The 144,179-nt window shown below is 39.7% G+C and overlaps 1 protein-coding gene across 4 annotated transcripts; it reads right to left on the bottom strand.

The window, feature by feature from the left end:
• Positions 1-40,527: 40,527 nt before the first annotated feature.
• On the bottom strand, positions 40,528-122,779 carry CHRM2 (cholinergic receptor muscarinic 2). 4 transcript variants are annotated; one of them, XM_039708259.1, is made up of 2 exons: positions 122,614-122,779; positions 40,528-42,388 (listed from the first exon to the last, which is right to left on the bottom strand). In XM_039708259.1, exon 2 carries the CDS (start codon positions 42,347-42,349, stop codon positions 40,952-40,954), a length of 1,398 nt encoding a protein of 465 aa, XP_039564193.1. In that variant the 5' UTR covers positions 42,350-42,388; positions 122,614-122,779; the 3' UTR covers positions 40,528-40,951. The 4 variants fall into 4 exon arrangements, with proteins under 4 accessions (XP_039564193.1, XP_039564194.1, XP_039564196.1 ...); XM_039708260.1 differs by lacking the exon at positions 122,614-122,779 and adding an exon at positions 55,198-55,281; XM_039708262.1 differs by lacking the exon at positions 122,614-122,779 and adding an exon at positions 47,621-47,636.
• Between the last annotated feature and the right edge of the window lie 21,400 nt (positions 122,780-144,179).

Raw genomic sequence — 144,179 nt, 5'->3', positions numbered from 1 at the left:
CTGAATTTGAGTGTAATGAATAATCTAAGTGACTGAAGAATAGTCTTCACTGTAGCTGAGAAGGGTACAAAGCCATTTTATGTATATGCCTAATGATCCATAAAAAAAATTGTTCCAAATTGCTGGACTTGTTATAGGTGAGGCTTTAACTGATAGTGATCCAAATCTGATCTCATTATCTAAGAGCTGTGTAAGAGTAGCCTTTCTGGGCAATGGCAGAGCTCAGAGGGTTTGATTCATTAATGCCCTTAGCTTTTGTTCACTGATGCCTTTATGGACATCTTGTTGACTTACTAGGCTGTCCTGGCACCTGTATGAATAAGCCTAAGTATTTGTAAGGTTTCTTTGGTCTCAGTGAGTTACAGAGTTGTCTTTGTTGCCCTTTGCAACTGCCCTGGATGGAGCCTGACTTCAGAGAAGCAAGCTCCAAGGATGTAATTACATCCTTCAGGTGTGTGGACACACAAGAGCTGTTTCCCAGAGCACAATACCTGAAGACAGTGTGTTGAAAAGCTGGTTTTCTCAGAAAAAGTAAGGTTTTCTCTGAGTACTGGAAGAATCTTTTGTACTGGCAAAGTTTTCACTTCCAACTGTGTGAGAAACTCATGGATCTAGGCAAAACAGCAAAACATCTGAGTTTTTACCCTTGCACTGTGTTCTTCGGACTTAGTCCAGATTCTTCAAGATCTCTATAATTCGTCTTACACATCTTCTATACAGCCCATTTTTCTCCTCCCCGAGTATTGCCCTGTATATAAAACTAAATTCCTTGTCAGCTGAAACAGATAAATTGATTTCTGTGAGATTTTGTTCAGATACCACTGATCTTTTTAAAGAGGCATCTGAAAGGCTTCTTACCTTTTGAATCCCAAAGTATATTCCTACATAATTTTTCAGGGGTCTAAGCATCCTTGCCATTATCTCCTGAACTTTTCATCACCTTTCTCTCTTGGTGTGACAGTGACATTCTGGTATTTGCATTGCTTAGTCAAAAGTTGTGCTCAGAGAGTACATGAAAAAGCCAGCAGACTCACAATGAGAAAGCACAGAGGAAGCACCAGGTACAATTCAGCCTTTTCCCTGGTCCTAAGCTGTATCTGCCCATTGAAGAACACTCTGTTACATCTCCAGTTTAAAGAAGCTTTCAGTATTACACTCATTTCATCAAAGCAATAGTGATTTGCTGTAGCTGATGGCCTAGTTATGTTCAGATTTTTAGAAATAGCCCAGCAGACAAGTGCAATGAATGTAAAGGATTATCAAATAAGCCCTATTTTTGGTTTATTCTATTACATATCTCACTGGTGTCAGAAATGCTTGTGTGGCTATCTTTGAGGGAATAATTCTTCCATTTCAATTTTGGTTTCTTCATTCTACCTCCTGGATTATTATTTTTTTTCCCCATAAAATCACCTTGCAGCAGAAGACCATAGCCTCTTGGGTGAAACACTCAATGGGCAGAAACTGCAATCTGGCCATTTTCAAGGGGGGATCAAATTACACAGTTTGCTGTATAAAGCACAAACAAATTTTGATCTGGTTAGCGCTTATCTATTTTTGCAAGTACATCACTTTGGAAAGAGACTTGCTCAGCTAATCTATGGCTGTCATGGAAATGTAATTTTTCCTTCCTCTGAACCAATCCTGGGCACCTGGCAAGCTTGCTTGTGCACCCATGCATTCAAGTCTAGCAGTTTCTATGGAAACCCATCAAACTGTCGCACCAATTTTCTAACATGCTGCCACTTCACAAACACAGGACAAGTTGTTTTGCACAAAATTCCTCTATAATGCAGTTCTGTTTTCTCTCCAGAGACAATTCAGCAAGACTAAATGTTTATACATTTAGATGGCAAAAATTGCTTCTTATTGCAGGTAAAACAGCTCACCTATGTGAGAATGTTTCAGAATGTTTTCAGAAACTCACTAAAATACATTTTAGGCTATGGAACACTCCATCTTTAGGTGAGAAAAATGAAAACTTTCTTTTAAAAAGTATATTTCTTCTTTGATTTCATTAATACACCACTTATGTCTCTGGGTCTCTTCTGGGAAGATATTCGAATTCCTAACTCAACACAGCTGCTTCTTTTGTGAGACTGCCATGCTGATTTCAAGTTAGTTTGATGAAGTTGTTAAAGGAGTTTAAGAACATGAACTCTTTGGCAACAGGAGAGGGGAGTCAGAGTTCCATGAGGTCTTGTTCACTCTATGACTTAAGGCCCATCTAGTGGCTAAAAAAATCCATGGCTTTTTGGTTATGAATAATTCAACAAACAAGTTTTCGGAAGAGCTTCAGTATCTCAGAGATACAGACTTGTCTGGTACTCTCTCATCTCTTTCCAAACATGCAGGTTTCAGATATGGTCCAACACATATATTTCTCCTAGGTTTTCTGTTTGAGTAAAACTCATGGCATGCAACTCAACATCTATTTATTATTCAGCTGGTAGAAAGTAAATAAATATCCTGACATAACCATTTTTTGATTCGCGCACTGCTCATTTTAAAGAAATGATTCCTGAATCTTAGAAGCTACCAGCTCCTATGAGGATTATGTTCTGAGAATTTTTTAAATATCAAGCCTTTTTCTGCATTTTTTTATTCCCTATGCAGTACTGTTCCATTAACATTAGCAGTTGACCTTCATCTAAACCGGATAATCATCAAACATGATGATTTCATGGTTCCTCATTGTGGAACAGCAAAAAGTAGTTAATGGTACGTGTGAGATGAAACTCAAAGAGGAAGTTCAAAATGAGGACAATTAGTTGGCAGGAGCCATAGAATTAATGCCCATCAAAATTTTCAAGAATGCTTTATCCACTGAATTTTTATAATAGAGATCAGATTAAGTTGGTAGCTGAAGGGGCATAAACTGTATAAATGCCTATTTATCAAGAAACATCTTTCAGCTGAGGAAACAGAATAGTGGATACCATAAAAGATTGAATACACTTAATACTGGCTTGCTTAATGGAAAACTTTGCCTACGCTATTAGCTTTAATTTAATGCTAATTTGCCCATTTAATAACAATTGATATTAAACAGTTTCCTATTTAATGTTAATTGAAAATCACTGGTCTCCTGTTCCAGACAATATTTAATGTCACTTATTTCCACTAGTGACAAAAAATGCATTTTTATTGTGGTCTAAAAACTTTGCAGGAAATAAAAAGTATAGAAGAAGCATAGATCAATCAGTATAACTATACACTTTAATTTAATTCTACTATTATTTTAAAAACGACCATCAAAGCCCTAGAAACATAATTAAATGCCACAAACCACAAAGGATACACTGAGATGAGACTACAGTGGCTGCAAACTGAGTCATATTGTGCTTGCTTATTTTACTTTTTTCCCTCATTTTTCTTTCTAGTTGAGCATGGGCATAAAATGGTTGTGGTAAGGAAAGGGATTCTGGTTTGGCTGACACCTTTCCCAGATTAAATCATATACTCATCTTCTGACTTTCCAGGGCAGGTGCCAGTGGCCTGCCAACAAAAACTGGTGGAATAATGCCTCAATTTACATTCACTGTTTTGCTAGCTCTATGAATATACACTGAAAAGATGGATTATGGATTCTGGACTGTCTGTGAACTCTAAAAAGATTCTCAGCACTGTACAGCCTCTCCCTATGGGTATCTATGAGCTTTCTTTTAGGTACAGAATGTAACTATTTTTGGAAATTATATTCTATTTCTACTGCAGGTGTGCTTCTATCACATGGACCACATGTGTAGTAGACTGTTTATAAAATATCTGTGTCACTTCCCTCATGCATGTACATGCCCAAAGTAAACAGGGTATGTAACACCTGAGGGTGGGATCAAAAGCTGAAATATTTTCACATGCTATATATGGTAAGTACATTTGCATCATTATTTATAAGTGGTCTGTCAGTCTAGCTGTCTAATCTGCTACTGATGTCAGGGTCTTTGTACCTACCTCAGTCTTGATGTATTTCTTTGCTATCATTTTGTTTCCCAGGATTTGACTAATTTGACACAAGTTTTCACAGCTTTGTTTTCTGTGCATTATCTTACTGGTTTATTTCAAAAAGTACAATGAGTCAATTATACTATTGCCTGTTTCCTACATGCTGGGAAAAAGCTCTAATTGCTTTCTGTCAGTTGACCCAGGCATGGCTAGTTCCTAAGTAATTTCTCTTCTCCAGAATAATCTCCCACTGAGAATACTCCCCCCTTATTGTAAAAATATGTATTTTGGAGGGTTATAATTAATATCAGTGACGTTATTAATCTCCACAGCATTTTCTAACCTTTCAAACAAAAAAAAAAAAAGAAAGAAAAAGGATAAAAACCATCATAATTTATAAAGTTAAGGAATTAAATTATGTCCCACTCCTTCCCTGAGGGAAAATAGGTTTCCTGCACAATTCTCAATTCTTTCCACAATGAATAGAGCCTGTAACAGTTTTTTAAAAGCAAAGCTTATTGTAGAGAAGTAGGAGGCACTACAGATGGCATTACTTTCCTGTGTGCCCCATTGCTCTTCCACATGGAAAGTGAAGAATGAAGTCAGGGGAATGCTAATGGTAATAGGTCCATTTTGGAGAGGACCTGGCATGTCTGTTGTGAGCACCACTGACAGATCACCCTCTTTTCTGATTCTGATTTGTGCTGACATACAAACATCCCTTTATCTGAATCACTGTGAGGCATTGAACACACCGAGCTATTGGTCTCCCACTGCTTGCATTGATAATTCATCTTCTGCAGTAAAATTTGACAAGCATAAAATTTTGAAAAGGTCAAGTTTGGGGTCTCCTGAGGTTATTTTTGACCTTAGTTTTGACAGCAAATGAAGAAAATCAGTAGCTGTGTGCATTTTGCATGTCCATTAAGCAAGTGAGGCCTGGCAAGTTGCTGTTATTAATAGGATTAGTGATAGCCACCTTTCCATAGCTAATGGAAGCCAGAGTTGACATTAGAGTCTGGCAAGTACAGAAGGGCTGGCATCACTGCAGGGACAACATAAATGCACACAGCAATTGATTGTGGACAAACAGGGGCTTTCCAAAGTGGAAGTCCTACTGCTTTGAAACCATGAGTCCATATCCTGGTAGGGTCTTTGATCTCTGAGGGATCAGCATTTCAGAAGGAGGCACTAAGGCTTTAATGACGTTTGTTGTATGTTCTTCTTCATGGTGACCTGAAATGTCTCAACTGCTGGTCTGACAACTGTGGTGTCTTATCCAGCTGGAACAGGAAAGTAATCCCCACTTCAAATATGACTTTGCAGGGTCAGATTGGAAGGTTTAAGGAACTGTCCCATACCAACCTTTGCCATCTCCAAAGGCAACAGTAGGGAAACAAATACTCCTCCAGGGAGTATATCTGTGGGCTTACTCATTTGTACCAGCAATAAATTACGGCTGTGGTGCTCCCACTAACACTAACAGTAACAGATGTGGACTAAGAGGAGCCAGCCTCAGTGATGAAGTTACTTGTTCAATAAATATGTAAGAATCCATTTTCCATGTGCATCAGAAGAAGAAAGTCCAGTTAAGGTGGACTTTCTTAGTTGACTTAGGTTGGACTTAGTTGAAACTTAGGTAAAATGTAAGAACTCTGTGCTAGGGAATGATCATGTCTGGGAGACGAACCCCTCCTAAATTAAATTTATAGATGTGAATCCTCTTTGTCAGTTTTACCTTGTTGATGTTAGCCTTTACAAGGATAGTTACAGAAAGAAAAGGAGGAATTAACGTAGCAGGAATACTGTGACCTTGGTATTAATGAGGGAGCCCTTCTTCTGAGGGCAAGAGGAAAGTTCAACAGAGAATTTATGAAATGCTTTTTGACAATTTAGAAGCACTAATATAGGGTTTGGCCAAATCAATATAGATAATATTTATTCATGCAACTGTACAGATTTTTAGTAGTGGCTTGATTTGCTTTCATAACTTTTTTGGTTTTACTAAATCTCACCTTCAGGGAATAGAGGAGAGTTTGCTTTAAGATCATTCCTCTCTTTCAGGTTTTAATTTGGTCTATTTAGAAAGGAAGATAAATCCTTTGCAATGAAAAAGAGAATTATATAAGAAAAGAGGACTGGATCAAGAACTTGTACAGGCCCACAGGCTGGTCCACTTGGTTTTTTTGGCAGTCAGAGACCTTCTAGCCACATTCCCTTGCTGTCAGCAGTTTTACCTGTCAGTCAGCAGTTCTGGTTCCTCCTGTCTGCTCCAGCACAGCACTCCCAGGACAGGGAAATACCACATCTGCCTCTTGGCACAGGCTCTTCAGCCCAGTTTTGTGATGTCTAGCTAGTAGCAATGCATTTACATGCTGTTGCACTAGTAGCAAAAAGTAATGAGGAAAGACAAGAAACTTCATCCAGAGAGAACTGATTTAACTTCCAAAGAAAAAAAAAATTGGTGTTTGTTTGAAAAAAGTAATCTCAAGTCAATTCAGAAAGTGTTGGAATTGCAGGCAATATGGTGCTGTTTTGTTCCCTACTCAATTTCTGTTTTAGCTGTGCAGTGTGTCAGTTTATTTTTTATTTATAATTATTTTATAAACTCACAGCCAGCTGAGCTAAATGAGTTCATCCTTAGAAAAAGGCTATCATTTATTATGAATTGTGCCTCAGGCGTTTGTGGCTTTCAGTACCTTGTGGCCCACAGAGCAAAATGATAAACCCTCATAGTGTTACCTTCAAAGTCATGTCCTGGTCTACACTACCATAAAATCCTCCAGACAATCAATACCAAATGTGGCTATGGGAGGGAAGGAGGGAAGGAGGGAAGGAGGGAAGGAAGGAAGGAAGGAAGGAAGGAAGGAAGGAAGGAAGGAAGGAAGGAAGGAAGGAAGGAAGGAAGGAAGGAACTTTCATAGCAGCAAGAGATATGATGAAAAGTACTCATTTAGAGAAGAAAAATAGAAAAGAAATCAATAAAAAACAGTGTTACGAGATGAAATAAAACTTGACTCTTGAATTCTGCTGTGACTATTTTATCTTTGGAGGACTTCTTTCTCTGAGGGTGATCTTCTGGTGATATTTACCTGTGCAAGGAGTTTGACCTAAGGACTATGGGAGTTTTTAAGAGGATGGTTCAGAAAACAAGGCATGATTTGAGCAGTGCTGGGTTTCAGGACAGATAGCATCTTGAGATGTTAATTAAGTCAACTTCCAATATTTCCACTGGAAATATTGTGAAGAATATATAGTATTTTCTATTAGAATCATGCCTTGAATGTGATCCTTGGTGAATCCTTCTAGTGTACAAGTTTTGGACTTAACTGGGGCTGGTTTTAGTCACCTGTAGCCACCACTCTTCCATTTGCTGACATTTTCACTCAGTTTACATGACAGTGGGTAAATAAATCTGTGAGATTTCTGTCTGACTTGTGAGCATGTGGATGTGCACTATGCCATGAAGAGCTAAGGAAATTATGTCAGTGATGTTAAAATGTTGTAAGTACATGGTGTAGCATTGTAGCTCTGAGGGTTTAAAGCAATACAGCATCTGCTGGATGATTTCATTGTCACTAACAACTGTCAGTGACAGTGGAAGGTGGCAGAGAAAAACCATCAGTCTGATTTACACTGAATTGTTCTTGCAAATGTTCCTATCTAAAAGGTTTCCAAACAATTATTAGTTCTTTGCATTAGGGGTAGCAATATTTTCTCTTCTGTGAAGCAGAACACAGTGACTGCATCTTGTCTGCATCCCTTGCTCTGAGAAAGACAAAGTTTTAGAGAAGCCTCAGTTGTCATTTTGCTTAAATGAATTGAATTGCTCTGGATCCTACACGGCATTTGCCTCCTGGGCTCCCCAGGCAAAAATCTCAACACTCAGTTTCTTGTGAGCTGGAGACACTTTCTCACAAGATCCTTTGCTGAACCAAAGCTCAGCAACCAGCAATTAGTTTTCTTGTATGTTTGTAATAATGTGTTCCAACCCTTGGGTTGGAATCACTTTCATTGGTCAATTTTTTAATGTTAGAAGGCATTGGGAGAGGTAAGCCTGTTTAGTGTAATTTTTTTGCAAAAGCTATTTAGTGTTGCCACAGAGGAGCTATATTTTATTTAAAATTTTTGTAAAACCTTCATTTTTCACATTTTTTAATGTGCCAAAACTTTCCTTTAAAGGGGCTTTGAAAGGCAAACATTAAACTAGAAGAAAAATAACTTGCAATGGAAAAAATGTGAGATTTTTTTCCCATAGTATGGAAAGTAAAACATGACAAAAACCTGGCTTTTAAAAAATCTGAAATAGATAAGTGCATGCAGTAGTTCTTGACTGCCATTTTTCAGTCTACAAAATTACTGATATTGACTGCATTTAGTATATTTGTACAGAGTATGTGGCATAAGATACACACTATATTTATGAAAAGGATGGGTAGGACTGCTCCTGTGCTGTTTCATTGACTTATCATATACATAAGGAGCCCACAAATGTGTGTCTGTGCCAGACAGCAGGATCAAGGGCCACACTAGAAATTGAAATCTTAGCTCTTTTTTAATCATAAGTCATAAACCAATTTATTTCACACTAATCTTATAGATATTTACAATTAAATTGAATCTTGCCTGAATCTTCTCTGAAGCCATCTCTTCCTTTGCATCCGAGCTTCTAGTGAAGAAAAATTACACTGAGCTTGTGTCATCCTTAGCAAGATGTTATCTTGACATCAAATGCAGGGGCAAACAAGGGGAGGTGCCTTATTGCAAGAAGAGGAAGAAGTAGATTTTACTACTGTCTGGTGAGGTAAAATATTCCAATATCTCCAGGTTCCTTCAGGGGAGTGCTAGCAAGCATACTTATCTTTTTCTCAATTCTAAGTGGTGAAAAGACTGAAGGAAAAGCAAAACTATTTTAGGCCTCTATAATATGCTTCAAACACAGTGAAGGTCAGACAGATCTGCCAGTTTGAGAGTTGTATTATTGAATACTGAAAACTCCAAAATAATTAATAAAAAGTATTCTAGGAAAGCAATATGTTCTGTCCTGCAAAAAGAATATTTGATTTTTTTCTGAACTTGAAGCCATATATTAACCTGAACATTTCAAATGGTATTCCTGAAAGAGAATTCCTAAAATGTGAAGCATATTTTAAACAATGAATTAATTTCTACTGAATTGTGATGCATCTTCAATCTTGAAAAATGTGGCATTAAAAATTATTATTCTTCCACAGAGAACATGCTTGTCCAGAAAGAGATAATTCAGTCCTCATAATTAAGTGATCTGTGTTGTGCTTTTGGCCAGACTAGACTGTCATAGTGGCACACTGGGATTATTTATGGATGTATCTGTGAGGAAATGCTCACAGAGGAATCTGCCACTCATTTTTGTTGAAGAATTTTTATTGATGCCTGGGGTTTATTTTAACTTTTTTTTTTTCTTAGTGTGCCCCAAAACCGAATTCTAATTACCAACCTATGGGGGAAAATCTTAGAAAAGTCTGTCTTAATTTCCTCATGCAGATGTTTAGATGCAAGCTAGGGGGGTGGATAAGAGAGGTGGAAAGCCGAGGGAAGGGCTCTCCCAGTCTGTTAGGTGTGACATTGTGTCATCAGTGCCTCACGATGCTCACAGCGCTGGAAGCCTTGGCAGCTCTGTCTGGCAGTCACAGCCACAAACAGCAGCACACATGTCTTGTTTAAATAAGGATGAGAGGATGTTTTTGCTGCTGTTTCAGCTTTGGGTAAGTGTTTGTTTCTCTGTTCTCTGGATAAAGCAGCTATTGAAGGAAGTGAGAGAGAGGCTGCAAGCAGAACAAGGACTAGGAAAGGAACTGCAGTGTTTAGCAGCTTCAAATTCTGTTCCTGACACCAGCAACAAAATTGAAATAGTGCAAAATCCTTAGTGTTGGTCCTGCTCTCTCATGTGCTATGCTTTGAGGACAAGGGGCATTATCCAGCTTTTCTCTGTTTTTTGAGCAAAGAGGCACAAAGCCCTTTTCTTAGAAACAGTCCAAGTTGGAGGACTCCCACAAGGATCATTGAGTCCTGCTCTTGGCTCTGCACTGGGCAACCCCAACTCCACACCTTTGCTGATTTATAAATGTTTATGTAGACTTCAGAGAAGTTTCTGGCTTTTAGGTTACTGCAAAGTGTACCCAGGATGGTCTAAAATTTTGCTTTTCATATAGGAGATGAAATAGATCCATACAATTCCTTTGTTTTTTCCTATACCTCAGATTTTGCCTGGGCAAAACTCTTGAATGCTTGTAGTATTTTTGTTTGAGAAACGCTTGCAGTGAAGGCATAACTTCTTTGTTAATGGTGATTTATAGTCTTTTACTACCAGAGCAATTAAACTGTTGCTGTTTAAGGTGAATATATATGGCAGGAATGTATTTGTGCATATTCAGCAAGAGCTTGAGGATGAACCCAATAGAAAAATAAATAATGGCAGTGTTCTGAAATCTCAAGGTGAGAAATGCTATGACTAAACTGATGGTTTAGTGCTGGTTTATATAATATCTCCTTTAGTGGAAAAAAAAGACATATTCATATTACATTATTTTTGCCTCCCCAGATGGCCTTTCTCAGAGAAATGGAAAATTTTCTTTTTAAATAAATGATTTCAGGATTTCTGTTTTGTTTGTTTTTCAAATTTTCAATGTTGTGGATAAAAGCAAAATTCATGGTCAGTGTTTCCATCTTTGAAGTGCTGCATGGATAAATTGGTGGCTACACATAAACATACATTTTTTTTCTCACTCACCTACAACTCTTTCTCCCCCCAAAGAGGTGAATAATTTGAATTAACAAGAAATTCCAAATAATATTTTTAAGAGTCTGCTGAACAAATATCTGTTTCAATTATTTGAGCTAGACTTTAACTAAGAGACTGAAGAAATAAAACAAGAAACTGTGAGAGGAAAAACTAGCTATCCCTCATCTGTATCAGTCTATCTTTTATTACAACTCTTCTAATTTGAATTAATCTCTGCAGTGACTTCAAATTTCTGATTTCATAAATTCTCTTGATTAGTCTTGGCACAATTACTGTACTCCCTGATTGTGATCTCTTACAAGGTGTCAGGGCATGTCATTATACTGAGAGTGCACGACAGAGTTAGAGGGAGGTGTCACAACATTCTAAATGCTGTCTGTCCCTCTGTCCTTGGAAATCCACTCCTGAAACAGTTACATTGGTGAGGAAAGGCTGTAACAGGTCAAAGATGCTTCTGAAACATCATCCTTGTTGTACCCTGGAGTGGTACCCACTGATCCTTAGATTCTGCATTGAGAAAAAAATTTGTATCAATTGATGAGGAATTGACTTAATTCCTGAAGGTGAAGATGGATTTCAGCCACACTGTATGTTTTTTACCTGATAATATTTAAATAATTCCACCTTGTTATTTCCTGTATATCTCAGGGAAGTTGATGTCCTCTGCAGCTCAAGTGCAAGGCAAGAATGAATACAGTTAATTTGTCAAAGTGTCACTGACTTATTTTATAATAACCTGTATAGTAGCCACAAGTTTCAGATTTATTTCTCTGGTGTGACAGTGCAAGCAGTTTTATTGCAGATAAATTGACACTGGAAACAATCTCTGCCTTTTCCTTGCAGCATTCCTGTGGGCAGCAACCACAACAGGGACATGGGAATCTTTGAAGGAAAATTTTAGTGCACAATAAATAAACATTCATAAATTATCAGATGCCACAGGACAACTTGCTGGAAATGCAAGCCACAAAAAGAGACCCACACTCAAACCCAGGGATCAGCCTGTGTCCACATATAGGCAGACATACACAATATATAGGCACACATACACAAGCTCCCACACTATGTAAGAGCAAGCAAAGGTTTTCCTGTTTCACGGTGACCATAAATGTATAAAATCTTATTACTTACTCACCTTCAGAATTTAATATCCACACAGGGAGGAGCAATTAGGCAAGTGCTAGACTTTATCATGTCAGTGTTGTTAGGGGAAACTTGTTAACATTTAGAGAGGATTTGAAGGGGGTTTTAGCATTGTATGGATTTAGCAATATCCTAAGGAGAGAGGGAAAGTAAGGAAGAGCTTAGGGAGCGCTTTCCCAGTAGGCTCCTGTAATTTATGATCTCCAGGAATATAGAAGAATGGTGTGAATGAGCTGGGACATGTCAATGTCTTTCATTTCCCCCGTGGCATGTGCCATCCCCAAGACATGTGTACCTGTAATTATCTCACTTGCTTTAGCACCAGGGCTGTTTATCAGGAAAGATGTGTTTCCCATTCTTCCTGCATTTAGTGGAAATAAGATACTCCTACTGGCTTTGTGACATTTAGCACACTCAATTTAAAAGAGATGTTTTATTTTCTTTTCAAGTGCCGTCTCTGTTAGCTTCATACTTTTGAGACTATCCACAGAGTAACAGCATGATGATTGTTTTCTAAAATCCTCTTGAAGTTTCATTAGATTTTGTTGGATCTTGTAATAAGCTAGGAGAAGTCTTTGGGACCCATGAGTATAAGTACATTTATTTTGCTAAACTTTATTTTCCTTTCCTCTGTTGCCTAGGGCTAATATTTGTTTTGTGTGACACTTTGTAAATGTATTAAAAGACTGTGGACACACATAGAGGGAGGTGACTGCATTTAATCAATGACTGCATGCAAAGAACAGTATTTGACTTCTCCCTCATATCACCAGTAAAGGAAAAAAGAAAGCTAGGAAAGAAGGTGGTGGTGGTTTCAATCTTTCTAATTAAAACCTGGAAAGGAATTATTGCCTCCATCAGCCTCAATGTTGACACAGTAGATGGGCTGTAGATAAGCAGCCCAGTCGAGCCCTTCTGTCAGTCTCTGTCTTGTATTGGGGCAGAAAATGGACAGGTCTGAGATGGAGGAATTGTGCAGGGCAGCCTGAGCAGCTCACACCTAGGTGGTGTTTGGCTTCAAGAAGCCATCTTCTCATAGTGCTTTCCTATGACATGCCTGTGTTTCTAATGGAAAATAGCTCAAGATTATAATCTCAATTTATCAGTTTCCCTCTCACAGGTGTGGAGAGAAATTGCAAGGCGAGGAACTATGCCTGGGATCCACAACATAAGATTAAACCATTTAATCAAGTTTGTATGCCGCTGCATTCCATTTCAGCTAGTAACTTGAAAAAATACAGAAAAAAAATTTATTTACAGTAGCTTTTACATTGCTGTTGGGTTTGTGATCCAAACAGAGCTGAGAATGTAGGGACAGGATCAAAGACCTTTTCTGCTTCTCACACTGCCTGTCACTGAGGAGGTAAAAGAAGGTGGGAAGGATCACAGTGGGGACAGCTGACCATGGGAGAATATTCCATGTCATATGATGTTGTGTTCAGAAATTAAAGCTGGGGGAAGAAATGAGGATGGAGTATTCAGGGTGATGGTGTTATCTTCCCTAACTGCTTAGGTGTGAAGGAGCCCTGCTTTCCTGGCCATGGCTAAACACCTGCCTGCAGATGGGAAGTTGTGGATGAAGTCCTTAATGTGCTTTGCTTAGGTGTGCAACTTTTGCTTTACCAAGTGAACTGTCTTTATCTCAATCAACAAGGTTTCTCATTTTTACTCCTCAAATTTTCCCCCTATCCCACTTGCAGTGTGAGGCAGCAGCTGTGTGGATCTGAGCTCTCCACAAGGGTTAGCAGGCAGGAGTCCTTTGTGTTGTGTGGCCAGTGTAGGGCATGACCCACAGTCCATGTACCCCTGCCAGTAAAATGTGTCTTTTTGGACTTAGTATTTCTGTCTTGAAGCAGAATTTGTTTACAGCAGTTCACAAAGGACACAAAAAGTCCCTTTTAATATGTGGCAGTAATTACATCTACCTAAGGTGCTTGTTCAGTCCAAAACAGAGGTAAGCAACGCCTGTTTTTCCAGGGTATGAGTCCTTGTTCAGTGTGCTGGAGGAAACTGAAAGTTGAAGCATTCTCTGCCCTTACACTGAATTAACTGGGGGTCTCAGCCACAACAATGTAAATGCATCTACCTTGGTGATTCTCTGTCAGTTCATTAATTGATAAAGAGCTGACTTCTTACCCAAAACCGAGCCTCTAAAGTTTTCATGAGTGCTTAATGGAGGGGACCAAAGAAAAGCCAGCCAAGGCCCGTGGGCTATTTGGAATTTGAATATTACTAATTTTTCATTCACAATTGAATTCATGCAATGCGCTCTGCATGAAGAGAAAATCACATGCTGTCCCCAAAATAGTTTTTATATGACTTGGGGGCAGACGGTTTTCTTCTTTGATTATGTAAACTTAGGACAAAGCCCTAAGGGATCCTAGAGGGGACATGGCTTGGATACTTTGTGCTAACTAAGCCAAGTGTGCTAAGATATGCCAAGTGAAATGGCATAGCTACTGATTAGAAGCGTTCACTAAGTTAGCAAGTTGTTTTAAAAAGTTTGTGCTATTTCTGTCTGTGTTTTTCTTTTACTTAAAAATTCAAAGCCTCACTATAGCAGAATACAGAGCATTATTTTAATGATTTGTAAATACATAGGAATAAATGTTATTTGAGATATATCTTCCAGAAGAGAGTAATTTTTGTTTATGTGTTGTTTTTTTTTTCTTGCAGGATACTGAAGGTTTGGCAAGATGGCACATCAGACTGAGCAGACTTCTGGTCAAAGAGAATGTGTTCATTAGTAAAGCCATCAATCAATAAATACTAAACCTTTTGGTAGGTTCTTCCAAAGTGTAAGACCTTCTAAAGGACAGTGTAAGAAATAATATGTGGAAATCATTATGGATGGAAGATAAAAATGGTGATAGTAATTTTGCATAAATGGGAAACAATAGTGGCCACTTATGATGGAATAATTTATTATATTTGGAAGTTACATAACTGGGACACTTTATGGACACTGGTCAGAAGAGTTTAGTCTGTTCAAAAAGCAGCTGATCAAAATTATATAAATTGCCTCAATTAAGATAAAAGAGTACTCTGATATTTTGCCACCTTAAATAAGATATTTATTGATATAAGTTTATGCAAATAATAAAAATAAAAGAAAGACCACCATGGAGAAAATGCTGTCTTTCTATTAACCCCATGCTCATTCAGCAGAGGAATAGATTGTCATCTTTTAGTGACTTAAAAATACCTCAGTGACTCTAGCTCAAGAATTTAAGTTGCTTGGGTAATGTTTCTGCCCTAGTAAATGAAATTCTTTAGAAAGACTCTTTACATTTACATTGTATAATCTTTCATATCACATGCACTTTTCAGTGTAATTGTTGGCTGGAAACCCTTTATATCTCTGTGAGACAGGATATGTATGAGGTACTGTTTACTTATTTAGTCATTGCATTGCAGTTTCAAACAAAAATTCTTTTTATCTCTTACAGTTGCTTGGGGTGGGTTACTTGAACTCTCTTGGTTCTCAGCTAATGTCAACATGTGGGAGAAACAGACCTGTCTGGTTCATGTTCTTTTTTGCTCAAAAGTTAATTGCTGCGTGTGCAAGGAATGTGCAGCGCTGCCAAATGGATAACCCTGTGGAGACTGACATTATAGCTTGCTGTGGGGTGCTTGTGCCTGGGATGAAGCAAATTCCAGAGCAGCAGGGACCTGAACATCTTTGAGCACAATCTGTCTGATTTTACCGAGTATCTCACAGAGTTCTGGCCTTTAATCCAGTGCAGAATGAAAACAAGGTATTTTCTAAAAATGGAATTCCTGTTTGATATTAATCTAGTCCCACATATTCCACTGATCAGGAGGGCATTGCTGGAGGAAATTAACTACCTCAAGGCTGGATTCCACCCCCTCCTTAGCTCAGTCTGCCCAATAATTTATGAGTGCTTAGAAAAAGCAGTCAGGAATTACTTTAAATGGAGGGAGACCTGCACTTGTATTCCTACTTAAAATTCACCACATTTCTCCCTAAGCCATCACCTGTTTTCTGTGAAAGCCTGGAACAAGCTGTCTGAAGTAAACAGGGGTTCATTGGTTCAGCTCAGCTGGAGTGCTGCTCTCCACAGACACCACAACCACTGCAAACTGCTGAGCCTTTGTGGCATTTTCTGAGTCCCTGACAAAGGCATGGAAAGGAAGGAATCTTCCTCCATGTTCTTAGAAGGCTAATTTATTATTTTATGATCTATATTATATTATAAAATGTTATACTAAAGAACACAGAAAGGATACAGACAGAAAGCTTGAAAGATACTGCTGAAAACTTGTGACTCCTCCAGAGTCCAGCACAGCTTGGCCTTTGATTGGCCAATAAGTAAAAACAATTCACATGAAGCCACCTGTTGGATAAACAATCTCCAAACCACATACCAAAGCAGCAAAACACAGGAGAAGCAAATGAGATAATATTCTTTTCCTTTTTCTCTGAGGCTTCTCAGCTTCCCAGGAGAGAAATCCTGGCAAAGGGATTTTTTTCCAGAAAATATGAAGTGACAAGCCAGTAGCTGCATGTGAGTGTTTCCACTGCTCTGTTGCCACCTTACCTTTCACAACATTGCCAGTATTTTACCCACCTCTTGTATTCAGCCTGACTCATACACTGTTCATTTTCTGCAGCATTGTCAATACCAGTTTTGGGAGTTGTTTGTAAAGGAATCCAAAAGGAGTACCTCAGTAAAAAAAGGGAATAAAGAATCTCATTTTACATTTTTATCTGTTTTAGGAGATTTCTGCAGCATTGTCAATACCAGTTTTGGGAGTTGTTTGTAAAGGAGTCCAAAAGGAGTACCTCAGTAAAAAAAAGGGAATAAAGAATATAATTTTACATTTTTATCTGTTTTAGGAGCTGAAAATTGAGGAAAAAAGGGGATGTTAGACTTGAGTTTAACACACTTTGCTTTTTCCAAGAATAGTCTTGATGCTAGCCTTTGAAGATTTACTTCCTTTGGGGATTGTCTCTTCCCACTTTCTCAGGAGCCTGGATCAGAGCTGTTTGCCCTTGAAGGCTGCTTCTGGTTAAGAGGAGTTTTCCTCCCACGCTCTCCATAACTGCTCCTGCTGAGGATGAGTGAATTAAAAAACCAAAAGCACTGTGAATGTCAGAAATTTTATTTTCCTTGTGATACTTTAATGAGGTTACAGTTTATGGTAATCAAGAAATTCCCCACTCTGTGAAAGAGAAGGCGTTTATGCTAATCCTCTGTGGTGCTGATTGTTTTGCACAAATGATGTTGTGCCTGTGTAGCAGCAGCCTCAGCCTGTGGCCTCTCGCTGCTGGGCCTGGGGGTACAGGGCTGGGGTTGTGCAAGGGGTGAGAGAGAGTCACCCCTGTTTGGTACAAGCTTTCTAGGTGCCTGTTACAGGCACTTTATCAATGTTCCTTCCTTTGACCACCACCTCTATGTCCTCTTTGCATGTGCAGTGGGTTGTGAGACCAAGAACATGTCACCACCTTTAAAAGAAACAATTCTATTTAATGAAAATCTTCCTGTTGAAATATATTTTTATGGGTATATTAGCCCTCTCCCTTAAATATTGCTTTCATAAAAGCTACCTGTTTTCCCTGAGAATTTTATTTGCATGTATTAAGAAACTTGTAAAACCAAGAGATAGAGCTTTCACTACAGTTAAAGGGTAAGAGTGTTGAGAAGACTGAATAGAAATATTTTAATTGTGGTTTAAATTTTTAATTGTGATTTTTAAAAAAAAATCCCAAATAATCCCACTTAAAAAAAAAAAATCCCACATCCCACTTTAAAATTTGATCTCTAAAACTAGCCAGGAACATACTTAAGTGAAAAGTGTAACAGTTTAACCAGTAGAGAGTGGGATAGCCTGGATTAACCTGTAATCACAACCCTTGTGTATATTGAAAACACTCTCTTGTTTGCTCACAGTATGTTTTTCCATGCAGGGATAAGCCCTGCTCCTTCTGGCTGGGCTCTCTTGGACCTGAAATTCTATTAGCTTAGGGGAGATGAACAAAAGGCAGAGGAGAAAACACAGCTTGTTACTAGCTGGCAACAATGAACTTTGGAGAAGGCTGCATTTCCAATAAGGAATTTTTGGTGTCTATAAGCAAAAAAACCCAACCCAGCACTGAAAGTTATTGTCTTCTGAAATGGAGGGATAATTCAGGAGCCAGCAGCAAAGTAAATGGTTCAGGGATTGCTGTCTTGAGGGATGGAGTTTGTTTCTTGGGGAAAAAATGTGGTGTGAATAAGCCTCCTGTGCATTCAGAGATAAATAGGAAAAAGAGACACTGATGAGAGTCCTTCAAGCTGACAAATTACAAGTGTTCTACTGTATTACAGAATATCCTGTATTGAAAGGGACTCACAAGGTTCACCAAGCCCAGCTCTGCAGGAAATGGCCCACCCAGGGATCAATCCCACAACCTTGGTGTTGTTAGCACCATGCTCTGACAAAATGAACCAGTGGGTTTCCATACTGAAAAGAGAAACTCCAGAGACTTGCATGCACAAGGTGTAATCCTACAAGACCACTTGTGCACATCCTTGAAAAGCTGCACTGTATAGAGAGGAAATTGTGACTAGAATTTAATGAAGTACCTGCCAAACAGAAAAAATTCCTTTGTACACCTCATGTTACCTGGGGTAGAGTCACTTCACTGCCCCCTAACATTTTTCTGGAAAGTTGCTCTATGTTAGAAGGCTGGAACAAGTACTGAAATAAACAGCACAAGTTGGATAGTCATGAAAAAATCCACACCAAACTTTAAATGCTAATCTGTGCTTGAGACAAATAAGAACCTGGCTCTCATGTGATTTGGGGCATGCAACAGCTGAAAAATGCCTTTACCTAAAAGAATTGTTCAGGACTTAGTGTGTTATGTGTCTATAGGCACACATTCTTTCTCTGTCCCTCTTTCTCTTTGCCTAAGGCACAGTAATTATATCTGTATTTTGAGAAAACATAGGCAGACCCTCCCTTCAGACATAAAAAAATCTCCTGTCTGGACTGCTTTTTGTTTCTTGTCACAGAGAGAGGGAGAAGGCTGTGATTGCTTCCAAAATTGCCTGCCTGTGTGAGGAACTGAAGCAGAAGGAGGAATGAGTGGTGTTAGTGCCAAGTTTCAGAGCAAAAGAGGACTTTAGAAGATGTGGGATGCTCCACATTTCTCAGAGGCCTGGTTTTCCTCAGTGGAGAAGATAGGTGCTAGGTGATTAAGAACTAGAAATCTTCATGGCAATTTTTGGAGTTGCCTTTCGATATGCAAGTCAGGGCAAATCTCCCTGGGTCTCCCTGGGTTTCCTGTTGGCATGTTCTTTGTCCTGATGCCTTTCTCTTGCACAGTTCCCTCAGCCACAGCAGCTGTGGAAAGCTTTTCTCCAGCTGGAAGGATGAGGTGTGGGAACTTTCCAAAGCTGCAGATTGGTGATGGCACAGGGGGCTCAGACGAACATTTTTTTAAATACAGCTAAATGCAAGGTTGTTCATCTAGGAATGAAAATTTTTGGCCTTACTTATATAAGATAAAGGCTGTGTTTAGAAATCACGATTGAGGTAAAGGGCTGAAGGATAAGGGTGAATAATCTTTGCAACATGACCTCCAAGGATGGTGTATTAGCAAGACAAGAGCCTGAACAGTCCTTGATTGTGTAAATAAAGATCAACTACAAGCAGAGCCACTGTTACCACCACATGTACCAAGACTGTACACAGCTTTTATAAGTAAACCAGATCTGAAAAGCAGGAATTGTGTTTTTCAGGGTGTTTCAAGTCACAGTCATTGTTTTTAGCCCTGCAAACCAAAGTTGTCCGATATTTGTTGTGCAAAAGCTAAAGAACTCAAAGGCATTCAAAGCAGTCTGTGTTAAGTAGTGGTTTCACTCCCCTGGGACATCATGGACTTAAATTCAGTGGCTGAATTGAGTGTCCCAAACTCCAGAGGTGCCTTGGAGCCTGGGTACACCTTGGCACCTGGTGTATATACATAAGATATATGTATACATAATACACTCGGTGCATCTGGGTCTCCATGATGGTCCCCAGCCACAGCCACCTCTTTTCCCAGCCATGGCAGAGGTCTCATCCTGTGGGAGTGCTGCAGCAGAGCCTGGACATGTGTGTCTCCTTGGACAGTCCCTCAGGAAACCCAAGATGATGGTCTTCCCACCTGCCCATGGGTCAAGGTTTGAGGGTGTCTGCTTTGCTGGATTTGGATCAGAAATTTGAGCCCAAGACTTTCATGCCGGGAACAGTGCCAGGAGAGCTCTTGTGCAATGCACAATGAACTGCAATGCTCTCAGTTTGGGTCCACTGAGCTTCAGTGAGTTACAAAAAGTGCAATAACTCCAACTGGAGACAATCAGTGTAGAGCACTGCTGGTATTAGGTCAATCCCTTGGATTACCAGAATTAAAGGTTTTAGATCCCTGCTTTGAACTTGCATGACTTGTACACACATCAGCCACGTTCCTAGAAAATTCTTGCATTGTTGGTCTAATTCTGAAGCAGTTTGGCAATCTCCTGTAAATTCTGTGTTTCCATGGAAAGCTTTGTTTTACATTGAGAAAGGTGTTTAAAAGAAAACAGTGTTCCCAGTCAGCTCTGTTTCATTTTTTTTAAAGCATATTGACAAACTGAAAAGTCTAGAAAAGAGCTACAAGGAATACTGGAGTCCTGGAAAATCTTTTTTAGTGTAAAATGTCTTTTTCATTTATCTTTAAAGGTAAATGGTGCCTGTTCACTGTAGATAAGTGCCTATGAGAGGAGCAGATTTACTAGGAGACAACATTTTAACCTTCTGAAAGTATAAAAATCTGCAAATGGTTCTCATGGCTGGGAGCTGAAACTACTCAAATTCCAAACAGAAATCAATGGCAAATGTTTAAGCTAAGAATATTCAATCACTGAAGCATCTTTAAGAAAAATTGATTGTACCTGCCAGAAAACCTGTCACTGAACCAGGATTATTTTTAAAATGTCTCAAAATTCAGCAGAAAGTTTTTTTATAAAATCAGTTTTTATTCCAGTGGAATTTCTGAACTTGCAGTAGGAATCTCTGGACAGTAACTCATGGTATCTCTTCTGCAGAAGGTCAAAGTATATGACTATTGAAGTTAAGGTTTTGTAATTATTTTCTGCCTCATAAATTAATCTAAAATTAATGTAATAATAAACACTAGGTCAAACAAAGTGTTTTCTCACTAGATTCTGTTAAAATCTACTTAAATGAAACAAGGCTTGTTTTTCTATTCCTTTCCTTAATTTTTCCACTTATTAAACTATAATGTAAGTAATTTTCAAAGATATTACTTTCTTTTTTAAATTTCCTTAAAATATTTCAATTATTCATTTACACTTTTGACTTTCTTTTTTCCCCCACATATAATTTTTCAGAAAAATTTGACAAATAGTTCTGCTTGACTCAGATATGGGATATTTTATTTATCCCACCACTAAAAGAATCTATGCCTTATCATCTGAGCTCAAATGTTTGTTAGGTATTTGAGAAAAGAATCTGAACTCACACTCTGGTACATTTCCCCACACTGAAGGGCATGCAAGCCCTGGGTTGACATGTCCCTTTTTTTCCCTTGAGGATTTGTTGAGTAATAGTCTTAATTACAGAGAGATGACAGAAAAAAAATTTGTAGATTCTTGTTTATATGAATGTTCAGTAGTTATGATTAATAAAGAGTAGCAAATTGCCATGATAAAGGCAGATAAGTAGCTAATGAAGGCTAATTAGAATCAGACCACCTCATTGCTAAATAGGGTTATAGTTGGCTAAAAGAGAACACAGATGCTGAATTTCACCAATAATAGTGATAATTTCAGCACAGGAAATAGATTATCCTGCCCAGTTTAATTCTTTTCCTAGTGAGAATTTTATAATTTTATTTTAAGAGACAGCTCCCTGTACTCATGAATGTTTCCACAGAGATGAAAGGCAAAGCTTACGAGAAGATTTTAACCATAAATATTTGATGATTTGCTTTCAAAATATTTTTTTCTTTGTTTCCTACTAAGCATGCCATAGATGAGGAAGGCTCCCAGGGATATGTAGAAGTTGTGCACCTAAAAACACAGAGATAGCATTCTGGAGTGGCATTCCTTGTGCTTTCTTACTGTATGGTGAATCCAACACACTGTTAAAAATGCAGTTCCTTGGACACTCCTTCATTTGGTGTAAAATGAGAAGCTTGCAAATAGATTAAGTTTCAAAGAAGGTTCAGTATGTGCTTTTGATTGTCTGAGTGTCTGTCTGAATCACTTTATTTCTACAAGAAATAGTGACATCTAAAAAACATCACAACTGGATGACTGCAGTAATCACCTCATCTTATTACTTTCAAAAATTTGCATGTTGAGACTTCAGAAAAGAAAAAGAGTTCAGAATCCACCTTCATTTTTGTTGGCATTTCATTACAGATAGTCCTAAAAATGAACAGAGTTCCAATAACCCCCGAAGCTTAGTTTCAAGGAAGATTCCTGCCTACAAGGAAATGAGCTCATGTTCAAATGCAGCCTCTTGCACAGTGAGAGCATCACCACTGGGATCTCCAGGATTTCAGAAGCCTGTGGCCCTGAGCACAAGGCAAAAGTCTTTCCTGAAGGTGAAAGCTCAGAGGTAGAAGGAGCGCAAGAGAAAGGGCAGGACTGGGGATGGTTAGGTGTGATTAAGAGCTCAATTTTTATTCAAGAAATACTGCTGAGTGATGAAACCTGAGCTTCGAGGCCTATTTCTGAGTAATCCTGATTAGTCTACATTGTGTTGGTGGTCAGCTGTTGGATCAGGTTACAGAACTGATCAGGTTATATGAGTCCTGGTTTCAGCCAGGACAGAGTTCATCTCCTTACAGTGATTCTGAATTACAATGGTGCTGATAACACACTGATGTTTTGGGGTTTTTGCTAAGTCATGTTTATCCTAAATCAAGGACTTTTTTTTTCCTTGTCTCATGCTCTGCCCATGAGGAGCTGCACAAGAGAAACTGGGAGAGAGCACAGCTGGGACAGGTGACCCAAGTGACCAGAGGGGTATTCCACACCACAGAATGTCATGCTCAGTGTATAAACTGGGGGAGTTACCCAGAAGGGTGACTGACCTGGGCTGGGGAAGGAGGGCAACACAGCTTGTGAGTGGCTTGGAAAACAAGCCCTGTGAGGAACGACTGAGGGAGCCGGGGATGTTTAGTCTGGAGAAGAGGAGACTCAGAAGTGACCTTATCACTCTACAATTTCATGAAAGGAGGTTTTTCCTAGATTGCAAGGCAATGTATATTCTATTTGCCATCTGTTAGAGGTGTGGCAGTTATCTTCTGTTAATTGGGAAGTTTTCCTTATCTGTTCCATAAACCAATCTTCCCTCCAGGAAGATATCTTCTGTTAATGGGCCACTGAATGTCACCGCATGACTGATAAAATTACATCATTCCATTGTGAGATGCTCCTCCCAGAGGGAGGAGCCAAGCATTTCTAACTGGATATAATCTGATATTTTGGGGCACTGAAGAAGCTTCTCCACTGGATTTCCCAGAGGAACAGCTGCCACTTCCACTGGGTTTTCAGAGGAAGACTACACCCTTTCTACAGGATCATTGCTCCAACAGAACCACACCTGACACTGAAGGAGGACTGCAGCCACAATTCCAATTGGACTGCTACCAGCATCCTGATCAACAGGGTGTCAGGTTGTATTCTGACTCTGTCAGTCTTGTTTATTTTTTAAAATTTTCTTCCCTAATAAAGAACTGTTACTCCTGCTTCCATATTTTTGCCTGAGAGCCCCTTAATTTCAGATTTATAGCAATTGGGAGGGAGGGGGTTTAGATTTTCCATTTCAAGGGAGGCTCCTGCCTTCCTTAGCAGACATCTGTCTTTCCAAACTGAGACAAGGTTGTAGTCAGGTGGGGTTGGTCTCTTTCTCCAGGCAGCAACTGACAGAACCAGAGGACACAGTCTTGAGGTGCGTCAAGGGAAATACAGGTTGGCTATTAGGAGAATTTTTTTTACAGAAAGAGCGATAAAGTTCTGAAATGGCCTGTCCGGGGAGGTGGTGGAGTCACCACCCCTGGATGTGTTTAAAAAAAGACTGGATGTGGCACTCGGTGCCATGGTTTAGTTGAGGTGTTGGGGCATGTGTTGGACTCAATGATATTGAAGGTCTCTTCCAACCTGGTCATTCTGTGAATTCTGTCATCTTGCATCAGTCAGCAAGTGGAGATCTACTGCACTGAGCAGTTCCAGAGCTGGAGAGAATAAACCAGTTTGGGTACTGTTTTGAAGAGCCTGGAGCATTGGACAAGTGGCAGAGCATCGTGGGTGACAGCCTGGGGTCCCTGCTGGAAGAGCTGCCTGTGAAGCTCCTTCATGGGAATGATTTATCACTGCAGTGCAACCTCTGATTAATCAGCAGGCAACCATCATCTTCAGCAAATGCATTTGTGAAGATGAATGTGCCATGGTGGATACTCTGCCTTTTCCAACACTGAAGTAAAGGGCAATTTTCTTTTCTTGCCTATTGCTGTAATTATTCTGTTGTGTTTGTATTACCCCCAATATATGTCATGAATAGGAATGGACCTTATAGGATGTCTCCAGCTGCAGAGCTCCCAAACATCCATGCACTTCATGATCAAACTCAGTCACATAAGGAGCTGGGGACTCCTGCCAGATCTTTAGGTACACTTCCCTTTAGAGACAGGGCACTGAAAATCTCCCTTTGTAAGGAGCTGGGTGTCTAGGAGAGGAAGACCTGAGAGCTGCTTGCTGCGAAGGAGCTGTTTTTTTGGTTAACTGGAGGCAGTGAGGGATAAAAGAGGGCTTGAGAAGACTGAACACTTTCCTCTAGTTTATATTTCTAGGTACAATATTTTCCCAGCTTGCTGCCAGTTTCTTAGGCTTGAAGCAATACTTTAGTGGCCCAGGAATGCTTGTCTACCACTAGAAAGTCTTGGTTCATATCTCTGTCTGTCATGTCCAAGAAGGCTGAAATATCCATTTCCATTTAAATCCATAAGAGCAACCGATTCAGCTATTTTTTTAATGTTCAACAGATTGGCTACCTTTCAGTTTAGAGCACTGGGGAAAAAAAAAGGGGGGGGGGAGGAAGTCAGTGCTCATAGTTGTCCCTGGCAATATCTGAGGCCCTCACAGGCATCTTCTCCCACAGCTGAGTGTCCTAACAGTGGGTACCCAGCAGGTAACGAGTCATTCTTTGTTCCACACTTGTATTTCTTAAAAAGTAAGAAAGGTTCAGCCAGGAGATATGAGGAGACATTGCTGACAGCCCCTGCTGACTGCAGGACTGGGAAAAGAACTTGGAAAAGAGTGAAAACTCATGGATAAAAGCAAATAAATAATTGAAGCGAAGCAAAATATGACACAAATAATACCAATTATAAAAATGCTAATAATTGTAATGAAAAGGAGGGAGAGTGAACTAAAACCCAAGAAAGGCAGAATTCAAGTGATCATCACCTGATGCCTGGCCTGTCCCTGGGCAGTGATGGTCACCCCTGGCCAGTTTCTCCCTAGTTTATATATTGAGCATGATGTTTTTTGCTATGGAACATCCCTTTGGTTATTTTGGATCAGCTCTCCTGGATATGCTCCCCTCCAGCTTTTGTGCACCTGCTTTCTGAAAAGTCCTTGAGTTTGGGTAAACACTACTTAGCAACAACTTAAACATCAGTGTGTTAACAACCTTTGTCTCATACTAAATCCAAAACACAGCACTGCAACAGAGAGAAGAATATTAACTTTGTCCTGGTTGAAACCAGGATGGACAGGCAGAACAATATTTGTTTGTGAGTTTTTAAATCCCAGCAGACCTTGTGGATGAACAGAGACACTCCATGGTCATCACTCTGCAGGCAGAGACAGCTCTAGCAATGCAGCTGAAAGGTTTTAGGCACTGGGGATGTTTTACCAGTTCCCTACTTATTCCTCTACCTCTGCTCCTGTCACTGCACAGGGAGTCTTGCAAACTCAGAGTCCTCGCTCAGCTACCATGTAAGTTGTTCTTAGCTCATTTAAGTGTTTTTCTCTGACATTTTGTATGGCTGTTTCTGTGTCCTTAGGGCTAAGGGCTTGGGAATGTGTGGAATGTTTTGTTGTCTTCCTGTGTTATAACTTTTGCTGAAACTTTTGGACTATTTGTTTCTTATGTCAGAAGAGTGGGCACAAGGGAAATGAGACCTGTTAGGCATTGCTGACTTCTGCTGAAGATGTAGCTTACTGTGTCTCCTTGCTGTGGTCTAGTGACCTGAAGTCAATCACCTTCCTCTTCTGCTTTGCTCACTACAATCTCAGTATGAGGGACGTCATAAAGCCAGGATGGAAGTTGCTTTACACTACAGAACATAGCTAAAACTATGAAAATAAAGACTTGTATATTATTAGGAAAAACAACCAGGAAAAGAAGCCTTGTCTTGTTTTCTTTTCTGAACATAAATGTTATATCAAACTCTATTTTTTTTTTTTTTGGCACTGGTCTTAAAATCAGGTTTATTTGCATTGTGTTTGCTACAACTGCCTTTTTCACATATACCAACAGCAAGCTGTTAAAGCAAGCAGTGAAAATGGGATAGCTCACTCAAGTTTCCTCATATTTACCTTGGAAAGCACCCAATATTTTTGGGCTTTCTGACCAGCAAACAGGATTTACCCCTGGGAGCAAAGACACAGATAATTTTTTCTGTGCTTTGTTCTTCATGCTCCTTTCAAGCTGTTCCAATTTCCTCTCTTATTCCCGAGGTCCACAGAGCAGCCAATCCAGGTAGCTGAGCACAGAGGGGCCTGGGAAGTTGAGGGCTCTGTGCAGAAGCCACTCTGCAGTGCCCACGAGGGGCCCCAACCCCCTGATTAACACACAGATGCTGATCTGACACCTAATGGCTTTGTGTGGGAGTTCTCAGTGAAACATCCTGAGTGTAATAACTTCTGCAATTGATGGCACCTCTTGAAACCCTTCTGGTTATTTAATTGATTGCAGGCTGGTGCTAAGAAAAATGCAGCTTGTGGGTGCTTGAGCTGTTTATTAGCCATTAATAACCACGTGGGTGGACAGCTGCATTGTGCTGATCAATGCACAGAGCTCTGCTTCTGAGACAGGGGTACAGAGAATTTGGCACTCAGGCTGTGCAGGCAAGAAGAATTCCCTTCTTGCCTACAAAGGTTTTTCTTGCCCTTGCTCAGCTGGCCTAAACTCTTACAAGAGTTGATAACTCCCAGGTGTTTGGAGAGACATGTTTGTGCCAGGCATGAAAGACAGGCTGTGTGCTGATGCTGCACCACCTCCTCCCAGCTGAGGAACTGAACAGGACAGCAAAAGCTCCCACCCAGACTTTTAAAAAAGTACTGCTTTTCAGTGTTTTTCTGAGGTTTAAAATAACAGATTTTTTCTTTTGCTCTGCTCAAACCACACTCACTGCACAATTACGTTGAATACAAATTTTAAATATGGAGAAATGTATTTGTACTGGGGAGACAGTAGTTCTTTATACTTCAGCTTCTGTGCCTGATTTTGGGATATCTAGTATGTCAACATCCTGGCCTTCAGGTTTTTCAGTTGTACATCTGTGTATATGCTCATGTGGCAGACACACAAATAGTAAGGACATTGAAATAGTTTTCCAGCTCATGGAAAACTAGGAAATTATTATTTTGTTTGTTTAAGCTTGGAAGAAAATCTTGTTTCTAGACCTTTCCATGAAATGATAAATCCTGAAAACGGCTTTCAGTATTTTATGTTGCCTGATTTTGGGATATCTAGTATGTCAACATCCTGGCCTTCAGGTTTTTCAGTTGTACATCTGTGTATATGCTCATGTGGCAGACACACAAATAGTAAGGACATTGAAATAGTTTTCCAACTCATGGAAAACTAGGAAATTATTGTTTGTTTAAACTTGGAACAAAAGCTTGTTTCTAGACCATTCCATGAAATGATAAATCCTGAAAACGGATTTCAATATTTTATGCTATACAGTGCATGAATTTAATGAATTTCATCATTTGTTGCAGCATCATTTAGAAATGCATATAATAATCATGCAAAACCGTGACATACTCAAAGAATAAATGATGGAATTGTACTAAATGAAATTTTAATTTTGCTGAATTTTTCATTTCTAGTTTTGAAGTGCTTTTCTGATGCTTATGTCACTACCTGTATAATACTACACCCCTCCCTCCCCTTGCCACTTTCACTCTAGAATAATTTACTGACAAATTTATAGGTGAGATGTATTCACAAATGGTCACTGGGCTTGTATTTGCTCTGAGCTGAAGATTAATTTTGAATTTATTTTCAAATAAGCTACTGGCCTGATGGAAACCAGCAGAAATTAAAGATAAAACTCATAATGCTCCTTCCCTAAATTCAACATTTCATCTAGGTTCTTCCTTTAAGTGCTTTGCTTTGGGGCAGCAGTACCCACCACCACCAACATATTTTTTTATCAACAGGTTGGGATTGCTTCTAGCTGTGGAGAAACTGGTGGTTTCAAGGCACTGACCTAGAGATGAGGGGTATTTTATCTCATTAGAAGGTAATCAGCACTGTCTGGACCCCTGAGGAATTACTGTTTCATTATTGGGTCCATAACCTAATAGAAAGAAAGCCCCTTGGAGGAGGTTTCCTGGAACAATAGGTAAAAGGCAATACAGCAGGAGATAGGGTTGCAACGGAAATTACTTTAAACCAGAAAATAAAAACCAGAGTCTCAAGGCTTCTCCTGACGAGTTAACAGCCAAGGGTGTATTTTTTTATTCAGTATTTATTGCTTATCCATCACAGTCACAGCCTGTGTCCAGCATAACAGGAAAAGCAGCGACTTGTGAGAAATTGAATCCAAATGAGTTATTTTATTTTTCCCTTCTATACAAAATGCAAACTTAGAGAGGGAGGAGTGGATGGAAATGGAAAAAGTGCATGCAAACTACTGCCTGTCCCTTCCTTGCCCTTTGGGTGATTGTCACACTGGGCCTTTGCAATCAGGTTCTCAGTTCCCTTTGTAAGGCTCCTCTCATTCCAGGTTAGTATTCATGTGGGGTGATGTTATTGTGAAGTGGCTTTCCTGGCACCTTCAGTGGGGTGCATGCTAATAGGGAGTGATGGAGAGGAGAAAACGTGATGAGGATGTCAGATCCTGTTAACAGAGCAGTCCTGCTCTGCCCTTTCCAGCTCCACTGCACCAGGCTGGAGTTCTCTGCCTTGTTGCTTTGTTCTCTTCTCATGAAGTGCCTTTGAGAGGGATGAGAGGGGCAGGTCCACGCCAGCCACAACCACTGCACCCAGGGTAAGGAAAGAAGGCTGTTCTCCTATGCCCTCAGGAAACTTAGCTGAAAGGTGGCTCTACTGTGTTCAAGGACATGCAAAACTGGACATAACAGTTGCTGCTGTAAGGACCAAATGCTCTCCCAGAACAAAAGACACTCCTGAATACAGAGCAAAGGCAAAACCAATCAGCTTTATTTTCTCCCCATATAGTTTGCACCTTTGCATAATGGATTTCTCTTCTTTCCTCCCCTGTCTCATTTTTTTCTCAGCATAACACCAATTATTATAATTTTTCTTACAGCTGCATCTACAAAACCTATGAAACCCTGGGGCTGCGCACATGTGGACTGAGAAGCATCTCATCTGACTGTAGCTGTTCAAAAGAGCTGAGCCTGTCACCCTGGCTCTCCCCATCATCGGTATAGGCTGAAAAAACTGTATCCAAAGAAGCCTTTAACCCATTTAAATAAGATTCCTTAAATAAGGGAAAATTATGTTTCTACAATGCCCCTAGGAGGGTGTCCTACTTTTGGCAGATGAAGCGTGACATGCCTCGTCTTCATTTCTTGCTGTGGCTTCACAGTTCTTTGCAAACACCATTGCCTTTCACCTTTCAGCCCTTTCCACTCTGAACTGTGTCTGCTGAGGGATTAACACATATTTTAGCTTGTGTCTTTTAGAGTATGTATTCCTCTTTGCAGTGTCCCAGGCATTAGAGGAGCACCTCTACAAGTGTTCATAAATGCATAATCATGCTGATTGTATGCTCTGGATTAGGACCCAAGAATGCCCAGAACAAAAATCGTGGTCATTCCTGTTCTCTGTGGAATGCTATGGAAACCTGCGTATGCTTGTTCTGGCCTTGTTCATGTCTCTGTTTGGCCACTGCTCAAGGCTGTGCATAAGCAGTAAAACTTATCCCTTATTTTCCCTAGAGTGTTTCAAAACCAGGAATTCCTTTGAAATCACAGAATCACAGAATAATCTGAGTTGGAAGGGACCCTCAAGGATCATTGGGTCCAACTCCTGACTTTGCACTGCCCATCCCTAGAGTCACAAGATGTGCCCAAGTGTATTGTTCAAATGCTTCTTGAACCCTGTGAGGCTGGTGCTGTGACCATTGCCCTGGGGAGCCTGTTCCAGTGCCCAATCACACTCTGGATGAAGAATATTTTCTTGATAGCCAACCCAAACCTCCTCTGACACAACTTCAGGCCATTCTCTCAGGTCTTGTCACTGCTCACCACAGAGCAGAGATCAGTGTCTCCCCTCCTCCTACCCTTATGAGGAAGTTGTAACAGTGAGGTCTCCCCTCAGTCTCCTCTTACTTTACCCACCCCACCGCTGCCCCAACTTGAAAAAACCCGAATTAACAAATCTGCATTTTATAGCAGAAAAAAAGTTTCACTAGAAAGTTCCCAACCAACTCCATTATATTGTGGTTGTCTAGTTTATGTCTTCTCAGGATGAACAGAAGACTTCAACCCTCCCTTTTATAAAATTATGCTGACTTTTTTCCATACAAGGAAATTACATTCTCTGTAATGGAAAATATACCAATTAAAACACTTGGAAACTTTGGGTTTATTTCTTTTTCATTTTAGAAAGACAGCATAGCAAAATCTGGGATTTGATGTCCATATTTGATATGCCTTGTTTATATTTTCTGTGGAACATCCTGAACACCCACTATTTTAATAACTAAGCCTGTATACACTGAATTCTGCTCTCATCCTTATCTCTTGGCTACTGGCAGGAATGCTGAAGCCTAACCCTCCTGTTGAAAGGTATGCAACATTGGCAGAAGCTTAGCTCTTACCCAAAATGACAGCCCAAGAGTACCTTAATTTGTCCCAAAGAGTGGAACTTTTACAGAGTTCTTGCTCCTCTGGGCTCCTGGCACTACTTAGTCTTCCCATCTGTAATGGGAGCTAAGGTAGATCTGTGCTGGAGAGATTTAACTGCTTTGACCTTGTTGCCTGTTCTTTCATTAGGTTGCATTTTAGTAGGATGAATTTTGCAAAACCACAGATCCATTGTGTCTATAGTTCCAGAAAATGATTTGGTGCAGCTGCCATTGGCAATGCTCCTGTGCCATATGGATTTAATAACCTCTGCTCAGCCCCGTTTATAAGTGTTTTTCAACTGCAGACAAAATGATAGTAGTGATTGTGGGGGGAGTCAGGGAAAACCTTTGGTTCCTAAACTAAATGAATTAACTCCAGAGTTTTTTGAGGTATTCCTTCTTATCTCTTTCCATCTTACATTGCTTTGATTTCATAGTGATTTATTTAGCATCTTTAGCAAGGTGTTAATGAGAGACAGAAACCTGGAGAGGAAGATGAGACTTGTCAGAGACAGGTGAGGAAGAAAGGGAGAGGGAGGAAGGACCAAAATAAGGAAGGAGAGGGTGGCAAGACAGAACAGAGTGAGAGCAGAAGGAAAGGGGTATTTTTGTCTCCCAAATTCTTGGATATCATTCATCCTGATTTTATTATTTTCCCTCTTTCTGTGTGTTGGCAGAAGTGAAGTTGGCAACTCCATGGGGAAGAAGGTGTCAATGTCCTGGTGCTGCCAAGTAGGTTCCCACATCTAGATGGTGCATGCAATGCTTGACAAAAGGCCAGAAACAGTGTTAATGGATTTACTAAATAGCAGCATTTCTCTGTATTGATTTTCTTAGGGTGCTCCCAGAACTCAGGGTGAAGTAGGTAGCTACACTTTACCTAATTTTTTTTTTCTGCTAATAAATGACCTCAAAGAGAAGCACTTATCAAAGAGACTTCTGGTCTGGTGGCCATTGTCTCAAAATGTCTCTCCAGAGGGGAGATGATATACATTATTAATATTACATTAACTGCAAATATTACTGGCTGTACTTGAAGATTGGGGTGGTAATTTTTATTGCATTAAGCATGATTCTACTCTTTTAAAGAAAAAGGTAACTTTGCTCACAGCTTGGTGGTGAAACTGTGAGTCTGAGTGAATGTCTCAGGTAGGTAATCTGGCATATCCACATATCTTTTATACTGTGTACAATCAGCACTGGCAAAAAAGTTTTCAAAATATGTGTGGGAAGGCAAACAGAAGTTTAGCATCAGTACTCTGAATTTACAGGTAGCCTTAGCTATGTGTTTCTGCAATGTGGATGTTAAATACATGTATAAATAAGAAATGTGCATGCTGAATATAGTTGTGCCTTGGGAAAACAAGTTTCAGGTACCTGCTTGTGTCTCTGTTGTGATTCTTACAAATGTCTTTTGACCATCAGTATCTACCCCTTAAAATTTTCCCACCTTGTAGCCTATCAGTAGAGTCCCTGCTCTGCAGGGTGCAAAGGGGCTTCCATACAGGACAAGTACAAGCAAATAAATATGTTATAACACATCAGTTTATCTGATTTCTCTGAGACAAAGACAGGTGAAAAACTGTCTTTTCTCATTTTCATTGTGGAAAGGTGCAGGTGAAGAGGGATGGGTGAAATGGCTGAAGATGAGCTTGGGCTGAAGAAACAGTAGAGAAAATGACAGAGGCAGAAAGTCTTTGGCAGAGAGGTTGAGACAGGTTTAAAGTCTTGTAAAGCTCGAAACAGGGAAGAAGCTCAAATTTTAGAAAGGAAAAATTAGGAAAAGGAAGCCAACATAGGCCACCTTATTAAAACGTCTTTTTTGGAGCAGCTGGATAAAAGTATCCTGAGCCAAACAGAGCTGATGCACCATGCCCAAGAGATCCCCCCTTCAATCACTTGTCAAACTGATAGGCTGACTGCTCCAAAAGCCAGATTTACCTGGGCAGCCATGGTCCCCAGTCACCAGCACTGGATCCCTTTGCTGCTTCTGAGCCCTGTCTGCTTCTGAAGTAGGGGTGAAACTGTGTCCTGGAACCCTGAGAAGCTGAATATGCACCTTATTTCTTTATCTCTACTCCTGGATGCTTTCTGAGCATGCCATGCAGACAGGTTTGCATTTATAAGGCAAAGGGAGCTCAACAAGCATTTGGTTGTTAGTGATGCCATCTCCCCTCAAAGTTAAAATTTTATTTTGCTTGAATATAACAGGACAGCTACAAAAGAATCTTACCTATTCCCTTTCAATACTTGGATGACACAAATACCTGGAGGAATGTTTTATTGGAGGCCCTTGTCAGAATGCTCAAGGGACATTGTGGTTAAAGGTGACATTTTCTGAAGGAGGAACAAAGATGTGAACAAAACAAGAAAAGGTGAAGTTGTACTTGAAACCCCTCTTGAACTTCACATTTTCCAAGGAAGTCAGGGAAAATAAGCTTAGAAATTTTTTTCCTGGTTACTACAGACATTTTCAGCCTGTGGCTACTGTAGGAAAACCATTTTTCTCCATCTATCACCATTACATTTCACAGAGTAGTTCAGTCAGTAGAAAGATTAAATAGAGATACGGCATGCAAACACATTTTTACTATTATAATTCTCTGTTTAATGCAATGTTTTAACTAGGAATACAACTCAGCAGAAGTACATACATATATATTGCATGTAATTTTAGTTGTTTCTTCAGAATGTTTCAAAACCTCATAATCTTATTCCTTCATGGCTTGTTTTGATGAAATACCTTCTTTCTTCATCTTGTGTAACAAATGCTGCTGAAAAACACAGACATTTTTCCTCCAAATAGAACACAACATAACATCCAAATTCCCAGTTAATATACCTTTATCAAACTTTGCTTCCACTGTATGAATGTTGTGTATAATATATGTATATCTATACAGCATATATAAATATATATCTGTAATGTATATATAATCAAGTAGGTCAGCTTTACACAGCTAACCATAAACTTGTGCTTATCTTATTTATATGCGATCAAATGTACGGCATCAAGAATTTGACCAGTCCCCTACTTGTAAGATTCTCAGTTCCTGGTTTTACCACATGATTTTGGAGATCACATACATGTAATGCATTCCTTCTTTCTTGCAGTAGTATTTTCTTTTGAAGAAAAGAATGCAGGTTTTTTAAATATATATATATATATAAATGAATAACAAGTTTTTCATATTGTTAAATTAAAAAATATCTCAAGAAGAGATGAGGTTCTTCCTCATACATAGAGCTCAAAGCATAATTTGACATTCATTGTAGATATATTTACATTATAAGCTTATCTGGATTGTATTACACATAATGTATTTTTTACACAGTCAAAATATGGTGTTGGTCATGTTAAAACACACTATCTAAAGGTATTTACAAATTTCTAGTCTCTAACTTACCAACCAACTCAGCTAAGTGGCACCAGAAATAAGGGGTAGGAGAGAAGGATGTCTGTTGATTGGCAGTCATGGCACTCATACGAGTGTTTTTATTACTTTTACTGCCACTACTGCCAGGATGTGCTTCAGGGAAGGGCTTTCTTTGGAGTAGAGGTGGAGAGACAGAGTCTCCAGAGGGGGCAGGGATCCCTACCTCTTCCCTGAAGCCTACATGAGCTGGGGGAAGCAGAAAAGCAATCCAACTGTGACTTGCTTGTCCCTTTGCCAGTAAGAACACATCAACCTTGTCCCCCTGTGCTTTCTACAGTGCTGTCAGGTGAGTCAGTCCAGATAGTAAACACTCAGTGTTTAATATCTTAAATTCTTAAATAAATTCTTCCTTCCGAGGGCACACTGCCTCATGTACCACACAGAGCTGCTTCTGCCAGACTCAGAGCACTTTGGGACATCTCAGAAAATGGTTTCTATGTGCTTCTTGGCAAGTATGATCCAGAAAAAAAAAATGAAAAGAAAAAGAAAACAAAAAGAAAAAAAGAAAAGAGAAGAAACTCACAGTGGAAAGACCAAAAAGAGTAGTTACTGAATGCCACTCTTCAGGTAATGCAGAACTTTGGAAGGCCAAAGGACACAGGAATTTATTTTCTTTTATTTGGTTATTACTGGAATGAAATATGTTTAACAAATCTACCCAGTACTCTGAAATATGAGGCCTGGGAGGACTGATATGCTCATGTAACCCACTAGCTCCACAGTGTAGCAAAAGAGGCCATTGCAAAAGGAGGGAAGTAAAAATATAGGAGAAATAATTACATTGGTCGTGGTAGATGTTCAACTCAGCCTTGCTGTAATTACATTCTTAGGTTTGGGCTCTCAGTGAATGCTCTGCCAGTAAGCTCATGAGTGAAAGGGGATTCAAGGGAAGGCAGGGCTGCCTTTCTGCTGCACAGAGCAGAAAATTAATCCGTGCATGTGGCAGCATGATATCCCACTACCAGCACATTCACTCTTTGACATTATCCACTGTTGTGCCTAACACAGAGATAACACAACTGGGGAACAAAAGAACTGATTTTGCTTTGTTTCATTGGAGGGTTTGTTTTACTTCCAATTTAAAGCCCATGCAGAAAGGATTTATGGAACTTGCCTCTCCACACAGTAGCTTGGGCTTCAGTGGAGGAGGATGTTGCATGCTAGGGAAGGCAGTTTTTGGGTGGGGTCAAGGAGGTTAAATACCAGCATTCACAGCACCTGAAAGGCAAGTGAAACTACAAGCCTGTAGCTGTAACACAGGGGACATTTGCTAAAGTAAGGAGGAAAGCTTTTTGGTAAAACTGTGGCAAAAGAGGAAAAATAGGCTGAGAAGAGAGGCCACAGAAAATTAAAGACCATCTCTGATGGTCCTTCAAGGCAAGGTTCTCTACAAACATAAAAAAAGAAAGATTTCTTAAAAGTCTAGAGCATTTTGTAACATACCAGAACTGAAAAAGCAATATTGTATAGAAATCATACCCTTGTAAGTGTCTGTAGTGAAAGAAAAGCTAACTTCTTTTAAGCCTCTCAATTTTTACCGCTTGCGCTGTTGTCATCTGGGACTATCAAACTCCAAATTAACTATCAGCAAACACCCCCCTGTGCACAGGGCCAGAGTTTGTTTCCCTGTCCTTTTTTATGTAAAATTTTAAATTCTCGTCCCTAGAAACTCCACAATTTGTCAAAAAATAAAAATTTTTTTTGAAAGTATTTTAAGGGGAGAGAGCCATCAGCATGGCTCTACTCCACTCCTGCCCCAAGTTGCATTCATGCCAAGTTTCCAGCAAGCTGGTTGTCAGGATGCTTTGCCTATTCAGTCCTGCTAGGCCACTGCCATGATTAATTTTGGGGCACAGAAGTGGCAAGGAGAGGTACTGTCAGCAGAAGTGAAAAACTCAAAGTGTGCTACCCCAGCACCACAGGAGAAACTGGGAGCTGTGTCCTGAGGCAACACTCACTCATCCATGGGAATGTCCCACTCATAGGAATAAAGAACAGAGCTCAAAATCAGTCAAAACTGGGGAAGGGGACAGTGAGTTTGCTAGCAAGTCCCATAGACAGATGGACACATTCAAATGCATAAGGAGATAAAATTAAAAAAAAGTCTCTGCCCTCCTGCTCCTATCCCTGGATCAGAGGCCAGGAGCTGCTGGGCCACTTCAAGAGTTTCTTCAGTGGTGTGTGGGCTGTTTTCACCACAGCCACACTTTTTGAAGGCACCTCTTCTTGTCAATATGTTTTTCTCCACCAGAAGAATAGAGGGCTGATAGATTTGTGCTGATAGCACTTGCTTTTGTCCCCTTCATGCTTTGCCAAGCAACTGATCTCTGGGGTCCACTTGAACACTCCCATCCCTGTGAGCTTTTGTACAGCAAAAAAAAAGAAAAACAACAAAACCATGAAAGAAAGCAAGAAAAAGCAATCTGACCGATATAGTTGTGTTTGTTGTCTTTGGACTGCCTTTCATCAGGCGACATTCAAATACTCCTTCCAATAGATCCTATGATTCCTAATAAATCAAATGGACATATCAAACAGAAAGAAGGCTGTCAACTTTTTCTTAGATTTTGTTCTCACTGGAAAACAAATTTTAAACATTGCTTCAGCTTCCTTGCTTTCTTTCTTCCTTCCTTCTTTTTTTCCTTTTCCTTCTTTTTCTTTTTCTTTTTCTTTTTCTTTTTCTTTTTCTTTTTCTTTTTCTTTTTCTTTTTCTTTTTCTTTTTCTTTTTCTTTTTCTTTTTCTTTCTTTTTCTTTTTCTTCCTTCCGTTCCTTATTTCTTCATTTCTCTTTAGAGACATCTTTAATATTCAGAAAGCTTGCCCACTGGATTGATGCATCTCCAAGTTGCTGTTCTCTTCCTGGAGCATGAAGGTAGGGCTGTCCCATGACAACACAAATCACTCCCCATGGGCTGCCTCTTTCTGGAAATAAGGAAAGAGGAAGAAAAGGGGGGGGCAAGAATTTCTAGCTGCAATTTTTTGTCGTCAGTTATAGTTTTTGGGATGTTTTTTCTTCTTCTTTTTCTTCTCATGAGTCACCTGCACAATGTGCTGGATTTCTATGTGAAACAGAAGTGGCCAGCACAGCACATGGTGTGGACGTGCCGCTGGGATCCTCTGGCCAAGCTCAAGGTGAAGATGAGGCAGCTCCAGCAGCAGGGCCACCTGGGGCCTTGGGGACCACAGGGTGCAGGTGACAGCCAGGGAAGCGAAGTTACCCAGGGAGAGCTGCTCTTCAAGACTGATATCTAGATCCTGCAGATCTATCACTCAGGAGGGAAGTGAAACCTGGTGAGCATGGTTTGGGACACAAAGGAAAGACATGAAAGCTCAAAGGATTTTCAAGAAGAAATTATTTTGGTTCTGGACCATTAGCATATTTTTGTCTTACTGAGACACAACCACCTGAAGACCCAAGAGTTTCCCAATATCTGAGGGCACGTTCTGCCTCTTCTCTGCCTTCAGGAGGGGCGAGACAGTGCAGTAAGTGTTGGCTCTGCACCTCCCAGCAGCTGGCAATGCACACTAGGCAGACAAGGTTCCATGCAGTATCTTGAATATTAGCTGGTTATTTTTCATGTATATAAACCATGTAGGGTTGTGTGTTTGCATGCCTGTGGATCCTTACATAGGTGCACTATGTCATCTATTTTTACACTGTTTAATTGTCTGCAAATGTAAATGTACCATAAACTGTTACAGGGTGGAAAAGAGGATTGTGTGGTCTGCAAGCCTTTTAAATATACTATAACACAAATCAAAACATCTTCTGAGATCAAAAGTGAGGGTGGTGCTAGGGAAAAGTGCTGGAAAACTTCAAAATTATTGTTTTTCCTTTGCTTGTATTTTTTCATGAGTGCTGGCCCCAAAATACTTTTCTTCCTGTGGTATTTTGAGTGTCATCATATCCCATGATGGAGGAGTATAATTGCAATCTATCTGTTGCACTTCTTAACCTCTAGGAGTGTCCTTATCTTTTAGATTAATTCATTATGAACAAGTGATAGCTTCAAATGTGAGAATAAGGGATTTGCATACCTGCCAGAAAACCCGAGTTAAAGGATGAAGTATGGCTATTCAAACCATTATTTCCCAATTTGAGTACCTGTACTATTGATACCCACAGCAGTTGCTGAAAGAAAGAAGCAGATGCGTTTCTTTTATGAAACTTTTCTAAAGAAGTCAAATTTAGAAATTGAACATATTTGATTTTATTTTATCTTGGGATTTTATCTGGATTTTTCTAACAGTGTAAGAGAATGAAAAACCTGGGAATGTGTAAGTCCTTCCTTTGACCTGTCAAGATAAATAGTGAATGAAGTTTTAAAAGGCAAGCAGTGCTTATTTTGGCAAGCTTTGTCATTTAGTTATTCTTCCTTACAAGCAGGAAGATGAAAACTTTGATAGTAGATTTGACTCAAGGCAAGTGAGAGTTGCAAAATTAGATCCTTCGCTGTATAGAGACAGTTATATTAGGATGAAATCACTAGGGGTATAAATTCAATGACTTCATATTAAGACATGTTAATCCGGAATTTAACATGGCCTTAATTTACTGCAGTTTAATCCTCCTCGTTTTCACTTTCTGCTGGGAATTTGTACTGCAAAACATGAAAATTGTCATGATACCAGAGTCCTTTGACACTGTGTTCCATTAAGCTTGTCAAATGTAAAACTTAATTCTGCAAGATTAATTTCTTTGTAATCTCAGAGGCTGCTATTTTGAGGTGTGTTTTGGAATACTCTGAAGTTGTAACATGAAATAACTGAATTAATTGCTGTCCTGTTGGGTGGGTGGCTTTCAGTCCAGAAAAGAGATCCTCAGGACACTGTCTATGCTTTTTTTGGGTAAGAAAATATATAAATGTACCTTTGTTAGGGCCTGGAAGTTAGAGGTAAAAAACTTCCTGAGAAGGAGGTAAATAAAATATGCACAGACAATCTCTGTTTTCAGTAATCTACACCCTCTGACCTGTCCACAAAATGTTTAGTTTTGCTACAGTAAATATCAAATACTGGAATACTAAATTCTTTGTCGGGCAGAAATGATCTAAATTTCACCTAGTGTAAAATAGCAAAAAATATTTGAACTTAACCCTTGCCAGACTCCCATCAAGATTATTTTCATATCTATTTTTCTATAACCACAGTTTTCCTGTCTGCATTTTTATTAGTGTTCCCCCCTCACTTACAGTCAAAATATGGCTCTCAGGTAATACAAGGCAATGTAACCAATATATTTTCCAGAAAGCAAACATCTTGTGCAGGATTCACCCAGAAAGGACCCCAGTTTCACACTAAGGGATTAGCAAAGCTTGATCCAGGTGGGTATGTCAGTCTGTCTTATTCTTTACCTCAATAAATTAAACACAGAATTATCTTTTGACAGGTCAAGAGCACGGCCATCTAATATTAACTATTCATTCTGTGAAGCCTCAACGTGCCTCTTCATCTGCACATCCAACTTTAAATGGATGTAGCTTTTCATTTTTCTAGTAATAACTTTGTTTCTATTCTTCAGCTGAGTCCCTTTGTTTGGCCACCATGGTGGCTGACTGGATGAGACCTTTAAATTTACAGCTTCTTTTGATGTTCAGTCTTGCCCTGGACAAGTAAGGTAGAGAAAGGAAGAAAAGGCTGATGAAGGTAAAAGACAAATCCACAGGTTGATGTTATGTGACGAATAAAGTGAACAAAATAGTCTCAAAAACTTTGGTTTACATGGGTGCTGAAGAAGCCTTGGTACGTAGCAATCTGGATGAGACCATGTCTTTTCACTTTGATCTTGACATGATGAAGTAGTCACAGAACAAAATCCCCTGGGATGGGGCAAGCAGCAGACTTGGAACAATATACAATGATTACACATTGTGCATAAGAACACTTTCAGAACTGATGTGGTGTTGGAAATGGTGTGTCATAAACAACATAAAAAACTTTCATCACGATTTACCTAACATTAAGCTTCTTATATGACAGTGGCAAAACAGCTTTAGACAACTTTGAGCTTTAGAAAATTTCTGCCATGATTGATTTGGATTATGCAATGATCTTCTAAACTCCTATGCCTCTTCCACACAGTTATTATTAAAATTTGGGGGTTTTTTGTTTTTTTTTTTTTTTTTTACCTGGATGAAGACATAATAAACACACACAGGAGAAAAAAAACCAACAAGAAAAAGAGAATGAAAGAACAAGTATTTTACACAGAATGACCCAAAAATCATAGACTTTAAAGCCCTTCTGCCGAATACTCTCAGAAAGTAAGGAACTGTGCCTCCAGTCCACATACTTGAATAATTTCTCAAACATCCCCATGTCCTAAGGATTTATTTTCATTTATTAAAAAAAACTGTTTTAAAGTGTAGTTCTCAGGGGTACAGCTGATGTCCCTTATCAGTATTTCCACTAACATCCTGGATTGCACATTCCATAGAAGACCATAAAGTGCTGTAGCATCAAGGGTTTTTTTAAATTTAATTTGGAACTTCTCCACCCTTTCCATAATTATTTTCATTATTATTTTTACCTTGTAGCTCCTATATTCTTGTACTGACACATAAGAAGGTCCTTAAAGGTCTTCTTGAAGGTGGCATTGCAGAGTGCGTAGCAGGCGGGGTTGACGGTGCTGTTGATGTAACAGAGCCAGTAACCAAGGGTCCATACGGTGCCAGGGATGCAGGATGTGCAGAAGCTGTTGATGAGCACCATCACATTGTATGGGGTCCAGGTGATGATGAAGGCCAGGAGGATGGCCAAAATCGTCCTTGTCACCTTTTTCTCTCTAGAAGGGGGTGGTTTCTTTTTGGCTGGCTGCTTTGTCATCTTGACGATTTTCCGGGCTACGCTGTTCTGCTTCTCCTCCCCGTTCGTGCCTACGATCTCCACGGTAGTGTTGGTAGGGGCACAGCAGTCCCCCTTTTGGGACTTGGTGACTATCCTGATGCATGTCAGCTTGGAGTTCTCTGCTTTGACATGGTCTTGTGAGGCAGAAGCCGGTCTGGCATCTTTGGTAGTTTCATCCTCTTTCAAGTTGGAAGCGACCACACTGATGGAGGTGGAGTCGTTGGAGCTCTCCTTCTCGCCTTGAACACAGTTATTGGTCACAGTCTCTTCGCTGGTTTTTCCGTTCTGAATTTTGCTGTGCTCCAACCCATCCCCGCTGGTTGGGATGTTGTTATTGTTTGGTTTTACTATTTTACCTTGGACAAGGCTGGGGGAAACTGTTTCTTGGTTTTGGGCAGCTTCCTTTTTTCCTTTCTTTATCCGACTCTTACTGGCTCGAGAGATTTGCCAGTAAAGGACAGTCATGATGATGACAGGCAAATAGAACGCTGCAATGGCAGTGCCAAAAGTGACAGCAGGGTTGGAGAAAAACTGGATGTAGCAGTCCCCATCTGGGACAGTCCTTCCTCCCACAATGAATTGCCAGAAGAGAATTGCAGGGGCCCACAGGATGAAGGACAGCACCCAGGCAGCTGCGATCATCATGCCAGCCATCTTCGTGGTCCGCTTCACGGGATACGTCAGGGGCTTGGTGACACAAAAGTACCTGTCAAAGCTGATAATGAGCAGGTTCATTACAGAGGCATTGCTGACCACATAGTCAAGAGCCAGCCAGAGGTCACACACCACGGGCCCCAAGGGCCAGTAGCCTATCACAGTGTAGAGGGTGTACAGGTTCATGGAAAAGATGCCGATGATCAAGTCAGCGCAGGCCAGGCTGAACAGGAAATAATTGTTGACAGTCTGGAGGTGCCTGTTGACTTTGATTGACACCATGACCAGGATGTTCCCGATTATGGTGACTAGGCTGAGTGATCCTGCCACCAGGACAATGAACACCACTTCGACGGTTTTATAGGGGCTCTCCAAGGCCATCACATTTTCAGAGGAAGAGTTTATGTACGTTGAGTTATTCATTTTGGTTTTGATAACAAGATACCCAGTTACAGCTTAAGCCTGCAGAGGAAAGAAAACAGATACCATGAGGAAATTAGTCCCTTTGCCTTTAAGGAATGGATCGCAAAAAAAAAAACCTACTTGGCAAAAGTTTAAAGCTAGATGTATTCAGGAAAAACCAGTCAGCTTTGGCTAAAGGAAACACCTTACAGTGTACAGTTTAGGAATAACAACAATAGGCTAGCTAGCTCTAAATATGTGAGAAAGACACACATTTGGATGGAAAACTACATTTTTAAGTTCTCAGATGCATTTTCTCTTTGCTATTTTTTAAAACTAATATCGACTTGAATATTTTGGAACTGAACCTGCATATTATTTTCTTTCTTGCTAACAAAATAGTTCACTTTATTAATTTCAAACCCTAATCAAAAAAAAAAAGTCTAGACTGGAGGGTGTAACATTCTTATAACCCAAAGTGAAGCTGTGATCTACTGAAAGACAGATCATGAGAAGGAGATCTCTGGTTCTGTCTTTCTTTCATTCTCCACTTGGGCATGCTTCTGTGAGGTTTATGGAATGGGTTTTTATCATATCCCCCCCCCAGTTTTCTTACCCTGCAGTTCCTTTTTTAGGCAACACATACAAAGATTCTGGCACTTCATCAAGCTAATTAGTCTGTCAATAAACAAAAGAGGGTAGGTTTTGAAGTTAACAGAGTTTGTAAACTCACCTCTGTTGAATATTTGCCTATCTAGTTAGGTCCAAACAGATTTTATTTCTATTTTTTTCAATTTCAGTAAGGTTAAAGTTACTATTTACTTACTTTTGAGTTTTGTACCTAGATAAGGCATTGTTGTTTGTTTGGGGTTTTTTTAAACATGGTATTATCTTTTGATGCTTGCTTGATTGCACTTTTCCCATTATTTTTCAAATCATAACATTTTTAATCTGCATTACATAAAGCTAAAACAAAAGGTCTGAAATAGATATCAGGGTAATGCTAAATAAAGAAACAGATAAAAAACAGTTCTGTTTACACATAGCAATTATTTTTGTGCCCGTTATACCCTACTGGCAGTGTTCAATAAATTGTAATTAAATTGCTAGTGATACACATTTAATAGAAGAGTAAAAAAACAGTGCCTGCTTTTGCCTTCAGGATATATTCTATCCTTTTGTGCATCCCCTGGAAGTCAATAGAATGCACTAGAATTGTACAGCATCTGAGTGCTCATTATTTATGAGCAGTGCTCAAGGGATTATTGAAGCATGAAGGCCAGATGTGACAGGGAAGTTAGAGTTTTTTTCTAATTGCAATATTCTGCTGTTTTTACCCCCACACATAAGGCATCACTTCTTTAAGAAGGAGTCTCAGAACATGGTGGTGCAATCAAAGGAAGACAAAAAAAATTATCTATGTATGTCTCCTCTATACACCAGGGATTAGAAAATTCTCCTCTGGCCCCTCTGACTAACCTGCTGATGCACAGACATATGCAGTCCACGTCACTTCAAAAGAACAATGCATTTTTACTGTCATTTCAGAACTGTGCTTTTTTTTTCCCCTTTTTTTTTTTCCAGATGCAAAGGAAAGATGATGCAAAATGTCAGCACAGTGGCAAAACCCTTCTGAACTCTTGGAAAAATAAGCAAGCCTGTCTCTGTGGAAAAGTCAAAATGCTAAACCAGAGTAAAAGGTTTTTTGTCTGAAGAAACTTTGTAATCTTGAAATTTATATTTATAGAAATACAACTGGCAGAGGGTGGGGCTCATGCATTTGCCTTTGCTGTCAAAAACAGCTAATTTTTTTTTTCCATTTCTGTGTTGAAGTGAATACATGAATAAATAGAGGAACATAAGGTTGAACAGACATTCATTTCTTGCTATCTATTTACAGGTACAACACTAAAATCCTTGAGATCAGGCTCAAGATAACAAAATGAGGAAGAGGAATGCTTCAGTTAAGTGTGTGCTTTGTGCAGTAGGAAAAGGCTGAGGGCAGAATTTCTACTCTGTGCAAAAACATTGATGGGACACCTTTAATATATAGGACTGTCATTTCAGCAATTCCAAGTCTACTTTTCTCCCAAAGCTTCACAGCTGAGCAGCTGGTTATCCAGTTAGATGTGTAAGACATCAATTTTTTGGACAAGCTAAGAATTTATTCCAAGCAGAATTGTTTTTGAACATTCTTAACAGAATGCATTTTTAATGAAGAGGCAAAATCATGCATAGAGATGTATTGATTAAAAAAAAAATCAGCTGAATAAGGTTCGTGATCTAGTGCTCTGCAGCTACCTCTGGTGACAGAAAGTGAGTGGGGGAGCAAAATGGAAATGAGTGAGAGTGGATTAGAGACAAAAAAAATTATGCTTTGTTTTAAGGAAACAAGTGTTTCTCTACAACGTATTTCTGAAAGACTTTGCAGAAGTTCTGTTTTCATTCCACTGAAGAACAAAATTAATTTTAAAAACTTGAAATTTATAAAACCGAATTACCATTTCCCAGCTGACTTTATGAGTCTTTTCAGGTGGAAGAAATTCAGGTGAATTTTTTACCCACTTTCACTGTAAATATTGGCATTTCAGTAACAATTCCCCTGATTTTATGGGGATCTATGGGATGCTAATCTTCGTTGCTAGGAATAAAATTTCATTGTGTTAATATGAATGGAGGCAAAGCAAAGGAGTCTCTTTCCCTCTTTTTGCACAAAACTTTCCAGCCCTTAAGAAGGCTGGTAGCTCTGGGCTGCAAATTGCAAGGGCAGTTACAGCTTTCTGAGGTACAGGGAAACATCTGCTCTCTTCCAGCCCTTAAGAAGGCTGGTAGCTCTGGGCTGCAAATTACAAGGGTAGTTACAGTTTCTGAGGTACAGGGAAACATCTGCTGTCGCCAGCTCCAGTAAAAGCTTCCCTTTGCCTGCATCAGTGTGATGGTAAAGTGAAGCATATTGTGCTGTGTGTGTTGATGAGAGGCTGTAGGGCTGGAGAGACAAATCTGATTTCACTGACATACATGGTCACTGCTCAGAGTACTGGAATTACCCACGCAGAGGCAGGGGTGTGCATGCTTCCTAACCCAAGAGCCCCTGCAATCCTCTGGGCTCCTTCCTGTTGGCTCCAGCAGGGCTGGCATCAGGTGCACAGAGAGGGTTCTGTTTCTCATCGTGGCTGCTTGCTGCAGGACTGCCTGAGCACTACTTCTGTTTTTGTCTTGCCACAGAGTCCATCTCTCCTGCTGCTGAGGCAGTTGTTATGGGAGCAGATGTTATTCATCAGGCAGACCTACGGGGCAGAGGCATTTTAAGGTAATATGACCTCCTGTGTGAGAAATACCAGATCTTATTCTTGAACAAACAGAGCTCTCCTCTGCAAGCCCATGGGTGTTTGTGTGAGTTGCACAATATGGCACTGACTCCCATGGGCGACCATAATTTATCCTTCTATACTAAGTGCATTCTTGCTAAACAGAGAATACCCAGAAAAGGCAAGGAATGTCTCTTGTGACCTTAAAAGCAACCAGGATAATTTTCTGAAATATATTTCAAAATATATATGACTTTTTGGAGTGGAAACACCATAATCACTGCAGAGAAAATGTCCAAAGCCAAGAAATCCACATATAAAATAATTCATTGTTTGATATTTGAGATGTACTTGGGAAACATTCCCAGTGCAGTAGTTCCTCCCTCTAAAGAACTCACAGTACTGAAAATCATTCCCTTCTATTGACTGGGCAACAGTTTAGGGCAGAGCTGGGGCATACTTAAGAATTGCATCCTGCTGAGATGTGCTTTTCACTTACTCTGACAGGAGCACATCCATTTGGTTCAGGCAAATTTTGTAGCAAACATTGTAATTTTAAATTTAAAATATATCTCCAACATCTGCCACAAAACAGACTACAGAAATGTGTGGTATATTGAAAAAAATGGCTGATACATCACGCCTGTCAGAGTTTGTTAGACCAACTCTTCTTCTGTATTGTGCATATTGACAAGTTAAATTTAATGGATTTAAATTTAAAAGATTTAATGTCTTCTTTGAATTCTCTGAAACCATATAAAGGTCAAGACATGAAAGAGACAACAAATAATCAGCACCTGAAAGTTATATTTGTGATTTAAATAGGATTACCCAAGAATGTATGTGCATTGCCATTCTGAGGGCACATCTAAGCATCTAAGTCTCAAGCAGAAGGAAATATACTTTATCTTCCTTTTTTTTATCTAGTTCCTCTTTAGCCCAAACTCATGTAAAATATATTTGATGTTTGCTTTAGTAATAATGGATTTTTTTTTCCTGAAATGATTTTTATCCTGAGCTGAATTGATTTTGATTCTAAATTTCTTTCTGGCACCATTTTAAACTCACAGTGTGAAAACAAAAAGAGAGAAACAAATTCCCTTAATCTGTGATAAATATCCTAGGTCTGTTAGCCAGAATTAATTGCAGACTCTAAGACAGAATATATATATAATCTGGACTTTTGGTAAAAATGCATTTCAGAAAGTACCCAAACACCTGAAGACTAAAATCTTCTCCACATGTATTATCTTCAGCAATCCTTTTGAAACTAGAAACATCTTTGCTAAGTGTTACTGTCTTGGTGTGGTCTGTTACTTTTTTTCATTTCCATTACCTTTTGTTTATTTCAATTAACATATGTCCTACAAAAAATATTGTGTGGGCCTGCTTGGATCTACTTTTGCCCATCGAATTCTGAAGGATACCTAACGGCAAAATTAAAAATTTCTGCACAGATCTTGAAACAACAAGTAGATCAGAGTCAGAAAATATGAAAAAAGGCAAACCAATAGTGTGCCACAAGCAACAATTGAAACAAGGCAAAAATGAAATTATTTCCCCAAAAGCAGCAGGGGACTGTATATGAGTAGGTGTCAATGCTGGCACCAAAACTGCTGCCTCAGGGCACGTTAGGGTCTGAGGATTTGTAAAGCTGTTCACTACAATTTGCACACTGCTGCTCTTGCAGCCCAAAACTGTATAGAAGGGAATATAGAAAAACTATGTAGAAGTAAATATAGTGTCATGAGCTCAACTTTTTGATATTAAATATGACACAAGTAGAAGTGTAGACAGCATAGGAAAAAAACCCCAAAAACAAATAAACAATGATCTCTCTAGTTTCAGGAAATAAATAAAAATTAAAAAGGCAGTTTTTCCCCAAAGATATAATAACAAAGTATTTCTAATATATTGGTACTTTTATTACTATTACTACTGTTATGATAGTTACCCATTGGAACTAAGGCACATTAAATATTACCTTTCTATCATTATAGGTTTGGCTGCAGATATGTTTTTTTCAGGACCTGTAAAATCAAGAGAGAATTTTCATTCTGTCTTTGGGCTGATACCATTACAAGCTAAACTTTGTATCCTGCTGCACTGGCCATACCTGAAAAAATATGCTTAATACACATGGCTTAATCTAATTGGTTTTGATCCACAAAAAGGGATTTTTACCTCCTGGACTAGAGAAGATACTTTCTCTAATAATAATGTGATAATGTGAGTACATGCCTCCTTATTCTTGCTAGCATTATAATAAAAAACCTTGGTCCAAAGCTAGTGACAAAATAACCAATTCTCTTCGTGAAGTTATGGAAGGTTTTCCTCTCTGTTCTTGTGAAACCCTGAGATTTATCCACATGATAAAAGTGACTGAGTACAAAGGTTCGTGTCATTCCTTCCCACCTGCAACTGCAATCCTGTGCACCTCAGCTGGTTAGAGATGCTTACACAGTAGGGGGAGTTTTCAGAGTGGCAATTGTAAAGGAGAAGGTTTCAGAATTACATTTCAGGCAAAGTAGATAGTTAGGGATGCTCTTGCTCTTGAAAGCTAGAAGAGAAGAGCATTTTTTTACGTTTTGTTATGTTTTTGGGGTTTTTTTCAGGTAAGTTGTGAAATATGTCTAATTGCTAAGATCAAAATAAATTTATAATCCAGAAATCAGAGAAAAAACCAAAAAATTATTCTTTGCAGTATGAAAGGCAAAACGGAAGCAACCCACAGCTTTCTCCAGAGGACTGAGTTAAATGGATAGGATCTCCATCTAGAGGCACAGATAAGCAGCTGCCACATAAAACAGTCATTTCTGTAGTAGAATGGTTTTAAAAATATTTCTAAAACATTTTAAACTCTCAGGAAGAGGAGAGCCACATTTTATTGCAATTTAAATTTTATTACAATTAATGAGCAGAGATATAATTTGATAAAAACCTGAAGCCATTACAGTTAAATATTCCTGGAGCAAGCAGTCTGGATGAAGAGTATATGATCTGGGATAAGCTCTATCAGTCAGTGCATGGTTCTAACAACACCAGATCACTGCATGGACCATTCACTTAAGGGCTGGACTTGGTGATGATTTATCCACATGATAAAAGTGACTGAGTACAAAGGTTCGTGTCATTCCTTCCCACCTGCAATCCTGTGCACCTCAGCTGGTTAGAGATGCTTACACAGTAGGGGGAGTTTTCAGAGTGGCAATTGTAAAGGAGAAGGTTTCAGAATTACATTTCAGGCAAAGTAGATAGTTAGGGATGCTCTTGCTCTTGAAAGCTAGAAGAGAAGAGCATTTTTTTACGTTTTGTTATGTTTTTGGGGTTTTTTTCAGGTAAGTTGTGAAATATGTCTAATTGCTAAGATCAAAATAAATTTATAATCCAGAAATCAGAGAAAAAACCAAAAAATTATTCTTTGCAGTATGAAAGGCAAAACGGAAGCAACCCACAGCTTTCTCCAGAGGACTGAGTTAAATGGATAGGATCTCCATCTAGAGGCACAGATAAGCAGCTGCCACATAAAACAGTCATTTCTGCAGTAGAATGGCTTTTAAAATATTTTTAAAACATTTTAAACTCTCAGGCAGAGGAGAGCCACATTTTATTGCAATTTAAATTTTATTACAATTAATGAGCAGAGATATAATTTGATAAAAACCTGAAGCCATTACAGTTAAATATTCCTGGAGCAAGCAGTCTGGATGAAGAGTATATGACCTGGGATAAGCTCTATCAGTCAGTGCATGGTTCTAACAACACCAGATCACTGCATGGACCATTCACTTAAGGGCTGGACTTGGTGATCCTTGTGGGTCCTTCCAAATCAGAATATTCTGTGATCTAGTTAGACTGGAGCAGCCAGTGCACAGAAACATGTACTAAGACCTGAATTTATTCACTGCAACCACCATTCGATTTGGGCATGACCAAGCTCCAAAAGTTGTTTCACAGAACACCATAAATGGGTTGGAAGAGTGGATGATGTCATCAAAAGGGAAAAACTGGGGGCTAGCTCATACCACACACATTTCATCAGTGCACCTATACTGATTTCTGCTGGCAGAGGTTATAGGAAAGATAGAAAAGGGATATCAAAGTGACAGATTGCAGTAAGTGAATTATCCTTTCTGCCTTGTGCTGCACCACTGCTGCTGGAAGTTGACTGAAGCTCCTCACACCCATCACCAAACAAGTTTTATCTGACTATAACTATCTTCTTCAAGCACTTCAGTTAAAATAGCAATGCTAAAACTCAGACTAATATTATACCCATCTTCAGCCATGAGAAAGGTTGCATCAGCAGAAGAGTTATTTAAGTTTCTGTTCAGATTGAATGGAAGATCATTAGGTTCAAGGATACATCTTCTGAAGGAAAAGTGTGGTGAGAGTTAAGCAGTCCCTCTGCAGCCCAGCACAATTGGAGGCACAGTACTTCATTATCCTCAGATCACCTATCACACCTGTGCTGTTAAATACAAAAACCTTGTGAGAGCTCCTCAAAGTCCCTGACTGACAAGTGGTGAAGCTGGTGAAAGAGGAGAGGGATCAGAAGGCTGACTGAAACCAATTTAACATACAGGCAGACATAAAAAATCCCCCCCAAACCAACAACCAACCTCCTGCCCTAAAAAAACCCCAAAAAACCAAACCAACCAACCAACCAACCAAACAAAAAACACCCCAAAAAAATGCACAAAAAAACCCCAAAACAAACCAAAAAAAAAACAACCCACAATAACCCAAACCTGTCTTTCTAGTCTTTCCTGGCTTTTTTTTTTTTTTTTAATGAGCCTGTAGGAATATTGGTCATGAAAAAACCCAGAGAACTGCAGTACAGTACAGGGAGGGTCTCTCAAAGAACCATGGATTAACCCCCTCAACCTCCCAGTGAGTCCAAAAAAGATTCTGTGATATTTCTGTGAGTATCTGCAAATCCCTCCAAGACATAAGAAGTCCTTTTGGGATCATGAATAAACCCATGGAGACTCTCATTCTGTTCATCAGACAGAGTTACAGCAGAGTTTCTGACAGGAATATTAACATATGAGAGCCCAAAGAGACTCTTCCTGAAGCTAAAGAAAATTTTTCCTTTTCCCAAAGTTGTAAATGATGTAAGTACCTGGCTTTTGCATGGGATTTTCTTATTCGCTCACAAAGATCTATCAGATAATCCTCAAATCTGCTTTGGAAAGTACCTTATTTTTTTACTCAGCAAATGCTTTTAATATTCTTTTAAACACCATCATGGTCAGTCTTATATGAAATTCTCAAGAGCTTGAAAATCTAATCTGTTCTTCTGTGTCCATAAATTCTGGGGATTTTTACACATCTTCCATCTTACTTTGCAGCTTACCTAAGATGTAAATTAGAAGCAGTGGAAAGAATGGTGACTCAGGTATACCAGGGAATGGCTCAAATTCTTTGCAAGGATTTAAGTATATATTGAAGAGAAGTTCAAATTTTTTTTCTCAGATGGCAGCTAATTTTTTTTTTTTATACCTATATTACTGTAGACTGAATTTGAAGCAGTGAAATACTGAAGGAACGTAATCAGGTCATTTCCTCACCACAAAGCAGTAATCTATATTTTCAAGCTCATTCTGCAGTCTGAGAAAAGTTTGTGAAAGATGGATAGAGAGGCAATGCCTAACAAAAATACTTATAAAAACATTTAAAAATCTAAAACAAAGTGTTTGCTACAACTATTTATAAATATGTTGATCACAACAATGGTTGTTTACTGTGGGTGTGCATGATCATCTCTCCTTTTGTGAACAGAGAACCTCAAAGAACACATAGTTCTTGCCAATAAAAGGAGAGATTTATTTAGTAGTTTTTAATAGCTACTGCATTAGGGTAGGTTCTCTAAGTCTCTGACTGTGCTGTGTTTCACTATGTGACTGCTACCAACTTTAATTACATAGACTATAGCTACAGACTAATTGTCTTTTGACTCTATTACAGGTTTAATAAATCTGTGTCTAAATCTGGCTCTGATGCATGGGTCCAGATATTGGTCCTAACATGCTGCAGCTACTTTTAGCAAGGTAAAATACCTTAGCTTTGCATTAATTCACCATTCCTTTAAGAGAAACCTCTGTTAAAAATAATGTAATGTTTAGCAAGCTTAACTTAGGAAACTGAGGGACTTGTCTCTGACCATGTACCTTCTGTAAAAATTATATTAATCATCACTGGGCCAGGTAGACTAAAATTCATAAGCAAATACTCTCAAGCTCTCTGCATGGTTTGGTTTTTAAACTGACGTTGTATAGTGTGTTTGCTTCAGATTTTGACCACGCTTGAATATTGACCAATATAAAATAATGGGAACATTTGAAACATAGAGTTTAAGTATAAACTGGATTATTTGAAGCCAAAAAAAATTAAAAACCTGAGGGGCATTTACTAGCACAGGATGGAGAAGAGCAGGCCATTATTCTGTGCACAGATCTGCAAAGTTCACAAACTCACGTTGTTACTTTAGCAATGAAGTCTGTGTGATACAAAATTTGCACTGAGTGATGGTGATGAATGTATTTGATGTCCCTTGCACATTCCATTGTATTTCAAAGATGAGTTTTTAATTAAAAGAGAGAAAGAGGTGGATTTTGAAATTCAGAAACTGTGTCATCGTATTTTACCATGTGGGAAACTCATTTACATTGTGGCAGAACCACCGTGTCAGTTTCATCACAACTGTTGGTATAATGACTTGACTTGCTGATGAAGTCACCTCTCCCATTTGTGGTGTTGAGGATCTCAGTCTCTTTTTATTACAGTCCTGAAATCCCACAATTATGCTGTGCATTACTCTCTGCCCTTCTTTGGCAGACTTATCTGTTACTGTCTGCAAGTTTCCTGTTTCTGCTTCTGCATCTCAGACCACTTTTCTACAGCACACATGTCTAAGGAAAAAAGACTACTGACTAAAATATTTCATTTTCTGAGGTCACACTTTACCGTATTCTTCTGCAGTGGGCCACTTCTCTGAACCTAAATCTATCTTTACATAACAACTCTTTAAATTGGGACTTCGTGGTAAAGCAAACCTACAGGAAGTAAAATTAAATCTAGATAGGAATAGTAGCTAGCAGCATACCTAGGGAACAATCTCCTCCATCAATCTGCTGTGTCCCTGAAGTGTCATGTTGGAGATTAAATCCCTCCCACTGTGCCATGCAAGAGCAGCAGAACCACCCAGCAGTGATTGCTGCATTGCAACGTGCCTCCACAGAGCACAAACCTACTTGAAGAGCACAAGAACATACCTAGAGAAAGACATACAAGGATGTGTGGAGCAAGAGAAAGTAATAAATGGGGTAAGTGTGAGAGACAAAAACAGGAACAAGACTGAGGCATGAATAATAAAGAAGCTGATTAGAAGGAGGCAAGAGAAAGAATTCTGCAAGAGCATTCACTTGGGCTCTTCAAGTTGTCACCCCTTAATGACTGTTTTCAGTTGGAATTCCTGACTGACCCTAGTTTCAGTACCTATCTGTATTATCCTATGACAGCCCATAGAGAGATGGGGTAACATTTCTTCAAGTCTTGGACTTTGAACAGTATTGTGGAAAAATTGAAGTGACTTGAAGTTCTGAAATCTCACCTCAATTGTCATTCAAATATTTAAGTTCTCAACTCCATTGCCATTTACTGAGACTTGGCTTACAAAACCTCTTCAAAGAAGAAGATAGAAATTATTTTTTCAAAAAGTTATAGTCTTCTTTTACAATTAGAAATTCCAGTGTATTTAGCATGCCCAATTATTTTCCCATAATTTGGTCACACAAACACAGTCACTGCCCAGAGTGGAAGTGAGATAACCCAGGGGGGAAAGTGGGATGAAAATGGGAGGTGATTTTCCCCTATTGAAATTCGTGGCTCTGTGCAGCTCTCAGAGTCAGAGGCTGCAGAAAGCCTCAGTGAGCCCACACTGGTTTGCAGATGTTGTGTTCCCCACTCGTACACGCCTTGTGATACTCTTTGAGAGATCTCTGGCTCAAAGGCGTATTTCACAGCTCCTTGCTCTCAGTCACTCGTGCTATAAGCCTGTGACTTCAAAGGGACAGCTGAAAGGAAATGTTTGCAGGAAAAAAAGGGAAAAAGGAAAAAAAAAAGGAAAAAGATTGTCTGCTTGTCCCTTTTTTTTTGTTCATGATATAACAGGCTTAAGATGTTTTGGTATAACTGCTTCTCAGTGGGTTATTTTTCCCTTCTAACTTTACAAAAACTACAAAAAACCCCTGTCAGTAAGGAGGAAAACAGCTGTGTGATGCTTTCATGTTAGAGTGGGCTTGTCAAAGAGCAGGCAAATGACTTTCCGTGCTCTAAGCAGGCTCCTTGGGTCAAGCTGGGCTGATGTCCAAGACAGTGCCCCCAGTTTTTCATTTTAGACCTTTCAGCAGTAGCCCATGCTAAAGCACTACTGCTCCCTGCTGCAGACCCAGTCACAGAGTAAACAGAAAAATCTCTGAGGGCTCGTGGTGCCCTTTCAGGCTGTAGGCAAATCACCATCATGACATTTTCTCGTTCCATAGTGTAAATGAGGTTCGGTTCTAAATTCAATACTTTTAAAGCCTTAAACATGTTATCTACAACATCAGTGTCCTCCACATATATAAAGTCCTGAATGTCTTTCATGAAATTTCTTAAGGTTTGGGGGTTTATTTGGGGGTTTGGTTTTTGGTTTTTTTAGCATGTATAAAACTATATTAAACTATATTAATACATATACTATATGTATTAACTATATAAAAATATATTTTAGTATGTATAAAACTATATTATACATACTATATTTTAGTATGTATAAAACTATATTTTTTAGAATGTATAAAACTATATTAGATATTTTTTACGTTTTTAATTAGTTTGGATCTGTTTGTTGCTCTGCTCTTTATCTGTTGTGATATGCAATGCAATCCCATTGAACGTTCGAGGCACTGAACAACACCAAATAATTAAAATGAAGACAGTCTTATTTGTAGAAAAACATAGTGGAGGGATTTACAGTCTGGTTAATGTTTAACCTCTTAATCTTTCTAATGTTAGTGTTGGAGAATGCCCTTTAAAATTAATTATCTGTTTCTGCACATTTACTACTTTGTAAATGAGCATTTAAAAATGTAATTTTTCTATACATAGATCTTTCATAATTTTGTGTCCACTCATAATGATTCTGGTTCTCCTAAACAAATGCTATCCAACCCATCCTGCCACTGACATAGGCATTTATTCTCTTCCTAATTGTGTAAGGTTTGTAGATCTCAGACCTTGTAATTCAAGGGATACTTTCTCCTTAACCCCACAAAAAACATTCCAATGATAGCACATTTGCATTGCATCACCTTTGCAAAGAGGATCAAGCATACAAAAAATGGCATCCACAAATAATTTAATTATATCTGGTAAGAAGAAAAATGGATCTTGTGATTTACTAAATTCATACCCTATGTGTCTGCACAATCTGTTTGTAATTGAACATAAGAACATAATTCATAGCTAATTTCAAATACAGGTATGGCAGAGAGATTAAGAGAGCTGAACTCTTACACTTTCTCTGAAGAATCTCTTCTTGTTGCCTTAAAATCTTCACAGGTGAAGGGAGTTTGTTTCTCTGCATCAGGTAGTGAGAATCTGACGCAATTTGTCTTGTGAAAACCAGAGTCAATATGACTTCAACTCCCATGTAAATACACATGGACTTCAAACACAAACAGAAATTTGTGTTTCAGGCATTCTAACAAATTTGTCATGACCCCGCAGCACATGACTTGAGATACTTCCTGTCCTTTCAATGCTGGGATACAGGGTAGTGTTTGAGAGCAAGTAAATGGTGATGCAGCTTGTTCTGGTATCTGGTTGAGAATAAAGATAATGTAGTAAAAAGAGGAAAAAATCACATATTTCCTAGCTTCTCTTTCTAAGTCTTGTGATGCACATTGTGCTTCTGTGGTCAGGAAGTGGTTCATTCTACCTGTCTTTGTTAGGGTCAGGATAACAATAAATCTTATACAGTGAAATTGGATAAGCAAGCCAGAAGTTTTGCTTTTGCAAGGCTCTATGCAGGAAGTGACAAGAGACATTTGAGGTTTTTCTCTGTCTGAAAAGAAAGTTCATGAAGCTGTTTTGAGACTTATAAGCAAACTGACAAAGGCAGTACTATTAATGATGGGGAATGTCAAGTAGTTTAGTACTTAACCTTAGATTTTTTTTTTCCTTTTGTCCTCCTTTTTTTGTTTGAGGAGGTGTTATATCACTAAAAGTGACTGAAACTACTCCAGCAAACACAGAAGTTTGTTAGAGGTAATCACAATGCAAGTAATCATTTTTCTTGCTTCCTTAAAATGTGTCTGTTCTCCAACAGATAGAAAATCAAAAGTTCATAATGCCTTCAAAGCATAATCTCTCTTTCTCCGTATGTGTATGTATAGAATACATATTTATGCTCTGTTGTAGTTTTATTATTTCCTATCTTTTTAATTATTTACTAATCTATTTCTCAATACGCTTAATCTGCATTGCATTTTTTCCTCTTTATCTGGTTTTCTTGTCATTGTGTGCACAAGGGGTTTGGGCAGAAATGTGAGTATTAGACAAAGAAAAATAAATCCAGTATGATCAAAATCATATGTGCACACAATAAGCAGTGTTTCTGTCAGAAAGTGTACACCCATTGAATGTACAGTGTGTTTATGTCTCTCCTCTATATTGTTTGGGTTTGAGATTCACAGAATTAATCTGAGCTCCCTCTGTAGCTAACAGAGCTCTCTATTCATGACAAAAATATACAGATAATATTTGCTTGTGCTAGATTCACTTCATCTGCTTTGCAAACACGCTACTTTTGTGAAGGTTTAGAATTAATTAAATATCAGGCTGCTTGTGAAAACAGCAATCACTGGGAGGATATTAGAGAGTGTTTCTGGATTGAGTTGTGAAATTCCACACATCAGCATTGGCCCTGGAAGCCTGACTTCAGAGACTGCTGAGAGCAGGGCTCCACTGTACAAGCTACATTACTCATCCACACTCCAATTTCAGAGCCTGAAATCTCATGGTAAATTGCTCTGAAAAAAAGTCAATAGGTCAAAAGCCCTGTGTATGCCAATGGCAAAATTTCTGTTGCTTTTGGTAAGCTCATGACTTTTCTATGAAATAGGCAAGAAACAGGATTGGTGTCTGGGGACTAGTCCTAGTTCATTGTTTTATTCAATCCAGAATCATATTCTGCTCTTCTCTGCTGTAAACTGTCCTGGGATCACCCTTGCTATTCATCACTTAGGAAGGAACTCTGTCTTCAGTACCCATTTGTAACATTAAGAGTGCCCAACCAAGCATTTCCTTTTTCTGAAGGACAATATTTCTCTTTTCTCTCCTTAGCACATGGTCATGCAAAACTAACTGGGGCTTGTGACTGTTGCCAGGTTATTGGCATGTATATCTTGAAAAAAAAAATCTGCAAAATATAACATTGGGTTCAGGTTTGGAACCTAATGAGCTTCTGATGTTCTGGAGCTGCAGATACCCAGTTCTGCTTTGGAGACTGCTTTTCCAGATGAATTTTCTGCTTTTCCAGGTGTATTTTCTACTTTTAAGCACATGCAGCAGCTCACCCATCCTGTTTATGCCTAAATGGATCTCCATGGATATGACTATTGTAAGTTCATAAAGTAACATGGAACCTTACCTGATAAAACAACTTTTTATATGGCAGAGACAAGTAGAATCATCATAAAAAAGAGACTAATAACTGTCCTATGATGATTGTGATAATCAACAGAACAACTGAGGAATAAAATACCTTCTTTTTCATTCACCTATTCTATGGAGGAGATGCGGCCAACAGGTTTCCTTTATAAATTGGAAATTCAAACTCTGGGAAAAGCTGTGGGGAGAAGAGATACTGGGATGTCATGGGATAGGATGAGTTGGAGGAAGCCCTGACAAAGACAGAGTCATCATAGTAAAAACAGGAGGAGAGGAAAACTATATGACTGCCATGGGCAAGTTTTCAAACTTTTTGTTCAAGTGAACAAAATAAAATCGACATAACTCATCAACATTTTTACTCATGTCTTGTCCCTTAAGTGAATAAGACAAAGGAACAAATAAATAACAGCAAAACAAGTTGAACTCCCCCACGTTTGTCCTCCCACCTCCTAAAAAATAATGTTTCCTGTAGTAGAAACATTAGTACAAGACTTTTAGTACAAATACTGCTCTTCTGTAGCACCTGTATGCCACTCCTGTGGTTTGAGGTAATGGAAAAGCTTCCAGACAACTGAATATTTCCCCCTACTGTAAAATCTCTGGGTGGCTTAGACCCAACATTTAAAAACACTTACAAATGTGAATAACCTCAAGATGCCACAGGTGGCCACATCTAACAGTTTAACACAAAGGCCACTAATTAAAGCTCTCTCTGTGTAAAAGGAAAGCAAAAAGCAAAGCTCTATATATGTCTCCCTCTCAAAAGAAAATCAATGGAGACTACAGGAAATTTCTTAGAGAAGATTGGTTCTTTCAGCTCAGTCACTGAACCCACACAGAGTGGCTGAAGTGGTGAAGTATTCCCTAGGGCACCTGGGCTCTGCCTGCAAGGCTGGAGATAAGAATCAAAACTGGGATAAACAGGGTGTTTCCTCCTTCTACTCACATTGCTTTGTGCCCTGATTCTCCTATGGTTTACCACTTCAGGGGCAGTGACTCTCAACAATTTCTTTGGATATCTCCTTATTTCCCATCAGCCATGAAACAGAGGGTATGTCCAGGGATGACTGTGTCCAGCAGATCAGAAGTATCTCTAATATAGAGACTTTTCATTTTTTTAAAAAATTCTTTTGTTCAGTAACTGATGCATCTTGGAAAGTAGTTTGAGAGCAGACCACATGTCCAAGATCAATGACAACGGATATACTGTCAGATAGAGTGAAGCACGGGACCTGTGAGGGAAGGCTGAGGACAGTGAAATGTTTAGCCTGAAGAAGAGATGGCTGTGGTAGCAACCTGCCAACACCTACAGGGAATCTAGTGGTGTGTCTAGTGTCTTCTTTTATAGAGGGTCAAAGAAAGTAGACAAAAGGTTTTGATGACATTGAAAGAAAAAGAATTCCACTGTGACGCCAGCAAAGCAGTGGACAGGCTCCCACCTACAGAGAATCTAGTTTTTACAGTGGTGTGTCTAGTGTCTTCTTTTATAGAGGATCAAAGAAAGAAGACAAAAGGTTTTGATGACATTGAAAGAAAAAGAATTCCACTGTGATGCCAGCAAAGCAGTGGACACAGATTTGTGTACAGGCTCTATCCTTGGAAGTTTTTCAAGACACAACAGATAAAACCCAGAGCAACCTTGTCTGAGCTCAACACTGACCCTACTTTGAGTATGAAATTGGAGTGGAATCTTCCTGAGGCTGTATTTGCATGAATATATCTATGTTTCTGTGATTCTAGTATATGCCATGAAGTCCACAGGTTTTCTGGATCAGGAAAGCAGGAACAAAAATACCTTTGTTTAATATGGAATCAGACATGATGAAAACAACCCATGTGATTGTGCAGAAAACAGTCTGTGAGAAAAGCACGATGGAGACAAAAAGGAACCAGCATCATGCAGGTGCTTGGCTTCTCACTCAGAGTAAGTCAGCATCTGATCTGCACTAGAATTAACTGCCCTAAAGGTTGTCCAAGAGGAATCACCTTCCTGCAGTTTGCAATCTACTCCTAGCAGCTGAAGCCGAGATGACCCAGGGAATCTGAAAGAGAGCCCCCTTACCCCAGTTTCTACAGCTCTGACCTGTTGTTGACCACTAGGTAGCTTTTGCAGCCAGTATGAGAGAGACCCCGAGGATGGATGCAAGGGCCCACAGAGAACAGCTTAAGGAATAAAGATCATATCTTACCTGATTACACCAATTTCCTGGAGAAAGGTTTAATGTGAGCAAAGCTGTATGCTGGCAAGCAAGGGCCCACAGAGAACAGCTTAAGGAATAAAGATCATATCTTACCTGATTACACCATTTTTCCTGAAGAAAGGTTTAATGTGAGCAAAGCTGGCAAAATTTCAGCACAAGACCAACTCCTAAGGTGCATACCTCAGCTCATTCCAGAGCAGAATAGAATCAGTGGAATCATTCACATATGCTTTGCAGTGAAGCACAAGTGAATCAGGCTCCATGTTTGCCCCTACCCCTTATTTCTATTCTTGCCCCACCACAAGTTCACATAGCTGTTGTAATGAATCACATGAGGAGATCCCAAGCCCTGCAGTCTGCCAAACAAGTGCTACCTTGTTCATAAGCAAGAGAAATGCCTGTTTTAGCAGGCCCTGGCAGAACTGTTAAATAGCAGTGAACAGGATCACACATCAGTAAGTCTTTCCATCTACATTACATGATACATATCTTTTGCCTCCCCTCCAAAATGTTTTTACTGCTGATGGTGACAACTGTCCATCTCTCATCCCAAGCATGCAGGTCTGGAAGGAGCAGCTACTTCCTCTCTGAGCATAATAACCCTGACATGAATGGAGTCTGCAATGATGATGCAGCTGAGATCCATTTTCCAGTGTAAAGGCTCAGCACAGAAGCATCAAGTGTGCCAACCACATACAGTTCAAACAAAAAGGCATGTAGGAAGGTAGCCAGACTCTCTGGGTTATCATTTCTGCTATTAACTTGGAGGTTCTGTTGTTCATCCGTTGTTGAAGAGGATGAGGGTATAGAGATCCAGTCCATTTAAAGAATAGTCAGTCCACTGATGCTCTGTGAAGTTACCTCTGTAATTAGTGCAGCTCTAGTTACAACCCATTCAGACCAGCATTCTCAGTTTTTTGACTGCCATTACAGTATCAGAAATATATTTTGCAAAATACTTGAGTATGAAAAATAAAAGTAGAAGGATGTGTTGTAGCAGAAATGTTACATTAGAAGTGATGATGATATTGCATATGATAACACAGAGCTTTTGAAGGAACAGGGCTTTGGCATAAAAACAACGACTTCAATTGAACTTTTCTGCATTCAGTGTTCATCCCTGAAATATGTGGGCACAGCACATCACCCCTGACCTCAAAAGCACGTGTGGCACCCAGAAGTGCTAATGCTTATGGCAGTCTATTTATCCATTCCAGTCTCCTGTCTGTCCATCTTTTTTTCCCCCACTTTCCTGCTCCAAGTTTATCTTGCAGCTCAAATCTCAAAGATTTACAGGTGATGTCTCACTCACCTCAGAGCAATTCTGGGCACAGTAGGCAGGCCAAGACAACAGAGCTGGTCTATGACTTCATGCCTTGCCACAGTTCAAGGAGGACACCTGGAGGCTTGGAGGACACCTGGAGGCTTGTTCACCTTTTCATTTTCTTGTCTGTTTACAGGCAATGAAACAGGCAAGCACTGGGTGTTTTTTAAGTACATTTTTACACAGAGCCTGTTCCTGCTGGGAAGTGGTAGGATTTTGGGGCACATCACTGATGGCAGGCATTTCCACATAAACACACAGAGCTTTTGCTAAGGGAAAGCTACAACAATGCTCAAAGAGAAAGGAGACAGCAGTGTCTAAGAAAGGAAAAAGGGAAGATAAGAGGATTCATTTAAATGCAGCGAAGCTGAGCTAAAACCTGGATCAAAGCATTGAAATGATACCATGAAGTTGGTGGAAGCCTGGTAGAACTGGCCCAAATGAGACTGCTGAATAATAAGTGATTCATTCTTATAATTCCCCCTCTCTTTCATCTTTGTGTGCTGAAGGTAAGTGAATCCTTATTCCATTCCTACATTCAGTGAAACCATAAATAAGCAAGTTATTAGTATTATTACAGCCCCAACTGTAATGCCAAAATCTGGCAAGGGCCTAAAAGGTTTTCAGTAGTTTCACCAAAAATAACAAGAACAAAAAAAGAAGCCCACCACCTCCAACTGTCATCAAGCTCTTTATATATTAAACTACTCCAGAAAGACATAATATATAATAATAATAACAACAATATATATAATACATCATATATAATATTATAATATATTCTAATATATAACAATAATAATTGTTATATATAATTGGCTCATGGATACCAGATAGATTGTGTCATCATAACTACCTCTCTTTTGCTTTAAAAGTTCACTTTAAAAGTTCACTTTTCCTGTCACTGGATTCACATCCACAGTGAATCCAGTGACAGGAAAACTCCCTGGAATATCTACACATTCTGACTCATTAATTCTTTTCCCTAACTGGTTCTCTGATGCCATTTGAAATTAAAGTGTTGAAAATATTCCAAACACATTTTCTTCTCTAAAGATTTTTTGATGCATACCACAGTGTTTTCCATCACTTGTATCCACTAAGCTGTGCTCTGTCTCTCTCTCTCTGTTCTGTCGTTTGCCGTGCTCCCAGGAGATTAACAAAGATAAGTTATTTAAGTTTTGACGACTCTGCAGGGCTGCTTTCAAAGTGGCATTTTTTTAATGTTATTTTTTTTTCTACTTGGAGAAAGTGCCTTTCCTTCTGGAACAAACTTCTGAAAAACATTCTGGCGGGTATTTTCTTTTCCTGCTAATCTTCACCTTCAGTGTTGTAGACATTCAGGAAATAAAAGTTCCAGTTCTGAGACCAGAAGGGCTATGGTGCTTAGAAGGTGTTGAAGAAAGGTCTTGTCAGAGGGTTACCCTTTGGCTACAGAGTAAGTTTCCCTATGTTTGACTGCTCCTTCTGAAAATACTCATGCAAACTTCCTAAAAGCTGTCTTGAATCCAGAAAAAATCTTCTTTATGGCACTTAGATTATTTCATTCTTTCATGGCATCATAGATAATTTAAATACCCCTTTAAAGTATACTTTAAATGGAGAAGCTCACAGCTAAAGAAAATCACAGTGATCACATGCCTCACAAGAAATTGTATGTTATGATAACTATTTTGAATCTTGTGAAAGAATTCAAAGTATGGGTGCTCAGAGTAGTATAATTTTTAAACTATTATTTTTTAATTCCCTGGTATATCTTATAATATTCAACAAAAAATTATTAGATTTCTACTAAGAATATTGGATAGGAATAAAAGAATATCCAGAATATAGTGGATAAGAAGTAAAGCCATGCCGGTATCAAGAGCCTTGTCATGTGTCAGTGTGCAGTTCAATACCTGGCTTCTAGTGGTGGTTACAGATTTACTAATTACTACAGAACAGTGAAGGAGAGGGTTTCATACCTATAGCAGCTGATGTTTATTTAACAAGGGTACCTAAGTTAGTAGACTCACCTTCAGCTCTTCAGTGAATGAGGATGGGAAGGTTTTTTCACAGTCATTTGGGTTTTCAGATCTCTGAATCAGGCACCTGAAATCTCTCTCTCTGCTCTCTCTTAGGCCCCAACCCAATATCTCAACTGCAGCTGAGTGGAGCATGAACCTCCATCCTGCCAAAGAATTGTGCCATTTATTCTTTGTTATCCAGTTAATTCTTAGGGAGTCTCATTTTGTCTCATCTCTTCTCCACAAATTATTGTGCAACCTAATGTGGAGAAAACAGTCAAACAAGCATGTTATAATTGCAATGAGTGGAGCAAACAGCATGGCAATAAAGTTGACTGAACAGCCTCCCTCATGAGTTGCTTTTTATTGTGTTCTGCTGTACTGTCATTCCCCTAATGCTGCCCATTCATCTTGTGCTGGGTTACAAGTCAAACCTGCCTACACCCATGTTCTCTTGGGGCTGGAGAGATCCAGCTGTGGCCCATTCATGACAAATAAACTGTCTCATAAAAATACAAGGGTTCCCCCATAATTTTTTGCCTGACTTTCTGTATCGTTGCCATGGAATAGATGATTGCAACTGGACAATCCACAAATGCCTTCCTTGGCATATGTCAGAGAGCTAGGCATCATTTATCTGAGATGCCAGGGCAATATCAGAGGCATTCAGGGGTGAGAATAAGAGATATGGTACAATCTATAGCAGTGTGTAGTAGCACTATAATTGACGGAAGATACAGGGAAATGGAGTTTACCTACAAGTAAACCAAGCAGTATAAATTTTTTTTGTACTCCTCTAGTGTAGTAACACTCACTGGGGAAGGAAAAAGCTGTTTCATGAGGTGAGGGGAGGAGGGGAAAGAAAAGAGAAAAATTCAAGCATGTTATTGTAGAAGATTATAGTGGGGATTTATAAGAAAGCAGCTGCTCAATTTCTCACCCTGAGTCAAACCGAGACAAAAGGTCAGTGAATACAGTAATGGCAGCTCAGTATCTACTTCAGTAAGCAGCAGAGTGACTTTGCCCTCTGCAATCTTTCAGCATGAAGAAAGACTGCCTTGATTTTTTTTGCACTTAAAGAAAGTAAATCATGTCCACTTCCAGAAAGTTCAATAAACCTTTCTGGTTAACATATTTTAGAAACTCCAGTCAAACCCTCTAGTTAATCTGAAACCCTAAAGCAGATGCTTTGACAACTCCACAATATTTACATCTTCTAATCCTGTCACTACAGCATGCAGAGACTTTTTGTGCTTAACTATAGAAATAGATTTCCTGCTTCTTGTTTTTCTGTTGAGTCATAAAAAATTCCCTGCTATAAAAGATCCATAACCAATTTATATCCATCTTTTAATATCCTGGTTCAATTATGGTTTTTATTAGCTCAAAAGTTACCTTAAATGCTCTGTATTTTCCAAGAAGTAGGTAATTAAATAAATAAACAATTTAACTGCAAGGGAAAGAAAAGCTTCATTCCAGTATTTATCACAAAGTATTCTAAGCAACTGGTTCCAAGCTGTATAATGACTGTCCTGGGTTAAGATTCTTCTCTCTGAACATTTCAGATAGAAAGGTCTTTTACCTCTTGTCTCTACTAAGGCTAATTTAGCTGACATACTGAGACATCAGAGACTGCCACTGTCTAGCTTGAAAAGAAAAAGGAGAGGATGCAGTGATCACATGGAATCACTCTGTCAGACAGAGGTGGAACTCAATGCTTATTTTGCCTTATTCTTCTCAAATAGGGGACTTTAGAGAAAATTGAAAGTCCACAGATGTGAATCTGGTACAAGGAGCTGTATTTTCATGTGCTGCACATATGGCACTGCCATGAGAGTGGTTTGTGGTCTCACCATCATTTAAACAGGACTGAACGTGTGGACTCACAAAAAGTACATGTAAAACGTTCATAATTAAAGTCTGCAAGACTACATGCACAGAGAGATGACATTCTGTGGCTGGATTTCCAGGACCATTTCTAAGCAGTACAACTTACTCAGACTTTTTTTGTCTTTTTTACCTAGTTACAGCTATTTATCCTACTGTTTGTTTAGGAGCTTCCTAAATACTTGATCACATTTGAAGCTCTAATGGACACAAGCAGAGGGAGAATTAGAAACTCATTGGGCATGTCCTATGTTTTCATGGTCCAACTCTATCTGACTATCACAAGGTGTACTGAGATCAACTCTTACCATGTACATCTTTCAGCCTTTGTTAGACATTTAGATCTCCCAAGTATGGTGTTTATTGAAAAAAAACAAACTGTGTTCCTATGTGCTCCAGAGACCTGAGCTTAGTCCTGCTCTGAGGGTGAGGCAGGAAGGCTTGGAGAAGATAATGTATTGGCTTTTGTATCTGAAGGTACTTACACTGGCATAATTGCAATTATTAATACTGCTGACAGGATGCACCCAATGTATAATTTGAGGTAATGTTTGGCAACTTGAGCAATATGAATCATGAATCATTCATTAAGTGAGCAATGCATTTAATGAGTTAGAATTAATTTTTAGATGTCCTCTGTCATTTTGTTGTGTAATTTAAGGTCACCAGCAGTATTTTTTGTATATCATAATTTCATTGAGCAATTTATGCAATTTCTAAAGTGCAAATATATTATTTGCTTTAGTTCAAACTTATTTTTTTGCTCAGGAGAAAGACTTTGGGAATGGTGCCTGCTTGATATGTCAGATCCTCTTTGGCTCTAAATTGGCACAGCTATATTGAAGTTAGCAGAGCCCTACCACTAAAAAAAAAAAAAAATTGACAGTGTGGCTTTGAGCAGGGATTTGTTTCCTAGTCAATAGCTTTGCAGGCAGCCTACCACTCAACCAGACACCAATACATTCAAATTAATTATAGACTTTTTGATTGCTTCACCAAAAATTGACTTTGGGAATGGTGCCTGCTTGATATGTCAGATCCTCTTTGGCTCTAAATTGGCACAGCTATATTGAAGTTAGCAGAGCCCTACCACTAAAAAAAAAAAAAAAAATTGACAGTTTGGCTTTGAGCAGGGATTTATTTCCTAGTCAATAGCTTTCCAGGCTGCCTACCACTCAACTAGACACCAATACATTCAAATTAATTACAGACCTTTTGATTGCTTCACCAAAAATCCTCAAAGGTTTTTGACCTCAGGATGTGGTACCATTGCTCTGTGTCAGCCCAAAATGGAGGGGCTTAGGCATGAGGAGCTCATCTTTTCTGAGATATAAGTAAGGCAACTTTTTCTGCATTGACTTAGGCTCCATTTTTCTTCCAGTATATCCTAATAAATAACTGAGAAAATCCCCCTCCTTTCTGCACAGTGCTGTAGTTTACATTTTAGTTGTACATGCTCTGTCTCTGGAGACAGCCATCCTCACACTCCATCACCAGAGGGATGAAGACAAAATGCCAGCTTCCTGAGAGACCTCTGAGATGTCTTTAACTGCATAATAATTGATGTTTTTATGGAGTTCCAGATCATTTACTGATATTGAACACTTCAGTGGTTTAATCCTTCCTCACACAATGTGTAGACAAATAATAGCTTGATAGAATTCATCATTCATGAAAGGCAGACAGAGCAGGCAAGCCAGCATGAAAATATTTTAATTATACTTTGTCAGAAGTATATCACAGGAGATGAGTGCTCTTCTTTCACCAGTTTCATTTGGAGAATTTTCCCAAGTCTAAATTTATTTGCTATTAATTGCATTGGGTTCAGATGCTGTATTTCGAGAAGGCAAGAAGAAAGTGAGACAAGGTAAGAACAAAGAGTAGCAGAACACTACAGAACTTAGGTGAGCAATTTTTTGCTTGAGACCAGGCTTGGAAATGAAAAAAACTTCCTAGAAAACAGCAAGTACAGAAAAGAGGATAGGACAAATCCCACGTTTCAGTAACTCCTTGCTTTATGCAAATTTAATATGGGACAATACTACAGAGTGCCACTGGATACAAATCAGCAGGGCTAACTCACTGCAGAAAATCTGCCCTTTGGTAGATGTTCTCCAGCACGGCATGTGTTATCCAGGCATTTCTCCCTCTCTTCCCAAAATGTATTTATAAAGTATAAGTATCTAGAAGTGTAAATGAATGGCATCTGGAGTTGATAAGGAACATAGAAAATTGTCCTTCTGATCAAATAAAAAAGTTATGTAATTTTTTTTTTCCCTGGAGCTGAATCCAAGCTTACTAAGCCAGAGGGATTTTTTCCACTGTCTTTCAATAGTTTTGGGATTGAGCCCCTGGGAAACTCTGCAGGACAAAGCAGGGTTATTGATCAGCTTCTGCTTAAGTGAGTATAATTATTTTAATGTTGTATGAAACAGCACTTGATAAAGGTTGCCACAATTATTTTGTCTCCTATGCAAATGTAGTATTGCTTTTATGTGTGACTGCTGTTATAAAAGATAAAAAGATGGGGCAAACCATATAAACAATTATATTTTCTTTCTTGTCAGTGTTATCATAGCATCATAGACTACAGAGTCCTCACAGTGCTGAGATAAAGCTTGTATTGAAGGACTAAAAATAAGACATAAAGTATTTACCTGGCCTTTGGTGAATATAGAAAATGGTGAAAAATTTTTCTGTCATCTTGGTTGCCACTTGAATGTCTAAGAGCAAGAACTAATTAAAGGAATTCCAAGTAAAATTTCTAAAATTTGCTCTATTCTGCTGCCATTTAAAGCCAATAACAAAGTACTCTTGGCAGTCATAGTGGTGAGGTCAGGGAAGCAGGACAGGGAATTGAAATTCTTCCTGTCCTAAAAGCTCTATACATACTACCAAGGTAATGGGATCAAGCCCCAGGTTTCCAGCCGTATACCTTGTTTGACAGTGACTCCAAAACATAGGCATGTATCCAATATGTAATTCATACAAACACAACCATTTTTTTAAATCTTGCCAAGCTTTTAGTGTCAGTAAAATTTCCCTGCAGTGAGAAGCAACAATTCAATTAAATGTTGCATGAAATTATTTCTTTTCTCCTGCTGTACATTTGCTGACTATTAATGCATCCTGTGCTATTGAACTCAAGGTAGACAGACGTATATATTTAGCTCTATTTAGCTTTCTCAATGCAATTAATTTAATTTTTATAACTCTGTCATGATTGATATAACTATTTTCTTTGCCAAAAAAATTTCCTAGCGTCTTCAATTCCTTCTTACACTGAATGATGTAAAATGTCTGCCTCAGTGGGAGGAGGGAAGATGTTTCCTTAGTGTTTTTAGACCTTCACATTTCTGTATTTTTCTTTCTTAAAGACAAGATAATTGAAACAAAAGACAAGAGGGCTGAAACCACTGTGGATGAGACATTTAACTCTTCATCAACAAGAGTCCCTTAATTGGTTGGGTTTTTTTCTTTCCCTAAAAAGGTTACTTTGATTTCAAAGCTGATGTTTGTACATGTATGCACCTGAGACTGCCCATTACATTTATCAACTTTGTACATAATGTAATTATTTAGGAGTACATTAGAGCCTTACATATTCTATCTTGGCTAACCTAACCACTTCCATCAGCTAATTTTGCCAACTCTATATTTCCCTTTAGCTTATTGACTTCATTAGGGTGCTAATAATTGTAGATAATTAAGAGCAAATATTGCAAGCAGTAGTCCATTTCTCTGTTCAATCTTATACTGAGGCTTGACAGTTATTGTTTCTGCTGCCTTACTATCTCTTTGGGAAAGATTTTTCCTTGAGAGTGTGGGCTCTGAGAAGAGCTGGAAGATGGAGGTGAAGAGTCTTAGAGAACATAAACCAAGTCTTAACAGGACTTGAGGGTATTCAGGTACTTCAAAGCCTGCATGCTATAAAAACACACATTGGTCTGAATAGATTCTCAGTCAGAGAAACGTGGAAAATTGAATTGTCTCCCTGTAGGAAATATTACTAATTTGTTTTCAGCCCACACTGATGAAATTTTGACATCTCAACTATTTGCACATAAAAGAAAGTTGAAAACAATCTCAGTGTGGAAATATTAGACTGTAAAATGTTTTCTTCCTTGACCAAAGAGAAGATTATCAATCTCAAAAGGATGATGTATTTGCATGAAAAAATTTATACAATACGTCTGACAACTGAATACATTAGTGTTGGGATTTTTTTTTTTGATTGAAATGTTTATTTGTAATGTTATATCTGAAATATTCTATTACTAATAGTACTGGGAAAACATCATATTTTGTTTTGTGGTAGTGTTTTGTTTGGGTTTTTTTTGATCTTCTAGAGTTTTAAGGAAACATTTCATCCAAAAGATTTTAGATAACTTCTCTCCTACTGTCTATTTTCCTTAAAAAAAAAAAAAAAGAAGAAGTAATCATTGAGAGGACTCTCTTTTGGTTGACTGAAGGTATAGAGAACATTCATGCAAGGACATCCATGAAAATTCCCTTACTGGAATGTGCCAGAGAAGAGGTATTTTGAAGAGATGTCCATTTTAAAAAGATACCAAATTTCTGTATGAACTCAGAAATTCACTAGTTTTCATTTTATTATTTTTGGCAATAGATTATTTCTGACATGCCGGTTAACATATTTTCTTAATGTCTTTTATTTTTCATTTTCATGAAAACATTTTTGATAAATTATGTGCTTCTTTGTTTGCTGTAGTTGTTAATACAATATGGAAGGAAATAGAAGAGAAAAGCTTGTTTCAGTGTGGAAATGGAGCCTAAAACCTAATAGAAGGAAAATCCTGGTTTTGATTCAGGTAAACGTCTGTGGAACCAGAATAGCTTTGGTTTTTTTACAACTGCCACCAAAAGAGAAATTTGATGAAACTAAATGTTCAAGTTAACTTGTTTTATTTGAATTACCTTGGCTTGTCTGGATGAGAGAGCTCTGTGGCAAAATGCATGCCACCTTTCAGCTTTCACAAGGGCTCCAGCTCATCTCTGCCACCACAGGCAGGGAGCCCGTGGTGCTCTCATCCTCACTGCAGGCTTGGCTCTCAGGAGTCATTAGGAAGAATTGTCAGCCATGTTAGACATAAATGTTTCTTTTGCATTTTGTGACAACATGAAATGGAACCAGGGTTTTGTCAGACATTGCCATATGTGTTTTTTCTGCCTACAAACAATAGGTTTATCCCCTATAATATAAGATGATGTCTGATGCCAGCAGAGGCTACGTATCTATGCATTTACAGATTCTCCTTGAATCACACTGACCTTCTGCGTATGACAAAAAATTAATATTTCAATTAAACTTTTTTTACCTACACCTCATTTTTTTGTCCCTAAATCTGGCCTGCATGAACCCCTGAGTAGCTTCATGCTGCCAGGCAACTTCCTCCTGGAAGGAGCAAGTTTGTGCTGATTCCAGTGGTACTGGCAGCAGATGGAGTACAGGAATATGGGTACCACAATGTTGCCCTCCTGAGCCATCTGAGACAGTGGAACTGGATTTTGCATTTTTAGTGATTAAATACGAAGATGTCAGATCAGGGAAACTAGATCAGCAGTGACTTAAGAATGTGGCCACAGAGTAAGCTACAATTAGTATTTTGTTTTTAATTTATTCTAGATTCAGGCTGGAGCTACTGTACTTTTAGAAGTTTCCAAACTGCACAGAGAAATAACATCATGAAGACATTTTATATTTTAAATTAACATTGACCTTCCATTCACCTTTCAATCCTCTTGGGTTGCCCAACTTCATATTAGAAGTGTTCATCTGCCTAGCTTCTATCCCCCTTCATTGGTTGTGTAATTGGAAGAAGTCAGTACAATTGCACTCATGTGGTTCGGTTTTAGTTGCTAATACTGACAACACTGTGGAATATGGCAATATGTTGCAGTTTAGAAAATCACTCGTATACAATGGCCTTTCATAAATATCAATTTTGAAAGCTCTTCAGAAACTGCGTAGGGTAGATAGGTTTAAATTGATTTTGCAGTCAAGCTAAGGGAGCTGGAGAAGGCTATGGAAACTAACCCATAATGGGTTTGAGGAATTTCAACAGCTGTAGTGTAAATGGTTCTATGCTAAGCTCTACAACATGACTTTGTATTTCAAAACATATTCAATACTTGATTCCTACTCATTATGTCTCATATTTTGTTTGGGGAAATATGGAGCATTTTTCAAGCAAACTAGACTTTTCAGTGAAAACTGGGTGAAATATAAGGTTGCAGTTTGATTTTCTGAAATATTTAACTGTTACATTTTAAATGAAAGCAATGAGAACTAGAAATGAAGAGGTTCTGCCATAGGTTACAAGTGGAAAACTCACACTTTCACAGTTCAAGTCCTGGAACCTCACTTCTTGCTATGTGGAAAGCAAACATATCTCTGGATGGTTTACCAGTTGTGGAATGTTTTATCAAATTAATTAAAATCTGTAGATACTTAGGAGACCATTAATGTTCCTCTCCCCTCAAAATCAGAGCTGAATTCACAAAACTCTTTTTGTTATGGTCCAAACTCAAGCTAAATTCTCCTCTGTGGCAATTTACTTGAAGAAAACACTGTAAATTTGCCATCGGTTGCATTAGACAACCACAGTCCTGGACCCAGAGTGCCTCATTGTCTCCTTCTTGCTTGCCTTCCTGCTGTTCCATTTTCAAAGGCTAAAAAAGCAGATCGGAAGCCTTATCCCAGAAACCCAACAATATGCCCTGAGGAGACAGATTCTTGTTTTCCTTCTCTTCTCCTGTATTGGGACTAGATATGGGCATCCGTTGTGTCTCCAAGGTTTTTATTGCCTCACTTTTAAATCCTCGAGTGCTCTTCAGCAGAAGTGAGAGCTTTGGGCTTACTTGCCCGCTGAGCCACTGAGAAATCTTGAATATACAGAACCTGTCAACAGCAGGCACTGGAGGTTGAAGGTGTGAGCTTTACAATCAGCTACTAAACCTGTAAAGGTTTCTAATTGAATTGTTAAACCACACAAGGGAGGGCTGGCCTTTGCAACATAGTTCCCACCAAAGCTGTTTTTCTGCTCCTAGGGCTTCTCTTTTTAAATGTTTTCATTTTCCTGCCAGCAATTCTAGTCTCTATTACTGCAGTTTCTCTTCAGTGGTTATTCAGATTAAGCAGTTTGAAATTCTTTGCTGTTGAGCTCTGGAGTTCTCAGTTGTACAAATGGTAGGGGATATTGAGAGAAGGGGAAACTCTGGAGTCCCTGAAGAACTGCTGATACAGAGATCAGATCCTTTTCTTGAAAGCAGCACACTTTAACAATAGAACTGTCTTTTTTCAGGGATACTGGAAATAAATGTCTGCTGCTTTTATTTCTACAGCCTGTGACTACATTGATTCCAGCACCCCAGCAGGGCCTGCTGCTCTGGGCTCTGGGTACCTGCCAGGGCCAGGAGTGCTCTTGTGGCTCTTGTGTGTGTGCCACACACTCATCTGTGTGCCTGGCATTTGGCTCGGAACACAGATGTTCAGATACTCTTCCAGTCTGAATATTCAATCAGGTAAATTTAGGACAGTCTCATCACAAAACACAAATATTTCTTTGAGCTAGGCCTATAAGCCTTTCTCCCCACTCTCCTTCTGGCTTAGGATGAGAGGCGTTTGGTTCATATATGACAGTTTCGAGGAACTCTTAAAATGAGACCTTAAAGAGAGCACAAAAGACTATCAGTTATCATAAAATCCACAGGCAAAACGCAAAAAAAATGTTTAACAGCAGAGTTCATGTATGTGTCATCTAAATTATCCTATGAAAGTCAGTGTTTCTCTGCAAGCACATTGCAAGGATGGCTTCTTATACACTTGCTGCTAATATTTTGGCTGCTGAAATCAGATTATTTGTCTTTGTTTTAATTAGATGATGTTGTCAGTTGTCTCAGAGTGAAAAGTTGCACAATTGCAACTGGTACAACCCTACAAGGCAATTCAGACACTTCTGCATCCTCTCACTAGGAGCAGGGATGAGAGTGGAGTAGGACACACTGTTCTAATTGGTATTGCAGAGGATCACCTAATATCCAAATTATGTGCCCTCTTTGCCTGAATCACCGTAGAGAGGGGCTTTATATTGCACTGATCAATAACATCCACTGTCCCTTGTTTCACTCCTGCTTAGACCCAGCTGAGATACATTTTTTCTGCTGACCTTTGGCTTTTGAGATCTGTGGGAGAAAATGCAGTTGAAGGGCTACATCAGACATGGCATATGTGGAGCTGTATCAAGGGGTATCATGAATTCTGTTCTTCAGTCATTCACTGCTGCCATTCTTGGACATTTCTCCAACTCTACTGGTGAATAAAGCTCACTCAAACTCTATGAACACACAGTCAGCACATACCAGGTTAACCTTCAAAATCATGCATCACCAGTGAAGGTGCCAGACAACTGAATTACACTCTTTGGTTTTCATTGCTGATACTTGAACTTAAAAAAAAAAAAAGAGTAAATACTGCACCTTTTTTGAAGACAAAACTGAGATTAGCGTAACAAAATTTTAAAAATCAATAGTAGAATCACAGAATGGTTGAGGTTGGAAGGGAACCTCTGGAGGTCATCTTCTCTACCCTCCTACTCAAATGGGGTAACATAGAACAGGTGACCTTTATGCACCTTTAATCTACTTTTGTTTTGTAGTTTTTTGGTTGCATTTGCACCAAGTGACCCTGCAAGTGCTTAATTGAATTTAGATAAGCATCCACGAGCTCCAAATACTCACTGAAGATAAATTGAATTTCTCTGAAACTTGGTAAACAAATCCTACTGAAACATCTCATGGAAATCACTTATTTTGTCACACTGAAATAAAATGGAGTAGGAATTAATTTACTGGATAGATCTCCATTTGTTCACCAGAATTTGAAAAGTAGCTGGCCTCATTCTTTAAACTATTCATCACCTCTTTATTTGCTATTTCTAAGAATTCCTTTTTCTTCTGCTTTCGAACTAATTTGATTGGAATAGTCCTTATGTTGCTCTCTTGATATTTTCAAGTACGGATAAATAACAAAAGGAAAAAATCCCACATGAACCCAATCTTTTCATAATTGCAAGTTGAGCTTATGTTATTGAGAAGGAGTTGCAGTTCATTACTGTTCTCCTGTATTCACAACCACAACTTTCTCCAAGTTTCAATTATTTTCAGGTACCAGAGTTCATGGCTAAACAGTGATTGTAATAGAGAGATTAATCTGAGTCTCCAATGTATGTAGACAGCACACCTGCTCCAAACATGACACAGGGGGGAGGAAAGGCACAGAAACCCACCCTGCCTGATAACTGCATGATTGTCCTGACAATCATAAAGTGTTATCAACACTTCAGAACCTAAAGGGAAGCAACAGCGTGAGCAAGGATTACAGGGTGCCTGTAGAAAATTATATTAAACACATGAAAGACCAGGAGAGTGTAGAGTTTTCAGCATTCTGAACTGATGGTAGCACTTTTTAAGTGTGTTTCAGAACAGAACAGAACTTCCTTGCTTTGGTATCAGGGACCCAGCAGTCCTGGAGTGTGTTTCTTTAAAATTTTCAGGGCAAAGTCGCCAGCTCAGATAAAGCAGTATAACTGCATTGTGGCTTTAATTCAATTATGTCAGTCCCTGAGCATCTTGCCCTTGAATACTTGAAGAAGGAAGCTCTTCCCTCTCAATGACTTTATCAACTAGATAGATAGGTTGGAAGAAAGGAAATATTACTTTCTGAATTAAAACTTAACTTATTATAGGCATGTAATTAAGGGATAAAATCATAGAGGGCTACATTTTCTCTCTCATCAAGAAACTTCTGCAGCAGGAAGACATCAGAACCTTACTGATGGCTGCAGCATTTTAATTTACATGGTCAGCCACAGACAAGAAGTGTCTTAGAATAGCTTGTGTGCTTGTTGTCCCCTCAGAGGACTTTCCATGGCTGGAAGGCTCGTATAAAAGAGATTTGTTGTCTGTGCTTCCTCCTTGAAGAGGAGAAGAAAGGTGACAGGTGCAGAATCCCACTGCAGTTAATTTGCCTTGAGAAACTCCCTTTGAGTATAAACAGTGAGGACACCAATCCATTTCACAAGTGGTGTGAATTAAAATAAAAATTTATTTAATTTTGTAGTTTCATGATCAAGAAATTGCCCTCCCTGCATATTTAATTTCTTCTGTCTTTATTTCTGATTAAGGGAAGACCTGTCAACTTCTATAGATAAGAATATGTTACAAGAAGAATCCTATGACACATTTAGAGATTTCTTAGCCACTCCTGTATTTGTGCCCTAACATTCTTCAATGCAGATTCCCTTTGATTTAGACCACAGGAAAATAAATTTTGGTCTCCTTGCCATGATCTTCCTATTGATCTTTTGGTTTGTTTATATCTGCTTATACTTAAACTCTATTAAATTTCCTCTTGACTTCTTTTTTTACCTTCTTTTTCCAGTCATTGACTCTGTTATCAGAAGTTACTTTATGCACTGATAAAGACATTCTTTACAGTATCTGAAATGCTTCCCTAGAACCAAGTTATATTTTGACTATCCCACTTCTTGTACTTGATCCTGCACTTAATCACGCGCTTAAAGGATTGAAACCCATCTTAAAATAGATAAAACTTCCTGAATTTCTGTTCACTTGCATCCATTTCTTGTGCACAGGGCCTCTATCTGGCATGATATATCCCACTTCTCAGAAGGAAACCATTCTGTTTGGGGGTAGCTTTGATAGTATTTTTACTGGTTTTTATTTTGTGTTTACAGTGATCTAGGACTCTTTAAATGTTCCTACAGAAGTAAAACACTGCCAAAAAGCTATTAGCAGGCCAGGATGCCTTTGATTCAGGAACCCTGCTAAGCATATTAACCATTTTCCTTCTATGATTCTAGCTGCTGACATTATGGAGCTATTATGTGACTCTGTGGAGTCACAGAAAAGAAGAATGGTGAATCACAAGGTATTACTCGTTTTCAAATGTGATCTGGTATGAAAACCATCTTACCAGAACCCCTCACTGCAGTTTGCATGGCATATGTTAGTAGCAACATCGCTGTCAGCATTCCTTGTCTGAGAAGGTAATTTGTCTTACTATGAATTGCAGGTAGTCTTTATCTAAGAGTAAATTTCAAAATATTTTGAATCTGTTCATTACAAAAACGAATCAGCAATTAAGTTACCCAAAGTCAGATGTTAGTGGTTTGAGAGTGTCACAGCTGCTTGAACACCCCTGCTGTATAAGAAACTCACTTTTTAAATGACCACACCATATAAAACAGCAAAGGAGAGAAGCAGAAGAGGAGGATGGGAAATAAAGACTCTTTCCCACAGAAAAGCAATACCAGCTAAGCACAAGGATAAAATACCATGACCCTGCCAGTGACCTAAAATTGTCAGGAACTGGGTCTGAATTGGAATGGAGTGAAGCCAGAATAGTTTTGTCCTCCACCTCATGCTGACAGTTCCCACTGCAGGAAGGGGAGAGAACATGTTCACCAAAATGTGTAGGAATCTTGTAAAAATGGAGGTTTGGACTTGTGGCATTCTCTGCAATCTGTTGTCAGGGATTTGGAAGCTGTAAAACCAAAGCCCATGGGCAGCCATGGATGGCTGATGCTCCTGGATAAGTTGAGGCATCCCTCTGGTGCCTTCTGCCAGCTGCTGGGCACTGCTGCTGCTGGACCCTCTGGAGGCTGGGTGGATGCACCAGAGGAACCAGAGTGGCACATAGCACATGGAACTCTCTGTCCAGCCTTCTGTTTTGTATTTGCAGGGAAGGGACCAGCTTTACCAGTCTTTCCAGGTGGTCTGTGATGGAAGAAAGATTCTTTCTGAAATGAATATGACACCTGACTGCAGTGGTTGCCGTGAGAAAAAAATCCTGTGGTCAGTAGGATAAGTCATTGCCTCATTTAACCACTTATGTCACTGGAAATTCCTGCTAAACTGCTATTCCTTGGGGGGAATTGAATAGCTGAGAAGGAAAATGTCCAAGCTCAACAGCACAAATGATATAATTGCAGAGCATGCTAAAGAGGCATTATTAAGTGAAGTGGGCTGGATGATTTACTTCGAATCTGCTCAGTGAAAATTTTACACTGGGAGATGTGGGGCAGTGCCAAGGTTAATCATCTGCATGGCTTGTCCATAGCAAACATTCCCTCCATAGACATCTATCTGCTCTTTAGAACAGAGAAACCACAGAGTGTAATCAGAGAGCCAGAATGAAAGATCAAACCCTCTGTATCATATATCAATACATTCTTTTACGTTGCCTCATGGTACTAATGAAACCATGAAGTTAACAGAGCATAAGGAGAACAGCACACCATCTCCTACATGGAATTTGCACTTTAAAGCACCCTGGGGCATGTAAGAAAATATGTAAGAAAATTTGTAGAACCTAACTAAGAGGTGTGTTATAAGTCAAAAGTGTTTCTGCCTGATTACACTGCTCATTAAAGATGCAAAAGATTGAACAGCTCTTCCAGACCATTTGATTTCTTAAGACAATTTGACATTACTGCTTATAGCTGGTTTCATGTTTGTCAGGGAAAATACAATCAACAATTGCAAAAGTTTCTTGAATAATAAAATTCAGTACAATTCTAGAGAGTTCAGCTGGTCAAGAAGGGAAAATATATCAGCTGGATCCTTGACAGTGTTAGGGAAACAGAGGAGTTATGCAGCCAATTTCACAGAGGCATGCAAGTTAATTCCACTGGTTATAGTAATTGTCAAATTCAGTTCTGGTTTATGAAGACTTAAGCATTTGTAATGTATCAAGTGTCTGCAACAGTTAAGGTGTATTTTGCAGGTTATCTTGTCTTCAGAAAAAAAATAATTGTATTAGTCATATTTCTGCATAATTGATATTCATACGATAAGAAATGTTATCTTACAATAAATGAAATATTTATAATATTTTGAAATATTCATTGGTCATGAAGAACAGAAGAATGCAAGAAGGGACAAAGACCTTGGATATTGCTATCACAGAATTACTGTATACATCCAGAAAGTATTTTGAAGTAATTTTAAGTTAAGAGTTATTGCAGAGTTTATTTTAATGTTCTAGATGTATATAAGAATTTACAAAATTTTAATGCAAATTTATTGTTTACAAAGATAAAAAAATACAGTTTTGTTTTAAAATATATTTGGAAAACAAATGACCATACAAAGTTTTGGAGGAAAATATCCCACTGAATTTGATTGAAAATACCTCTTTTTCTCTTACTTTTGAAGTCTTCACCAAGATACAGAATTCAGGATTTTAATAATGCAAATTATGGAGTTTGCTTGGCATGTTAGGTCTGTGTGTTTGAAATCCCCTTCCAGAAAATACAAGTGTGAAAGGGAACTGTGAGGAAGAAACACCTTCCCTGTGGAAACAGAGTTCCCTGTGGAACTTGTTTTTCCAAAAGAAATGATTCTCAGCTGTATTACCTTAAACACACATGGGCTGGTCAGGCAAGGGGAAGGGACACACTAAAAGCAAGGAAGCATTTGGGAATGATTTGTTCTTCCACCCTTTTGCTACAGAGGATGATAAAAAATAGATGACTTTGGGGAAATTTAATGGTTAGGGATTCTTGAATATGTAATACACAGATTGAGACAAATCTGAACCCCGTTTAATAACATTTCTAGCAGTGGAAGGCTTGTCCCACACACTTCACTACAATCCTCTCAGTTGCCAGTTTTTCCTAAAATCCTGGTGGATAGCAGGGTTGGCATACTTCAAGCAGGTTTCTGCTTGCAATTTCTAGCATAATTTTGGCTTTTTCCTTCCATATGAATTACGCAGAGGGGCTTCTTCCAGAATGTGGAGCCCTGCTGCCTTCACACATGAGCCTGATGGACACCTCTGCCCAAAGTCCTGCACTGTAGTGCTCTGGTGAAGCAACACTAATTGAGCATCAGGGTTGTACTTTATATGAAGCTGATAAAATTACCTTATAGTTTAGGCTTCATTACAAGCAAACTGTTGATTCCTTTGTTCCTTTATGTGTCCCCAAAAGTCACCAAAGAAAAATGTGGCTGCAACCAACATCAACTATAAAGAAGGCAAAGAATTTTTTTTCAATAAGCAGTGATGTCTGGAAGAGGCAGCTCTTAGCCATGCCCTAGGAGGATGTGTGGTGTCCAATCACAGCTGAGCTTAGTGTTTCTGGTCACAGACCCCTTCCTCTGGAAACCTGTGTGATTAAAGACCTAATTATATTGTTTTCCCCATCCTTAGTTGGTATGCCCCGATCTGACATTAGAAGTCTCATTTGTTTAAGCAAATGAAAGATGTCTGTCCCAGCTAATTAAGATTTGGCAACACTGCAGCAGACATTTTTCAAAGAAAATATCGCTGCTGTCTTCTTGCCAGAGGCAGGTAAATGTGATGTGAGTGACAACCTGACTGCTGATTCTGGCTTAAGAATTAAGAGAGTGAGGCTGGGCCCCTACTGTGGAAGCACAGGGGACAAAATATCTTGGCAGTGACGAGCGTGTTGCAAACTCTCTGCACCAGCAATGCCAATGTTTCAAGGCTACATAAAATTCAAGTAAAAAGGTCACCAAGGAGCAGCTGATTGCAGAATTTGAATAGTGCTATTCTGAGAAACAAAATCTCACAAAAAAGTTCATGTTTCTGTTTGAGAGATTGTGAGTGATATTATAGTTGGCCATTTTTCTTCTCCTCTCTTGTCTGACAATAAATACAATGAAATTCTCTTAAATTTCATTATTATTTCCCTACCAGTTGTGGCAACCTTACTCTCTGCCAAGTCTGTTGGCAAAATTCCAAAATGCAACTGGGGAAATCCATCAGTTATACGAGCAGAAATCTTGGTAATGTCCAGTCATAAACAGATGTAATTGCAATTGATGAGGTGTGCTCAAGATGAGGACAGTTATCAAAGTACAGCACTAGAAATAGTGTGGTTATTTTAGATAAGGGTTTTAACATCTTTGCCCAGTCAAACCTAGGAGGAGTATATAAATAACTAGATATTTGAAATTCAGGAGAAAAAACAAAAGGGACAATCCTTCTGTTGCATGAAAATGCACAAGACAAGGAAATCTTTTGAGAGGGAGATGGAAGGAAATGTAACTGTTATTAACTGAACTGTGAATTACCCCTCTTAAGAATAGAAAAGTGGCAGGTCTGAGGAAGAAATCCTTTCAGAAGATCCACACATGTTGAAACATAGAATTTAGTTACAGGTTAATGTCCGGATATGTTTCGAAATGACACAGTACTAGGAAAGAAATAAAAACATCACTGAAGAAAAATGAATGGAAAATTATTCTATAGGTCATCAGACTCTAAATTGTCCCTGTTATTTGCACTGGTAGAATGGTGCAGTAAAAAGCATCTAGATTTGGAAAGGAGTACAAAAACAAACAGACAAAAAAACCCCCAAAACCCAGAGACGGAACAGTGAGGGTAATTCAGAATTTAGGTTTACAAAGCTGGTAGAGTCATTAATTGGGAATGTGAGGAAGGTGCAAATGAGAAGGAAGAAGCAGAAGAAAGATGGGTATCTATGTTTTGTACAGGTCTCATGTCACTGTTATCTGAACACTTCACAACCTCAGTATGAGATGAATTAGCTCATCCAATCACACTCCTGAAAATTGAATAATGAAAACTTTCCTGGACAGTGGAAAGAAAAAACCAAAACCAAAACCAACTAACAAATAAACCAGCAAGCAAGCAAAAAAAAACCCCCAAAACCAAAACAACAAACACCCAACCATAAAAAAACCACAAAACCAAGCAAAGCTAGTATAGTAAACTATTTGTTGCCTTTTTGTAATTTAAATAATGAAATTTTGACATTATAGTGCATGGCTCAAATAATCATTTGGATGATAATTTACACCTGATATTTTCTGTTGGGCTGTGTTCTACTGAGCTCAGTCTTCTGTGGAAGGATCAGCAAAGTATTTTTCTCCTCTGCTTTCTAGACCTTTTCCCCAGCTCTGCCATGTCATAACACTCAGATTCCACATTTGGTCTCATTATTTCTGGGGGCACAGACAAAAACCCTTTCATCTTGTGAAGGCAGTGTGAAGGTGCTACAGCCTCTAAAAAGGTCTGTGAGGGCTGGCTGCCCATCTGAGACGCTCAGTGTGGGCACTCTCCTCAGGCACCAGCTTCCTGCCTGGTCCTGAACCTCCAGTGTAGGACATCCACAACATTCAGGAGGAGACGAGAGGATCCCTTCCACTCTGATGACATGGGGACACAGTGCAGCGAAGGGGATGCTCCCAGAAATAATTCAGCTGTCTCTCAGCTCACTCCATGCCCATTTCTGAAATCTCTTAGAACTAAATTTCTGGCTGGGTTATCTGCTCCAATGGCCATGTCCTGCCCAAAGGGCTGCGTGGAGGTTGCAGACTGAAGCATATGCAGCGTCTATGGAACTGGTTCCGATCCCAGATGGAATAGGAGAATTGGAAGTCATATTGTCCTTAACTTTGAGAATTGTCCCTGCATGCAGGTTTGAACCCTGCTGGTCATGTAGTGTTGCTAAGTAGGTAAAATTGTCTTGCACTGACAATGCCTATGCTGTGAAGCAGAGGACTTTGTTTCTCAGAGTCATCAGTCCAACAACTTTCATCAGTCCTGAACAACCTTGAAGGAGAAGTGTAATTTCTTTAGCTTTTTTAAAAAAAGATTGTTACCTTAAGGATATTACAAGACAATCAGCGTCTGACTATAGTAATCATCTCTTACAGGAGAAATGACACGTCCCTATCAGGCATCCTTTGGGGACATGACCTCTTTTATCAGCACACTTATTAGAGTGGACCACTGGTCTTAGAGGCTGCCTAATGAATACAAATCTCTTGCAAAGTAAAAACATTCCTGTTAAAAGCCTCTGCAGTGCCTGGTTGGCTTGAACACAGGTTTGCTCTCCTGCAGCAAGTGGAACTCTACGTTTCTGGAGGTTTTTCTGTTTATCGATTACCAAAACCCCACTTCAACATCCTGGGGTCCCTGGCTTGTGCCTTGCTGGATGCCCATTAGGGACAGAGACTGAAGTCTCTGGGAGTCTCTGGGGTCTCAGAACTGAACTGCAATGAGTAGATCCCCACTCCTGCCTGACCACTGGCAGCTGAGAGATTCTCCCATACAGCATGCTGGGTGTTTCTAGTCTGTATGTAGAACCTTTTGTGAGAGCATCTGCTCCATCCATAGCACAGGACTGAAACCTGGCAGGAAAGAATGAAGGCAATGGGAAGTGTCTGAAGATAGAGGAGTAAAAAGAGGGACGGCAGAAGGAAGACCAAGGGAAAAGTCATCAGAGGGAAAGGAAGAAAAATGGGGAGAATGAAAGTTGAGGAAATGAAAGGCATAAGAAAAGGCAAATGAGGTGTTCTGAAGTTTTTACAGAAATGGCACAGATTTTCCCTGCAGGATGTGTACAGGGGTAGTAACTGGTGCAGAATGGTAGAATTACCCCATGGTCAAGGCTTCAGAAGTTTCAGCTGGTTTCTGGACAATAGTTGGAAGCAGCCTAAGACTAGTGAATATCCTTATTCTTTTGATGGGTATTAAGAAAAGTTTGAGCCTGTTGATAAAGACTGATGATTTTTTCTTTAGACTTTTTTCAAGCTAACAAAAATTAAAGAAAAAAATATATTGCAGGCACATCATTAAATACCAGAGCTCTGTCACCTATCTACTTTCACAGATCACCATAAATTCTACCTCAGGAAAGGTATTCTACCTTAGGAAAGTGAACCTTGATAGAGGATACTAAGGGAAGCATGAAATAAAATAAAAACCTGTTTTCTCCCTGTGATTCCTGATGCTTCTGTTCATCCTAATGCTTTTAAGCAAAACTGAGTGTAGTACTGTATGAATATCAGATAGTAGCTGGTAAGAGGAGACTGCCTGCTGCCCCCAGAGCACTCAGCAGTGTTGTGCTGTCTGTCTGTAAGTGATCTGAGCCAGTACATGGCACAGAAACACTGCATTATTCCAGGCTTGTTGCACCACTACCACAACGAGGTGCAGCCCCACGGTGCTATCACATTGTTGAGCTTGGCCCTGAAAATAAACTGTCTAAAGGTTGCAGTTATAAATAGACTTGTACGCTGCTTTATCACCTCCACAGCCTGAGCTGAGGGGCGGGGTCTGGGGTTTACTGCATGTCCCCAGCATGCCAGAGCACATCACAGCAGTGCCACCACTGTGTTTTGCCACCTGTATGCAAAGCTGGATGCTTCCTCTGAAGGAATCTGGGTGGCACCCTGTCTACAAGAAAAGTGCCAGAGCACATCACAGCAGTGCCACCACTGTGTTTTGCCACCTGTATGCAAAGCTGAAGGAATCTAGGTTGTACCCTATCTGCAAGAAAAATGGTATTGTTTTAAGCAGCTCAGTACAGATCTAACAAGCCTTTGGCCACAGTAGTCTTGGGGACAAGTCTTGTGATGGGCAGAACCACCCGCTGTGGGCAGTGTCAGATGAGCAGAGCAGTGACACAGCTCAGGTCTTGCTGCCTTGCTTTTGGCAGCACCACAGCTCTGGCAATGCCCCCTCTGCTGTCACCAGGCACCTCAGAGCAGGCAGTGCTGCTGTGATGGCTCCTGACAAAGCCAGCAGCTGCTGACTGCTTTCCCCAGGCTCTCACCCTCTGCCTCCCTTCCCAGCTTATCCCTGTTTGCTTCACCTTCTCCTGCCTCCTCTCTTGCTGCTGGAGGCAGTAAGATTTGGTCACTGCTGAGAAGCTTTAAGCCAGCTCTGAATTATGTGCACCAACATCCTGGAGTTTCACTGGAAGATCACAATGTGTTTAATGAGTACCAGAGCCCTCAGTTCTGTAACTGCGGGTACTAAAAATAAATGCATAATAGATAGATTTTTAAATTTGCATCCCTATCATATGCTCTATCTGCATATTAATTTTTCAGATAATGCTCTAGGAGACAGAATATCAAATTGTTTTCCAAAATGATGCGATACTGTATTAAAGTATGTAATGTAGATTTCTATAAAATACTGCTATCCCCAGAAACCCCATCTCACTTGAAGAGGAGCACTACTGTCTGTGAACTAAGAAAAAACAAGAGATTGCAAATAAAGATAACAGTTCTGTGATATGTCTGATCTGGGGAGTGATATCCTCTAATGTGGCTAGTGGGAGAGCTGTTTGATTTAATTTTATTTAATGTAATTTTTAATTCAGGAACATAAACAGCTTAGAAATGAAGCAATATGAATATATTAGAAGAAATAATGAAGCAGATGGAAAATAATACAAATTAACTTGAGTTCTGAGTTGGGAAAGCACTTAAGCAGGCACTTACTCAGCAAAATTTTTAGAATGAAATATCAAATTTTAGGAATATGTCTGTATTACTTGTGGCCAGAATGTTCATGGAAGACATTGCACAGAGACACTTCTTTTTGTCATATGTCCTCATGAGTGCAGGAATGAGAGGAGGGGAAGAGATTTTTCCCCTTACCTGTGAAATATGATGCTGCAATTTTGAATTGAAACTCATGATTTCCTAAAAGTATTCTTAAACTTTCTGTTCAAGGAGATATTTTTGTGAATTGAGTGCCCAGGAGATTTGGAACCAGAGCAGGAGTAAAGCTCTATCAATTGTGATGTTTGAAGAAAAATTGTCAGAGTATTAATTTACAATGAAAATGAGAAAAATTAATTAAAAATTAAAGGGTTGGTCAATAAGGAAAAATGGTTAGGTAGTGTATTATACTGCAAGATGGAGCTCAAGGAACAGTATTAATTAGAACTTTCTTTAGAAAGCTGATTTAGCAACCAAAAAGCAGCAGCCGGCCTCCCACACCACTCTGCCGAGATCACAACTTGGATAAGCACATTTCCTTCAATGGGCAAGGTGGAGACAAACTGCTGGGGCTTCCACAAAGCTGATAATCTTTCCCCAAGAAAATCCTATCACCCACAAACTTTAACAATGTTAATATGTGAGTATGAATGATAAGCAACTAGCACAACAATGAGAATCTCAAGTGATCCAGTGCACTGGAAAAAAAAAATTGAATCAGAAATTAAAATTTGATAAAGGCAAGAACAGAGTCCTACGTGAAGGACGTGGAAATTAGATAGGCAAACAAAGAATGGAGACTATTGTTCTTGTGTAAAAAATCTTCATATCAGTAAGATCCAATATTCAGTGTTGCTATGAAAAGATAAATATGATTATGGAACATGCAAATCTGCAAGTTGAGGAAAATAATTATTTCGGCACCTTACAATAATGAGTATTCAGCTGGAATACTACATTCTATTTCACACACCACTTTCAGAAATTCCCAAATGTATTATCAGGGTCCAGGGCAGTAGAATAAAACTGAACAGAGGTCAAGAATCCTGCAATAGACTGGAAATTGGGAGAATAGGATTTTTTTCATTCTAGAGAAGTTTGAATTTAAGAAAGCTGTTTCAAACTATGAGAAACTGTTCTCTACACTCATAAGCAATAGTGCAAGGAAGAATTACTTTGACCTGCAGAAAAAGAAATTTTGATTCCTAATTAGGTAAAGGTTCTAGCTAAAAAAAGAAAGTTAAACTCTGGATCAGTGTACCAACAGTTTTGTATCATCTCCATCCATGGAGACCTTTAATATAAGGGTTTATAGATACCTATCAAGAATAACTAAGAAGTGCTTAATTATTCTTAATTAATAATTAATAATTAATTATCCTTAATTAAAATGAAGCACTGCTTCCATGGAGCAAGGGTAAAAGCATCACAGGCCCCTTTCTAGCACTTTCTGGTATAATTTTTAAAATGTCTGATCAGGACACCATTACAAGGCTTGCAGGATAATTCTGAAGAGGGGGCATACACCCGTGGGTGGTTTGATAGCTCTTTTCCATTTTTACTCTCTGTTATTTTCACCTTTATCTTATGGAGCTCGTTTGGCATTCTGAATGATGGCTAGCAAAGTCACACACAGTTTTAGTGAAGGGAATGTCTAAGAGTGCACAGAGCAGCAGTACCATTCTGTATCAGAGTGGGATAAGTTATATTAAATAAAAATAGGAATTATTCCATATGAAGAAGGGGTTCTCTTATACAACACCTGAACCTATGGGAAGAAGCAAAGAGATCTCTTTCATAATTTCACTGTAGCTATGTAACACAATCTACATGCACCTCTCTTGAAAATTCTGGAAGGAGCTCAGAAAGAAAAAATTGGAGCAATCAGTGGTAAAAGACTCTCAGATGTGGTGTTGGCTGTAAAAGTAAAGAGAAGGAGGAAAAAAAAAAATATTCCTGGGTGCAATTGAATTTTTTATCCATATTGACACAATTTGAGGAAGTTACTTGCACACACCTCCTAAAAGGTGAGCTAAGTGACTTGCATTCAAATGGAAGAAGAATTCTCTGCACAGGGCTCCCTGTAGTTTCTGAGCTGCTGGAAATATTATGACTATACCAAATTGTCCTTCTATTGACTGTAATGAAGCTGTGTCACGTAACAGTTGCTGGGACGTTGACATTAGAACTTACTAAAGATAAAATGCCTTTTGACTTAATGGGAGTTCTATTTACAGTCATTTGTCTTTACATACAATCTAAAAATACAAGCATTTATCTTTGTATGTTTTCTAAATTAAGTGACTTCATACTTCTACTGGGCTCCCTTAATAATTCTGGCAAGATCAGATGAAGAACTAGATGGGTTAAAGAATACAATAGTGGTGTAAAATGTAAAACTTCCTGCACAAATCTTTGGAATCTGAAATCAGATTCCAGCTTCCAATGCTTATAAAATGCTTCAGGGCAGGGCAACAAAGGTGTGTGACCTCAGAGTAAAACAAACCTGCTCAGTACTTTCATTTTTTAGGATTCCTTTTTTTTTGCTGACAGAACATCTGAAAATGTATTCAATTGGGCATTACTTCCAAATATATGTCCATTTGGGAAAGGCTGTCAGGAGAATTAGGAGTTCAAAGCAATCCTTCACAGCAGGACAAAATCTGTTAGCCCTAGTAATTCTCAGTGTATGTACATTAAGAAAGTGCATGGAACCGAACTACATTAGAATTTAAAATCTGTCTGGCTTCATAACATGCAACTCACCTGTTCTGGGGTATACAGAAATCTAATTTTGTGGGCTTTAGTGATTCTGCATTATTTTATATTACAGCAATTTAATTTTGAGATAACTTAAAACCGCATAGAGAAAGAGAAATCTGAAATGTTAACATTGATGCAACTTGTGGCTTATTCAAGAAAATGGATAGATGGAAAGGAAACTACACAATGGTATTTTGAAAATGGTACACTGCAAAAGGGAGAGCATTATTCACTCCTTGGTTGTGTTGCCTGGCATCAGAAAAAAAAAAAAGAAAACAAAACAAACAAACAAAAAAGCCACCTCAAAACAAAACTAGAGATCCAAATTTCCAAATCTCATTGCCTGAAATTCTACTTGGATAGATTTTTTTTTTTAATTAATATGTGACCAATGTAAAAGAATCAAATGGGATTCAGTAATTTGGAATTAAATTTTTCTGCTGGGAAAAGAAATTGTTTGACACATCAGAGAGATTTATACGTAGGTAAATAAAATAGTAATTTATAAAAAGTGCAGTATGTTGTAGTCTTAGAAAGTAATATGAGTTAGAAAAAGAAGAAAAAAAAACCAAATAAACCCCCCCCACAAAACAACAAGAACAAAACCAAAAGCTTCACAACATCTTTTCCTACTTCAGGTGCTGAGTTTCCACATTAAAAATTCTGGAGACACAAAGAATATAAAGTTGGAAAGGACTAAGATCATTGATAGCAGTAACTTTATGGAGCATTGGTTATCTACTTTTTTATGAAAATAATTTATTTATGAAACTTCAAGAATCAAGCTGTCTGGAGCTAAGTCAGTACTTAGTGTTTATTCAGCATCTAGTACAAGGGGAATTTTCATCGGAACTTTGAATCCTCCTTTAGTGGCACCATTAATCAAATAGGAATTAGGTATGGCAACTTTGGGCATATCTTTATTTGCTAGGAAAAAACCCTAATCTACAGAAGTAGTTTGCCCTATACCTTACAACTCAGGCAGAGCATTACAAATATTGTGTTGGGGGTTAGGGTATGTTCCAGGCTCAGGGTCCCAGATGATAGATGTTTTCTTTTCCAAAAGCAGAGGCTACTGAAATGATTGACACTGTGCAAATGCATAACAAGTTCTTCACAGACACACCTGCTGATAAAAATCCTGCTGAAATCAATGGATCTGCTCCCAAGAACTTCCACAGAAAAATCTGAAGCCTCAGAAAAGTAGGTGGCAAGGGAGAAGAATAAGGAAAATTTCTTCTTTCAAGTACCAAGGGAAAGAAGCTCCAGGTCTGTGTCACTGGGGTATTTAATCCTTTGTTCCTTGTTCTTCATATTAATCAGAAGCTTTATATCAAGGGCTGCAGAAGGTACCCCTTTCTGGTTGAAACAAAGGTTCATTGGGTTTTGAGGCTGGAAAGAGGAAACAACAAGCAAAGCAGACTTCAGAAGAGATTTTCCTCTCCTTCCATGGGATACTCTTTGCCTGATTTTAGTGTTCTGAAATTTAGGAACCTTAACAAAGCTATTTAGGATCCTTCTACAGCAAAGAACATCACAGAGAAGGGAATCCAGAAGGGAAAATGCCCTCTCTTCCTTATCCCTAGGGTAGAATGGAATTAAGTGCCACCAGTGGATACTTCTTTACTGCACAGGAACACTAGTCAGACCTGGTAGACTAGAATGCCAGATTGTAACTGGATTTTGAAACCTAACTGGGGGGAATCCCACCTCCCACACTGAACTGAGTGCGGAATACCGCACTGGACTGACTAAATTTCACTTGTGAATCTCCAAGAAAAGACACATCATCACAACTGTGTTATGGAATTCTCACTGCCTACTAAGTAGTAAAGCTATTATTAATTTTCCTGCTATTCATTTTTATGCTTCTTTTTTGGCATTAGAAAGGGCTCTTAAAACACATAGATTTCTTTGGCTATTGTTAGGTAAAATGTCAGTCCTCCAGCCTGTGATTAGAAAGCTTTCAAGCTAAAGGTATTATTTCCTTCTTTCCATTACGTGTGTGAGACAGAGCTCACAGTTGGTGGAAATGAGCTGGAAGGGAGTTCTGAAAACAAAACAGAATAATAATGGGATTTTTTTTTTACCCTCACTGCAAAGATTGGTAGCAACCACACTGTGAAAGTACCAAGTAGGGTTCTAGTTCACATTTGTTGCCTTATGTAGATTTCTCTGTCATCTTAGCTCAGTGTACAAATAAAAAGCCAATCTGAGCGTCTACAAGGGCTGCAAACCCAGCCTTGTGCCTAAACCCTCCTATAATAAAAGTGCAGTGACGAAGGCAGAGCTGACAATTCTGCTGACAGTGCACACATCAGATCTGAGCACAGCTCATTCTTCCAGATTGTAATGGCTCTGCATTGCTAAGAATAGAAAATCTTGATCAGTAAACTAGGCAGAAATCTTCAAGGACACATACATAATGGGCATCAAGAAGTGTCTTTTTCACACTTTAGACTGAGGCTACATTCATTGTGTAGAGTTGTGCTCTGCTGTGGCTTCACAACACCGTTAATGACATTGTTCCACCACAGCCCATCAAAAGCACCCGCTGAGGACCCTCCTAATGAAGAGCTTTGATGCAGAAGACAAGAAAGCTCATCCTGTTGCCTTCAAGAGGGCAGCAAGCAGTGTTGATGAAAATGGCCTGATATTAGCTGGGAATTTAATGCAGGATCTCTCCTGTCACCTAGCCCTCAAAGAAGGAATCTGGGTCACAGGTGTTGTAATTAGGGGTAGGAGGGTACAAGCACGATGGTCACAGTTTATATTCTCTGAGCAGAAAACAAAGCAATGAGATGGCTACATCCTTCAAGCAGCTATAAAAAGAAAAGGAGAGCAGTAATCCAACTGGTGAACAGGTTCTATTCATATTTAAAACTGGCTTTCTTCTTACTGAAATCCTTCAGGAGATTGTTAATTTCCTTGTCCAATAAAATAATATTGATTAACAAGATGAAATTTGCATCAATGTTTTGGTTGTTTTGTGGTTTTTTTTGTCGGTTTGGTCTTTTTTGAGGTTTTTTTTCCTCTTTTTTTTGGTCTTTTTTTTTCCCCCCCTAAGAATGACAATAATAATGTGCTAGGAAGACTCTCCCCCCACCCTAATCTAAAATCCTCTATAAATCAGATGCTAAATATAGTATTACCAGATCCTGTAATTTTAATGCCTCATGTGTTTGTGTTTTTAATTTTGTTTCTCTCCTTAAAATCCCAGTTCTGTGAATCAGGTTATGATAGCATCTAGTATTTTGAAAGGAAGTTTCCAGTTCTCAAAACATTCCAACATCTGGAAGGAATTGAGAACAACCCAAAGGTTTTGTTTTAAAAGATGCTTGTTGAGGAATGATCTTCCTTGAGACTGATCTGGGGAGATTTACAGGGTTGAGGTGAAGATGATTCCATATCTGTTGTTTGTAGAAAGGAATCACAAAGGAGCCCAATGAAACCTTCACACTAAAATAAAGGTTATTGCTGTCTAGTGTCCTATATATGAAGTGGCTTGGGCTACTAGTGAGGAAAGACAGAAATTCTTGCTGTGCTGAGGGTGGCACAACTTAAAACCTACACTCTCTTAGCTTACATGCTAGAATATGAGACTTCCTTCACTTGTCTCTGCCCCTTTTTCTTTCCACGTGTAAATTACTAAATAAGGGAAAGGAAAAAGGAAATTCCAACTTACACTGAGGTGCACTACACTGAATAGGTTTAGGAACCCTGCCCGGTGCAATATTAAACTGGATTAGTCTGATGGATCTTTTTTGCAGCCTGTGGTACCCAGATTCAAATAGCTGCTGCATTGTTTACCCAGCCACACCATAATGGGAAGTGTGGATTTATAACTCTTATGAAATCAGCAGGTTGAAAAGGACAAGTTGATTAGCCAGTTTGCAGTACACTTTAAACTTTGCAAAATAAACACACCAGCTGGGACTAGCTACCCTGCTAGCAAACATCCATATGCCACAAAATTTCATAAACAAAGAAAATTAGTAATTTTTTTCACTTTGGTTCAAAATATAATCTACTTTTTAAGTGTGTTTGCATTTTTAAGAGATGTTGCAATGAGACAGAGAGAAACTGAAGTTAAAGCTACAGCTACAAACATATGAATAAGCAGCTGTCATGGTGTGTTGTAGTTCAGCACCAATCACAGTCTAAAAATAAGAGCCATAAACATGGGAACAAAAGCCCTAAACCCATAAAAAATGGTGGAGAGTTTCTTAAGAGAACCTGAGGGAATAGGAACATATTTTGTTTTTCAGAAGACAAGGGAAAAACAGTGACAATGAATACACCCTCCTCTCTAAGGGCACATCCAGAACTATCAGCATAGACAGTTTGGAGCCCCTCAGCCTCAGCAAAGTCCCACGCTACTCCAGGTGTTTTTTGAGGACAATGAAACATGCATTACTGGGTTTGTAAAAACATCAGTGATCTACTTGAGTATAATCCACTCACACAGCCAAAATTTAACATGCTACATCACAGAACCCTTTTGAATAAGTGGGAGCATCCATTTGTTCCTGATTCAAACTGTTTTTGCTTAGTAACAATATCTGGTGACTCCTGGCCACTTTGGAGTTCAAAAAGTTTCTTTTATGACATTAGATAACCAGCACAAAAGTCACACCCCATGTGCTTTCTTGCTCTCTGTCTGCTGGAGGTAAATGGCACTACTGCAGATTGCTTTGAGAGGGCTGTTACCCCAGTCAGCTCAGCAGTGTGATAATACGGCACTGGAAGGGGGTAACACACTGCTTCCACTCTCCCTGGTTATCACTTCCTCCCTTTCCTCAGTCATTACCAACAGCTCTAAGGGTTCAGGTAAAAGGATGAAAAACAGCCCCTCAGCTGTGGGTCCTGTATCAATTTATACACGTGAAACAGCCCTGGTGAAACAGAGAGCAAGGGAGCTCATAATTTCATGTAACTCATAGCCATGTCACAATCAATCCTCTATAATACAGGTGCACTGTTTGTCTCTGAAAGTCATTTTATCTCCCAAAGAACTCTTTCACTCTCTTAATCTCTTTTCCTTTGTTTTTTTCCCCAAGGAAAAGAGAAATGCCTTATGGAAAGCAAAAGAGGTCTCTGAAAATCTCATCACTTTTAGATTGCTCGTCAGTGGCAGACCAGATATACTTAAATCACAGCTCAGTGAAGCATGCATAAGGATGCAACCTGCTTTACAGAGCTCTTGCTCCTGTATATTCTCTTCCAACCTCCTATTCTACCCTCAATTAGAAATCCTGTGCAGTAAACAGAAAATTTCTAAACAATTGGAAATCCTGTACAGTAAACAGTAAACAAAAAAGTCCAGTAAGCAATAGCCTGAGCTTTACCACTGACAATTCCTAAGAGAAAACATTCCTGGTTTGCAACAATCCATTGTAAATATCCTTGAAGAGCCTTGGTGCACTCAGGCAAAAAGTGAGTGATCCAACAGCCCCAAGGTCTTTAACCTGAGCAGCTGTCTTCTGTTCCAAGGTAATTCCCTCTTCCCGAGTGACAAGGCTTGCCTTTACCCGAGTGAGCCACAGAGGCTTCAGTACTGAATTACATCAACGTACATAAACACATACTATCATGCATGATCCTCTATAGGTATGTCTACACTTCCAGGTGTAAAGTGGGCTCAGACATAGATGTAAGGGTGCCATTCCCCATGACCTCAAAGTTTTCCATCCACACTGGCATTTGTAGCTGAGATTTCCAGGAAAAAGGAAAAAGCTGTCCCTCACACATGTGCTGATGTAGTGGGAGAGTAACATGCTTTGCCTGGGCACAGCCTGCTCTGCCTAGAACACTTAAACAAGATTTGGGTTCATGCAGAGGTTGGAGATGGGCTCAGGCTGTCCTCTCTCAGAAGAATCATAAATAACCTGAATTCAGAGCTGCTACCACCACCGCAGGTATTCACTGAGGATGGAAGGCATCCATCCACATGTGTTGGAGAATGGTCTCATACCTGTTAATTTTTGACAGTGTAGGCATACCCCTTCAGAACATGCCTGATTTCTTTGCTTTAGATAGTTACACACTTACTATTTTAATGGTTTCACAGAGAATATCATCTGCCCATTCACCTCTCCCTGTAACAAAGAATTGAATTTTGCAGCATTCACAGCAACATGAAAGAATATCCACTTCAGACATGCGCACGCACACGCTCTCACTTGGTAACAACCCCAAAATCTCCTCAGCTGTGCATCAGCATCGATCTTGCTTTAGTCCCCAACAGAGAAATGGTTTGCTCCGTCTCATCAGTGGTGGAAGGTTTTGGGTTTTCTCCACGGGGAATTTCCTCCAAAGTGAGCGCAAACAGTGCAGTCAGGAGAGCTCCAGAGGCAGACAGGGAAAACAACCTGGTAGCTGAGAGAAGTTTATTGGCTTTCGCTGCTTATGAACAGCTCGACAGCATGGAGTCCTCCAGGTTGGTGTATCTCTATAACCTTGACCCACCTGGAGATCCATGGTGTCGAACCATGAACTCACGGACACAGCACTGCTTCCAGTGTTCATCTTCATCCTCAATGCGTTGGACAGGGAACTGCTGAATCCTCTACCAGTTCTTCTATGACAGGCAAATTCCTTTGCTCCTTTTTAGCAGCCCTTTTCCACCATTGTACAGTTTAATACACATAGGTAAGAGGTCACACACGCCTTTCAGCATTTCGTAAATGGCAGTCACTCTACACCTTCTTTCTTCTATGACAGGCAAATTCCTTTGCTCCTTTTTAGCAGCCCTTTTCCACCATTGTACAGTTTAATACGCATAGGTAAGAGGTCACACACACCTTTCCTTTCAGCATTTTGTAAATGGCAGTCACTCTACACCTTCCATACTGAGCACCTTCTGTGTCAAATAGAGCATCAAGGTGGAGACCTCCATCAGAAATTACAAAATCTGGGATTCCTTTCATGTCCTAACCATCTCTGAACAAGTTTTTGGGGTGTCTGCTTTGTTTTGAAGAGATGATGAAGAATGTGAGTGAAAATGTGAGAAATATATTCTGGTCAGCCAAGAAAGATTAATAAAAGGAGATTCCTCAGTATTTCTCAAAGATGACCAGAATCTGAATTGTGTTTCCAGCCTCAAATCACATGCTAATGTCCAAGGAAGAGTATATGCTATGGTGATCATGGTGATCTTAGAAATTATTCTGCCATTTCCAAGCACAGAGGCAATGTGCAAGCACAGTGTCACAAGCTGTTCTTTATCTCCACTGACTCCATGGAGATAAAGAAGCACTTCGGTGCCTCTAATGAGACCTTGCTTATAACTTATTCTTTTCAAGCTTTCTGTCCTGCCCATTATTCTCCCACACTTTGGGTTTGATGTATAAGTAATAAATGGTCAGCGTGATGGCTATAGGACCTTTAGGGAAAAGTATTAAGAAATCTTCTTTCTATAAAGGTTTAGATAAATTAATTTTGCTTAAAGAACAAATTTCAGCTGACTGCTTGACATTAATTAGCCGAGCCTTACAAAACTCCTCCAAGGTATTATATGAATTTTACAACATGCTATGCATTTTACAGATAGGTATGCTGAGGTTCACAGAAATACTAAATGCCACATTATCATTTCATGCAAACAGCTGACCAGTGTGGTGATTAAATTTTGTGGTGACGTACTCTGTATACTCTGTAGCTTGCTTCACTGTGGAGTGATAGCAGGACATTTTGAACAAATAGGCATCTTATTTGGATCTCATCTCCCCTACTGATTTGTAATCTAGCATTCTTAATTTTTCAGTGCCTGTGCAAAAGCAAACTGTTTAAGCTGTTTCAGTGCCTGTGCAAAAGCAATCTGTTTAAGCTGTGCTTGTTTTTTTGTTTGTTTTTGTTTTTGTTTTTGTTTTTTCTTTTGGTTTTTTTTTTTTGACTGAATGATCATTACAAAAAAAGAAAAAAAAAAGGAGGAAAAACGACACTCCAAAGCATAATTTCTGGAGACCTCATATCCCATAGATATCTCTGAGGTTATAAATACATGAATGGAGAAGCAGATCTTGAGAGTTAGATTTAGGATAAATTGTGCAGCTGTACACAGAAAAGTGAACTACACACAGAAAAGCAGGCACTAGAAAACCCCAATACCTGTAAGTTGGCAGGTAGGTTTGCCATTCGTTTTTCTGCCACCTAAATGATTTTTTTTTTCCTTTCAGGTTGAAGAAACTGTAATTATTCACTACTGATATACAATGACAGTACATGCCAGGGTTTCTTGGCTTGAAAAGACACAAAGACAAGACTCCTGCATGCCCCACCACTCTTCTCAGGGAAGAAGCACACACAGCCACGTGACTCTGTAAAAGCCTGATAACCCAGAAAAAGATTAAGGAGAGACCTTGTACACATTTAGGCTAATGTTCAACAGCCCAGTAAAAGCTACTCTCTAATCTTCCCTTTTTCTAGAACTTTGAAAAAGGAACAAAAAAAGCAGATCTAACATTTAAAATTGATATATGATACATTCCTAAAAACATATAAAGAGATGCCAATGACAATTCAGTTTTGAAAACTCCCCTGTATCAAGGAAGGACTATTTAAAGCAAAGAAATAATTCATGCATCTCACAGTTCATCCCTGCAAAGATGTCTCACATAACTGTCATGAAAGTATTTGAATTAAAGAAATTTTTGGTTTCTAAAATGGATGTGTTTGGTGTTTATTTTCTTCTGCAACGTATTGGCATGATTTTTTGCTCAGAGTCAAAATACATGTGCTAGAGCTGAGGGGTTTTAGGGATGTGTGTCTGTTCTTGCTGCTTTATCTTTATTTCAAATTACAACGCTGTTTGTGCCGTTAAATTTAGTTGCAGCAGAGATGCTGATGATGTCAATGCAGGAGCAAATAATGAGTATAAGCAGAAAGGATAAATGAAATCTTAGTCTGCTTTCATGCATTTGCCAACAGTCATTTCTAGTAAATATATGCACAGTAATTCAAAAGATGTTGATGACATATACTTAGTTTATGGTGAATAGTAATTACTCCCTGAGTTGCTGTGGGGAAATACATGGGATTGTGCTTAGTAAGACATTATTCCTCAAACAGCCCAGTTGGAATATGTAAACTGCTGCTGAGAAAACCCACAGAAATGTGCAAGACTGGTAGGAAAACTAGCTCTTAGAGTGAAATAATGTTTCAAGATCTAACTGTAAGGAAAAAGTAGGTAAAAGACACAGAATCTGATACATAAATAAATTACAAGACTGCGTTTCAGCAAGTTTTATACAACTTATCAGCAGCTCTTTGATCACTTTACTGTGTAATGGCACTGTAGATTTGTTGTTTCCTGTTTCATTTCCATCAAACATGAATCTGAATAAAGTTTTACTAAAGCAATTGTCATGAGAAGATCTTTAAAGAACAGGGATTGGGAGCTGCCAAAAGGTACCAAGGAAGGTGACAGACAAATTAGATGTATAGTCTGACCTTCCAGTGCTCTTTTCATTTTCACATAGCTCTCCTGCCTCCTCCTTCCCTGCTCAGGTAGGACTGTAAGCTTCAAACATGGTGCAGTGGTGACTGACAGCAATGATGCTAATGTACTGTGGAAAGATAATTGATGTTGTGTTTTGTCAGTCTCCCTTATGATATTATCACTATAACAGCAAATTTCACTGCACTTCATAGCTGTCAACAACAGAGCAAACTGATGTGTGCCGTCTCCCTTATGATATTATCACTATAACAGCAAATTTCACTGCACTTCCTAGCTGTCAACAACAGAGCAAACTGATAAGTGTGCCAAAAAAAAAAAACTAAAAAAAAAAGTTTAAAATGTTCTTTATTGGCACAGAAAATATTTAGATTTTGTTTCTACTTCTGTCAAAGTTCCTGGCTGGGGATTTGCTCCAAGGTTTCTTTAATATGCCTGATTATACATAGCACCTGTCCAGATCCCATCCAAGCAGAATTTGATGCAGCGGAGGAGGGGACAAATCTCTTTAGCAGCTCTCAAAAGAGGACCTCATCTCTATGATTTCCTCTGTCTTCAGAAAGCAAAGAGGAATTTTAAGAGAGTCAATTCCTCCCAAAGGCCATGAACACTGTCAGAGGTCTTTTGGTTTGGAGTTCAAATTTGTTGTTGTGATACCACAAAACAATATTAAAATACTATTAATGTACAATATGTAAAATATTAGATCTCAGCTGTCTGTTATTGCAAAGTCTTTCAGTGATTGATTTAAGGCATGTGAAAGACATTCTTCAAAGTAGATTTTCTTTTATTCTTCACTTTTTCCTTTAAACAGCTCTGGTAGGGCCTCTTTTAACATTACAAGGGCTGGATAAAACTACCTCTAGAGACTATTGGTATCACCAGCAGTAAATTACCAGCAATTGTGCTATTCTCTGAAATGATAATGAGCTGGATTAAAGCAGATAGAGAACTGCTACCCTAATACAACTTAGGTAATTAAATTTCAATATGTAGAATTCTATCTGGCATTGCAATGGGATATCATACTCCATTTCCTACCCTTTGATAAGGTCTAATTCTGCTAAATACTCTGAAGCAGCTGGCATATTTCAGCCCAGAAGTGTGCTGAATATGATGCATTGGAGAGTTTTTAGTGTACTGGAGTTGAATCAGTTGGTAATATATTTTATTATTCCCTTAAGGTGATAGATAACATGAAACTGCAAACCATTTCCAGTAGCACTTGATTATGGAGAATCTAGCATGATTTTTGGTAGTGTTGAGCTCTAACAGCTCCAGTGAAAGGCCATGAAAGCAAAGAGATTCCCAAAATCTCAGTAAATCAGCCTCATGGGCTTCCCTAAAATGCTACAGAAGACTTTCCTGTAATTACTGCTAGTAACATGAGGGAATGCAGCAGAGACAACATGAAAGCTCTGGATAGTAATCTTTATAATTATCAAGTGAAAGTTCCTGGGTAGAAGTTATAAGATGAAAGTTCTTCTAAGTCAAGGCTTTTTCTGCCTATGTAAAGTTACTAGTCCAAGGGAAATGTCAATGAAATTGATTAGTATTTGAATAAAATTTATGTCACGGTAGAATCTTTTAAAAGTGAATTTGAGTCAAAAATTTCTTTGGAGGATTTGATCAAGACAGATACCTGTTTTATGAAGTTGCAGGCTTCTCTCAAGAATAAAAAATTATCATATCTCTTAGTATCTCTGGGGAAGTGTGTCTGTGCTGCTTCATTTTAATTTGGTATAAGATGTTGTCTAATACTACCAGGCCACAAAGGTGTAAGATGAAATTTTATGACAACTAGGAGAGAAAGAAGATCTACTTTGACCCCTGTGGAAACAAGATTTCTCCCAATCCAACTGTTTGTGAGCTGAGATTTCTAGATTTTTTTACCTAATGGGCAGAATTAATTTGATGTGAACTGTGTGTTGTGTACTATTGAACTAATGAATAGCTCCTGATGGATATGGTATCTGCAGGGCATTTCACTCTGCTGAGTCACATAGTTTTTGCAGTATGTCAAAAATGAAGTGATTCTTCTAAGGGCCAGCATTTTTCTGAAGACAAATAAAGACCAACATGCAGCTAAAATCTTTTTAAGGGACAGAACAATCCATCATTTCAGACACGATTTTGACATTAGCCAATATCTTAGCAACTGACCATGCAAACTGCCTGCCCCCAAATACTGCCACATGCCCTCTTCCATCTGAGAACTATAATCAATACTGAAATGATGAACCGCTTGCTATAATTGCTTTAATTGCCTTATGAAACCCAGCAGCTCTCTGATAAGTACAGGAGGTGGTTGTCCTGCTTTACTCCAACTGGGCAGCCTCTCCTCGAGTCCTGTGTGCAGTTTTGGGTGCCACAAAAAAACCAAAGATCTAAAGCTGTTAGAGATCATCCAAAGGAGAGCTCCAAAGATGATGAAGGGCATTGAAGGGAAGCCATATGAGGAGCAACTGAGGTCTCTTGGTCTGTTCAGCCTGGAGAAGAGACTGAGAGGAAATTCACTGCAGTTACAACTGCCTCAAGAGGGGAAATGGAGGGGCAGGCACTGATCTCTTTTCTGCTCAGCCTGGAGAAGAGACTGAGAGGAAATTCACTGCAGTTACAACTTCCTCAAGGGGGGAAAAGGAGGGGCAGGCACTGATCTCTTTTCTGTGGTGCCCAGTGACAGGACCCCCTTGAGGGAATGGCCTGAAGTTGTGTCAGGGAAGGCTTAAATTGGATATTAGAAAAAGATTCTTCACCTGGAGGGTGGTTAGGCACTGGAACAGGCTCCCCAGAGAAGTGATCACAGCAAGAGTTCAAGAAGCATTTGGACAATGCTCTCAGGCACATGGGGTGATTCTTGGGGTGTCCTGTGCAGGGCCAAGAGTTGGGCTTTGCTGATCTTTGTGGGATTATTCACAAAGAATAATCTTTGTGAATAATCCTTCCAATTTAAGGATATTCTATGAGTCTATGATAACACTGTGGCAGAAGCCAAGAGAAAACACACAAGTCTGAAAAAGTTTCATCTACTCAAGGTATGCATTAGAGATCATCAATCTGAAACACTTGCTCATGAGATGTGTCCATAAAAAAAGGAGAGGAAAATTTGAGTCCTGAAGAGTGTTACACAGGACAGTATGCTAAAATATTACCAAAACTATCTAAAGGAATATCAGAGGCTTCAGTCAACACAGAAATTTGCTTGAAAACTAAGAAACCTCAAATTTTTTCACCGAAGAGACAATCTTACCCCAGTCCATGGGAGGTCATTCCCATCAGGGATTTAAATCAGACAACTCTTTGAAAAAGACTCCTACTGGCTGTATCATTATACATTGAAAACAAATAGCCTGCTGAGCTTTGCCTACAAAACCTTGCCTCTTTGATGAGTTTGGTTTCTGCTGTGAGGAACATAGGATATTTAAACTTGATCAAATGGGACAAGGAACACCTTGATGTCCCTGGCATTTTCAAAAGAGATTATCTTTCACATTCAGATTTTTAACTCCTTGCCAGCTCACTCCTCAGTGTGCTAGTCATTTGCTTAATGCCAAAGAATGATCCATCTAAGCAGTGAAAAGTCTCAAGCACATCACAAGCCATTTCTTGCACTAAAAGGCTGAACTTCAAGATAATCGTGGTATTTACACAAATTGCACTCTATCTCTTACATGATTAAAAAATTAGCCTGGCAAAAGTAGTCCTTTTTCATACTGCTGTTTTATAACTGGGCTTTAGGTAGGGCATCAATCCTCACAAGTATAGGATAATTTTTCACAGGAGTGTAACTCTGGTGTCAGAAAACCCAGTATTTTCACAAGGGTTCTGATCTATTAAGAACTAAGCACAAGCTTTAATAGAAAGATATGTCTTGCCTGAAGAGTGGCTTTAAGAAGGCTTTGATGTTTCATTGCTAATGTTAATTTCGGTGTGTGTTTGCTTGTTTGCTTGTTTGCTTGTTTGTGAAATGAGTGTGTGCAGGCTTGTGTGTTTATGTAAAACTCATGATGCCAGAAAGGAACTGATGAGAGTTAAAGGTAAGAGAGGACTTATTTTCTCATGTCCCAGCCTTGTGTTTCTGCTGCAATGCCAAACTCAGGAAATTAGATTAATTTTGAGGGAGACACTCTGCTTTGCCAGCATCTGAAAGCTCCTAAATTCTGTAAGTCTGCTACACATCACTCATGACAGGTCACAAAGAGAAACACTGACCAAAGAGAAAGAACAATCTGAGGGGCAGCAGTACCCCCAATAAAACGCAAATGCTGCTTACCATACCATGCATTACATGAAAAATGGTATATAGTGTATGATCTCTTCTCCTGTCAATGACAACGACCAAACTAAACAAAAAACTAGACATTTATCTTAAAGGAAAGTTGCTCTTTCAAAACAGAAATATCTCCAGCAGGATGTTCTCATTTTCAGATGGTCTTAGAGACTTAACTGGAAATCCAACTTTTTGGTTTGGTCTGTTTTTCTTTTGGTTTTCCTACTTTGTAATAATTTTGTCTAAAAGCTCAAGGGAAAAGACAGGCAGGCAGAGAAATCTTGTAGTTAAAGGATAAACTGATTAAAATGAAGAAAACAAAATTACATTAAAGGGCTGTGATGTGTTGCAGGACAAAAAGAAAAAACCACCAGCAGCAGAACAAAACCCTGGAAGAAGAGGGGTTTATTACTTTTTGCTTTCAGAAAATGATGATTGCTCTTTTGACCAGTTGAAGCATTGTTTTAGGAGAACTGATTTTTCCCAGGTAAATGGAATGAAATCTGATTTTCTCCCTTACTTCTGAAGCTCACAAGAAATATGGTATTTTTTTGGAGCAGGCTGCTGTGCATATCAGAGGTAACTGGATAGAACAGATCAGTAAAGTACACAAAAGCAGGAAAAAAAATTTGAATTCAACTCAGGTCAGTGTGCACCAACATAAAAATCAGAGTAGATATTAATTCTAATGTTAATTCTTCAAAGAACTGCACAGAATCAGTTAAGTAATACCAAGAAATACTTTGCATCTTGTCAGAAAGCAGATGGTAATTGACAGAAAGCAAATATGGTATAATACCCTGGAGAAAGGGACTGTTTAAAGATATTTTGGTTATCCTTGCTTTTTTGGGGCTTTTTGCTATCCCAGGCTTTAAGTAATTTTCCAGACTTCTTGCTTTAATAAAAGCAGAATAATGTGTCATATAGAAGTGATGTTTACCAGCTGTCAGGTAATTTCCCAGCACAACTCAAAGCTGTTCTCCTCTGCAGAAGGCTTCCTGTAATTCTGTGTGGCTTTTCATATTGCCCACACACTCCAGTTATCTTGTGAACTCTTTTCCTTTTACAGTTAAAGGACCAAACTACTTTCTAAACGGTTTCAGGGTAAAGTGTAAGACTTGCTCCCACTGTTCCTGGATAAAAGGATGTCAGCTGCAAGCAGCCATAGATGACAAAAAGATTTCTATTCAAACATCAGCATTAACAAGGAAAAGACTCCTTCAGAAGAATGCTACTGAGTTGGAGCAGCAAGCAGGGCTTTCAAATTAAGTTTTTTTGACTTCTTCAAAGACTTTCAGGAGCTTTTTCAATAACACTTCAAGGAAATCCACACAGATATGTAGAATGAAAATAGGAAGAGAATAATAATAATAATAGTAATAAGGAGAAAGAAAAAAGAATAAGATGGTTTCTTTGTGCATTTTTTGGGCTGGTTTTGTTTATAAATCTGCCTATAAATCTGTTTATAAATCTTCTAGTGTAGAAAAAAAAAGTTACAATTGTTAAAATTATAAAGAACAGAACTGTCTTTTTTTTTATTTATTTCCAAAGCAGCCGGGGCTTTGAGAATAACATATCTTCCATCTTTAGAGCTGAAAGATTTTTTTTTTTAATCTCAGGGGACTCTGACTGGGACAAAAACCACTCTCTGCCAGCTCTGCTGGGGCTCATTCTGAGCAGTCAGGTCACAGAGATGCTCAGAGAAGCAGCATCAGTTGTGTGTTTTATATCCACCAGTCTGGAAACAGCCTGGACTCCAAATCCCTGCTAAGGTAACATGACATGAGTGAAGCAGACACATGTGGGCTCTCTCTCCTGTCTGCTCCAGGCACAGGCTGCCCTTCAGGCTCATTATTAAGTGCTTAATGTAGGGGGCCTTTGAAGTCTCGCTGGCCTGCAATTGCCAGTCCCTGTTACTTTAGTGTTCCTGGTATTATTGGGTTTGTGGACACTGCTGGTAGGTAGCAGTGCAGGTGTGAGGGTGCTGGGAGCAGGCAGACAAAGGCTGTTTGTCTGCTGTTTATCTGCTGCCTCTGAAGTAATTGCTGTTACGGGTAGCTGACAGCATGAAGGAGACACTGCTCTTACCCTCTTCTTGTATCCAGACATTTTTAAAAGAAGTGCAAATGCAAGGGCTCTGACAGTAGCTGGCACAGCAGCATGGCTGGGGTGAGCCTGCTCCAAGCACTGTGGAGGGGAAAAGTACCCGTGGGTTGGAGGCTGGACTCTCTCTGTCAGCATCTACCTGTGGATATGATGGAAGGCCACAGTAGCTGGTACAGCTTTGCTGGCAAGCAAGTTATAAATTATCCTGGAATAGGTCTCTTTCAATCACCCTGTGTGAGAGGAGCTGGAATACCAAACCCTTCTGCGCTGGTAGAAAAAAGGGGAGGCAGAAAATTAAAATTAAGTTGGTACTGTACCTTCAAGAGAATGCATTAAAAGTAAAACAAAAATCAATCTCCACATTTGTAAACCAAATTCTAGCTACTTTGCTCAGTTTTAGAATTCCCTCTGTGACACTCAGAGCCTGCAAAGGATCGGAGGATAAGACTGTGCCATCTCATTTACTCTGCAAATATCTCTACAGATGAACATACAGGGAATTAGATATCAGGTGGGGAGGTGGAAAAGAGAAAGCAGAGGCAGGAAAAAACCAAGAAAATCCCTGTGTATGATTATTAAAAGAAACGTGAAAAAGAAGAATGGAAAAGGATCATACACCAGAAATATAACAGAAAGACAAAAACAAAAACAACAACAAAAAACCCAAAAAAAACCCCAGACAAAAATGTAATCTAGTTTAAAAAACAAAAACAAAAACAACAACAAAAAACCCAAAAAAAACCCCAGACAAAATCCCCCAGCAAATAAAAAGAAAGAAAAAAACCCAAAACTAGCAAATTAGGTAACAGAATCAAACTATTTGTGAACCCCAGCCAAAAATGACAAACAAAAAAACCCCCCAAAAAAACCCCAGACAAAATCCCCCAGCAAATAAAAAGAAAGAAAAAAACCCCAAACTAGCAAATTAGGTAACATAATCAAACTATTTGTGAACCCCAGACAAAAATGTAATCTAGTTTAAAAAACAAAAACAAAAAAAAAAAAAACAAACCAAAAAAACAAGTAAGGAGGAAGACAGCTGGAGAAGAAATGACTGACAGCTAAACAGAGTTTAAGAGACAAACAAGAGTTTGGCTTAGAGCAGTGGGATGTATCCATCCCCGATCTATTTATCTAAAACAACTATCTGTGTTAGCTAACATTGTTCATTTCTCAGTCAACTGATCTGTCTGTGTTTTGCTGCAAGGGTACAGTGGTTATCTCAAATCCATTCTAAATCCATTCCTTCATCTTTAAATTGCATTCTCCATGGGGCAGATAGTGGGAACTATTGTGATGTTTTTTATTTTTTATGATTTATTTTCCTGTACATTTTCCATACAATAAAGATAAGACACACATTAGTAGTCACTGTAGCTCAGAACAGAGAGGCATAATTGGTTTGGAATCATTAAAAAATTTAAAAAATTGTGTAAGCTAGATAATTTTCCTGAAGTAGATTTTTTTTTTTATATTTAGCCAAAAAAAATTGCCTCAGCATTATTCTCTCCGGTGCTATGGTCTGTCCTGTCCATGAATTGCCATGCTCCTCCAAGACACCATGTGGTAAAAGAAACTGCACCAGGGGACAATTTGAAGAAACTGCCTGGTAATCAAAGCCCGGCCACAAAGTCAGCCACAAACTGTGGTCATATTTCATCCCAAACAAGCGCTGATGTTTTATGGTGATATTGGTAGAAAGGCAACCATCCTGCAGGACTCTAGAAAGGAAAATATGGAACTTTCAAACTCATACCTAACTTGCTCTTTGCCTACTTTGCCCAAACACATGAAGAGCCCACAGCAGGCACAAAAAAAGTATTTCTGTTCAAAGTAGCAAAAGAAGCCTGTTCTAAGAAATTCTCCTAGTGGCCTAGTCACAAAAAAAAAGAAAAAGAAAAACAAACAAACTAAAACCAACCAACTAACCAAAACAAAATTTCCAAATTTAAATTGATCCAACCCAACCAAATATATATTCTAGTCTCCTGCAGAAAAAGAACAAATTTTTAGGTCACAAACTTATCATGTAGTGGGCTACATCATTGTAGTAAAAAGCACATTTTTATAAAATTACCATTATCTCCTAAGGTTTATATCTCCTCATTCTCCTTTTCTCCTCTAATTAGACTTGCCATTGTATTTGGTTTCTTCACATACACCTTGCACACTGCTGAGCTGGTACTTTGATCCCTCAAAACAATATTAAGCAAAAATTTCAGCAAGGTTCTTAAAACTTTGTTTTAAAATGAAAGAAATTGAAGGCAGAGTTTCAACAAGCTGTTGAAACCTGAGAATATGGATTTGCATTTCTTTTTTTGCACTTCTAATGAAGCAACTAGTAGTTTTTGTTGTTTTGTTTCTTTTTAATCTAGGCAGATGTTTTCCACTAGAATTTTTCACTAATAGAAAATCAAATATTTTACTGAGGAAACTTTTTAAATAAATTTATTAAATCAATAACTTTCTTGAACTTCTGTAATTTTTGGCAGTCATTTTTTATACAAATAAATGGCAGGTACTGACAGTTGGAGCTGTTTTCTTTTTTTATCTTCCTCTCCTAATAGGTCTTTTCTTGTTCTTTAGCATAGGAAATTACTGAATCTGAAAAGAAATAAACCCTGTCTGCTCTAAAATACTGGTTTTCATTAGAGACAGCAGTAATTCTACAATATACATACTAATAAGGAAGTTCAATACATAAAGAAATACTATAATGACTGAAAATGAAAGAGTAAGACTGTTTAAAAAGAAGACTCAGTCAGAAATGGAATGCTCCTTGCAAATGTGGTGTCAGCTCAGAGCCTTAAAAATTAATTAAGGAATGTTAAGAGAAAGGGTAAAAAAATCACTAAAATGGTAATAGTTCATTTTACATCTGGACTTTCAATAGAGACAAGTATAGCTGAAATCTTACTCTTCAATTTCATGTAGACACTGAAAATATATCTCAGGTGAGAATGGGTTAATGAAGTAAACCTGATGTTTGTTTTTTTTTTTGTTCCTGTTATTGCAATGAGACTTCAACTTAGCCTGGTCTATTCAGGACAATTATCCTGTCAACGAAATGTTAACCTGAAGCAGCACTGGGACACTTCATTAAAGTACATTTTTGGTCTAAAACAACTTATTGTAAAATATGGAGTGAACATTTTGTCTTCCACTGGCTGTACGTTAAAATCCTGACTAACGGCACTGGGGCACAAAACTTCAGTAGTAAAGTGCAGTGCCAGTGCATAACTACAAACCCAGCAGACTGCTCACTGCCAGGTCTTTCAGTGAGTCCATCCTGACAACCTGCAGATTTTCTCATGCTTGTACAGGTACCCTCACATCCTGCATGTTTCAGGAAAACCAGTTCCTGTGCTGTGCCAATGGCAGCCTTTCTCTGCAGATTTACAGGACACAGGTGGGAAAGCAGAGCTGGATCTCTTCCTCACTGTTTGGAGACAGTCAAAGAGAGCTCCTCATTCCCAGCTCAGGACTCAAATCCTGCAGTGCTGGCTCGAACAAATGCCTGTTACACATCCAAATCTCCTAACTTCTTCTGAGGGGCCACTTGTGAGAGTGACAGTGTTCAAAGTGTCAGCAGGAGAAGAACACTCACTCAACCTCAAACTAAAAACACAGAGGCCGCTTTAGAGATGGCAGCCACCCAAAAAGTATAACCCCAAACTCTTGGCTGTTTGCAGAGCACAGGGAGGATAGACCAGCCCACGAGTTCGTGAGCAAAGCTGCAAACGGTGCTGAAGTTACCTCCAAACACAACTTCTATAAAACAAACATGGGCATACTGTGCTGGCTGTGTAAATAGGAGATCTAACAATTATAGATGTTGCTAAAAAAACCCCAGTTATTGTTTTACACATAAATCTTAAAATAAAAAAAAAAAATCTTTATCCTAAAGAGATTACTTTGCCTCCCATGGAAAAGTCGGTATGGAGATCTACTGTCAACAAAAACACTTAGCAAAGAAAGATCCAGCATTCAGGCAGAAACTTCCTTTACCTCTTTCTGCTGCAGGCATTTTTTTACTGCTCTCTTGAAATCTGAAAGTCCCAATAATATGCTGTTGAAACCCTTAAGTTTCAACCTGGTGTTACAGAATTGCTGGGAACAAGATTTTTTATTTTTTTTTTGAGGGTTCCTTGTATGTGTTTTTTTCTTTCTTTCTTTCTTTCTTTTAACTAGTAAGTAAATCAATGAAAGAAAGCTTTAAAAATTCAGTATTGCAGTATTTTGACCACTTGTATGATTAATGTCCAGACTTGATTAAGGAAGCAGTTTATGTTGAGTGCACTGCATGAAAGCCCCATCACAGTTTATCCAGCCTTTTGATCTGCCTGAGTTCATTCCCCCTCCGTGCCACTGCAGCATGGACCTGTAAAAGCTCCTCTGTAATTCTCAACCTCTCTGCTGCTGCCTTACAATAAAGATACCAAAAGTACAAAATCAGATTTTACTTGAAAAAAGTGATGGCAAGTAAATATTAAATGTGATCACAAGCAAGGAGATTTATAAAATAAGTGGATGGCTGGTATTTATTTCAGATCAAGATCTTCACCAGTCAGGAGCTGGCAAATAAAAACAGTTTGTGACAGGCAATAACCTGTAGCGACGGTAGAGCAGCCCTTGTAATGAAGCTGCAATCACTCTTCTGATCTCCTGCCGCCCTGTTTCGTTCTTTTCCTTCTTGAGGAACTGGCACTTCCAATCTGTTCTAATTCCCCTGATTCTAGGCTTTGATTTATACTGCTCTGGCTATTGTACACCCTGTCAGAGGAAGGAGGGGTTAAGCCTTCGAGGTGGAAAGAGAGGCAGCAGTGACATGAGGGTGAGGAAGAACAGAGAATAATACCAGCCATTAGACAATGCTGATGGGTGACGTATGAGCCTGCCTTGCTCTCTAATTATACATAATATTTTTGCTTCAGTCTTGCCTGATGTGAACAAATACAATGTACCACCACCCCCCAACACTCTGGGGAAAAAAAATAAAAGAAAGAAAGCTCCATGTAAAATTATAGTCCAATAATAAGAGCATGGTGCTGAACTCAGGGTCAGGACATCTGGGTTCTGGCCCCTTGGCATCAGCATGAGACTAGACAGAACACATTTATTCTTCCTGCTGCCTTTGTTTACTCTGATGCATTGAAATAGATTTCTAGAAGCTCTGCTTTGCTAACAAAGTGCAACAAATGAAGAACAGACTCTTTAGAAGTGACGTCTCAAATAGAATTTATCTAACCCTGCCAGTTATCACACTTGTTTGTCTATTTACAGGTCCCTGGGGCCCTGTGAGTCTCCCATGCTCTTTTTGGGCATTTTTTTTCATGGCTCTGAGACATTTTTGAAACATAAGAACTTCCAAGTAGGCAGACATCCCTGATGCCCCTATTCAAGAGTATAGCAATCACAAGTTGACTTTTTTATATATGTGTGTATATATATGTATAAAAATTATAAGAATTTATGTAGTAAATAAATAATACTATAATAAAATAATATAGTAGTTATATTTAATTCTTTGAAAATCAATTTTCTCAATAATCAACAGCCTTTTATTAAGTGGAAGGATACTTCTCTGACCTCAGTAATCAATGTAAAATCAGGCACATGAGGTCTTATACCACTAGTAATTTTAATCATACTTAAGAATGATGTCTATTTCCACATGATTAACCAATACTTCTTAAAAATGCATTACATTTCTTAGTTCAGCAACTGTCTATATTCTGCTGCCTAAGAGTAAGAAAGTGACTGAGAAAAACATACTTTGCAAACACTTTCAAACGTGCTGGCCTGTATTTTCAACATGTGTGAACAGGTTTTATGTGTAAAAGAGGAGATGCTAACAAATGTGGGTGAAAAGTTAATGAAAGATTTTGCAGTCTTTGCTCAGACTAGATACTACTTCATTCCTTTAGTATTTTGTGCCAGATCCAGGGACTATCACTGACAGTATGGAGCAGTTGATGTGACAAACATTTCTGGGGTGTCTGTTCAGTGGTGAAATACTACACAAAGCAAAAAAAAGAGCAGTTGCCACAATCTTAAAGTGAACTGAAGAGACAGCAGGTAGTATAAAAAAAGGCAGTTCTAAAGCAGCAGAAATGTCATAAGACAGGAATCCCTTTACTTGCTGTGCAAGTTTTTGCAAAGCTTTCAAGAAAGAGGATGATGGAGCAGCCAATGCCAAAGTGAAGGAGACCATGACACAAAAATTAACTCCCCAGGGAAGCCAAGTCTATTTTAAGATCACACATTTTCCTTGGGACACACATGGCCAACCAGGTTTGCACTTTTGGAGTGGACTGAACTCTGTGCCACTTCCAGGATGGAGGAGATGCAGCAGAGTTTCTGTCTTGTGTGGAAGCAGTCCTGGTGTACTCAAGGAAAACGTGCCCAAAGGGAGTTTCTACTGCTACCCACAGTGTAGACCTGCAGTTTAATATCTCTTTAAAGGCACTTGCCTTTAAAAAGACAAGTGGATGGTGCAAAATGATGCTAAATCATAACAGATCAGTGTTATGTTCACAGGCATTGAACCAAAAGATCCTTCTGCAAGATGTGATCAAGAACTGTCTGAGGTATAGAGTCAGCCACCAGTGATTTGCAATAATTATCTGAAGCGGGGAAAGGAACAATAAATACAACCCCTGCTGAACAGCCCATGCCTTTGGTTTTGTCTTTTCTCCAAGATATTTCTGGTTTGCCATCTCTCCCTTCAGCTGTGCTGCTCTGGAGCCCTTCCTGGAGCAAAAGGGAGCAGCTGTGGTCCAGCCTGTCTAGAGCACCTTCAGCTTCTGCTTAGAGATATCAGGCCATTAATTTAGAGGTGGGAAGCTGGTTCACATGTGTTAAGTGAGCAGTCACACACCAAAAGTACCAAGTTCTCAATACTGAATGTGAAAAGCTTTAAAGAATCTCTTGGCCTTGACATAATAATTGAAACTACTAATCAGACTGTGAAGCTTAGCCAGCACACTTGCAGATGTACAATTTAAAATAAAGGGGGGGAATATCCAGTGGACAAATTAATGACAATTAACATATTGTTCAGCATAGGTCATTTTATTTTCAGTGATCTGAAAGCAAAAGAAAGCGTCAGCTGTCTGATGAGACCAGTGACTGATGAGACCCAGACTGAGGGAATGTCTGTGCTCAGAAAAGCCCATCTTCACACAGCCCTCTTTGAGGCTATTGGGAAGACACAAGTTTTCTCACAAGCCTAACAACTTTTTGTGTCCTGCCCTCTCTTCCTTAGGCTGAGGACAGAGATAACAGCCAGATAACCCCACAGAAGGGACAGACTGCAAACTGCCCAAAACAGAGACGTGCTCCTGCAGTGAATGTGCAAAACCAAGAAAATCAGTAGCTCTGTGTGTGAATGGGGCTGGATAGGTGATCATAACTCATTGACTCAAAGACTCAAACAGCAGACAAAGTCATTTTGTGACTGACAAGGCTGTGTCTTTGAAAAGAGTGATGAGACGTGCATGTTGGAAGGAAGAGGAGTGTGGAGAGTGGAGGAGTAAAAAGGAAGCTGAACAGAAGATTTCTCCGTTTTCAGTCTGCTGGATGTAGACCAAAGAGAGGAGGTTTCCTCTATCTTCTCCCAATCCAAAACAGAGCATTGCTTTCCATACAATAATAAATTTTGTAAAAATTTTGCTCTCTTCAGTTAGATGTTTAATTAAAGTAATAATAGATTATTAAAAATAAACGTGGGACAGCTTTGGCAAAATCTATCCTTTTAAAAAACATCAAGGAAAGAAGTATTTGATTTTCAGATTATTTCCCCAATTAATCCTTTCATTCCTCACTGTGTGGAAGATAGTACAATCATCTATGTATAAATAGTGATAAAAGCAACTGCGTGTACTCTGTTGTGGAGATTATGGAGGGGTTTTTTCAGAATTTTTTTTTCTTTTGCCCTTGAAAGACTGTAGCAAGCAGCAAGAGAAAAAAAAAATAGGTATTATATCAAATCCCAGGTATTCCTGAGCTGAGGGAGCTGGTTCTGCTCCTGCACCATTCAGCCTTCAGGACTGCACCCTAGGCCATATGACAATTTCCTACAGGAACACAAATAGCTGTGTCATTGTTTTGTTAATTGAGAATGCTTATCTAAGCAAAGATCATCTCTCATTTTCCTCACTGCGCAATTCAGTTCAGAGTTTAAGGAATGGTGGGAGATCAGACAACATGCAGTCCTCCTTGCTCTTCCCTGGTGAGACATGCCCACCACTTTAAAGCAGACAGTGATGTTCTCACTTTCTAGCTAATCGATTCCACCACCGAAAAGGACTGACATCTTAGCAGCACGGAGGGGTAGCTGGAAACACACCTTGGCTCCTACCAGAGCAAAGAAGTGCATCTGAGTACCCTGAGGTGCTGCCTTCCTTTAGCACTTCTCCTCCTGCTTTCATGCCTGCCTCATAAACACCCACCAAGCCCCAGCTTGTCAGGCCCTGGTGTCAGAGCAGAGGTGCTGCCAGCTGCCAGGGCCTGGATGAGGCTCCTTCCGAGGCTGCGCTCCGAGCGCACCCAGAGCGGCTCACAGCAGAGCAGCAAGAGGCCTGGCACTCTGCACACATTCTAATCCTCTCGCATCACGGCACGGAACACAGGCTGAGCAAGAGACAGCAGCCTTTAAAATCCCTGTGTCTGTACTCACTCGGCGATGCTGTGTGCCCTTTCAGTGTCCGGGGTGCTGTGAAACCAGGCTGGGCTGTGCACAGCCTGGATCCCCCCCAGACCCCACCTGTGGCTGGCCACTGCAGCAAAGAGCAGGTCAAAGTAGACTGGGGGAGAGAGTTGGCATGACGACCACAGGAGGCTTCTGGGTGGCCTGTACAATAACTAATCATTACACAGGAAAGGGTGATAATTACTCCTTAACACTGCAGTGCAGGAACTGGCTTCATGGCAGAGAACAGGAGGCTGAAGAGATGAGGGTGTTAGCACAACAAAAAAATGTTGCTGTGATCCCTAACCATGAGGTCTTCGTAGACCTTCAAAATAAGCAAGTGATTCCTCTTTATTTAGTTATCATCTCTTCTCTATGTCTTCAGCTGCAAAAAAAATTCTTTCTTTCTGGTTGTTGTGCTTTTAATTTTGTTCCTTTGTTTAAGAAGCAATAATGTGCAATGAATACAATGTTGATCTGGAGCTATTCTTGTGAAATAAATAAATTATTAAAGAAAAATTTTTAAAAAGTGAGAGCTCTCCTGGGCTTTTTTCCTTGTTTTTTCATTGCATTGCGTTAACACCACTGCCAGAGGCTTAGGAAATAGATTTAACCACAGTTTCCTGACACCTTGAAGGTAAGGACTCAAGACCTTTTTGTTTGCTGCATCTACTCAAACTGGAATAAAAGTTAAACTGAGAGCTTTTCACCCACTGAGAAGTGCAATCAGAAGTCTCTGAACCTCCCAGCTGACTCAACTTTAACTTAGTATCCAAGGAATATCAGAAAATGCAGAGGATGCATTTTTCCTTTGCTGTTGTGCTGTAGGCATTTGTTATGCTGTCACAAAATCAAGGTGCCTTCAGCTGGTCCTGTCCACCGACCTGCACAGAGGAAACTTGATGTTCCCACTCTTAAACAGTGGAGAAAAGAAAGGTGCAGGGAGGTCAAGGGGCTCATTCTCATTCAAGTCATAGCATCACAGAACATGCTGATGGCCAGAAGATCGCCCTTGGGAGAAAATGCCCAGCCTGCCTGTGCCCCAGGAAAGGGTGATTCAGACAGTCTTCAGTAGGACTGAGTCTTTAGAAACTGCACATTTTGTCCACAGCAGCCAATGACTCTCCCTGAAGAGCTGCCACTATATCCCCAAATTGGGTAAATACTGCTGCTGCTGGTTTATGGGGCTAAGTGCTTTCTCTCTGCAGCTTTTCATCTGCCTTTCCCTCAGGGCAACTTTTCAAAGTGTCTTGTAGTAGTTTTAGTAAGAACCCAGATAAGAAGCACAAAAAATTTCTGGTGAGCAGAAAAAGTAAAGCAGGCTGAGCGTTGTCCAAAGAAGAGGGCTCACACCTGATGACTGTGGCTGCAAAAGCAGCTCTCCCTAAGCCAGAGTTCCCACTTTTCTCTCTCAGAAGTGTGTGGCAGCAAAGGGAACGGGCACACAGTGGTGCTACCACCCCAGCATAAACTGGTATACCATCCCATGTATAGCTGCCTGTGCCAGCAACACCAGGGGTCAGTGGAAAGGCTCTTACTTTCCAAAGGCCCATGTTATTAGGTAATTTGCACATGGAATAAAAAGAAGCTGAATATTTGAAAGATAATATATCATTCATTTCTTTCTATGGATGCCCAAATTTAGGTATGTTTAAGGGCAAGTTTAGTGCTGGCTGTTCCAGAAATGCTGCCAAACACTTTAAAAATCTAAACAGGAAGAGCAGACAAAGCTTGTGAGAATGAAAATGTTATTTTATACTATTTCCATGTTAGAAGCTGAGGTACAGGAGGTTGCTGAGTTTGTCCAAGGCCTTGTCAGCAACCTGTGGTGAAACCAGGAACTCAGCCTTTGTCCCTACTTTCTGAAAGGACTAACAAGAAAATGACTCCTCATATTTTTAGCTGTGTGTCATTTCCACACCCCACTTTGATTTTTAAGAGGAATTGAAGAATATTAATTGTCAGATCTGTCATTCAGAAAGGATGGCAATGCCTGACTTACCTGGGCTTTTTTAAACCTGATATTTTGCATTCACTTGTGCTTCAAAGTAGGAGATAAACAGTCTCACTCTTTGCTAAAGAAAGGGAGAGAGATAGTTACAGGCTTTCTTCAGACAAAACATAACAAATGCTTTTGTTCATCTTCTTTCTTTTTTCTTTCCTTAATTTTTTTTTTCCAATTGTGTGCTTTTGGGATTTTTTTTTTCCTTTACTGAAGCACATAGCAAAATAATTAATAAAAGTAGGATATTTCTTGCACGAAACTGCTTCTGATGTCAAAACCTTTCAGTAAAAATCCCTACATTTACTCTCAGTGGATCAGATTGTGAAAATGAGTAGCAGACATCAAACAGACATTTTTAATGAGAATTTAACAGTGAGCCCTTCATGTGTTCTTTCCTTCTAGTGGCAGTAAGTGTGCTGGCTATCACAAATGTCAAAACCAGAATGATAACTTATTTTACCTTCCTTCTGCCCCACTTTCCCTCATATTTAAGAGCCTTCTATGTTTGGCTAAAGGAACAAACTTCACAACCAAGATTCCCTCTTTCAATTCTCAGTGCTAGGGCTCAAGGTCATACTGAGAAGGCATGACATTGCCAGGTTAAATATAGCACTTTCTTTGGTGATGGCCTCTCCTTTCATGTCACTCGTGCGCTGACAGCTTTCATCAGCTGAATATACACAGCTAGAAAAGTGAAATTAGTGTGGGTGAAAGAGGCCAGTAATGGATCAGGGGATCAGTTTGAGCATGGAAAAGCAACTGAAGAGAAAGGATCTCTTTTTTACTTCTCACCAAGATCTGGAGCATTTGCAGCTTCAGTCCCTTTTTGTTTGACGGATACCGAACTTTTTTGCTTATCCTCCTTTCCTGAACAGAAACTTTCCCAGTCAGCATCTCCTAAAGGCTCAATTTTCCAACACTCCAGTGCAAAGAAAACCCCTGTGTATGGATCTGTCTGTTCCTTTTTTTCATTTGCCAGTAACACAGCTGAACTTCTCTATCTGACAATCTGTGGGAAGCAAATCCCTACAACACTGTCATGGGACCAGGAAGAATTATTGTCCCTGCCTCAGGATGCCAAACCAAAGCCTCCCCAAGGTAACAAGTGTTGGTCTCTGACCTCAGCAGGCTTTGTGTCACGCCATAGGAATGTGTCAAAAATCATGCAGCAGGTGGGTTGCCTGGTCAGGAGCTTATCTGTGATCAACTTGGTCTCAGTCCAGTGTTCTAAGTGAAAAAATATCCTCCCTACTTCAACCCTGATGCTTGCACAAAGCACTTGCACCCTTATTCCAGGAAATGTCTGGGGTATTCAAAGGGTCATTATGGAGAGAAATCAAAGAAATATGAAAGTCTAATAAAATGGTAACCATTGGTGAGTCCACCCACCTGTATGTTGGTAAAACAACTGGTACAAACAGATTAAAAAACCCCATCAATTCCTAAGTGATTTCTAGAATAAGTGGAGAACATAGGAGCAGGTGCTCTTAAATAAATAGCTGAAGACATGATGCAGCCAAAACACTGAAAAATAATAAACTTATTACTGCATTAAGAGCGCAAGACAAACTGCTTATAATTAGTGAACTGCTTAAAAAGTACTGAAGGCAGAAATAAATGAAACTAAAAATAAATAAAAAAAACAAAGAATGAAAGAGAAAGTGAAATCCATGGATTTAAAACAACAGACAGTTTCTGATTTAGTGAGGTCATGCAGAAAGCAAACTGGAATGTAAGACAGAGAAAAAGTTATTGTGAAATGTTAAGGTCCAAGAAGTTGTTTGAGCCAAGGTGCCACATTTGTGGAAATGACACTTCATCTCTGGTGAAGCCCATGGCTAAGGGAGGGAGTTAAAATAAAACACAAACAAAATGTCAGTAGTAAATGAAGAGGACTGAGGATGCACAAACTGACAAGAGCTGGTGGGGGTGTGTGCAGAGAGGAGAACTGCAGGACATTCCTCAAAGGTCTTAAATTCAACCAGTTTAGGAGGGAACCAGTGGGATCTGTTGCACATCAAGGGACTATTTGGAATAATTAATGAGGAAAAGGACTTTGCAGAGGTACTGAATTTTTTTTTTGGTTAAATCTTCTCTGCAAATAATGCAGTGTCGATATCCATTTAATTTTTTTCAAGACAAGAAAGCACATGAGCTGTCAGAACGTGAAACTATGAAAGGGGAAACATTGGAACAAATTGATAAACTAAACAGAAGCATATCAAAAGGACCTCATGGCTATATATGCAAGGTTTTGGAAAGCATTTGAAATTGAAGTGGCTGCGCTGATAGCAAAAATATGCAAGTTGTCGCTGGAGTCAGATACGCTGCAGAAGGACAGGAGGGTAGCAACAAGCATGCCTATCTTTAGGACAGGCGCAGAATTAATCTTAGATATTATGGACTGAAAAGCCTCATTCTACTTACACCTTGATTGAAACTAACAAAAACTAGATTTACATACAGGAGAGGATAAAAAAATATCATAGCTTTTTCTAAAAAAAAATATGTTGTCTTATATATGTTCTTTGAAGCGTCAAGATAAAAGACCAAGAAAACCAACCTGACAAGTCTACATATATAGGTATTTATATATTGCATTAAATTCTTTGACAAATTTAAGTTGTGATAGAATAGATAAATTATTATTACAAGCTGGAAGCTGGTTAAGAAAGAGAAAACAGAAGCTACATATGAGTGATCCTTTTTCACAGCAAAATATTAACAGCCAGGTTGTCCAAGAACTTAGAACTTCTTTACTGAAATTATTGGTCTTAGAAAGAGAGAATAAGGATTGAAGTATTTCATAGTACGTTAATTAAGTTGGGAGAACCTAACATTTGGGTAGCTAATGGAAATTAACATTGGCTGAGGCAGAACAGTCACAGGTGGAGTGAAATATTTGGAAGCCTTTCTGGATTCTAAGCCAGCTGTGGCCGCTCATGATGGCATTACAGCGAACAACCCTGTTCTGCCCTATTACAGAAGTGGTCAGAAAAAAAAAAGAAGCCCAAACCAAACAGACAAATCAAAACTTTCATTAGCATGGGAGGAGTAAGAGGTGTTAAAATGAAAATTACTTTATTGTTCTTTTCTTCTCTTATGATGGATTAAATAAGTGGCACCTATACAATGAACTAGCTGTTCGAGTTGGTCTTTTCATTTAATATAACAGAGAGGTATCAATAACACTGAAAGACAACTAATTTAAATAGGTCAAAAGTTAGGAAGGTCTGGAATATGATTTTCCAAAGAAAATATTTCATTAACCTACTGAATTCCCTGCTACATGTTATCACTAAGGCACTGAACTCACTGGGAGGCAAAACCGGATTAGTTGCTTATCTGGCCAGTGAGTACATCTGCAGCTTGTCTAAAATCTCTAGAGGTTTCCATCAGGGGAGGGAGGTGAGTAGATCTTTTTGTCATTTGGAAAAGATCTCTGGGTAGAGAGCAAACCCAAGCTGATGGGTATAAAAACCTTTTACCTGAGGGCAGTGCAGATATCTAGGGCAGCATTCACTACACCTGCCTTTTTGGTAACCAACATTGATCAAAACACCCTACAGGATGAGACAAAACACCTTTCTGATCCAATGCTGTAATCATTATGTTCTAATGCTCTCTAAGTGGATGACTGATGCCTTTTTGAATAGGAAAATAATGAGCAATGAGAACAAATAACACAAATTCTCTTAATTATTCATGCTAACATTCATGAAACTTTTGAAATGTGTGAATATTTTCATGAATAAATCATTGGTCACTGGCTTGCTTTAAAGGATTTCAGAAATAATAGCAGAATAAGCTTGTTGCCATTACTCATGAACAACGTTATGAATAATTTTCAATATATGACTGCTCTGTTTTCTAATTGACTGAGCATGAGACAGATGAGTTTAAAATAGACATCAGTAATTCATTGCAAAGCTGAGAGAAAATTTCTCAGGAATCTATGAAAATGCTATGGTCTATATCAGAAACTTATTTTCCCCCTGTATATTTTTTGCTAATTTTACTTTCTCACAAGGTGAAATGGATTACAAAAGAGAAGGATCTAATCTTCATGTTTGAAGATCATCCTATCTGCACAGAAATAGAGATCTTTATACATTCAGGCTACCTGACAGTCCCAAGCCAGAGAAATCACTAAGCAAGAAAATTCTTTTAAATTACTAGGTTTGTTTTATCACCTTGGTTTCCAACACTAATTTTGACAATGATTCAGAAGAAAGACCTATGGAGATATTTTTGTCTCATTATATCTCTCTCAAAAAAAGCCAAAATACCCCAAACAAAACCAAACACCAAACCGTAAAACACAAGAAACCAAAAAACTAAGAAAACCCACGCATGCCCACAGTTTACTCAGAGCTTTTCTAAGAGCTTGAGGGAAACCCTGGGAAATGTGGATTTACAGAATTTCTCGCCTATTTTTGTTGTGGCTTCTCACAGAGATCTTTATTGCCATCACTGCTAGAGGTGCCCCGTGCTATTCCCAGTGCCCATTATCACATTGCATTTCCCTTTCACCAGAGCATGATGAAACAGAGCTGTTCCATAAACAGTTGTCAAAACACTGGCATATTCTAATTACAATACTTGCTATGTTTCTGTAAAGTCAAATTCTCAGTTCAATTGCACCAGAATAAACCAGACGCAATTAAAATCACTGGAGGCCCCCCTGATTTGAAAGAATGTAATTAAGATCAAAATCTAGCCCATGTAGTCTCAAGAAATACTGGAATGACGGGAACCAAAGAATCATCTTGTCAAGCAGAAAACATGCAGAAGACTCAGCAAAACAGCTGGCCTTAAATGTGGTTTCATTTAATCTGTATCATATCCTTAAAAACAAATACATGAAGCACGTGGACTACTGAAATCCCATTGCACGTCTTAGTGGCATTGACAAGCATTCTCTAGGAAGTGCTTGATGGAAATTAAATGAAACTCACTTCACCCTATCCTATCCTCCTGGAACTACAAATTTTGTTATATGAAATTATTTTTTGGGAGACCTGCTGATATATAGCCCTTTCTATAGGGAATAGATGGTGTTAGACATAGGTAATAATATAGACTATAAGGTAGGATAGGCAGTCCAAAACAACAGGCAGTCCACAGCCTAAAGAATTTTTACATAGCAGCAAGCTCACTGTGTATAGGAAAAGGAAGCAGCCCTTTAATGCAACTTCAGGAGTGGTCTCAACTCTTAATTCTGCTCACTTCAATCAGGAAAGTGAAGGAAGGTGGTGAGATAATTCAGCAAGGGATCCCTCCTTGATTAAATATGGAGAGCGAGGGAATGCAATCTGCTAGGCACAGGTGTTTGGCAGTCAGCTGGTGGGATGTGGACAAGCAAGTAGGGAACTGTATTTTTTGGGCAGCTCTGACACAGGAAAAGCTGTGGAGACCCTGGCAAAACTGAAAGCTACCTTTGCCAAAATATAGAAACTGGAAAAGAGGGGTAGGTGGTGTGTGTGGAGTCTCATTTAGCTACAGGAGCTCTCAGTGCTTGGCTTGTTCTGCAGCCTGGTTCTTAGAGATGGGAATCTCTAAGATGGGTTTAACAGGGCTTGGAAAGTTATCACACAATTTAATGCTACCATACATTAAATAACAGCATAAATTTTAAGCTTTTTAAGATTTAAGGCTACAAGCATTTGTGGAAAAGTTATCCCTATCATTCATATGAGCTGCATCTAAACCCCTTCAGCTTCCCCTAGCCTGATTACTGTTGCCTATCCCATCCACCCACCTAAACAGCCAGGTCATGGCAGCAGTTTCACAAGTGAGTAATCCTCTTCTGTGCCTCCAAATCTCTCAGAATTAGCTGAGAGTTGCTTCAAGCTGCAAAGCTCAAAGCCGGAGAGATCCAAAATTTCCGGAAAAGATGGTCAGACTTAGTCTGAGCTTCCCAGCTTCACTTCCTTCCCACTTTTTATTCCACAGTTTAACCCACCCAAGCCATAATATCTGAGTGACCAAACCAGGATCAGCTGAATCAGCTGAACACTATCTGTCATTTTTTCAGTTTAGGATTTAGAAGGGGGAAGATCTGATTGGCAACAGACGCTGGAAGAATGGAAGAATGCCCTTTTCGCATACTACTTGCTTGTCTCCCTGTGCTGTTGTTGGCTATGATGCCTCACATTCCTGGGACATTGTGTGTGTCCCGGGGATGCTCTTCCTCGCCTACCTCTGGCACTAGAGGGCGCGGAGATCTGGGCTCTGGGATTGAAATAAAACTCTCCACGGCTTCCGACTTTGCCTTAAACTGAACTCAACTTTCAAAGAGGTCTTGATTTCACAGAAGAGGAATTGGCTTCATTACTACTGGTTTGTCTGAGTTCCCCATGCTGCATTGCTATGGAAACGGGACCAGAAAATAAGTCCTTTGCATGTAGGTCATGATATTAGTGGAGAAGAGAAAGCTGGGTGAATGGGTGAGTGGGTTACAGGAGTGAAGTGCAACAGAGCAACCTCCTGGGATTATATTAACAGCAGTGAGGGTTTTCATAGTAGGTGTCCTCAAAAGACTTTTGAATGAGACACCAAATGGGCTGAAAGAGCCAAGCATTTTGAGTAGCTGAGAACCATGACACACACACAGGTATTCAGCCCAGAGGTGACAACCAAAGTGGCAGTGGGCACTGGGCTGAACACCTAGGAAGAAAAAAAGTTTTATTTATAGATTCTGTTTTTAACTGATGGCCTCAGTTTTCTCCTTTCAGTGTCTGTGCCTCCATCCTGGGTGATGACAGAGCACAGTGCCTTCCATCTCCTTAGGACATTCTTGATCACACATGGTCCAGGTCTCCCTGAGCTCTGCCCAGATGCAGAGTTACAACCATTTGCATTGAGGATACCACTCAAAATCCTGGATGGGATTTTGGCATGGATGGGAGAAAGAAATGACCTCTCCTTTTCATAATTTTGCCTTCCATCCAAAACAAGTTGGGGACATCCTAGACACCCTCCCTTCCCCATATACTGTGCCCTGTTCCCAAGGGACTACAATGCAGAAATCAGAGTGCTGAGGGAGGGAATGGAGGGGGCAACTCAGTGGGGCACAACAAACCAGTGAGATTACTGCACTTCTCACTCTCCTGGTGCAAAAGCAAACAGTCCAGGTTCCTGCAGAGGGGAAGTTCAACCAAACTTACACTCCAAGAGATTCTAAAGGAAAGAGGAAGTGTATTCTGTGTAGCTTAGAGAGGTTTACAGATGAATCACCGAGAGCGGCTGGTGTTATAAACCACACAATCAAAGCTGCTGTGTATTCAGACAGGGGTTGTGATTGCAAGTGATGCAATACCATAAAGGCAGACAGCATTCATACTTCTGCTCTCCTGTATTAACCTTCCTTTTTTACTTCCTTCCTTCCTTACTTCCACACCTTTTTTATACTTTGTGGATTTTCTTTGCCCTCCAGATAGCTGCATGAACAGGCTGTCAAGCAGAGGTTAGACCTTCTTTTTTTGTCCTTGCCTTTTTCTTTCTGCAAAGAGAATATCTTCCTTAAGGGACAAGAACAAGCCAGTGTGTGCCAACACACTGGTTGATACATAAACGTGGGAATAGATGTCATTCTGGCTAGATTTGCAACAAGAATTTCCAGCTGGAAATAAAGTCATCTCCTTGACCTGGGAGGAACTTTAGCAAATCAAAATCGTAATAATAAACAATCTTACAGGGGTGGGAAGAAGCGTCCCTTGTTCTTCACCCAGTGAAGGGGTTAGGGCTCACCCATGGGCCGGTGGGGATGAGTTACCAGCCCTCAGAGCTGGCAGCAGACACAGCCATTCTCCAGGAGCACCTGGCATCAGGGCCCTCCGGCTCGGTGCCATGCAGGGGACGAGCAGAGGAGTTTCCAGCCTGCCTTCCCCCATCACCCTGGTGTTGGGGCAGCCGCCAAGCCTGCCACGGGGCAGGCTGGTGGGAAGGCGCAAAGCCAGGAGAAGTGCCCTAGCTGGAGGGATGGTCAGAATCGGCTTTTGCCTGAGAAGAATCAGAAAGCACTTTGTCCCTTCAGAGCCCCGGATACAGCCTTGCTGTGGGGCTGCATCAGGACCTCGATACGCCAGCGCTGTTTCTGGGAGGTAATTTTTCTCCCACAGCTTGATCTGAGCTCCCTCTCAAAGTGTCAGCTCGCTCCTTGTGGCCCTAAGCACCCCATGGTGGCGGCATGGGCGAAAGGAAAGGGAACCCGGAGGCACGGCCGGGACCGATTCAGCCCTACCGGGGCAGAGGGACGAGCCGGACCCGGCCCCGGAGCATCCTTTTCCGCAGCACCCTGCTTCCTGCTCCGGGGAGAAGAGCCCAGGGCAAGGATGCGGGGAAGCGGGCCGGAAATGAGCCGGGAAAGCCCAGACCCTTCCCACCTCCGGCGGCGCCCCGAGCCCGCGCTCCCCTCCCCGAGCAGGACGTGAGAGACGAGGCAGAGGCAGCGGGAGCAGGAGCTGCTCCCGGGCACAGCAGGCATTCTGGGGCCGAGGGACCGCGCCGGCACGGCGGCGCTCCCTCCCCGGTACCCCGCATCCCTCCTGGTCCCGCAGGGCCGGGATCCCTTCCCGCCCGCCCGACAGCGAGCGCGCACCGCGGGCAGGCTCCGCTCCCCGCTGCCGGTGACATTTTGCAGGAGTCGTCGACAAACATGTCACAGCGAGATTTGGGAACGGTAGCCCGGGGGATGAACCTGTGTCGGAATGTAGCTTTTGTAATAAAACCCTCTGTGTACAGCGCTTGAAAAATGTGAAGGTTTCTCTAAATCAGGCTACTGTGTCTCTCCCGCTCTACCATGATAGGCTCGGTTCTGGGATTAATATCGCAACTGAAAGGCGACAGAGAAGGGCTCTGTGTTGGGGACAATCGCTTTGCCTAATCTCCTCTCGCTGCCTCTCACCGGTGGCCCGCTCAGCTGTGACCCATTCAGCAAAAGTTTCCCTATGGTCTGTTCTGCTTCTTCTGCCAGGAAGCAAAAGCTCGTTTCTTAGACATTATTTCCTTGGCGGGAGCTTTCCTATGACAGCAGCGGATGAAATCCTAGGTGCAGCGAAGAAGGGGCGGAGGGTAGAGGACGTGAAAGAAAAGCCAAGAGAAAAAAAAAAAAAGGACAAAAAAAAGAAGATGGAAAGAAAAAAGGGGGAAAAAAAAGAGGAGAGAAAGAGAGAGAGGAAACGTCAGTAAAAGGCAAAGCTTTCCTACCTGTGATCCAATTAGCAGAAGTTGCATCTCATCCCGCTGCAAGCGGCTCGCTGGAGCGGCGGCTGTGGCGGCAGAGGCATGCGGGCTGCGCGCCGTCAGCGCCCGCAGCCAGCGGCTTTATCTTCCTCTTCCATATCTTCCACGAGGAGGGAGGGGGGTTGGGCTGGGGGAAATACAGATCACTTGGTACCGTGATAGTGGGGGGAAAGAATAACAGGTTGGAAGCTCTAAACAAGAGGTGGCATTGTCCGGGCTGATGGAGTTTTTGTCTCTCGCTCCCTCTCGCCCTCCCACACCCACAGGCACACACATATACACACACACCCTCGGGAGTCGCTGCTTCAGTTCAGCCAAGCTGAGCTTAAAAAAAAAAAATTAAAAAGAAAACAGAGCAATAGTGCTATCGAACCTGACTTAAAGGTTTAGACAAAACTGGAGTAATTAAAAACAGGTGAAGCCGGGACTCGTGAGTGAGCCGGTAATAATTTGCACTTCCCCCAGAGCTGGTGGGGAAATGAGGGTAAGCTGCCGCTCTCGCTGGGCTGGTGGCGAGCGAGGGAAGCAGGGTGCCTAGGTGAGCATCTCGGGTGAATGTCCTTGTCGGGTGCTGCGGCTGTGGGTCCGCTCGCTGACCGCCCGGAGGGGTGTGCAGGGGTGTGTGATGTGTGTGAGCGCCAAGTGGGCTCGATTAGCTGCAATGGGAAGGCAATTTCTGCAGAGAACATTTACAATTTTCTTTCAATATGACAGGATTAGTTGCCGTTGAAGGCTCTCCTCCAATAAGATCGCACTGCTCTCTGATTTGGTGGCTTTGCTGAATAGAAATTACTGGTTCTTGTTATCTCTCAACACACTCTCCCGTCTTCCTCATCAGGCACTCCCCTCTTTCTCATCACAAGTCTTTATCTACAATTTGCACATCAGAACTACTTTTTTTTTTTTTGGTTGGGTTTTTCTGTTGGTTTTTTTTTTTTTCAATTACCTTCTCCCCATCTTTCCGTGCAATCCTGTCCTCTTTATTTCTGGTGGTTTTTTCTTTCTTTTTTTTTTTTTTTTTTTTTTTTCCCAAATCCTTGATAGCTGTAAGTGTAAAAGCAATGTATGGGAGGAGAAAGAGTGAACGAGATCTTGCTTTTAGAGTGGTTTTTTTCTTTCTTTTTTTTTTTTTTTTTTTTTCCAAACCCTTTATAGCTGTAAGTGTAAAAGCAATGTATGGGAGGAGAAAGAGTGAACGAGATCTTGCTTTTAGATTATTGCAGTCATCAGAGGCTCCACACATTGTTGAAAAATGTTGTTACACTAAATCCAGTTCAGTTTCTTAAACTTGATTATTGTTCTGAAATTTTCATGGGGAAAGGCTTCCTTTGCACAATGACAGATAAATTAGGGAAAACAGATACTTTCTGAGAACAAGAGTTAACTCTTGTAGGGTTAAAGAATTTTGTAGCCTGTAAAGAATTCCTCTTTAACTAACTAGGCTAAGAAGTGTTCACTTTGTTTAAGGAAACTTACCAGTTCTATGGATGTAATCTAGATATAAAAATCTTTAGGTTTTTGTTTTTATTTGCCTCTCTCCTGGACCAGAACTGATTTGTGGTCTGAAGTTTGCTTTTTCCCTTGGGATAGGTCTGTCAGAGGGGGAAGCAGGAGAGTGGAATACATCTCATCTATTGTCCAAAGAATAGCAGGGGGAAAGTGCTAAGTGCAGAAAAGAGAAGTGGACTTTATGAAGGCAATCCAGGCTTTTGGCTGCTGCCTGCCCTGCCCCATCTCTTGTCTTGAAAGGCTGAAGGAGCCACAGCCCAACCACTCGCCTCCACTTCATTTCAGCCTCTACTCCAAATATGTCTTGGCCTGAGATTGCTGCAGGAAGAGAGCTGGCTACACAACTGACGTATATGTAGCTGTTGCTTCTGGAAGACTCTTAGGGGTGGATTTACCCCAAAGAGGGTGATGTGCCTTCAGGGTAGGGCTATTGCCTGGAAGTGTTCAAAGCCAGGCTGGATGGGGCTTTGGGAAACCTGATCTAGGGGAAGATGTCCCTGCCTCTGGCAGTGGGGTTGGAGCTAAATGATATTTTATGTTCCTTACCACCAGCTAATTTGGAGGTGGGAAGCTTTGAATTTTGGAGGTACTTGTCCTTTAGTGTTACACAAGGCTGTGTTTCTCTACCTGAAAGCACTTTCGCATGATTTAAGGGCTGCATTACTTGTAGCTCTTCAGGAAAATCAAGTCACCTGGGACCTGACTTCTGCCCTTTTTCTCAGCTTTCACAGAAAATTTTGCCTGGACTTCACAGCAGAGTTGGAAGACACCTATCCAGGCAACTCAGACAATATTTGATATTGGGAGGCTGGAAGCATGCCATAAGCATGCCACAGCCCCATGGGATTGATTGCTCGCTTCACTTCAAGTGTCAGAGCAGGGGACAGCCACCTTCACAGCCTGGGTGTCCCTTCCTTTGCCAGACAGAGCCTCAGCCCCGGCCGCCCCTGCACCTCCCACGGCTTGTCTCTCAGACCTTGGCACTTAACACACTTTAACATTCATTAATCAGGATGATCAGCAGCCTCAAAAGTCACAACGCCTGCTTCTTCTTCCCCTTATTATTATCATTACTCCCAGCGAGTGTTTGATTGTGCACGTTGATTTTCTGGAGATTTAATTAGAGTTCAGCGGCTGCGAGCGCGAGTCAGCCCTTCCCACAGCGGCGAGCAGGGAGCGGCTGGCATCCCTGCCCTGGGATGACCCCGGCAGCCTTGGGGTCTCCCCAGCCTGCCTCCCTGCACTGCAGAAAAGGACAGCGGTCCGGGGATCGCTTCCAGCTGGAGTGAAGGCAGGAGGCAGCTCGGAGCCGGCTCTCCCAGCTGCAGGGGGCTCCCCAGTGCCACGCTGCTCAGCGCCGTGCGGTCGCCACGGACCGCTGGAGGGACATCCTCCGCCCTGCCAGCTCGCCCGAGCGGGGAGCACCTCGCTTCCTCGCAAGCACACCCCCGCGCCGTGATCTCCCAAGGAAATAAAAGCCCGGTCCTGAGAACCCCTGGCGTGCGACCCTCTCCTCCGCCGTGCCCTGTGTGCCTCCCGCCCGGGGAGAGCGGAGATTCCCCCCAGCCACCGCCACGCGTGTGAGCAGCGCTGCCTTCCTGAGCCCGGCTCTTAATCAAGCTCGGCAGATACATCTTGATGGCACCCGGTGACTCCGTGGTAATTGGCACCTTTTAAGTTTGACAGAACATCCGTCATTACCGGCTCTCCTCTTTATAGATCTACGTGCTAGACACGCCTCCTGAGGGGGAAAAAAATGCCGCTTCTGAGTTTAAAACGTTTAAAACACATCCCTCTCCCCCGATCCCCCCTCACTCCCCAGCCGCTCCCCGGCCCCTCGCCCGCGGCTCATGCGAGAGGGAGGGCGAGGGAGCCGAGTCATTTACAGTGTGCTAAACCGCAGTGGAGTTAAATCCTTCCTAGAACCACAGAACAAAGCACTCAGCCCTTCGCTGGGAGGAAACAAAAAGAAGGCTCGTGAGGAAGCGAGTGTTTGCTCATGCTGAACTTCCCCTCCCGCAGAGGGACCGGGAGTCGCTCCCGGCGAGCGCAGGCGAAGACAGCAACTTCCAGCGAGGCTGTTCCAAAGGAAACCGCATCCATATCCAGAGATGCCCAGTGATCTCTAGTGAGACTTTGCTGGGAGCTCTCCTTGGTTTTGGCTACACGTGTCCCAAATGGCTCGTCCCGGCGTGGAGCTGCCTCGTTGGGGTTTGCCCCGGCAGGATGAGTCCCCTGTCCCCATGGATACATAGCATGGGCGGAGAGGGAGGAGTGGTGTCCCCGGCAGCCACTTCCAAGGGGAGCTTTTCTGTTGTATTCGTAGGGTGAGCTCCCTCTCAGATTCAGCTCTCATCTGCGCCTGGGGGGCCACAGAGATATCTGCAGAAACTCAAGGTTCCCTCAAGAGAGAGGGAGGCTGCCAAGGGGCTGGGTGGGTTGTCCCCATGCTCCCACAGCACCTATTTCCCCCTTCTTGGGGGGGAATGCCTGCTTCATCCCATTGCCACAAGGTTGGTGTTAGAGAGGGTACGAGAAAAGGGCAGATTATGACTTCCCTCCCACTCCCAGAGGCTTTCATGTCCGCCTAGAGCCAGGGCTGTTTCCTGCTTGCCAAATTTCCTAGGAGGAGGGAAACAGGGAGGTGCACGCTTAGATGTGCAAATGCCCAGTGGATGTTGATCTGATCATTCAGCTCCCTCCCAATATGTTCTCCATGGCTTAGGTGACTGGCTTCCCAGCCAGCACACAGCTTTCCTGGGGACTGAGAGAGCAAGACCCGGGAGCAGCCAGCTTTGCTAACCAAAATGCTTGATTTTCCTTAGGAGGTATGGTCCTCTCCCAGGTGTCTGCTGGAGCTGGACATGTCACCTCCCAGGGGAAAGAAGTGGGTCTGAGAGCCATGTTTATTGAGAGCACCTTTTTCCTGTGAGGTTTTACCAGCAGTTCTAGGCAAACAGGACTGGGAAGAGCAGGACAAAGCCCTGATTTCTCTGTGCAAGAAAACACCAGGCAAACAGATTCTTAGTGCAAATAGTGAAAGGCCCTTGACTGCTACATTTATTTACTCCCAGCCTTGCAGTGGATAGTTGAGTTTAATGCAAGGGGAAGGCAGGTGCCTGAAAGATGATGGGAAAATGCTGGTGAGAGTGGGACAATGGAACTGCAAATCATCCTGACAGTGTAGAACACAGAGAGAAAGAGGAAAGAAAGGAACAAATCCAAACTGAGACAAAAGCAAGCCAGCCTATGTGAAAATAAGTTCCTAATAGATGCAAATATGAGGAAATTAAATGAGTTAAATAAACTGATGGCCAAACCTTTAACAGAAAATGATGTGTAATCCCTCAGCTATGTTCGGGGCAGTGCATTTCTAGGAGTGTTGCAAACCACAGTTAGATCTGCCAGGGTAGGAAGTGAAGCACTGACACATGGTAGCCTGGATCTCACTACTGCCAGGGAACTAAAAACAACTTGGTTTCTTCTCAGTTCAAACTTTAAAGTCTTCCAGAACAGCTGGTAAGGAGGGGTGTTGCTTTTACCTACCAGCTACATTAAACTGCCTTGTTAATACAAAATCATCAAGCTTTTCTTTTCAATTTCCTCTGAACAATGATTTTTTTAAAATTTTTTTTTTTATGTGTCCCCCTATGAGCCCAAAATACTGGGAATTATTCAAATCAGATGAAAATGAATGCAGTGGAAATTCCCAGCAGGCTTAGGTGGGGCTCAGGATCTAATTCTAAGAGCCAAACTGATCCTCTCTCTTGTGGAGCAGCTAGATGGCGAACTGGAAAATCAAATCTACTGTTTTATTAAAGATAAGCACTGAATCTGGAGAGCATTCTGCTAGGCACAGCAAAACTGATGGAGCACTTTTTAATATAAGCATGCACGTAGTTATCATCCTAGCAATAAACCCCTATCAACTGCAGATCTTCACTGCAGTTTTTGTTGGTTTGTTTTGGTTTTCTGTTTGGGTTTTTTTGTTTGTTCTGTGTAGAAATAATTATTCCTTGCAAATGCTGCAGTGAGCCAGGTGGGCAGATCTGAAACGAGTTGCAGAACAAGCTGCAAAATATATCTACTGAGAATCAGTGTCAAATTTGTCCAGATTTTGGAGGACAGTGACTGATTATCATGATATTGCATACATTCAAGATTCTCAGACATACTTCAGATAACAGACAGAAATGTTTGTTTCAGGAAAAAGAAAACAAGAAAGAAGTATTTTGCCTCAATTTATGTGATATAAGAGTTAAAAAAAACATTAACAAGGGGACAAGCACGGATATGATTTTAACATGGTAAGTTTTATAGCTGTGACACAAAGCTTTTAAAAGGCAAGGAGTTAAAGTTCTCTCTAAATTGTGTACAGGTGTGTGGAGTGGGTTCTCTGCCTTATAAAAGCTTTACTTCACATTGACCATAGAAAACCAGACTGTCCTTGACCTGAACCTCGGGGGTTCACATCCTGAAGTGTCTCTAATGGGAGAAAATGGGAAAACCCTGAAATGGACGGAGCCGCTGGAGGAGTTGGGAGACTCCGCCTGCAGCACCCTGGAGAGCGGCCTGCCCGCACCGGCGTGTCCCTGATTCCGTGTCCGTGTGTCCCTGTGCCCGTGAGTCTGTGCACACAGACACACAGACACACGCACATCCATCCCCCTTTGCACAAACGCCCCTTGCTCGCATTTGTGCTTGCAGCTGTTCATGCAATAATCAGCTGCACGTCCCTTGAGGTCACATCTCTAGCTGTGAATCCCACATTACCTGGAAGATGACTCCCTGCAGGAAGGTGGAGAAAGATGTTTCTGAGTCTTTTACGTACCCATGAGCTGTAGCCAGTGGCTAGAAATTAGTTCATCGTGCCTTTGAGAGTGTCCAAGAATCCCAGAATGGGGAGGGGTGGAAGGAAGAACCAGAGGACACCTAGTCCAACCTCTCAGTGTCCCCTTAGTCAGGACTGCATTCAGATGGTTCCTGAATGTTTCAGGAGTTCAAACACACAGAAGTTCAAGAACACAGTAGTTCCAAGCGTGGACTTAAGTAAATAGTTGTGTTATTGCAAAAGAGGAATTTTTCTGCAGAGAGCCTCAGTTACTGGAAACCTGCCCACTTCACTCATGTTGTACACAAGGATGATGTGTGGACACAGGAAAGCAGGTGTCAGGCAGGCCATGCACTTCTTTTAATTTTAATTAGCTGGGAAAAAGACCAAGAGGTATTTCAAACACATTTTTTTCTCAGAGCAGCCAGACTGTTGGCAGCTTTATGTGTGCTCCAGTGACTCCAAAGAGGCACCAAGGGCTGTTTGTTTGATGAAGAGGTTTAAAGAGGGTCACAGTTCAGGGGGAAATTTTTTCCCCCAATATTACTTTACAAACAGACTCAATAGTTCATCTTCCCTGGGCATGAAGTCAAGGGTTCTGTCTGCTCTTTAAGCACTCAAACCCACATAGGAAGCTCTCCTGCAGTGTAACTCTGTACTTCCCCTTTGAACTTTTGATTCTGCCACAGAGCTTGTGCAAGATCTGATACTGATACCTGCTCACCCAAGCACACACAAGGAATGAATGGTTATCTGAAGCTCATGATGCACATAAACCTAGAAACAGGGTTCTTAAAATAGGAGATCCCGAAAAGTTTTTTGTAAGCTAAAGCTTACTCCAGCAAGCAAATTAGGTCCATCCTAAAAAAAAAAAAAAAATACCAAGAGGAAAACATATTCAGTTTCTTTTGTGGAGATGGTATTGGAGACTTTACCTTCTAGGTTCCCTGTGAACATTTTTCTATGAGATTCTTGTTTTCTCCTCTTGAAAATGTTGTGTTTTGTGCCTTTTGTCACTTACTGGAGCACTGATGCTTGCAGAAGAAAGACATTGCCTGATTAAATGGCTTAACTTCATGTTGGTCACACTCAGCTGGGATGAGAATTCAAGCAATAATTGCAGAACCATTTCAACCATTTCATTTAAAACCAAGCATTAACAGTGCTGGATAGCACCTTCTCCTCAGTGTCCAGTGAGTTGCTGATTTGAATCAAAGTGAAAGTAGCTCTGTTCTGTGTGATGGGGCTGACATCACTCCTTATGCTCAGGATTAATATGACATTATTTTAGCCTTTTCCTTTCTCTCACTGCTACTGATGGGAGTGACACTCTCACCAAAGGGTTTGTACCACACAGTGCCAGGAGTCCTGAGGTGTCAGAGGTGTTTCTGCAATGAGGCACAATATTTTACAAGTATTTCTTCTATGCATCAGGCCTTATGGGCTCAGATAAAGCTCCATGTTTTGTGGTGCTTGCTCTGTTTTCAACTCCTGAACCATTGCACTCTTGTGTCCTCTGCAGATATGGCCTTAAAAACACATTTTACGTTTGTTTACCTTACTCTTTAACCTGAGTTTCATGTTCTTATTTTTCTACATTCTTCTCTTCTCCTTCACAGCTTGAATTTCTCTTGAAGTTTTTTACCTTTGTCTCAGGCTCACAGCATGAGGAAAGGAAACAATTTCCAATCTGTAGGCTGGCAAATTTAGCCAAACTTTCTCCAGTGATGGCCAGATTCAGGTACTTCTGTAGAAAAAGCCAAGCAGTTTAACACTTAGACATGACAAAATCTACCTCCACCTAGAAGACTCTTCCTAATCACAGAGAATTATGGTTGCATACATTCTCCTGCATGTTTTTTGTTGTCACTTCTCATGTTTATCTTAGCATTACATTCTGTAACTTAGGATATTGCTAATACATCTAGAAATACCCTGTTCTTTGAACCTTGGGAAGTTTTCAGACCCAAGGTCATCCTCGGCTTAGAGAACTACAGTATAAGTACATGTTCTACACTTCAAAGATCTGTGAAAAAAAGTATTTTCTTATATGGGTTTTGAAGTTGATACCTAGTACCTCAGCTGATGGCCCCACAATGTTTTGGTTTTTTGTCTGAAGTGGCAAAACCAGTAATTTCCCATCTAGCAAAAGCAAATTCCCAGATTGGAATTATTCACTGTATCTTTACTTTTTCTGTATTTTCTCTTATGTCCCTACTCTCTAAGGGTTAGAATTCCAGTTTTTTTTCTTCATCCTCTGTTCAGCCGAGTGTCTGTTTTTTCTTTCTTCATGGCAATTATTTTCCCCCCTTTCTGCTCCCCTTTTACAGAGTCTTTCTTGAGACAAATTCATTTTATTGAAGATATTATTCTGGATGAAACCACACCATTTAGATAGATGGTCTGTATAACATTTAATACGATTGCCCAATATTATTTAATAAATCAGCATGAACCTTGTTGCTTAATATCCTTCTGCCTTATTTGCTTAGCTAAGCTCTGAACACACCTTTGCTATTCTGTTTTGTTTTATATTTGTGTCATTGTATGTTTAACTGAAAAACTTAAAAAAATGCAATAGAACATATTTTTTTTCTTCTTCAGCATCTACTACTTTTTATTTTTCAACGCTGAGCTTTGTCAACTGTGTTGTTGCTCAGCCACCACATTTTTTTAATGTATTCAACGTTCTTCACTTTTTCTGTTGTTTCCAGTCCAACACAAAACTCATTCTCAATTCACTGCACTCTTCTGAACTGCTACTGGAGTCCCTTTGTCAGAACCAATTTGCAAACTCATTTATTACTAATGTTTGAGTGCTAAGTTCCCACTCTTACTTCCTTTATTACATCATTCCTATCTCATCTGCTTATTCTTTGAAAGAGAATAAAACTCCACTAAATGGAGTTGCTTAGACTTTCCCTCCTTTCTACTAGACTTCCCCTCTTTCTTCTAGCAGTTACACTGAAGCTGTACTGACACATGATCTGTGTACCTACAGCTTCTCAACCTTCAGCTTGTAAATCAAGATAAGATTAGTAACAGTTACCTTCACATATCCCCTAACTCAATTTTTTACTCTTAAATACTTTTTTTTTCTTGTGCAGCTTTGAACTGTAGCCAGTATTGTAGTTCCATAAAAGTTTAAAATCCTACCATGTTTTTTATCTCCTCACCTCCATTATCCACACAAAAAGAACTTCAATATATTCCTAAGCATCCTGGAGAATTTACTTGTGAAAAATACTCCCACCTAGAAAGAGTGAAATGTAGAAACCATTCTTTACCTCCTTCTATTGTTTTAGGTTATTTCTTGTCAATAACACATATTTAATCATGACAATACTAATAAAAACAGTAGCAAAATTTTCTCATTCAGTTTGACTCAACCAACACAACATTTATAGACCCTCTGTCAGTATTTCTATGTTGTACTGCTTACAATTACCTGTTTTCACATTCCTCTGCATTAAGTTTTTGGTTGAATTGATTTGCATTGGAAGGAACAGACTCTCATGAGGAAAGACATGACAATAGTTTTGTAGTTCAAGCTGGTATTAAATCAGGTATAAGCAGCCTTTCTAATAAGCTTTTAAATTAGAAGGAGAAAGCTCTCAGATGAAGTTCTACATTGCTGCAGTGATTATTAAGAGCAATGAATCATGTGGGGTCAAGCTCAGCCAGGAAAATAATTTAGTTTTGGAGCACTTTTAGAATGTGTCTTGCAGTCACATTTTTAATACTTAATACTGTTTGGTGATCCAGCAAAACTGTAGATCACAGCATGTGGCAATCTTACACAGGAACAGAGATTTGTATCCATGGCTGTCTGATTCTCTTGTGAATCCTTAGAATGACAAGTAGCTGAAAGTCCCCTTCCTTTCATGTGTTTTTTTCACATACCAAGTTATCGGTGTGGACTTCTGCTAGGTCTATTTAATCAAACAGTACTTTCATAAAACCACATTTACCAGAAATACCAAATTATTATAATTTTTACTCTTCCTCACTATCACACATTTCTACAACTGAATAGCATTTATTAAGATAAGTTCCTTCTGCATCACCTGCAGAGACAACAGATGATGCAGTGAAACTCTGTATATGCCTTTTAAGAAGAAAAATATATGTGTTTTCTTCCAAAGTGAATAGATAGACCTTTTTTGACATTAATGACATACATACATGGTGAGCAAAGTAAATTGCATTCAATTATTCCACTTGAAATATTAGCATGTTAATGTTTTTTTAGAACCTTTAGAAGTCCTCTCTAGTGCAAACTTAATAAGCTGCTGAGACTGTTAATATTCTGTTCCTGATTTGTCTCCTCAAGAAAAGATATTCCTGAGTACCTGAACTGTCAAACCCTGTATAGTGTATTTTTAAAGATTATACTTAACATTGGAGATGAATTTGTGCACAAAAACTGGCCCAAGTAAAAAGGCTACCTCTGTAAACAGTTACAGAAGACCTTTTCATGCCTATTTCCATATACAAGATAAACCTTGATATTGATATCTTTTCTAAAATGGTGTTTTCAGAATTATTATTCTGATAGTTCATTAAAATAGTTCATGGGAATGCCTAAGTGAGTGCTCAGTGTTCTGCACAAAACTGTTGGTTTAAGGGACCTGAATGTGGATGTTATGTTCTCACCTGGACCTCAGGGAGTAAAGAATAAGCTCAGGAGTCAGAGGTATTACTTTGATACTCACTTGATGCCAGATTTCAGAACAGTTCCTTCAAGTGCAGGTTATACAGCTCCTGTGCTCCAAACACGAGGCTGTTCAGACAGCACTGCTGAATATCTGCTCTGTGTGTGGCTGTTGAGCAGAGCAGCTGATACTGAGAATCTGGGCTTTGCTTTGCCAAGTTAGTTGTTTAAAACTTGAAGAACTTAGTAAAATATAGGTTACAATGTCTGTTGGTTTCCTTTTCTCATTTGAGAATTCACTCCAGAGATTATCCCCCTGAAAGGATTGTTGTGAGGCATTACTAACTGAAGTTGCATGTAGAAAAGGTGCCATAGCACAAATTATTAAGAGAGGAGCAGAGAGGCATATATCTATTTCATGTAATGGGTGGGATATTCCTTCCTCCTACTCATGTCTCTGGTTCAACAAAGTTAAAATTTACATGGTCAAAATACTCATAAAATAACATTAGATTCATGTTCACAATTAATATTACATCTCTGTACAGCTGTTTCATTGATTTAGGATCCATTCACTGTACTAGTAAGCAGAAACAGATCATATTGTTTATACAGTTCTTTAAAATGAAAGAAAAATACATCAGAAAATGTAATTTTTTTATCTGTTAGCTACAGTAGTGTGAAATTTTGTTTACTCCTCCTTTTTAAAGCACATTTTACAGAATTTCTGATGTTATCTAATGGTCCTTTCTGTGAGAGATTTCCACCTCTGATCTACACTGAGCTTGATTTTATAAAAATAAAAAGGCAATATCAGAAAAAACTTCCTTATATCAATCCCAGGATTTTTGTACAAATTGTTACCTGAGCTGAGCCCAAACAAAACATGCTGGAGAACAAGGACCAAAATCTTTTCAATTCCAGGCAATAATAATATACGGGGAAACAGTAACAGAACAAAAACTCTCTTTCATCATCCCAAGCCATCCTCTGGGTCTCTCAAGGATAAGCAACTAGATCTAGCCCTGCAAAATGAACTAGTTAGTACAACATTAACTTGCAGACTCCAGAGCTTGGACCTAGGCCCTTGAGTCTTCTTGTAGAAGTTTAAGACTTTGGATGCATAGGAGATATAAGAGATAGTTCAGTCAGCAGGCAAGTGCAGCAACTGACTTACAAGAGTCCAGGCAAAGAATGACCCTTGGTGCTCAATCTTTTTGGACCTTTATATACCACTAGATTAAGTTTCATCCTCTGTGTGTGTCTCTGGGCAAGATTTGGGACTTCTTGCTGGCTAGTTTCTGCCCACATAATAATAATAATATTGGCTTAGTCGATGGTAAAGTTGGCTTTCCTTATAGCAGCTTCTATAGTGCTGTGTTCTGGATGGGTGATGGCAGCAGCATTGGTAGCACATGGATGTTTTAGTTATTGCTGAGCAGTGCTGACACAGCATCCAGGCCTTTTTTACTCTTTATTCTGGGTAACAATTTGGGAGAGAACATGGCCTGGACCATTGACCCCAACTAACCAAAGGAATATTCCAATATTCCATATGATGCTGTGCTGTGCTCAGTAATAAATAAAGTGGCAGAAGAAGTTTGCCAGGATTGACACTGCTTGGGGGCAGGTTGAGAGTCTGTTGGCTGGTTGTGTGGTTGTGAGTTATTGGATTTTTTTGCACCACGTGCTTGTATTGTTAGGTTTTGGCTTTTTGAGTGGTTGGTTTTCTTTTTTTTTTTTTTTTTTTTTTTTTTTAGTTTTGGTTGGTGGGAAGTGTGAGATGGTGGCTCTGTGGTACTAAACTAACTGCCAGGATAAAACCACAACACTGGCCAGCCATAGTTTTTTGGCCAGCCAATGTGATACAGAAATTTCAAGCTCTAGATGTCTGCTAATGCATTTTAGACCATTGGGCTCAGGTTGTCCAGACTTTGGGTAGGACATCTGAATTATGATTTTTTTCTTTTTCAGTAGAAGGGATAATCAAGAGGAAAATTGCTGCCTTCACAAATTCCCATTTGTTTACTTGCTTTTCCTTTTTTTTTTTTAGACAAAAGGGGTTTCTTTTCTACAGAGGTTGTTTTTTTTTTTTTTTTTTTTTTTTTTTTTTTTTTAACAAAGGAGCTTCTTTTCTAATGTTTAAAATCTGGCAAAACTAAGTTTATTATAAGAAAAGGTGCTTGTCCAGGATTTCTGATTAAAAAACTAACATGAACTACAGGTTATCATTTCCTTTGAGAAAATGTTTGAATGTAAATACAACAGAAGCCACTTGAGGTTACCCTGTCTGTGGCAGCTCATGGAATAGTGGCTACATAGGGAGTCTCAAGTAGATGAACTCACAAAGGACTAAGGAAGTTGTGAGTGCTCTTACTGTGGAAATTACAACCAGCTGGAGAAGGCCAATTTCATTTTGTGGCACCCATCAATGTTTCATAATTTGTTGTTGTTGTTCCCTGTGAAGAAGAGAACTCTGAAAAAAAGTTTTTTATTTCTCAGAGAAGTGTCAGAACATCAAGTTGTGATCCTGTGAAGTCAACCTTAGAGGAGGAGGGCAGGAGAAAGGTTTTTTCTCCATAACCAATAGACACCAGGGAGATTTCTGTTGCCAAAACAATCTGCCTTAAAACCACCAAATAAAATTCAATAAAATGCTTCAATAAATTAAAAAAATATTTTTCCTACAACATTTCCATTAGATCTAAATGGTAGACTCTGGAAATTAAGAAGATTGAAAATAAGGGTTGAACAACTGAAGAGCTTTAATAATTCTTATCATTTACTACCCTCAGCCATATATATATATAAAAGAATTAGATGTATTAGTACTTCAGAATTTGACATGTAAGAAAGTATAGCTCAGAGCTGGCAGTCCAATTCTGCCACAGACAATAAATCAAGAGGGTGTTCTCAGATGTGACTTATGTAATGAAGTATGAATTGCTTATCCACAACACCCCTGTGGAAAATAAATATTTGTCCTCATGAAATCATACAAATACTGCCCATTGCATGTTCCCTTGAATGGTGTAATCAGACTCACTACCACAAAATGAAAATATATACCTTTGTTAATGCCTCCTAGGGTATAGGAAATGAATGCCCAAAACACAGGCACACACATGAAGGAGAAGAAAAAATATGAACAAAAAAACCAAAGAACAGTTTCTATTTTGATGCGATTTGTTTCTTAAAGAAAACACCCACTACCCAAATTAATGTGATGTACACCTGCCTTCTTTATTTTACAGTGATCAGATAATTGGCATCTTTTGAGTTACTTTGGTTCTGACACCACAGAGCAAGTTCAGCTCCTCTTATTCTGAGTGGTGAGCAAGGAGGTGGAATGCCCCCAACATCAGAAACATGTGGATGTGTTGGAGTCCAGACAAGAGCCATGAAGATAGTCAGAAAGCTGGAGCACCTCTTATGCTGACAGGCTGAGAGAATTGAGATTGTTCAACCAGGAGAAGGGAGGGGTCCAAGGAGATCTTAGAGCACCTTACAGCACCTAAAAGAGCCCTACAGGAAAACTGGAGAGGGACATGTTACAAGGTCACCTCGTAATAGGACAGGGAGTGATGGCTTCAAACCAACAGAGGTAGGTTTAGATTAGACATCAGAAAGAAATTCTTCACTGTGAGCATTGTGAGACTCTGGTACAGGATTCCCAGAGAAGCTGCAGATGCTTCATCTCTGTAAACGTCCCAGACCAGGTTGGATGGGGCTTTGAGCAACTTGGCCTAGTGGAAAGTATCCCTGCCCATGACAGGGGTATTGGATTTAGATGATCTTTCAGATCCCTTCCAGCACAGAATTTCTGTGATTCTGTGGTTCTATGTGATTCCTACAGACATGACTCACAGAAAGTGATTATTCTAAGATTAACCCACAGTACAGGGCAACGAGCACTTGCACTGATTAAGCAGTCTGTTCTTTCCTTTAAGTATTTAGGGGGCAGAGGCAGAGCTTGCCACTGCTTTCCAACAGAGACAACCAATTTGAGGACATGTCAAACCTACCCAGTCTGCTCTTCCTGTTGTATAATTACTGTTTGCCTCACTGAGTTACATCCTTGTTAATAGGCAGTCCCATTACAGTGGCTCCCTCTCATCTTCAGTGAAAGCAGCAAGAAACAATCACCCATTGTTTTTATCAGGTTCAGCCCAGCTCTGAGAGAGCAGCAGCAGAGCTATTGTTATGTTCTCTACCAGATCTATTTATACACAGGCATATGGAATATTTTCCCTGCACTGATACTTTTCTGCTCAAGTGTTATGGTTTGCTTTTCAGGTTATTAATAACAACAACAAGAGCAATAATAACAACAAAACAGCAACAACAATAATAATATTAATAATAATAATTCTACCCCTTCAGCATCTACACTTTCAGTAAATTTCTGTTGCATCCTTTTTCCTCCAGTTTCCTTGTAACTTTTCTTTCTTCCATATACTGCTAGGTGCCCAATGTCTAGACTGTAAGATCCTAGAGCAAAAGTTTTCAAAATTTTGTGTTTTATATACCCTGAAAAAAAATCCTAATGGAGCTGCAAATATAAGGCTAGTGAGTACAGATTTATTTTTGTTAGCTATATTTCCTGCCTTCCCTAGAAATAGCCAACGTACCTCCAGGGGGCTGTAGACAAACCACTGGAAAACAGAGATATAAAAGGTGAATTTCCTGTACCTTGAGGTTAGGGTCAAGCAAAATATCAGGTATTTTCTGCAGAGTTTTAGGTTTTGACAAAGCTCCTCTGCAGCATGGATGTAGGGATGTAGTAGCAAGATGTATCGTGTAGGAGAGGGTTGATGGGGTCTGACATGCAACAAAAAGAGAGAGAAACAGTATTTTTAGAATAAGGACTATAACAGGTCTTTTTTAATCTGGCAGGAGTAGATCTCAGTGTCTCAAGGTAGACAACACACAATAATAATATACAGAATCATTCTTAATTTGAAGAGCATGGGGTACCTTTGGGACCCAGGTCTTTCAGCAAAACTATATTTTCCTTTATTATTATTTGCTCAGAAAATGCAGTGGAAGTTGTACAAATAAGTGTACAGGGTTTGAAATGGTTTTAAGATCAGCACTGGTTGATCAATATAGCATATAATAATTTTTTCATTTATGTATTTCAAATTTACATTACTCAATAGAATATCAGTGACAATGGTAGCTGAGAAATAATTCAATGATTATGTCACTTTTAGAAAATGGCTTTTTGACATGGTGGAGTAGATTTATGGAAAAGACAGTGCTTATTGTTCCTATTTCAACATATATTTGAATATAAAAAATATAATTTTTTTTTCAGAGAGAGTTCAGACTTTAAGATTTAGTATGTCTACAACTCCATAGAAATTAAAAATTACATTTTTAGACTGACTCAATTTTTGTTTATAATTGTAATAAAATTTAGATAAATAATTTCAGGTTTTTTAATAATGTTTTTAGAGAGCAAAATGTATGCATTAAGGAATCTATGGATGAAATCTTGTGGGATCTCTATATATTAACATACATATTTATATTTAGTTGTCTGTATGAGAAAGGATAGATTGTTTTGGGTTGCAATAAAAATGAATTTTATGGTGTAAGGTTTTCTATAGGTTTTTTTTTCTGACTCATAAACCAGTTGCTATCCCTGTCTGTACCCATCACTCCAGGTGTGCTAGACTCTTCCAGATTTATTTTCTTTGTGTTATAATAAAATATGCTAAAAAACCAGTGCTTTACACTTCAGTTACTATAACACCTTGGATGAATGAAGGAGATAGATTAAAATAAATTCCTAATCACGTTGTTCCTTCATCTGCCAGCAGGGTCCTCCCCATTGACATTATTAGGCAGCTCAGAAAACCCAGGGCAAGCCCATCTTTAGCTGGTAGAAAGACCTCGCTCACTGGAATGGTTATGGATTGGGAATGATTTAGATTACCTATTCCTTATCTCTCATTGACTGCAAAGAAGAGAAGGAAAAAAAGCCAGGAAAAATAATATTCTATAGAACACTCATTCTTGAGTGTCTAGATTAAAAGAGGGCTTACTAGTATTTAGTAAGCACTAACCCTATTCTCGTTTTCAGATAAAAACCAAAGGTTTTGGTCTCTGAGCCAAAAATCAGCATCAAATATTGGGCTACTGAAGAAGAAAGTGGTTTCTACATCTCAGATATCTTCCTTTCTTTCATTTCTCTTCCCCTGCTAAAGCTGAAAGTGTGCCATTAAACAGAGCAGCTTGATCTACTGCCTTCTTCTGTTTTAGCAGGGGCTCTAAAAATGCTGAATTATGAGCAGTGATTTCTGAGGTCCATAGACCTGGTCCTTTAGTCAGCTCCAAGTTCTGGAGGACTGCAGCTCCCATCTGCACATCCTGGGTGGATAGACTGCCACTGGCAAGGGAGAGTGGGTTCAAATTGCCAGGCTGTGTGTGCAGCCCACACCCCCTGAGCAGCTCTAGATCGTGGAGCTGGTGCAACAGACTCAGTTTGGAAAGCAAGGGCTCCAGCTACACCTGAGTATACACCTGAAACCTGTGCTGTTAAACCCTTCTTTGGCAGTGCTTGAGAAAATTGTATCAAGAGGCACAATTTGAGTGTTTGACCTCACCATACATCCCACACCAGTCAAAGGCAAAGTCTTTGCCTTTGCACATGGCAGACCAGAGGCTTTCAGGAGCTTTCTAGGACTCAGGAATTGTGATAATGACCAGGTGTAGAAAAACTTATTATGGTCTCTTCCCTAGGAGGAATGTGTTTTAATTTCATGGAGCTAGAGGGGTCTTAACTAATCTCTGCGTTACTTAATTAAATGTGCTAGTAGAAATTTCCACGCCACCTCTTGAGGAAACAACAGGAGGGAATTTGAAAGAGGCTGTTGGTTAAAATAAGTAAAGATGTTATACACACCTCTTCTGCCTGCCTAATTACTCATGACATGAACACACACAGCTGTGACTAGGATGCACCAGAACAAACTGTTCTATAAATTCACAGCAGTTTCCTGTGTATTGCAGAAAATACATAAGGACCTGCAGAAAATGCAAAGTATCAGTGGTCTCTTGGCAGCTCTCTGTTAAGTAAACTCATATGAGGACTGTAATAGACAATAAAAGCATTCACTTACAAAAGGTTTTCATTCCTTCTAAGATGTTGGGTTCTTATTTCCTGAGAGATTAATTTGTTGGAGGCAGATACTGAATGTTCCCAAGGCCTCGTTGGGAATTCTCTGCTGAGTGCGAAGCTTCTGCAGCTTGTGCGGAAGTGAAGATCAATGTAAGAAGCTCGTAGCTGTGTGTCTGAGGAAACACATTGGTTCATTCTCTTCTACCTTTAAAAACAGAATCAGAATTAAAATAAGATCAAGTAATTTTATTATAAGGGAATGAACATAAATCTATGGAGCATGGTTTCTCTGCCAATTACACTGGTTTTGCACTGGGGCAGCTACATGTATTTCAAGGTAATTATTCTCATTTAGTGAAAGGAGAACGATGGCCTGTGGTCTAAGAAGAGAAGATTGTAGTAAATTCTGGATACTTGCCATAGACATAATTTTTGTAGGTCCAAAGAAATTTGCAAACCCAAACACCTTTATGAAGGCTCATGAAAATAATAACTGTCATGCAGCCTGAGTGATGGAAATTAAGAAAACTCTGAAGAAGAACAGATGTTTAAAGATTATTAAAAAAAGAAAATGTGTATACTGCTGGAGATATCGTTCTGGTATCATCTTCAAATGTTATCAGATATATTTGCATGGTGCCAGGGAACAGAGGACAAAATCTTCTTGTACTTGCTACCATAGCCTTACTTTTTTTTATGGAGAGTAGAACAGGTTCCCCAGTGTAGAAAGTTATTTGCAAAAGAGATTATTCAGGCCCACTATAAAACATACCCAAAAATAAACCTGAAGAAATGGTGTATTCTATTCAGAGAAAAAGAGGCAAAATAAGAGAGCATGCTTTGGTAAAAAGTAATTAAAAATAATATTATATTTTCCCTTCCTTGCCTCCTTTGTGTGTGTGTTTTGTAGGTAAGCAGGAAATTTACCATAAAGCAATAATATGACAAACTTGTAATAAGCTTTCATGACTCTGTGGTCAGAGGGCCAAGTCCTGGCTCTGTCAATGTGACTTGCAAAAGTATGATGGATTTATGTAGGGTGGTGTTCTCAATGAGACTCATGGAAAAGATGCTTGAGTTTTTGGAAGTTTTGCAGCAAAATACTATTTTCAGTTCACTTACTTTCTTATTCCTTTGTTTTACATAGATATAGATTGGAACTTTATAAACCCAGCCTTTTTTAATCCCAGAGTGTTGCTCATACAGGAGGACTTAAAATTTATGCAACCTTTTCAGCAAGTTTCACTGTGTTCAGTGTTCTTTGTTCAGAAAAACACTGCAAACTTTTCATGGAATTTGGCTCACATTTCAGAGCAATAAACCTACCCAGAAAACCAGTTGAATACATTCCTTAGGAAAAAAGATAGCATCATGCTAGGACTTTGAGTTTTTAAATTTAAGTCATACTTTTTCTAGAGAGACTTTCCTTAGAAAATATTATTTTACACTCATGCATATGCTGAGAAAAGCTGGTCAAAAATACTCATTGTACAGATGCAACAAGTGTTTGCTAGTCACAGCTCTCATCACATAGTTTCTAGCAGTAAACTTCAGCATATGGCAGCTCCACACATAGTTGCCTTTATTTACATGTTATTTGTTGCTCGCAGGGAGTGAATAGTTACATCACATGACAGGGTTTCTGCTCCCCAGGCAACAAGCGTTTGCTAGTCACAGCTCTCATCACATAGTTTCTAGCAGTAAACTTCAGCATATGGCAGCTCCACACATAGTTGCCTTTATTTACATGTTATTTGTTGGTCGCAGGGAATGTAACTATTCACATCACATGACAAGGTTTCTGCTCCCCAATTGAATTAGTGAACATTTTAAACCAGCAAATGATGTGAAGTATATCAGAAATCAGAGAGTGAACACTTTTGTTTGCACAGAAAGATCCCAGCTCTCTTGTTTGGACGGGTATGAAATGCACCAAGGACAAGAAGAGCAAACATGACTGAACTCTCTATTTTTAATAAATAGTTTGAATAATTTGGATGGTGTTTAGACAGCCTACATCCAGTTCTAACACAGAGCTGCACAGAACAGCAAAACTGAGCTGAGAGCCCTAGAAAGAGCCATCTTGCACATGTTGAAACAGGGGTCACTTACAGCACAGCTTCTTCACAAGTGTCAGAGCTTTTCCTGGGAAAAGTGGGTTTGTTGCCACTGTTGAGGGGAACAGAAACACATGGTCATTTTAATGAAGTAGCAGGCAAGCCTTTGAGAAAGGCTTTGAGTTTTTGAGAGGCCAGGAAAATGCTGTGGATAAGCTTAAGGTTGAATAACATCGATACTGCTGAATTGATGGGAGAGCCCTTGTGAGGGTCAGGTTAGAGAAGTCACATGCAAGGAGGAGTACCTCAGGGTTGTTGGAATCATGTGCTATTGCATAGTTAAGGAAGGCCATGGGATTTCCATCTTTTATTAATTTTAAAGCTCAGTTGAGAGCTAAGAAGGAATAATATTTCTTGTAGGAGTCCGAGTCAAAACCCCAAATCAACACGTCTCTCATCCTGAGGCAAATTTGGTTCTAGAGCCAAATGCTGCTGCCTGGGCTCAGTGCCAGAGGTGTAGTGGTGACTCATGAGTAGCATGTCCAGGGCAAATGAAGGCTTTCTGGAGGCATGAGCATATTGACTAAAAGCCCAGCAGTGCCAATGGAAATACTCCCTACCAAGAGCTTTAAATCAAGCTGTTGAAACTGGATTCCAGGGCTATTATTAAAACTCCATTATACGTCTTGTGCTCCTGAAGAAATGTAGCCATATGTCTACTTGATGAATCACTGAGGTTTCTGATAGAAACATATCATCTGGTATTGATCCTGCCAATTTCTATCTATTTTAAGTTCCAGAAACTAATTACAATCCAAAATGTTATAAACTGAGCAGGTATCTCAGACCTGTCAGTGTTGCCGTAATAAGTTTTTCTCACACTTTACATTTATTTTTAAAATTTGCCTCTATTATTGAAGAGGTTGAAGCAAGGATCCATGCCATCAGGAAGGCAGAAAGCATTTGCAGAAACAGTCAGCTTTGCTACTTGGGATATGAAAGACACATCCATATCACCTTCATGTTCTGTCAAGTAAATAAGTCAACAGAAAAAGTGTATAACAGAAAACTGTTTGAAATTAATCACATGCCTCAGAGACCTCAGATTCCAAATGTAGGCAAAATGGCATTGAAAGTTGAATTTATAGAAGCAAATAATTAAAGATGGAAATTATTAAGTTTATAATTGAAAAATCAAAGTTCCAACATCAGCAAAACATGGGAAAAAAAGTAGTTGCCCCTGCTTTGAATTCTAAGCATCTTTACTGGATGGATTGCAAATAAATTAACACAAAATACTTTCAAGGATCTATTTATTGCTGAGTGATGCTGTGGATCAAAAAAATCTTC

The sequence above is a fragment of the Passer montanus genome, unplaced genomic scaffold (genome assembly GCF_014805655.1).
Source record: "Passer montanus isolate IOZ18808 unplaced genomic scaffold, ASM1480565v1 scaffold20, whole genome shotgun sequence".
Lineage (NCBI taxonomy): Eukaryota > Metazoa > Chordata > Aves > Passeriformes > Passeridae > Passer > Passer montanus.
Note: the sequence above shows the minus strand (reverse complement) of the source record. Positions and strands in the feature narration are given on the sequence as shown.

Excerpts from the sequence above, each read along its gene's own strand:
- CHRM2 (XM_039708259.1), bottom strand. The coding sequence starts at position 42,349 with ATGAATAACTCAACGTACATAAACTCTTCCTCTGAAAATGTGATGGCC.